The sequence below is a fragment of the Trachurus japonicus genome, chromosome 20 (genome assembly GCF_045865225.1).
Source record: "Trachurus japonicus isolate A0001 chromosome 20, Traja_1.0".
NCBI lineage: Eukaryota > Metazoa > Chordata > Actinopteri > Carangiformes > Carangidae > Trachurus > Trachurus japonicus.
Window position 1 is genome coordinate 27,347,725 of NC_140926.1, and position 144,179 is coordinate 27,491,903.

The 144,179-nt window shown below is 43.9% G+C and overlaps 2 protein-coding genes and 1 pseudogene across 5 annotated transcripts; all 3 read left to right on the plus strand.

Moving 5' to 3' along the window:
- Positions 1–16,762: 16,762 nt before the first annotated feature.
- On the plus strand, positions 16,763–17,436 carry LOC146967039 (cysteine-rich protein 2 pseudogene; annotated as a pseudogene).
- Positions 17,437–29,089: 11,653 nt separating this feature from the next.
- ssr1 (signal sequence receptor, alpha) lies at positions 29,090–84,021 on the plus strand. Of its 4 annotated transcripts, XR_015034476.1 has the most exons (11): positions 29,090–29,218; positions 30,531–30,664; positions 39,117–39,213; positions 39,306–39,409; positions 39,549–39,707; positions 55,235–55,311; positions 55,391–55,469; positions 61,109–61,202; positions 80,930–80,944; positions 81,164–82,448; positions 82,497–84,021. XR_015034476.1 is itself a non-coding variant. In XM_085762726.1 (10 exons), exons 1-10 carry the CDS (start codon positions 29,149–29,151, stop codon positions 81,229–81,231), a joined length of 897 nt encoding a protein of 298 aa, XP_085618852.1. In that variant the 5' UTR covers positions 29,090–29,148; the 3' UTR covers positions 81,232–84,021. The 4 variants fall into 4 exon arrangements, 3 of the variants coding, with proteins under 3 accessions (XP_085618852.1, XP_085618853.1, XP_085618854.1); XM_085762726.1 differs by having other exon boundaries at positions 81,164–84,021; XM_085762727.1 differs by lacking the exon at positions 80,930–80,944 and having other exon boundaries at positions 61,109–61,217; positions 81,164–84,021.
- A 3,884-nt stretch (positions 84,022–87,905) lies between these two features.
- On the plus strand, positions 87,906–101,394 carry LOC146967041 (protein mono-ADP-ribosyltransferase PARP4-like). Its single transcript, XM_085764029.1, is given in 21 exon segments — positions 87,906–87,919; positions 88,272–88,398; positions 88,958–89,095; positions 89,182–89,331; positions 90,392–90,543; positions 91,822–91,953; positions 92,859–92,957; positions 93,129–93,312; positions 93,675–93,816; positions 94,233–94,291; positions 94,293–94,379; positions 94,486–94,603; positions 97,076–97,134; positions 97,240–97,404; positions 98,424–98,561; positions 98,664–98,853; positions 99,173–99,243; positions 99,967–100,154; positions 100,748–100,847; positions 101,097–101,271; positions 101,384–101,394. Coding segments are annotated over 21 exon segments (2,499 nt in total).
- Positions 101,395–144,179: the final 42,785 nt, after the last annotated feature.

A 144,179-nucleotide genomic window follows, 5' to 3' on the forward strand; every position in this document is an offset into this window, starting at 1 on the left:
GTAGCAGCAGCTCACAGCTCGGCCGTTCGAAAAATAGCTTGCACCGACAATTAAAGGTAACGAGCCTACTGCCATGACTATAGGGATTAAGGCAATGGGCCAATTTGCCAAAATGAATTAAAATCCCTTTAATCAATTTACATTTACAACATAAAGAAAAAAAATACCCTATCAAAGTTTTCAGCATCACTGAGGGAAAAATGAAAGGCCACAAGTTACATGGATTTCCTCTGACCTCAGTGATTTCTCACTCTATAACCACTCGTGGTGAAACCTCGGTGTAAAGGAGGCAAAAGCCGTGCCTCAGTGACCCCCCAGGTGTTTTAGAGACAATGATATATATATATCTATATATAGATATAGATATATATCTATATATAGATAGATATATGTATCTATATATATATACACTTTTTAGTACTTTGTGTTGAAATACTTTTTAGTATTTTGCAAATACATGTCTACTGTATATAAAGCAAAACCCTCCTGTAATAAACAAGAAAACATTTAATACTGAATCTGTTGTGCTGTTTTTTTTTTGTTTGTTTGTTGTTGTTGTTGTTTTTGAGGGTGGGGTGGGGGGGTTATGTGTTAACTGGTTATGTGTTCTCTATGCTTGAAACTACTCTGTCAGTGCAAAAGTGCTACTATATTTTGACGTACGACGAAAAGCCAAAAATGGCGTACAGTACACCCAAAAGATTTACACCCTTTTCAGATCTATCAAACTGTGCGTACGCACAACTGCCCACAATTTCCATTGATAAATCACACCAGACCCAAGAAAAGTGTGGATGTGAACTAGGGGTGTGCATTGGCACTGCCCTCACGATTCAATTCGATTACGATTCAGCAGGTAACGATTCGATTCTACGATGCATTGCGATGCATCTAAATTCCCTAACCCCCTGTCTTACACAGCCTGAGCTCAGTCATTCACCCTCCTCTACTGTGTTTATTGGTGATAAACGGGCATACTGCCTGTAGTAACGGTAAAACCCGACCAGCTTGTTGAATCTCGGACCAAACACGGCCGGACTCATGAGCGTTAATTAATTAATTCTCAACCCGACCGCGGGTGAAAAAAAAAAAGGAAAAAAAGCCAGGCAACACTGCTACTGCTGGTGCTGCCCTTAGCATGTAGCTACAGGCTACGCATGTTGTTGCTCCGGAAATGCCCCCGGAGGTAATTGAAACTTCACAACTTTATTTGAGGCCAGAAAATAAACAGTGACATAATCGATTATGGCACGTTGCCGCATCGATGCTGAATCGTGCATGTCCCGCATTGCAATGCATCGCCAAATCGATTATTGTTGACACCCCTAATGTGAACACACCTCATATTCCGCCCCAGGGGCGCCGCTAGGGATTTGGGGCCCCATGAAAAGAATCTTTACAGGGCCCTTAACACAGCGGCAACATTTTTTGATGCTATTTTACATACAATTATGCATTTCATGGGGGAAGATGTGTTTCAGAAAACACCTGAGTCAGTGGATGACATAAAATAAAGTTGTCCAGCTACGGCCCTGATTCATGAACTTAACTGGGAGTAGGCTACACCTCTCTCCCTCCCCCTCTGTCACCTGCTGCGTGCTGCGCCCCGCAGCAGCAGACGGGCATCAGCAGAAGGATACTTACATGACGTCACATGGAAGCGGTGCGTTTAAGGATGTACGGATGTAATTTAGCACATGTGCTAAATCCGGTGTATTTACTGTGGGTACTCTAGCACTCACTGTCCATTAATATGCATTGTCCCAACTAAATGAACAAATAAAGTAAGTAAAGTTAAGGTCTAAGGAAATGCCTGGGGAAATGTAGCTTCTGTGGATGCTACCGTGTTACTGATCAGTAAAATAGCTTAACTACTGAAAAGCTATTTGATGCAGAAAACACCGACGTTATGACCACGCTACTGAGAAATGTAGTTGAGTTAGTAATGCCGCTACTTGTAACGTCGTCACTGCCCAACACTGGTGCTAGCACAACATAGAAAACAGATGGAATTGTCCTCTAAGTATGTTTTTCTGTCATCAAGATGTCTTCCTCTGAACCCACGACAGCGGGTGAGGTTTGTTGTGTAGAGGACATTGTTTGTCCGGTTCATTTTTCTTCCCAGCTGTGCCTGAGGTGCACTAACTGCAGCAGTGACATCGGTTTTATGAACTGTCACAGCTGATTTGGGGAAGTATTTTGGTGCTTTTTCAAACTTGGATTGACTGGGGGTAGAGGACAGGTTAAATGCAAAACTGGGGTCATGGCGGGTCTTAGCCTGGGAACATACAAAGTCAACAAAAAAGCTGAACGGTGGGAAAGGGACACGGGGGGGGGGGGGGGCGTGGGCGCGTTCTGGGTTCGCCTTTATTGTATTGATATAGAAAATCAATAAACGGGACAGGAGACGAGATAGCGTGTCTAGCAACTCTGCTTCACTTTATTCCTCCAGACCAAGAGACACACCTACACAACACTAGGGCTGTCAATCTCCCCACCAAATCAGGTTCGAATTTCTAACCCCTCTCATGTAGGCCTAATATTCAAATTTTTCGGGGCACACTTTCCTGATCCACCACTAATATATGTCAGATATAAATACATGAAAGGAGGCTCCCACATGCTTGAGCCTAAACTGCTGAATAATAACACATGTCCTGTTATTTTCAGCCTTCTATGAATATATTTCAGCCTACAAGTCAGGGTCGTGAAATGTGTTTCTCTTAATAAACATTATACACATCTCGGGGTTTGCAGGTATCACATACATCACACGCACACACACGCACAGACACACCTGTTGCTGTGTTATCTCTCCCTCATCTGCCTCCGGGCTGGGCTGCCTGGCTGTTTGGGCTCCCTGTCTGCATGGAGCCCTATGGGCTTAGATTTGAGTTCTCAACGGGCCAGAGCGGCTCAACCAACCCGACTGGACGCGCCAGTTCGAGGCGGGTTCAGCCCAAGAATGTAGAAATGACACGGTCAGGTCGGGGCCGTCAGATTGTGCCTCGCGCTTCTTCTTCTTTCTTTTTTTTTTTTTTTCCACGGCGTCGTTGCCGAGATGGTTTTGTGTGTCACCGGAGCTCTGGAGGGGAGACTGGCTGGGCGCTGTGCAGCCCAGTATACAGGACGCTCGTGTGTGGGTGAGAGGGGCAGGGAGACCGGGCTTGAGCGCAGCAGAACTCAGACGTATCAGGGCCACATTCCAGAGTGCAGCGGCGACACGATTCACCTAATTAATCGTTTTTTTAGAACCATTATTTAATCAGCACCATTTAAGATACTCCGGCATGGGCGGCGGGCGCTCTGACAGGGGGGGCTGCAGCCCCGGCAGCACCCCCCTTCCCGCGCTACTGCTTGAGCTGATGACTCGGGCCTGAGCCATTTGACCAGTAGGTTGAGCTCTTCCTGCTCAGATAGGTTTAGCTTCCTTGTGGCTGCAAGGAAAGACGCTTTCCATGCTCAGTAATTTTCCGGGCAATCATCAAAGGCAAGGAGCCCAGAGCTCACCATCTCTCTTCTCATAAGATAGTGGGCTAAGTCAGGTGAATATTAGTCTGGCCTGACGGAAGTGCGTTGCCGCGATTAGCCTCTGATTGGTCGGAACGAGCCACCCGGCGGAAGTCCCGCCTCCGTGCTGCAGCTTTCACAGTCCGCCCAGTAAAGGGAAACATCAACAAACAACAACAGGAACCGAACCGTGGATCTATTATACATCCGTGTCTTGAACTGAACAGGAGAAGAAATATCCGTCAGCAGTTGCCGACCGTCATTACACCACGGACCCAAATCCAGTTTCCAATGGCAATATTTTGCAAGCGCACCAACCACAACCGACCACAAAGATTGTGACTGGTTGAAAAAATTCCAAACAGCCGGAGTGTTTTTTTCTCCGATCGCAGAATCATCGGCGGACCAGCTAGACCAGGGGTACTCAAATACATTTGTCGAAGGGCCAGAATTTTTCTTAACAGACAACTTGGGGGCCGAACATTCAAATAGGCCTAGATTGAAATTAAATTCACCTTTTTCGTCTAATAATTTAAATATTTTTATTTTACTTGTAAGCACATAATTTTTATTTATACACTTCATGGTGTTTTGTATTATATAAAATGAAAAATCTTGACATTATCATATCATCATTTACATATCATGCTGGAGCTTTACACTGCTGACTTGTATCCTCAGACATGCCCTGTGATTTTCAACATATATATGACCTGACCATCACAGGACATGTCTGACTCTGTTCTGAGGATACAAGTCATTGGTCCTGAAATGTGTGTTTCTCTTCTATAATACACATTCTACATCTCGGAGGCGACGTCTTGCCACACATGGGCTTCCTTCACCTTTCAAACGAGGCAGAGCTCAGTGGGAAACAGTAGGAGAGACACAGGCCGATGGAACTGGGACACAACACCTGGGGGGGGGGGAAGCAGGTCGTGCAGCTGTGCACCGCAGACGTGGGCATCATTTTACTATTCTGTCCTGGATAATACGTGGGCTGTATTGTAGACAGATAGCTAACAATTAAAGACTCAGTAGGCTTGATTCCAGGTTGAGGGCTGTTTACTGAAATCTTCTGAGACTTTTCTTATTTTTTGTAAAACTGCAACAGAATGAAATATCAGAATGTTACAATTGAAATTAAATATATGCAAAAACACTTGTCACACTTTCTTTTTCCTTTTCAGGTTACGGATCAGGTAAGTAACACAATATTAACGAAGGCAAACACATCTCATCCTCTCACAGGTAAGTAACACCATAAACACAGTAAATGGCAGTGGTTCACACATAAACATAAATACGACATGAATGAGACTTGACAATGAATTGAATTTGCTATGCTACTAGCTACAATCCTGTTAGCATTAGCATCGTACGTATTGTTTACCAACTAAAAGATAAAAAGGGTTTTCAACTTCAATGTGCCTTTAACAACCTTAAATTTAACTTAAAGGAGTCATCACCCGGAAATCGCATTTTTCCTTGTTAAAACATGTACTATATTGGTGTTGGACCTCAGTGGAAACTTGCCTGAAAATCTGGGCTTTGAAAGTGGCTGAGTTTTTTCGTTTGGGCTCTTTGTTTAAGCCAGAGTAGCTCATGAGGCTGCACACCGCAAAATTACGAGATTTTTTACCACACCCCTCCCAGGTGATGTCACGCCCCTCACGCTAGATCAGGGTCAAAAGTCTGAAACTGAAAAAGAAAGATCTGAATCTGAAAAAAAGATTTGAAACTGTAAAAAACTAAGATCTGAATCTGAAAAGATAAAACATGCAACTGAAAGAAATAGGATCCCAAATATCAAAACATATGAAAGTGAAATATGAAAATAAATGATTTATTCAAAAGAATTACCAGAGTTGATCATAATTATATTTAACCTGAAAAAACATTACGTACATTTATTTTTATTTTAAATATGTTGATGTATTTATCTAGCCTAGAAATCTAGACGCACCCTAGCGGCAGCAAAAATATTTGCTCCGTAGGTGGGTCTAGAAACGAGCCATAGGAACTTTTTGAGTCTCGAACACCGATCTGTTTAGAGAGTCGTTGGGCGGGCTTAACGCGATGACGACATACATTTTAATTGGCTTGTCAGGCTAACGTCATCCTGCTCTTTGCTCTGATTAGTCGTAACTATCCTATTGCGTGCAGAGGCAGTTTGAAAGACAGCCTTCATCCCGCCCCCTGGATTGAGCCGAGGTCTACCGGTCGTTGCCAGACTATACATTTTAACGATATAGTCTTGCTTGTCAGGCTAGTATTCATCAGAATTCAAGATCAAAACTTGAAATTTCAGTTTCAAATTTAACTTTTTCAAGTACAAAAAATTTGACCCTGATTTCATAATAATGTTTAATGTAGTTAAATGTCTCTCTCTGACACACACACACACACACACACACACACACACACACACACACACACACACACACACACACACACAGCAAGAGAGAGGGAGCGTCAGCTGTCACTTTGTCACTCTCAGCGTCAGCATGGTCCAGTAAAATAAAACAACTTCATCAGTCCAGTCACTTTGCCACCTTTTGGTGCGGATCATGTTATTAATTATCTGACTTACTCGGATATTTCTCTCACGGCGGGTTCACTCCGGACGCCGAAGCGCCGCGAATAGCTGCGGATCAGCTGATGTGTGCGACGTATATATGATCTTTTTTTTTCTTTCTTCATTGCGCGGTACGTCTTCACGTTTACCTCCACAAGCATAGACAGGTGCCTCAGATCAGAGCCAGTACCGTTGCGGACTCGCGGGTCAGACAGTGGCCGGACGCCTATGGCTGGTTTAACGTGTGTCTTTTACAATAAAAGCTCAATAAAAAACAAACAGAAAACATATTAAGTTTGCCGTGCTTAACTCATTGGCTGCCATTGACGTCTATAGACGTCAATCTAATTACAACCGTTCACTGCCATTGACGTCGATAGACGTCAATTGCGTTTTTCAACGGGAAGGGCTGGAGGACGGTCTGGCGGAGCTTGTCCATCAATAGCAGGCTTGTAAACTAGTGTAATGACGTGTAGGTGCCCTGTAGGCCCTGTAGGGGGCAGCAGTGCCCTCTTTGGATGAGAGATCAGCATTGATTATGAGAAGAAGAAGCGAGATGACAAGAGATATGCTAAAGAAACTTATGCACGGAGCCTATGTGTTCCGCACGTCGGCACATTATGTAGCCTACCGTATGTGTCGCGGTAGTTCGGAGAGGAAGAGGGTCGCGATCGTGAGAAAATGACGGAGATCATTGAAAAAGACACCGACGCTGGACACCGGCGATCAAGCCGGGCCGAGTGGTGAGAATCAGCAGCTGACGGTGCGTCACCACAGACCAGAGCCCAGCTCAACTGACGGCTCGGTGGACGTGACCCGAGCGATTCCATCCGGATCAACCAGGAGCAGCAGAGACTCGTCCCCACGCTCCAGAAAGACATGAAGGTAATAATATAATACATCAATGGTAAAAATAATAAAATAAACTAACTTGCTAGCGAGCTAACTTTTACTGCTTAGAGAAGGGCGGATCGCTTTGATCGGAAAGGTTAAAAAAAAAAAACTCCACATCACACTTGACTACATCTATAAGAGATGTATTTTTATGGTAATTCTATATATTTCTATAATTTACAGGTGGTGGATCGAGCAGTGGTCGACCATAACCCGTTTCGCAAATACCGCCATCTTGGACATCCCGCAATGCATTGTGGGTATGCACCGATGCACTCTGGGATTGAAAGCGTCCAAACAACACCGCAGCACCGTGCTCCGCGGCTCTGACAGACGGGCCACGGCCGCAATGGACACAGAAGTTAACTTTAGTAATATGACGGTTTGTCATAAATGTAAACGGAATCAAAATAAAACTAGTGAAACTAGTAAATCAACTTGGAGCTCGAGCGTTTATAAGAACCAGGCGCATATTTGCAACAGGCTACTTATTTTTGCAATGACCAGCACCCATTATGCACAGAACAAGGAGGTCACTGCAGGAACACTGGAAAATAACTACTTTAACCCCCGACATATCTTTATTGACATCAGACAATAAATACGACAGCTTGTCTGTGTTACCACGACACAGTCCTTATTAGTCCAGCACAACCTGTCACGCTCCCGTGTTTGTGTGTCTCTGTGCACCTGCATGCGAGAGAGCGAGCGGGAGGAGCCGCTGACTGACAGGTGAGGACGCTGTAACACAATAATATTCTATTAAGGGATGTGAACATGTACTAAAATATGTACACGTGTAAACTGTGCAATGCTTTCCGTTTTAAACGTGTACGCGGTACGGTTGCCGCCCCCCCTCCCGACACATGACAGCTGTAACCTGTGGTTCGTAATCACGGCCATAGCCGCTGTAATATGACGAACCCGTGTACATATTTTAGTTCACATCCCTTGTATATGACCAAATAGTAATAGGCCATGTGTTATAGCGTCCTCACCTGTCAACAGCGGCTCCTCCCACTCGCGACACAGACACACAGAGACGTGACAGGTTGTGCTGGACTAGAAGCTCTGATCTAGGAGTGTCAACATCTACACGTGTAAACAGGTACACGGATAACAAATCATAACCGTTTAGAAAAATCAATAGTCGTTTACACGTCTTTTCCCCCCCTCCTCCTCGATCATTTCTCACCAATATATATTTTTAGGGGTGATAATGTTGCCTGAACTGCGTGTCAATTCCCCCCTCTATCTGCGCGTAGCCTACCGGTCTCTTTCCAGCTGTCCCTTCAGAATAAAGGCCGAGGGGGGAAAAAAACAACATCACCGACTCCTCCGGCCTGTACTGCGAAGGAGACTCGTCTTTGTGTTCATGTTCCATCTTAACAAAACCTCAAGCCCCGGTCCGAGTTAACACGGTACGAAGCTGGTTATCAACTTGCTGCTGACGCTCAGCTCAACAGCTGAGCAGCGTCTTCCCTCAGCTGAACATCTGTAGGCGGAGACGCTCCGAGAGAAAGTAAACAGCAGCGGATCAGCTGATCTCTCCCTCCGTACAAACGCAGACAGAGGCGGCCGCCTCAATATTTATAATTCAGAAAAAACCCTGGTAGTAAATGTTTTCGATCCGAACCTGTCCGGTCGTGCCCGGTCCGATGACTGAGCCAAGGGAAGAGCCGGTAGCCTAAGCTGTGACCGTACATTTATTCAGAAAAGGCTATTGGTGCAGATTAAACTTGTAAATGAATGCTGCTCTCGATCCGACCCTTCCTTCTATTTTGACTCTTTTGAACAGTAACAACAGAGATTATATTATAGATTTTCTGTGCTGAGCATAAGAATTGTTTGAAATTAATAATAAATAAAAAGCCTTAGACACAAAAAAAAATTGTAAATGTTGACACCCCTACTCTGATCAGCTCCTGTGTCGTGGTAACACAGACAAGCTGTCGTATTTATTGTCTGATGTCAATAAAGATATGTCGGGGGAAGTAGTTTTATTCCAGTGTTCCTGCAGTGACCTCCTTGTTCTGTGCATAATGGGTGCTGGTCATTGCAAAAATAAGTAGCCTGTTGCAAATATGCGCCTGGTTCTTATAAACGCTCGAGCTCCAAGTTGATTTACTAGTTTCACTAGTTTTATTTTGATTCCGTTTACATTTATGACTAACCGTCATATTACTAAAGTTAACTTCTGTGTCCATTGCGGCCGTGGCCCGTCTGTCAGAGCCGCGGAGCACGGTGCTGCGGTGTTGTTTGGACGCTTTCAATCCCAGAGTGCATCGGTGCATACCCACAATGCATTGCGGGATGTCAAAAATGGCGGTATTTGCGTAACGGGTTATGGGGCAGGGGTCATGTGACAGCTACAAACGTACAAAAAAGTTAATGCATTTTTACTGATATTTGTAAATAAATTATTATTTTGCCATCAAAAGTCCTTTCTCAGTGTTGTTTTTGTTGTTTTATAGAAGGAGAACACTGTTCAGATGTGTGAGGTGTCACTAAAGCAAAAAATATCAACGTCAAAGTCACTGTTCTGCTTGACATGTTTCTTTCCACAAAAAGCTTGTTTTCTCAGTGTTTTGGTCAAAAACTGCTGTTTTTGGCGAAACCAGCCTACGTTCTACTGCTGTTTACAAAAGAACGGAAAAAGGTAGAAACAAACTTTTTTTTTCCTATTGAACAAAGAGAGTCTACTCTTTCTCTTGGTAGTTTCGGTGTTTATATAGTCATAGAACACAATATTCTGTGGGTCTTATAAGATCGTTCAAAATGCTCTAAAACGGCTGGCAGTATGGGGCTCTCTGCTCTGAAAATGGCTGGCAGCCAATGAGTTAAATCCAATGTGCAATTTCCTAGTATCGATTGAATCGATTTTTTCGCGTTTTAAACGATTTTAGATCGATCCATGTCGCCAGGGAGGCCAACTTGCCGAGCACAGATCGATCCAGTTGGATCATAGGAATATAAATCGATTCATCGATTTGTAGATGAATCGTTACACCCCTAGAGAATAATATTTCTAACTGAATAAACATTGTAATTTGACATCATATCATCCAGTAATAACATAGCAACATTCTAAAATTATCAGAGATTAAGTTATAAAAATAACTTCTCCACATACTGTATATATAACTATAACATTATGATTAATACCAGTACGAAAGTGTGCACCTTCTGCCATGTCTTAGCATGAAATAGTGACTCAGGGTGCTAAAAACGCACAGATACTGTGCTAAATCATCACATTTTACAGTTCAGTGTGCAACAAATTCTCAAAACATCTCATATTGCACCTTCAAAATGTCAGACTAGTGATTTTAACATTAGTGTGTGGTGTGTATAACCTGGCGCTGATTAACATCTGAAGCTAGCGCTCCGCCATTACCTGTCTGTAATGTTGCGCTTCTCTGTTGATTTTCTGAATTCTCATGAAATTATCAATAAACAATCAGACGTCTTGTTTAAAGCAGAAGTAAGCGATCCAGTGGTTTTGGCTAACTTCCTGTCAGCCGATGGAGTTAGCAGTCCCTGCCCTCGTCCCTACATCACCACATTCACACGCATCCCTTGGCTGCACACACAGAGAGGACCGCCCCTTTATGCCGTTCTCTCTTCTCATTGGATAAAGGTTGTAGGATACAAGGAAAGTTTTCTCCTCGGCTTACAGCAGAGCAGAGTGACTGACAGACCCGTGTTTCAGACTAGTGATGTGTCGGTTGCGAACGATCCGGCTCTTTGAAGTGAATGACGGGAGCCGGCTCCTCATTGGGAGCCATTTTAGTTTTTGTTTTTTTTCCTCTGCTTGTTGTAGTGAAAGCCACAGGTCGACGGGGGAAGGGCGTAAAAACGAAACTAATCAACCAGCGCATCCAGCACGAGCCTGTGGCACATGAGAAGTGTTCATCCACAAGTGCAAAAGAAAAATTAGTCTGGAGCCCTGGATGGGTCTTTGTTTTTTATAGACCTACTTTATAATCTATTTTTGTAGCACTCTGTTCAAGGTTGAGTGTGTTCAGTAAATAAAGGCATATAAATGATAAATATTTGAAAAAAAAAAAAGTTTGTGTTTTACATTAGTAATTCATTTTACACATAGTTTTGCATTATTTTGGTGATAAATAAACTTAGCAACAGAAAATCTGAGGAGCCACTTGGGAGCCGAAAGAGCCGGCTCTTTTTAGTGAGCCGAGCCAAAAGAACTGGCTCTCCAAAAAGAGCCGCAATTCCCATCACTATTTCAGACCAAACACTATGTAAGTGATTGCTGTCGGAAGATATAACTATTTAAAGCAGAAGTAAGTGGTCCGGTCGTTTTCGCTAATGCTGCGTTCCAGGCAGGCTTTTGAAATCGTAAATTACAGCTTCAAGTCACAACTTACGACTTTGTAGCGTTTCAGGCAACCCACTCGTGTTTTTCCGACCTGTTTTACCGGTGAAAGTCACTATAACGGCCACTCGTAACTTCTGACCCGTGAACTCGTACCAGATCGAACTGGTACCACTTCACGGTCGGAAAAATACGAGTTTCCTTGAACGCACCATAACAGTCCTCGTCCCTACGTTGCCACATTCACGGCGTCCCTTGGCTGCACACACAGCCCTGCATGCCGTTCTCTCTCCTCATTGGATAAAAACTGTAGGATACGATAAATGTTTTCTCCTCGGCTCAGAGCAGAGCAGAGTGACTGACAGACCCGTGTTTCAGTCCAAACACTCTATGTAAGTGATTGCTGTCGGAAGATATAACTATTTAAGACTTAGATTAACACAAATATATCACTTACTTCTGCTTTAAGACTTATATTAACACAAACATTCCGCTTACTTCTGCTTTAGTTTTGAGATATTTTTGTTATTATTTTCCACATCTTTGTTTCTGACTATTCTTATCAATCAATTCAATATATTTTGTTTCATTTTGCTATAAATTTCTCGGATTAAATTAATTTAAAGGAAAAATTAAGTATAATTTGCTTTTGTATGCTTATCATCTTTTAAAAACAAATTGAATGACAGCTGCAGGAAACATTACCAGACTAAAGGCGGGTTTACACTGTACGATTTTGCCACGATTTTCTCGTCCCAGACGAGTCGCAGCCTAATTTGCATAATCTTAGAGGGATCGCGGGGTCGTGAGCATAATCGGGACGTATGGTTAGTGAGGCTCTGCGTCACGTCCCGACGTCCTAAAGACGAGTCGCCGACCTCCCGATTATTTTCTGACATGCCAGAAAATTTCTCGTCGTGACGGACAATGTATGGGGTCCTACGTCACGATTCTGCACATACGACAAGTTTTTACCATGACAGATTGTTTTAGCACAGAGCACAGAGCCTTTATGAACCTGAATGTGATGCTGAACCTCGTCAGATGGAGTTAGAACGGGCAGACAGAGAGAGGAGGGACAGGGAAGTGACCAGCTGAAGTTAGACCACAGCTGTAGAGAGACAGGGTGACCGGGTGATGATCAGTAATGCAGCGCAGTCCGTGATGGAAGATCAGCCCGACAAATGTACACACACTATCAATCAGCAATTGAGGACGATTATTTTTTCTTGCCGTTACAGTATAAAATAGCGAGCCTACACACCAGCCACTTCCACTGTGCTCTGGCTGCTGATCAGCTGAATTTTTAAACAAAGTGCAGGCGAGAGAGAGAACTAGTGAGCCTCCTCTGACAGCTGCAGGTGAGCCGCAGGTGAACTACACGTCAGCTGGCTGGAGAGCGTCGCTCTCTCTCTCTCTCTCTCTCTCTCTCTCTCTCTCTCTCTCTCTCTGCAGCACCGGCCTTGGAGGTGATGCGCGCTGTCTGTGTGTGTGTTTGTCGGTCTGATCTTCCACATGGACTCTGCTATAGGAACCAATGTCAATTTGATGTTTACAATCGAGCAATTATAGAGCAGCACAAATCTCAGCGGCATCGCAGGGTAATCGTGGTGGAGCGCAATCGTAGAACGACGTGCAATTAGTGGGGGTCTGAGACTGATCTGAGACGTAGGACTGAAGAGGGACGCTCGTGCAGTTTGAGATGTGAACAGACGAATAGTCGTGCAGTGTAAACCCGCCTTAAGACGGTTTTGTTATACCATAATGGTTGGTGTATAAGGTGTCTGCCATTGTTCTTTAAGATTTTTTCATTGACCAACTCATTTATTTCATTTTAACTGTCATAAAGAAACAAGCAGACGCTAGGATTTCAAAAGCTAAAAACCTCAAGAATCATTTTATGTAATTAGAATAATTAGTGTGAATGCTTATTGTTCTTCAGGTCGGCCATTTTCTTTACTATTAATTGCTCTTCAAATCTTTATTCTTAGATTACTGGGCTGATGACCCGAAGGTTGCAGGTTCAAATCTTCCCCCAACAGCTTTGTTAGTGAATCATTCCCCCAGTCTTCCTCTGTTGATTTCTGATAACTTGCTTTTTGTTTAAACTATTTAAACTACAGCTGCATCGGACAGTGTTGATTTATCATGGTATAAAACTTAAAATGCTTCATCTTCTCTGTGCTTGAGAGGTTAGTTTGCCGGACTGCCAATCATGAGGACCAGGGTTCAATTCCTGCCTTCGCTGTTTGTGTTACATGACATTCCTGTGTTTGGTTGTCAATTTCTACTGCTAATTTAGCATGGCTTTCAGCATTCACATGCATTTTCCGTTAGGAAATGCTCTTTCTAGTTAATGAATTGCTAAACATTTCAGCTATATTTATATTATCTAACCAGGATGCACAGTAGTGTTGACTGTCCTTACTGGACTGCCTTGTTGCCCTCAAGCAAGGAACTGAACTGAGAGAGGGAAAGACTGTGTGTGTTGACTTGTTTATTTGGTTATGTAACCCCACCCTGTCTCTAGCAACATACACACAGGATGGCAGAGTTCCTCAGTATATGTTAAATGGAGCTCACCATCTGTCTTGCCAACCATCTGACGCCACAATTCTTAAAGGGATAGTTCACCTAAAATTCAAATTTCACTCATCATCTACTCACCCTCATGTCGACTAAGGGCTGGGGCTTCTCTGATTTACGGGGGGGTCCGCGCAGCAGTATTTGGCCATATAATGGTTGTGAATGACACGGGAAGAGTAGTGAACTGAGACATTGGGAGCTTCTGCTACAAACAAGCTTAAAATACAGACTTATTTAATTTTTTTCGGAATAATTTCTCATGTCAGGGCTTCAATACAAGAGGGACATTACAGACGAGCACTATGGAGGTATTTGGATGTTTTTTTTTGTGCTCCCAGCCCTTAGTCGACATGAGGGTGAGTAGATAATGAGTGAAATTTGAACTTTGGGTGAACTATCCCTTTAAGAAACATTCACATTTACAATGAAGCCATAGTATTTCCTTTTAATCTTATGCAATGACCTTAATCACTGTCTGAGTCCAGCTACAGATTGAAAATGATCTGAACAGCGCCCTCTGACAGCAGAACACTGAACAACAGCATCTTTAAGCCTTAACAATATGGAATCCAAATAAATATCTCAGATTTTACATTGAAAACATAATATGTGAATGAGTAATCAGAACCAACACCTTCATGCAGTAAAACTCTCAGATTTATATTTTTTCTGCAGCAATGTATAAAATGCTCAAGCAAGCTAGAGTAGAGTGAATGGTGTCTCTGGGGGTTAGGCAAGGCCCAGTTCTCCAGTCTGGTTCCATCCAGCAGGAGTTTAAACCAATTTGAACCTGACATTTATTTGCCTTTATGACTATTTATTCCAAATGAACTAAAAAATTAGGATCTCAGATTATCCAGTGTGTGAGAAACAGTGTCTATCTCAGGCTTGCCAGCAAATCCCACAGACACACTTTTCACTTTGCAAAGGGTCATTCCCTCCCAGTGGGGCTTTACAGAGCACACCCAGTAAAAATGAACACTTGAAGGCAACAGATTGACAGGTGTGCGTATTAGTGTTAGTGGGTAACTGTGTGTGTGTGTGTGTGTGTGTGTGCGTGTGTGTGCGTGTGTGTGCGTGTGTGTGTGTGTGTGTGTGTGTGTGTGTGTGTGTTTTATGCCTGTCCCTGTGGTGTAGTCAACTTTTAAAACAAAGTGACAGGTGTCAGCTCAGGTCAGTTCTATGTGTGTTCATTGGAAGATTGCAGCGACACCGAATTAGTCACAGTACAAATGAAGAAAAGTAAATATTGAACAAATAATTTGCCTCCTATAAAAAAGCATTTTATGGAGCTAATGTATTCCCTCATTCTGGGAAAGATGTTCTGGTGTGGGCAGAGTTGTGTGTTGTTTAATTTGTTGTGCTTGTTTTTTATTGCAGTGAAATTAATGTTTAGGCTTTGGTCTGTTGGTTTGGACTGTGAGGAATTTTGAGAATGTTGTTGTTGTGAATATAATCTATTATAGTGACTGTAACCTAATTATACAAACACAATGTGTATGTGGTCTCTATCTTACATGTTGTCCTGTTTTCCTGCAGCCTTAATCTACTGTACTATGGTTCATGTTTGGACAGCAGGAGAGATGTGACGATGTAATCTGTCTGAGACTGCTATGTTGAACGTTAACCACATTTACTGAATGTACAGCACCTAGTGGCCATGAAGAGAACTGCAGCTTCTCACCTGACTCAACTGACGGAGGAAGATGAAAAAACAACTGAAAAATCTTCCTCCGATTCTTACTCATCTCTGTGTGTTCATTCTGACTGTACCTTATTAGGATTAGTGTCACCACTCCCTCTCTCTCTCTCTCTCTCTCTCTCTCTCTCTCACACACACACAAACTTGAAAATTGGCATTAGGTTTTTATTCTATTTCTTCTCCACTGTATGTTGTGTCTTTTACCCTAAACAAGATATTCACATATTTCTGGGACTGAAATACACCTCACCTTTTTATCCCTTACAGAAACACAATTTACTCATACTTCCTTTTGAAACAACTAAAAATACCCAGATCCCACTGTGAGTGGTAGTATTTCAAAAGACAGTGGTATTCAAATGAACAGTTATGAGAACATTCACTTTTTTATATTAAAATAAATGGACTTAAAATCTTCCTTTTGATAGAAAAGGAAAAAAAAACATAAAATGCTCCGTTTGAGTTAATTGTCTTTCAGTTCATGGAGTATTTACTCCATAAACAAATAAAAGAAATGAAAAAGAAAAAAAAAATCACTGATCAGGTGTTTACTATAATAAAAGAGTCTTTCAATTGTCCTTTCAAAAAAAAATTTAAAAAATAAAAAAATAGCTGGCCAACAAAAAATAGAGAGCGCTCTTTTTATTTATGTTGATATATGTGTGTGTAATATGTGCAATATATGGGGGTGGCTGGGGATATGTCTGTGTGTTTGTCTGAAGAATGGTCAAGGGGGTCACACAAAGACGTTCTCCTCTGCGGCCACAGGGACACCTTGGCAGTCTCTCTCTCTCTCTGAAGTTGACCATCGCTAATAATGGAAACTTACTTACTTACATACTTGAGGCCTATGAGGGACTGCAGTCCACTTTACAAACCCAGTTGGACAGAACAAAGAGGCTGATGACGGAGGTGCAGGCTGTCTAAAACTGGCGGTCTCTGGAAGTGTCCTGCATCAAGAGGAAGAAGAGGAAGACATGTATGAAGGTCTTATGGACTCTGACAGTGATACCGAGAGTGAATGAGTGTGTGTGCGTGCGTGCATGCGTGCGTGTGTGTGCGTGTGTGTGTGTTGCAGTAAGACCAGCCGCTGGTGGACTGACCAGAACCAGACCTGCCCCGTCCCTCTGCGCTGATCCGGATTAGATGGACCATGGCGTCAAACTGTCTGAAGAGTGAGCGCTGCAACAAGATGCTGAAGCCTGGAGGCCCCGCTGAGCATGATGGGAAGCCGTTCTGCTATGAGCCATGCTACACAGCTCTCTACGGGCCAAGAGGCGTGAACATGGCAGCACTGGTTCCTATGTCTAAGACACTCCCGGCTCCTGTCTCCATGGAAACGGATGGAAAACCAGAGGACGTGAAGAAATCTACGGCCTGTGGACCAGTGAAAGCTGCCAGCTTCTCCTTGTTGTCTGGAAGCCCCAACATCTGCCCCAGGTGCAACAAGATGGTTTACTTTGCTAAGGAGGTGTTGTCTCTGGGGAAGAACTGCCACCGGCCCTGTCTGCGTTGTGAGCACTACTCCCAAGAGTTTGGCCCCTGGGAGCCACGCAGAGCACGACAGATAGCCCTACTATCACAAACCCTACTACACTATGCTCTGCAGACCTAAAGGTGTTAACACCGGGGGTGTCAGCAGCATGGGGCCGTGCCCTGAGACCAAGCACCACCTCCAGGACCCCCAGTGTCTCTCCAATTTGCCTTCGATCGCCACGACAACAGAACACACGTACGCACTCACAGGGACGGACACTAGATGTTTGTGTTTGTGTATTTGTATATTGTTTATAATGTTTTCTTTTTTTGCATTCTCCTCCCAGGTGAGTTTCACCGGCACCGTTTAGTTCCTCCACGCTCTTTGCCAAACACAAAGCAGTGTGTGCGTGTGTGTGTATTTGACTGTTGGGCTTTGTGAGAATGAGGGAATGACTGTGTGTGTGTGTGGATGGGAGGGAGGGAGTGGATGGGAGTTGTTTCCAAAATAAAAAGAATATTTGACTTGAATTGACTTGTATTTTGTTCAAAAACTGTTCTGATTTCTCACTTCTTATTCTTGTTGTTAAGGATTTTCATTCAAACTCCACTTCAGTACAGCTTCCACCATTGCTTTATTTTCCATGACCGTCCGCTGGAACACACAAGCGTCAACAACCTTTCCCGGGGTAAGCTACACACGTCACATCCGGGATCGGACAACAAACGTCCTTCAAAATAAAAGTACTGTGCATAACACAATGAGTAAAGGCGCTTTCTTTTACATTGCTTAACACCCCCACTCGTCTTTAACTTAATGGGTTTCCTGAGAACACAACATTTTATATACACTTTTATGTACCAAACATATCTTTGACAAACCTTTTCAGTTTCAGTTTAGTTGCTGGTTTAGTCATTACATCAGCAAGCATTTTCTCAGTAGGACAATACTCCAGATGTATCTTGCCACTGTTTACAATCTCCCTGATGAAGTGATACTTGATGTCTATGTGCTTACATCTTTGCCCGTTTACAGGCAAGGCAAGGCAATTTTATTTGTATAGCCCGTTTTTACAAACAGTTTGTCTCAAAGGGCTTTACATGGCATCGTAGCAACATCCTCTGTCCTTAGACCCTCACATCGACTGAGGAAAAACTCCATGGAAAACCCTTTTAACAGGGAAAAATCGGAGAAATCTCAGGGTGAGCAACAGAGGAGGGATCCCTCACCCAGGACGGACAGACGTGCAATAGAAGACAAGAAAACAGTTTACAGTTTACAGTATGTCACAAAATGTGCGAAATATGGAAATGTTAGCAGGAATTGATGGGGGCAGGGAGAGCTGGCCAGCTCGATGGGAGGACTGGGTGGTAGACTGGTCCATGGGAAGGGAGGGGAGGCCGGTCTAGCAGCAGGGGAAGGGGTGGGAGGGGTGCGATGCAGGCGGCGGCTGGTGCAGAGAGATGGAGCTCCGGTGGATCTGCGGAAACACAGAGAGAGTGCGAGACACCAAGGCCAAACTACAAAGTATAATGACAGTTCAAAAATATACTGAGGAGAGGAGAGGAGAGGAGGGGAGAGGAGTGGAGAGGGGAGGAGAGGGGAGGAGAGGAGAGGAGTGGAGAGGAGAGGAGAGGAGAGGAGGGGAAAGGAGAGGGCTCTGTGTAACCAGATGTGTCCCCAGCAGTCTAAGCCTATAGCAGCGTATCTATAAAATGGTTCAGAGCTACCTGAACCACTCCTAGCTAAAAGCCCTGTCATAAAGGAGCAAGTGCAATAGTACCTTGGTTGTCTTCGTACACTTTTGTTTGTGCATACTGGTACTTGTCCATTCCTTTAAGTAGCTGTTTCAAATATATACATTCCTGTATAGCTGATGCTAAGGCAATGTATTCTGCTTCACACGTAGAAAGTGCAGCCGTTGGTTGTTTTCTTGATTTCCATGAAATGAGAGCGCTTCCTTCATTTAGACTAACACAATAACCTGAGATACTGCGCCTGTCTGCTCTCTCTGATGCCCAGTCTGCATCACTGTACAGGGATGTACTTCCCTGCTGCTTTTCTCTTGTACTGTCTTTGTCTTTGTTGTGAAGCAGCACTGCTCTCTGTCCGAGAGAAATTTCTCCTACGGGAGACTAATAAATGATTTTGACTTGACTTTTGACACTTTCAAACCTAGTTTACTTGTGTCATTTCTTTTGAAGCATAAACTTTGTTCTGCTGTACCTTTAAGATACCTGAACACATGTTTTACAGTGCTCCAGTGTTCTTCAGTTGGATCATCAAAATGCTGTGAGAGTTTACTGACCACAAAACTTATGTCTGGTCTAGTGCATGTGGACAAATATATTAAACTTCCCACTGCCTCTCTGTACTTTCTTGAATTTGTCATTTTTTCAGCATTTTCTGAATAGTCAAGTTTTGGTTCACATGGGGTCTCTCTTGCCCTACAGTCTTCCATTTCAAATCTTTTCAGTATTTTGTTCACATATCTTTTCTGTGACATAACAACTTGGCCTTCTGTTTGTTCAAAGTCTATTCCCAGAAAATGTCTGAGTCTTCCCAGATCTTTCATTTTGAACTTTTCAGTTAGCATTGTTTTCACATTTGTTAATACACTTTCATTGCTAGCTGCTATTATCAGATCATCAACCCATATAATGAGGATTACCTTTTCATCATGTTTTTCTTTTGTATACACACAATGATCAGCAGGGTTCTGTGTGAAATAATTTCTGATCAAACATGCATGTAACATAGCATTCCAGTTTCTTCCGGACTGCTTGAGACCATAGACTTATGCAGTTTACACACCAGTTTTTCACCTGTGTCTGACCATGTCTCGTAACCCTCTGGTTGCTCAATGTAAAGTTCAAAGTCAATAGGTGCATGTAAATATACTGTCTTAACGTCCATCTGATGCAGCACCAGATTCTCCTGCGCTGCCTTCTGCTTGATCACCCTCACACTGGTCATATCAGCAGTAGGTGAGAATGTCTCTTCGTAATCAGTTCCTTGTTTTTGACTGTAGCCTTTTGCTACGTATCTTGCTTTGATCCATCAGTGTCACTCTTGAGTGCGTACACCCATCTGCCCCCCACTGCTCGTTTGCCTGGTGGAAGATGGGTGAGGCTGAATGTTTCATTTTCCTCCAGTGACTGCATCTCCTCATTCATAGCATTGATCCACTGCCTTGAGTTGGTTGAAGCAATGGCATCCTGGTAAGTCTGAGGGATGTCACACACTGCTCTGTAACAGAAGTCAATACATGTTTGTTGTCATGTTCGTGTTCCAAGGATGAGGCCGTGTTGATAGCAAGTAACTTACTTTAATGTCTCACGTTCTCAACAACATACATGTGGCTCCATGCAGTCTTGCTCTACTCTGTTATATGGTACGGTACTACTAACCAGTACTGCCGCCTAGCGGTCAAACATGTAATAACATCCAATCATAACATCCCCCTTTTTCTAAGGTAAAATGCATTAACATGAATTATCACATTAGCTGTGTCAGTTATTTCAATCATTTCACATTCAGCATAACTCTGCAACACATAAGCAGTATAAACAGTTTATATCAGATTGCATAACTCATATCTAAGCCAACACTAGACCATTTAGAACACATTCACAACATCAATCAAAATACATTTTGTTCAACATCTTTAACATGCATATTGAATTTTCTTTGTTTATAAGTTCAGTCTATCAGGCTTTCTGATTTCTCTTGTGGACCTTCTTAACTCAGGTTCACTTGGAGTAGGTGTGTGAGAGTTAGTGTTACAGTCCATAGCAGGTGTGGGAATTACCTGAGATTCACCACAGGTTACACTGAGCTCACCAACAGTCCCTTGAGGAGTCTTTAACAGACTGCGACGATTGCGTCTGAGGATTTGTCCATCATCAGTTTTCACCGTGTACGATCGTGGAGCAACTTCTTGCAGGACCGTTGCTTTTGTACTCCATCCATCAGCATCCTCAATCCTGACTGTGTTGGTAGTCAGTGGAGGGAGATGCTTGGTTGTTCTGTCATAGAATGACTTTTGCATCATTTTCTGTTGTCGTAGCTTATGTTCAATCTTTGAGTGATTCTTTTGCTGTAATTTGTCATTTTGATGACTCGGCAATGTTGTTCGGAGCTTCCTCTTCATCAGCAGTTCAGCTGGTGATAGGCCGCACTGAAGAGGTGATGCTCTGTAGCTCAATAAAGCCAGATAGGGATCCGAGTCACTATCAGCTGCTTTCTTTAGGAGTTGCTTGAGAATGTGGACTCCTTTTTCAGCTTGCCCGTTTGATTGTGCATAGTGTGGGCTTGACGTCACATGCTTGAAATCATATTGCACTGCAAACTTCTGCCATTCTTTGCTGCTGAAGCAGGGGCCATTGTCGCTCACCACGGTGTGTGGGATGCCATGCCTGGCGAAGATAGATTTAGCATGTGTTATGACACAAGTTGATGTTGAGCTTGTTAGTAGCGCCATCTCAGGGAAGTTTGAGTAAGGAGTCCAACATCATAACATTTGTAATTTGTCTACCTTTTCTTCCGTTTCAAAGTCCTGTAGGTAAGTTGGTTTCTTTCTTTCCCTCTTTGGGTTCCGCCTTGTTCTCTCAGCATCGTCTTCTTGCTGAGGCACCTTCAGTCTGTTTTGGAGCAGTCTCAGAAACATCACTTTCATTATCATGACTTGATGCATTTTCTTTGTTTTCGTCAACCATTTCTCCATCGTCATGACTTTTTGTCTGTACATCTCTATCACAATACTCAATGTGTGCTTCAGATGTTTGTGTCCCTTTTTCATTTGCTGTTTTGGTTGTGAATTTCACTAACCTGTGCTTTTGGACTTTTTCTGTGTCTGGATAGTACACCAGATAAGCTGGGCTGTTTTTATCATATCCTATAAAAACACCTTGCTGGCACCTGGAATCTAACTTCCCTTTCTCTTGTTTGTAGGCAAAACAGATGGACCCGAACTTCTGCAGTTTGGAAACATCCGGTTTCACACCTGTAAACATCTCATATGGAGTTTTGCTTGTACGTCTGCTGTAGCACCTGTTTCTCACGTAAGCAGCTGTATGTACAGCACAGTTCCATAGTTTATGTGGTAAGTTACTCTTTAGCAGTAAACACCTGCCCATGTCATAGAGAGTTCGCCAACCTCTCTCTGCTGTGCCATTTTGGTGTGGCGAATAGGGTGCTGACTTTTCATGCCTTATCCTATTCTTGGTCAACAGTTCTTGGAAATCTTTAGTTGTAAACTCAGTGCCGTTGTCTGAACGGACGCACTTGACTTCACCATAAGGTGCTATGTCTGCCAAGAATCGTTCTGTGGCATGAACTGCATCACTTTTGGCTTTAAGGAAGTACACAAACATGGTACCCGAGTAGTCATCTGTAAAAGATTGAGCATTGAGCTGTGTCCCTCTATGCTCGGGGTTCGCATTGGACCTGCTAGATCAGTGTGGACTAGCTGTAATGGTTTTGTAGCTTTTCTGTCTGGCTCTCTATTTCTACTCTGTGTGAATTTTCCTTTTGTACACACTTCACATATCTGAGTTGGCCTGACCACACTCCCATTTATCACCATGCCTTTTACAACACCTTGTAATTTTTGTACATCTTCATAATTGCAATGGCCCATAATCTCATGCCAGGTTTGTATGTCGTGGGACACTTTACATTTATCAACACTCTGTTCAACAGTTGATAAATAATACAAATTTGCCACTCTCATGAATGTCAAACCTGCTGCCATCTTTTGTGATCATGTGACTGTTCTCTTTCTTGAAGGTGACTGTTGCTCCTCCATTTGCTGCTCTCGCCACTGAGAAGATGTCTTGGGGGTACGATGGCATGTAGAGTGCTCGTCGAAGCTGTGCTCTGTGTTGTCGTCCGGTGCTGTCCAGGAGATGAATCACAGCTGTCCCTCTGTGTTGGGCGATTCCGTTGCACTTGGTCCCATCTGCCAGCTCGACTGCGTGGGTCTCTGGCTGAAATGTGTCGTCGAAGCTCACAAACTTGCTCATGTCGTTCACGATGTGAGAGGTTGCTCCTCCATCCACCATGATGCCTTTCATCTTTATGTTGTCTGCTGGTCTCTCAGTCTTTGTATGTCTCGCCATGAAGAGATGGTCGTCATCACCTTCTTGCTCTTTCTCTGCAACTTTTCTGGCACCATCTTGTTCTCCCTTTTTCTCGCACAGGGATTCTTTATGTGTGCTGCTTCTACAGTAACTGCACCACACTTTTCGAGTACATTGTCTTGCTATGTGTCCTTTTATTCCACACCTGTAGCATGTCACACTTACATCTTCATGTCTTTTGTTATTAAAGTGTGTATTCATATTTTGCTTGTTATGCTTTATGTGTGTTTTCATTACATTGTCCGTTGATTCAGCTGTTTTCATCTTTTCAGCTTCTTCATAGATTCTCAGCCTCCTCTTAAAGTCTGTGAATGTAACTTGGTCTTCATTTTGTGTTACATGGACAGCTAGGGGCTTGAACATGTCCGGTAGCCCGCCAAGTATCATGGCTATGATTAGTCCATCACTCATAGTTTCACCTGCATTTCTCAAAGCAGTGATAATATTTTCCGCTCTTATAATATAGTCTGTGACACTTTCGTTGTCTGCCATCCGTAGCTTGGTCAACGATGTGTATAAACTTATTATTCTTGGCTTGCTTTTTCCCGAATAATGTTCTTTCAATATCTTCAGTGCCTCCCTGCCTTTATCGGCAGCGTCATGTCTGATTAGCGACAGGCTTTTATCATCTATTAGTCTTATCAGTTCAGCATAGCAGTCAGCATTCTTCCGTCTGTCCAGAGCTAACTGCTCTTCACTAGCATCCGTGGGCTCATGCAAAATAGTCTCTTTCAGGTTTAAGCTGTGCAGGTGACCAAGAAATCTCGTTTCCCAAAGGTCATACTTATCTTCTGTTCCGTCAAAAAAGAGTTGCGGCGATAGCATCCCTGCCGCTCCTTTGTTCGTCATCTCTGCACGTGTTTTGCGGCAGTCTTGTTAGCCCTTAGCTCTGGCGTTCGCGTAATGCGTCGCAACGCTCCTCATAACTTTGCCCGGTACTTATCTTCAAGTTGGCTCTCATTCTCTGCCACTTCTGTCCGTCATTAGCCGCTAGCGGTGTCCGAAGCTGTCTGGGCCCATAACCTGTTAAGGATTTTCATTCAAACTCCACTTCAGTACAGCTTCCACCATTGCTTTATGTTCCATTCCACCATTGCTTTATGTTCCATGAAAAGATGAAAACAGCTGAATCAACGGACAATGTAATGAAAACACACATAAAGCATAACACAATGAGTAAAGGCGCTTTCTTTTACATTGCTTAACACTTGTCGATAACCACATTTTGTCAAATGAAATCAACATGGCTCCCCATTCCTCAGTATACATCTTACCATGATCACAGTCTGCACAGTCTTGAATAGACAGACAATACACACTTTAACATCCTGTTTACATCTCCTTTTTATGTTCTTCCAAGTGTTGTCGTTGCGTTGCCGGCACTCGCGGTGGCACTGTTGTGTCGAGCGCTGACCGTCTATGGCACCGTCATAATTCCTATCGTATGATTAGTGAATGAATGATTATAATTTAAAATACAGAAGTCTACAAGTGTGACTATGTTTTCTTTGAACAAGCATCAGTGAACCATGTCAGATAAAGATGCCTGGCTGAAATTAACGACTTTTGTTTTGGTTTCCATCAGCGGAAGCTGTACATTGGTCAAATCTGTCAGGGCTGTAAATTCTCGTAATGTTCGTGACTTATTGTCAGTTAAATTGAGGTCACATTACAGTTTACATTGCTTAAGCTGCGTTCACACCGGACCTTTTGTTTTTCTCGCTGGCGACGAGTTTACATGTTAAGTCAATGCAAACGAGCGATTGAGCGTTTAATTGTTCAGGCGAAAAATCGCTAGGGCTCCGAGCGACAGCAACCGAGCTCAAGATGAGAAATCCCAACTCTCTGGCCGTCAGTCGCTCAGCGCTGATTGGCTGCCGTAATCCCAGTGGTGCCGGTGTAAACATGCCGGGAATGTTTACACCGGCACCACTGGGCATGATGGGCATGACGTCATCAAAGCGAAAATGCGAGTCTGTGCCAAATTGACGAGGGAATGCAGCTGAGCGACGGAGCGTTTTTTTTTTTTTTTGAGCAATACGAGCGACAGCGACAAAAATAAAAGGTCTGGTGTGAACGCCCCTTTAGAATAGTTGAATAGTTTAGCAGTTAAATACCGACCTCATTACGGCCGATTGGCCTCAAACCATTACGCAGCGTCACCATCGTTACTCATCTTTCAGACGATGTAGGCCAAACTTTGTGCAAAATTCTATTTTTGAGTAAATCCGGGATGAAAGTGTGTATTTTTTTTTTCGCATTGGATAATGCAGGCGCACGGATTATACGTCAGCCTGTACACGATTCACCAGCCACTGATATTGGATCCGTAATCCGTCATTCAAACGTCTGAGACACACACACACACACCGAGCTCGGTCTTGCCCCAAGCTTTGAATGTCCCGCCTGCTCGATAGCGACCAATCAAATTCGTTTTCCTTACTCGGGTAAACTCGTGTTGCAGCTCGTGACAACTCGGCGCGACAAACAGGACAAACGGCCATTTCTGTACACCTTTAAATAACTCAATAAACAGCCCATGAAAAAAGTATTTTTTCCAGCAGATATCCTAGTTACAACATGACTGAGCTAACTAACTGGAGTAGTTTCATGTCGTGTCCGACACTGGTCCGACAACGGGAGGGTTTTAACAGCTGACGTCCTGATGTTGGTTTGCTGCTGCTGTTAGCTGTTAGCAGCAACGAAGCTAACGGCTACGATAGCCATGACTCAGGGCTCTCAAGTCTCACGCATTTGGCGTGTGACACACGCATTCCCACCCGTTCACACGCTCACACGCCACACATTGTATTTCTCACGCATTTAAATTACCACGGTGACGTCCATCAGTGGCTTTAACAGTGGAACAGATTTGAGGACGCACTGATCACACGAGAGAGGTGAAGAGACAACAACACTGTTACCTGTTGTAGCCTACTGGCCTCAGCCTGTACCATCACTAAAACACCGACGACCAGTGAGTAACAAGTCAAAAAGCCGCCGACACTGATCACTGCCTGAGGAGTTTGAAAGCAGCCTCTTAACTTCATGAACGCAGCTCAAACCGAGCTGGTGCCTGAGCACGGCGACCAAGCTTTGATAAACACACACACATTTTTAATTTAAAAAAAAAAAAAAAAAAGCGCTCATCGCGGTGCAGCTGAGAGCAGCGGAGTTTCCTCTGCTGCAGCTGATCAGCTGACATGTGGTCAAGACGAAGCTGTCACAGTCAGGTGTCTCTCATCTCATCTCATTATTATAGACTTCACCCTCAGAGCTGTCTGTCCTCAGACTGTCCTGACCTGTCCCTGAACATCACACAGGGACAACATGGAGCTGCCTGTGTGATTGGTTACTGAGTTTTAATGTTTACATCAGGCTGCGTTCAACTAACCAGTCAATGCTACTGTGATTTATACAGTAATCATAGTGTAGTGGCAGGAAAGACCATTGCATCTGTATCAAATATTGTGTTGAATAAGTTCAACTTGAGGAAAAATGTTTAGGGTGTTTTCACTGTTCCTAAATGTAAAAATGGATCACATTGGACCCTCAACATTATTTAAAGGTTAAATAATGTGTTACTTAAACATTTTTCATTGTGCTGTGCTCTAAAAATAAACTAACAAATGCTAGTGTAGAGTCCTGTATAAGTGCCCAAAATAAGTGATTTGAGGGCATCCTCCCCAAAATTTTGTGCACGCAATAGCACATTCGCATTCACTGTGCCCCCTCCAATTTTTGGGTTGCATGATGCCCGTGGTTAACTTATTCCAGTCATAAATCATAAATATTTTTGTTTGAATGAATTTATGCGTCATTTGTCAGACATCCATCCCCACTTCAACCAAATCCCCGCTGCCGCTGGTAAAATCTCACTCTGAACTCACTTCAAAACTTGAGAGCCCTGCATGACTAGTTGCAGAGGCGTGCACACAGAAGTGGTGGTGTTTGTTCGGTAATTTGTTTTGTAGACTTGACAAACATCAGATTAGTCAGGGCGGTTTTGGCAGCCCGGAGCCCCCACATTTGGTGCCTACACCGGTGGCTAACGCTACCAGTTAGCCGCTCGCTAGAATGCTACTACGGGGTTGAAACAGTGTTGCACAAAAACCCGCCCAAGCCCGCCGTCGGGGGGGTGGGGGGGTGGGGGGGAAGTGCGCTCCGGGGGGGGGGGGGGTCGCTACTTGTTGAAGACGGCTCGGACCAATTGTTATTGATATGATGCTCATCATATGGTTTTATGCACTGTTTGTGTATTTTGTAAAGCAATAATAAAGTTGTTTAAAAAAAAGAAGAAAAAAAAAACAGCTGTGCACTTGCCGGTGAGAAAAAAAAACGCCAGGAGGGTTTGGAAAGTTGCCAAACCCTCAGCTAGAAGTTTGAAAACACCGCGATCTAGTGTGTTGGAGGAAGGACGGTGCCAGCGTGCGTGACGTGAGCTGAAAGTAGTGGGAGTGTCTGTGAGTTGAGCACGTCGGCCTGTACTGTGTGTGTGTGTGTGTGTGTGTGTGTGCGTGAGTGAGTGAGACTGCTGTCTGCTGAACAGAGGATCACAGGAAGAACGATCTGAAGTGCCCGTTTCGGATACAAAAACCCGCCGAACTGATCCGAAACCAGCCCAATTTTTATCCACCCGCCCAAACCCATTTTTTCCTGCACAATAGATTATAAAAACGCCCAATTGGGCGGGAACCCGCCCAATCTGGCAACACTGGGTTGAAAACCGACTTCCGTTGTGGTGTGACGCAATGGATCATGGGAAAATAAAGTGGTGGATACAGTCACATTGTTTACATTGTGTGTGAAATTTGGTGCACGCTTGTGTCCTTTCTGTAGCGCGCACACGCTGGACTGGACACTGTTTCCCTTCCCCCCTCCCCCTCTCTCTGCTGTCTCTTTTTCTTCTACCTTTTACATCTTATATGGTCATGATAGTGTGTGGGAGATGGCATTGGGACTCACTTGCGTTGGCCCGTGCCTTGCCCCGATCTCCTGCAACATCCTGTGCTGGTGTTGGCCAGATAGGGGGAGATCTTGTGTTGTTTTTGACTTCATGGTTTGGAGGGGGGCGTGTTTTGGAGGAGGCATGGTTTGGAGTGCCTGTGGCTTGGCCCCGGCTGCAGCTAGACCTTTCTCCAAAGTTTGGGCTACATCAGAGGTGGGCAACCTCTCTGGTTTAGAGAGGGCAAGCTCATTTTGGAAAGAAAAAAAAAAAGAAGAAGAATAGGCTAAATAATGGCCATTCACTTTTTTGTTCATTGTAATAGTCATTTCTTTGGACATTAAGGTGCTCATGTGACATTGAAATAATTTATTTTTTCCTCCATGAACTACAGAAAAGGTTGTGGCTCTGAGTGGGTTTTGATAGGAAAGGGCCCTCTTTTAATGCTAAAGGTTGCCGACCCCTGGGCTACATCATCTGATAGATGAGTGATTACACAAACAGATTTTCTCTCTTCCTCTTGTCAAGAGGTGGGTTCAAGCCCCCGAAAGAGTGATGATGATGGCATATCAAAATGCCAGATGTCCTCAACTAGTAACATGAGACAGTTTCCTGATGGTGGCGTTACAGCATTCAAAACTTTGAAAATAAATTCATAATAGATCAACCATATGTGCTAGAGTTTTGCAACTTTCACTTTAAAATGGCCTATTTTTGTCTATAAAAAATTGCCCGGCCTGACCATTGCTGTATATAATTATGTATATTATTATGTATATAATTAGGCTATTATTATCATTGTTATTATGGGAATACCGCAGGTGACTCTGACTCACACTCCAGCGCAGTAGGTGGCGGTAATGCACCTTAACGTTGGTGCCACCCGCCATAAATGACACAGAAGAAGAAGAAGGTGCATACCGTCCTGCTGTCTGATCGACACTGAATGAAAGCGCCCTAATTCCGACTTCAAGATGATGACATTTCTACCGAAACTGTTGCTGCTAGCGTTATTAGCCTTCCCGGCGACTGTTCTTATCAAAGGTAAGACTATGATACGGCTACTGGTGGTGACGAAGGAAAAAGAACAGTGTTTATAATTAGCTAGTTGGCGTTAACGTGCTAATGTTAGCATGCAACTAGCCGCTGTGAGGGAAGAGGCCGTTCCTGTTTTAGACATGTGCCAGTTGAAGTAACTGGATATAAAAACGAGACACCTCTTGATCATTCGTGCCTTTTTTTGAGGTATCTCCTCGAAGCGTTTAATCAGTGTGGATAGCTCATGTCAAGTGTAACGTTAGTTAATGTTAGCTTCGTGTAAGCGGTTTTTCTGTCTGCTTAGACTGACGTGTCCTTAATGTCTCCCTGTTAGCTGATAGCCGTGAAGCTTAGCGTTGCTAACGTCTCTATTACTCAGCAGGTTTCTTGGATAATATAACGAGTTAAAATGTATAGTAAATGTAGAGCTAACTCCTTTGTCGCTTATCGACAATAAGGCTTAGTAAAGTTGATTTTATCAAGTTGTCTCACTCTCAGATGACTGCAAGAGAAGTCCCACTGACTGGGTTAGGCTATATGCAGTCTGTATTATTTAAACAGCCAAACTTCTTTATTGAAAATTATAACTTCTTCCTACCTGATTTTTTTTTCATAATTATTTGTTAAGGACGTGGCGATATGTGGCTGAAGGTGATGTGCACTTTGTATCCCACAAAAATAACTGAAAAATATACTCTACAAAGTCATGCATATCATATTAAGGTGCCTCAGCAATCTTTTCTGGCAAAGATTGGTAGATTTAAAATCTAAAATTTTAAATTTTAAAATCTAACGTTATCACATTGAGCTGTAGTAGGAAGCAATTGTTACTTTTATGTGTCCTCATATTTGAATTCTAAATTTCCTTGAATTAAATCCATTAAAATATTTTCTTCAAATCGACCTTTCTGAAAAGTTATCACCAAATCACATCTAAATAACAAGAATGTAATTAAATTGATGCACTGGATCATTTATTTAACTGATGAACCATACATTAAGAATGAGCACAGCATGGATTAAGTGTTAATTAACTGTTAATTAGTTAACAAATTGGGACAAGATTGAGTCAGCACTTTTGACCATATATAAAACTATGAAAGGGATAAATTATGAGGTGAGGGCCTTGATGGCGGATGTTCTTTTCATTCTCTTATGAACCTGAAGCATGTGTAAACAAATTTAACCACAGAAGAAATTTACAGACTTGCTGTTAAGTGACCTTTAAGTTAACTTCCTTGCCCAGTGGCTCTTGTTTTGAGAGTAAAGGAGAGAACTGCTGTTTTGATAACCAGAGGTTGGTTGTTCTTGGATCTAGGGACAGGGGTTAATGCCCAGGATCTGACAGAAGATGAGGAGGCTGAGGCTGTCGATGAAGATGTTGTGGATGACGTGACAGCTGAGGATGAAGACGATGAGGCAGAGGTGGAAGATGATGAGAATGCAGAACTTGTGAGTCACTGAGAGATTACACCTTGGCTAAAATATAACCACTTAATGAGTAAATATTTAATTTCAACATATTGTGAAATTATTGTGTGTATTGCTCTTTCTTTCTCATGTGAAAAAACAAACAAAAAGACATGAGGCCTCGGCAGGGCTCCAGACTGCAACTAAATGGTCCGTCCCTTCTGCTCTGCCTGTCGAGTAGTATTGATACTTTTAGAAATTAGTAATGTGTCCAGGTGCGCCGTTATGCATTTTTCTGCGTGTGTGTGAAAGACAATAACAGAGAAAGAGAAAGAATTTACAGTCTGCAGTCTGCCAGACTCCATGTGAACGCAGCCAAAAAGCAGAAAAATCTCTTTGTGGCAGAAATAATTTATTCGTGGCAGGCTGGCGGCCCATGAATGTATGGCAGTGCTCCAGACTAAAATTTGAGACAGTGCGAGTAAATTTTTCATCTACTCGCGCATGTGCGACCAGTAAATTTGCAGATTTTTTATTTTTTAAAGACCCGCTAAAGAGGCATTTTAAAATTTGTAAAAATGCTCTGCTATGACTATTCTTTGATTAAAATTGCTTACCCACACAAAGTTGTTTAAAATAACTCTTCAAGACACTAAAAACACATCCATTATTTCTCCCTCATTGAAAAATTCATCTTCTATTAATATGCATGATTTGCGCCCGGTCTCCGCTGCTGCCTGGTCAGGGTTGCTAGGTAACGGCAGTGCGCGTCAGGGGCAAGGGAGACAGAAAGGTGATGTCAAAAGACCACACAACACGAGTCTCCCGTTTACGAGGCGGCAACGCTGCCGTTCAGCCACCGCAACGACCGCAATGTACACACTAGGGGTGTGAACGTGTACTAAAATATGTACACGTGTACACTGTGCAATTGTTTTCGTGTACACGTGTACACGCTTCAGGACCGCTAGATTTCGCTATAGCCTTATTTTTGTTTAGTCTGATATTCGCAGCCGGTGGAAGCACTGCCACTGCACGCCACCGTGCCGAGCCCCGACGGAGCCCGGAGCCCGGTCCCGGCCCCCCCCCCCCCCCCCCCCCCCCCGGCCCGGCGATGCGGGAGGCGCCGCGGATGAGGAGGGCTATGGGGCGAGTGCTCCCCCAGCCGCGGCTCGAGCCCCGAGCCCCGCTGAATCGCAACCCAGCCCGCCCTAAGTTACTGACTTCCCTCTTACCATGTTCTATAACGTAGGCTGAGCTCACTCCGTGATACGCCTCAGACACTCAGACGACGCATGCCGTATTGATAAACAATGCACTTGATAGACTCACGAATTCAAATCGAAATGCAGCACTCACTCAGTGACAGTTTTTTATTTTATCGGCAGCAGTGAAGGTGTGTGGTGGTGACTTGGCTCTTAAAAACACAGATACCTACAACAAAAAATGCCCCTCAATTAGGCTACTGAGATGCAGATTCGCACGGGACTAGTTTTACCACGGGACGTCGGTCTTTGGTGAAATATAACTAGGTAATTTGCGGGGGAATTTTTACTGACATGGCGCATTCGCACGGGATTAAGATCACAGACGTCCTCCGCAATTATTACACATTACCAGAGGTCCCCAGGTAAAACTAATCCCGTGCGAATAGGGCTTTACACGAAGGTCTATTCATGTTTTATGTTGGAAAACAGACAAACAGGTCTGTTTAGTTTTACCACGTTTTATATTGACCCAGTCCGGAATAAATACTGGAATGAATAAATTCTTGTCTTAAATGACTTTTATTGATTTCATTCATGTGCCAACAAACTGGCGAAACAAAGATCCTCAAACACAGTAACAACACCTAAATGTAATGTATAGGCACAAATGTGCTGTAATGTAATGTGCATCAGCAAAATATAACTAACAAAACCTGGCCAAGGTGAATTTCCCACGGGGATTAAAAAGTTATTTTTCAGTCTTCACTCATTCATTCATCATTTGTTTGTTCGTTTATTCATTCATTCCAGGAGCTCAACTCCGTTGTGGTGGACTGGCTGGTTGAAAAACTCTAAAACACAACGTACCTCAGCCAGAGAGAGAGAGAGAGCACTCACTTACAAAACTGAGTTACATAGAGGCAACTTAGCCCTCGAGATCCTCCAGTTGCATACGTGCATGTAAGCATACTGTACTAGTGATACAAACTGGTAGTCCAATGAGGAAATAAGAAAATCCAATCCATGAAGTGCAGAACAGCAGGTTAAACAGAACATCAAGTCTAGGCGAACCATGGTGTCACATTTTTAACAATGACAAAACTGTCTTATTTAGTTTTTATAGTTTCTTTTTCTCCCCCCTTCACATTTCTATTTTATTTTCACAATTTATTTTCTTCTGTGCTGCTCAGAAAGAAAGCAAATAAAAAAATAATAGAACAGAATTCTGGCATACAGAATAAAAAAGGCTTCTGTGCTGCTCAGAAAAAACTAAAAGAAATTAAAATTAAAATAATAGAACAGAATTCTGGCATACAGAATAAAAAAGGCTTCTGTGCTGCTCAGAAAAAACTAAAAGAAATAAAAATTAAAATAATAGAACAGAATTCTGGCATACAGAATAAAAAAGGCTTCTGTGCTGCTCAGAAAAAACTAAAAGAAATAAAAATTAAAATAATAGAACAGAATTCTGGCATACAGAATAAAAAAGGCTTCTGTGCTGCTCAGAAAAAACTAAAAGAAATAAAAATTAAAATAATAGAACAGAATTCTGGCATACAGAATAAAAAAGGCTTCTGTGCTGCTCAGAAAAAACTAAAAGAAATAAAAATTAAAATAATAGAACAGAATTCTGGCATACAGAATAAAAAAGGCTTCTGTGCTGCGCAGAAAAAAAGAAATAAAAATAATAGAACAGAATTCTGGCATACAGAATAAAAAAGGCTTCTGTGCTGCTCAGAAAATAAATAAAATAAATAAAAATTAATAGAACAGAATTCTGGCATACAGAATAAAAAAGCCTACAGCTACGAGAGAAGACGTGGAGGAGGTGGAGAGAGAGAGAGAAACTTTAAAGGGCTCAGGAGGACATTTACCCCAAAACTAAACTAATTGGTCAACCTGGAAAGATTCTGGTTGAGAAACACCAGCATGTTGACGTTCTCAGGTAAAAGCCTGGACCGCAACCTTGTGACAAGTCGGCCTGCTGCCGAGAAGACCCTCTCTGAAGGCACAGATGTTGCCGGTATGGAGAGATACCGTCTTGCTATATTTGCAAGGACTGGATATTCTCCTTCATGCGTCTTCCACCAGGCGAGGGGGTCTGCTTCAAGGTTGCTGATGGCCGGAAGGTAAAGGTACCTCTCCAGTTCTGACTCAGTGCTGTTGCTTTCTTCCGTGTAGATTTTGCCCAAGAGGAAGGACATGGCACTGGGTTTTTTTGGAGGTTGAGGTCCGTCGTCTTCTTCTGTCAAACTGGATCCTGCTGCTGCTTCTCCTCCCTTTCTCTTTTCCTCTTCAAAAAGAGCCTCCATATGGACCTTGGATGCAGCCTTCAAATCGTCGGAAAGAAACCGTAGCTTCTTGTGTCGGGGGTCGAGGACCGATGCCACAATAGCGGGACTGGTTGCCGTCGCAGGGTCCCACGGGAGAAACCTATGTTAAGCAAAGATAGAAGTAAAGGCGCTTTTTCGGGGAGTGAAGCAAGAAACTGGTGTTTTATGTGCATGTATCATGATTGCTGGGACTTACAATACATTTAAAAAAAATTTTAAATAACAAATAGGGTTCGTAGTTTAGTAGGCCTACACTTTTTTTAGCAATGGTTTTCCATAACTTTTCAATGACTTCTCAACCTTTAAATTAATTTTCAAGACCAAAAAATTAACGAATTTCAGTCAGACCATTGTAGTTGGTGCCTCAAACCACAGACACATTTTGATACACTTTGTTATGTTTTAATTGCAATAAATTCTTAAAAAATAAAGTTCTTCTTTAAATAAAAATAACATATAACATAAAATAAAATAAAATTGTCTTCACAAAATTATGGACCTATAACTTTTCCAGGTTTTCATGACGGTACGACTACGAACCCTAATCTATATCAAAATCACCTTGTGGCCAGCGACTCCCGTACAGTGTTGGCGAAAGTTGTGACAATGCCATTCTGACCCTCCTCTGGCCTCAGGTGGTCGTTCATCAGGCCGCACAGCATGGGATAGACCACTGAGAGTGACACAGCCTTCTCTCCGCTGATCATGACAGTGGCCATATCCAAGGATGCGAGGACTGGCTCCATCTCCCCCATGATTCGCCAGTACTCGTCTTTCAGCTCAAGGGTGCGAGCATCCCCCAATTTGGTGGTGGAGCGGTCTGACAGCACAGCGTTTATCGCCCACCTTGAATGAAAAAAAAATTCAAATTAGGTCTACTGATTTTTTTTTTTAGATTAGATTGCATAACAAAACACAACAAAATTCTGTCTGGCATATCCACTCCAGTAAGGCCTGGCAGTTTAAATTAGGTAGCTACTCACTAGTCAGGTCATGAAAGTCATTAAATCGTAGCGATAAAAAAAAAAAAAAATCAACATTCTTAAAAACATCAGATAGAAAGGGTGCTACATCACAGTTCTGTAGCTTGTCCACAACACTCATAACCCCCTCTCAGGGGATCGATTGATTATCACGTAGGCTATGTAACAATGTGTGGAGCTTTATTTGTGTAAGGCCTATGTCATAAACAAGAGATTACAGGTTTATCATGCAGGTTATGTAATAACATGTTACAAGTCATTTATCTAACATCACAATTAGCCCAAACTCAGAAGCTGTTTAATAAGGTAAAATGAAACATAAGGTAAACATCCTGCATAGTTTCTCTTTTCTGTGCTCCGCTGATCAGAGCGGCGTCCCTAGCAACGGTCCGTTATACTTGACGACGTTCAGCGACTGACCAGTCAGAGAGCAGCAGCATTCAATAGAGCCTTACAAAAAAAAAAACTAGACATATCTACCGGTATAATGTTTTTTTAATGTATGATTTCAAGACAAAAACAATAAAAAAAAACGAATAGATATAGACAAGCCATAAGCAGCCATTCATTGTCCGGAGGAGTAGGATGAAGCTTACCTTTGCTCGAGCAGCCTTGCAAACATGTGATAAATTGAATTCCACCGGGTCTTGACACACTGTACCAGTGTGTGATGTGGGATGGCCATCTGTTCTTGTTTGACGTGAAGGGCTTGTGTCGCTTTGGCGCTGTGATGGAAGTGGGCGACGAGCCTACTGCAGGCTCCGATGATTCTCTCCAGGCATGGAATGCATTTAAAGCCGTCATTTATGGCCAGCTGCAGGGTATGCGCTGCACAGCTGATTGACTCCCAAACACATGCCCGATTGGCCTTGATCATATTCGCTGCATTATCGTGAACGCAAGCGGTCACCCGGTCACTCTCAACCAGCCAGTCCACCACAACGGAGTTGAGCTCCTGGAATGAATGAATAAACGAACAAACAAATTATGAATGAATGAGTGAAGACCGATAAATAACTTTTTAATCCCCGTGGGAAATTCACCTTGGCCAGGTTATCAGCCGTGTGACTCTCCTCCATCTTCCGTGTAGAAAGGACAATTGACCTGAAGTTCCAATCCTCATCGATCAGATGGCAGGTCACAGTCAAGTAGGATATTGTGTTAACAGAGGTCCAGCAGTCAGCTGTAATGGCGACGCACTGGGTGGTCTGCAGCTCAAACTTGACGTGGGCGCGACAGTCCTCGTATAACTTCCCGACACAGCTTGAAATCGTCTTTCGACTGGGCATCTTGAATCCGGGCTCCAGGTAGGCTAGCAACTCGTTAAACCCTGAATCTTCCACGATGGATATCGGCTGCATGTCGAGAGCAACCATTCGGACGATCAGGTCCGTTATCTTGGCAACTCTGGTTTTGTCAACCCTCCTGACAAAAGAGAGCATGGATTGTGACGGCTCGGTCGATCCTGCTCCTACCTGCGGCATTTGTTTTTTATGCTTTAGTCGCATGTGATTGAGCATCGACCCGGTACTGCCGTTATGTGTCAGCTCTGTTTGACAAATACTGCATACAACTTTGTCTCCTCTTTCATTCTTTTGAAAGTATCGCCACACCGGGCTACGCAACGGTTTGCTCGCTGGCGGCGCCATCACACTCGCTCGCAAAAGAAAGAAAGAAAAAGACAAGAAAAATAGAAAGAAAAAAACGCGCGCACACACTGTCTGAAGGAGGGAAAAGCTCACAGCATCATTTCATTAAATCATAGTTTTTTTCATAGTTAAAAATATGAAAAAAAAAAAAAAAAAAATCCCTAAACGTGTATCGTTTAGGGATTTTTTACTACACGTTTACAGTTTCATTTCGTGTAAACGTTTACACGTGTACACAGTCACACCCCTAGTACACACTGCATCTAGCTGTATATGTGAAGTGTCACTGTCGCGGTGAACTACTACAGCAAACAACGGCTGCAGAGAGCCGCCGCTGTGTTATAGAGTTCTTTAGGTGCTCGCATCCAGGGGCCATGCCCAGAGTCTCTGAGTTGCTCGGTAACAGGCTGGTATCACCGTCCTTAACCGCTCCTCACCCGAACACAGAGCAACGTCGCCGTCATCGCTGTTTAACGTACGTTACTCCCGCTTTATACCCTGTGCATATTTTATGTAATGAGATGGGGGGGGAAATCAACGGGATTGGTTGCTATAGTTTTGTGACACATGAAAACGGACTCCAATTTGAAAAATTGAATCCAGTTTTTTCAGAGTCTGGTATTGAAACTGCATTTTCAAGTCTAAAATGCTCAGTTATGGCGTGGATTAGCAATTTTGCTCCTGAAATGCCTTGTAGCAGAGCCCACACACTAAATTGACATGTTAATCATTTTAAAAAGTGCATTTTTGGTTTAGGGGGTCTTTAAATGACCACTGTGATTGGCTAATGTGTAAAAAGAAATGTTTCTCTTCTCTACATCTCGGAGGAGACGTACATCTTTCCACAGCAGAGCTCCATGTGGAACAGCAGGAGACACACCGACCGGCGACCCGCGCGTGTGTGCTGAGCGTCACGCGCAATAATTTTTTTTTTTAGACGGCTCGCTACAAACCTATTATATTATTATTATATACATTTATCAAACTATAATGTTTTAAGTATTTATCAATAATACAGTGAAAATTAGAGGAAATGTGAAAATTCGATTTCGGTGTGCGCCCCAAAATTTTCTGCTTGCGCTCCTCTGCTTGCGTTACTGTTAGGGCTGGGCGATAAACCGAAAATTTACCGATACCGAAATTTACGACGATAACCGACATCATGTCGGTATATTCGGTTTTTAAAAAAGAAACAAAATAAAAGTCGTTTTTGTCTTTTTTGGCTGTGTGTGTTGTGTAGGCTATGTTCATGTCCCTTTAAGAGCCATACTAGTGTTCAGCGTGTGTAGTCACGTGACTCCACCCCATCCAGTCTGTAACAGGAAGGGACAGAGCCGGTCACACCGGCAGCAGCGCGGCGAGCGCGGTCATCTGTACTGAGACTGTTGTTATTTTTTCACCTGAGTTGATGACACACACACACACACACCAGAGCAATGAGAAAACACCTCGCTGAAAAGATTAAAAACGTGCAGTGTTGGTCGCCACCGTCACGTGATTTTGTCAACAGACCACCGTGAAGGGAGTGACAAAGAAATTATAGGCAGAAACGGACATGTGGCGTTAAATTTATAGGCTGAAATAACCACGTTGATAAACAGAGCGCCTTAACAACTAAAAGTACTTTATTTGTATTTTCTTAACATATTTTCAGACAGTGTAGTTTTAAAGTGGCACCTCTATAAATACAGCTGTTATAGCAAAAAAAAGAAGAAGCAATAAATAGGTCCAGGGGAGTCATGCTATTTTTTCCAGGGGGAAAGTAGGCTAGTTATCGTCCATTTATCGTTACTGAGGCGAACTGCTCAATATATCGTGATATTGATTTTAGGCCATATCGCCCAGCCCTAGTAACTGTTACTGTGCTCGAGGTCAAAAAAGTTAGTCTGGAGCCCTGTATGGGAAACACTGGCCAGGTCATGTCTGTCAGTTCTAACGGATGACTCACTGCCGTGGTGAGAGGACGGAGAAAGGCTAGACATGAACTCCCTTCTTTATGTGTAATAAAAGTTATTAATACGAAGAAAGTAGTGGAGATGTAGCGTCATGTCATCCGAATGGGCTAAGGTGTGCAGTGGGGGGATACTGCTGTCACACTGCTACGGCTGCTATTGAGTAGAGATCTGGGGCTGGAACGGGGGAGAACTGAGCTGCCGCTCGCCGAGAGAGAGCTGCTGAAAGGCGCGCGGCTACATTGAAAACAATAGAAACGTGCATGCAAAAGACGCTCCATGTGAATGGCCCCTAAAGTTGCCATAAATAATAATGAGCCCCGAACTGGAAAGTGAAGAGAAACTAAACCTTAATTTGATTTTGTCTAGACGGAGGAAAAAGAAGACGAAGAGGAGGAAGCTCTGGTTGGAGATGTCAAGGCTTCCCCCAATGCTGACACCACTATTCTGTTTGTCAAAGGAGAGGGTAACTGTCTGACATTTCTAATTCAATGATGATTTCTGCATTTTGTGCAGCTGTGGCAGTGATGTAGAGAAAACCAAATTTTTTTCCCCCAGACTTCCCAGCTAACAACATTGTCAAGTTCCTGCTCGGCTTCACCAACAAAGGATCAGAGAACTTTATTGTTGAGTCTCTGGATGCTTCTTTCCGTTACCCACAGGTACATTATCATTTTTACTGCCCCTCCAACAACATGAACAACCTCACTGATAAGAAATCATTCTCAGGTTTACAGTTCAGTTCTAAACTGTTCAGCGTCTGACTTGTTCTGTATGTCTGTTTTTCTTTGTCTTGGTCAGGATTACCAGTTCTACATTCAGAACTTCACTGCTCTCCAGCTGGGCACTGTAGTTCCCCCTAGTAGGCAGGCAACCTTTGAGTACTCCTTCATCCCTGCTGAGCCAATGGGAGGACGACCATTTGGGCTTGTCATCAACCTCAACTACAAGGATGGCAGTGTAAGGAGGGTGGGGGCTGGGCTCTGACAGGACATACCTTTTGTCTTAGTCAGGGGTGCAAACTTGTCACCTTTTGGCGAAATTCGCCGGATCCCAAATTGGTCATTTGTGTGATTCGTGTAAATCGGCAATAAAAAAATTTGAGAGGGGGGTGGGGGGGGGGTCCGGCGAGGCGAGGCGAGCCAATGCACCTGTCTCCTTAAGGCACACATTTACATCAATAAATAAATGTTTCACAATGAACCAATCAGTCTTTATTAAATTTTATTTAGTTTGAAGGCAAGGTTCATCTGATGGACATCAAGGGACAGATTCTCGAAGTTTTTCACAGCTTTTGCTCATGCTAAACCTGCATAGGCTGAAGACCCCCTTCACATGTTTCAAAACCAAACACAGAGAGACAGATTGTGCAGGTTTAACAGGAGCAAAAGCTGTGCAAACCTGAGTAAATCTGGACCCTAGTCTCATGCTAAAATTGACTGTAAATTCACCTTTAAAGTTGGTTTTTAAAAAAATTTCCCAGGGGAGCATGCCCCCGGACCCCCCTAGGGGGTCGATATCTTGTCACCTTTTTTACCCTTGATGAGTTTGCACCCCTGCTTAGTGAACCGATAAAGACTCTTGATGTAACATTGCAAGATGCAGTATGTACATTACATACAGTAGCATACAAAGTAAAAAATGAAAGCTGAAACGGGAGCTTATAAACAGTGTTGGGAGTAACACGTTACAAAAGTAACGAAATTATACTAATGTATTACTATTTGCTGTAACGAGGTAATATAACACATTACAAATAAAATGTTGGTAATATTTTACCCGTTACAATATAAGTATAATAACGCGCGTTACAACGCATTTTCATAAAAACACGTGAAAACTTATGAGTCGCGGGGACTGTGACTGACAATCAGCGCAGCATTACAGGCAGTAGAGTACACGATAAAACGTTTCTCACGTTTACAAAAAGAACACATAAAACAAAAGGAAAACATAATTCATATCTACCGACAGGCCAATTTGGAGCCACTACTCACACGAATGAATTAATGCCGTCCACGCCACAACACATCAGTTAAACAGACAGTCGCTTCTTTTCTTTTTTTCAATTGTTTTTGGTCAGTGTTGTTTGATCTTTTGATCCCAGTCTCGAATGAGAGCAGAGCTTTGTTTTGGTACGTGATATGAGACGCGACCGGCGCGATGACGTTGGGGCACGTAACGCTCAGCGTCATCACGTAAATTAGCGAGCTGACCCGGGTCTGGCGTTCCCACTGCAAGCCGATCGGAGCCGAGCCAATTAAAGGTGATTTTATCTGCGTCGCTTGTAGAGTCGTTTGACCCGCGTCGACCCGGTGCGCCTTTCCCACTGCCACCAAAAGCCGATTGTTAGCGGGTTTAAACGGGTTTTTTGACCAGTGGGAACGGGGTAAGACAGTGGTTCCCAAACTTTTTTGTCTTGCATACCCCCTGAGCCTTTTTGCCATACCACAAGTACCCCCTCCCTCTTACGTGTTGATGATTCTCCAAAAGTGGTCATAACACAACTGATGATGAAACGAAAAATCATTTCAATGTCTCTCTTCAATTTCTACAAAGACATTTTACACATATTCTCCTGCATTTTAGTTGTTTCTGGCTGTTGTGGTGTTTGTTGTGGTCAAATGTGTCTTAACAGAGTTGTAGGATTGTCACATTTCAAACTCAATGCCAATACCCATGAAAATATTGAATATGACATCATATTCAATACAGCAGCAGTGTCTCCCAGCTTATTATTGTTCCATTATTTTATTTTTTATTTAGGGCTGGGAATCAATTAAAAAAATTAATCGAATTAATTAGAGGCTTTGTAATTATGTAATAATGCTAGCGTTTCACCAGCTCTCATCTCTGCCAGTCAGCCTCTCAAACTGCCGCCTCTCTCGCGTGCGGGCGCACCGCACGTAGACACACGTGAGATAAAACTTTTTTTTTTTTTTTTTAAATTGAATTTTTTTTTTAATAAGTGCGATTAAAATCGTAATGTATCCAGATGCGCCGTCTTGCCTCGATACTATGACAACTATACAAAGCTGAGCTACAGGTTGTTGTCATCTGGGGGGGAACTAGTTGTGGCGCACATACTATTTCAGTAATGGGCTTATGAAGTGACTCGGAATATCTGCTTATCATCTTGGTAATAAATTAATTACGTACCCCCTGCAATGTGCTCACGTACCCCTAGGGGTACGCGTACCACACTTTGGGAACCACTGGGGTAAGATATTCTCCCACAGTTCTTCTTCACCGTGCGTAGATCAACAATATGTTCATTTGCTCCTTTGTATTAATTAATCGGATCAAATTTCATTCTGCGTTTGCGGTCATCCCGCTCTCCTTCCACACTCTCCGTGGTTGACACGATTACAACGCGTAAAACTGTCACTACAATCCTGCGGTTTGCACGTGCTGTTATTTAGGCAGCTACTCTTAGTAGATTACCTGCAAAATTTAGCTTTAGCTTCAGAGGCTACATCAACATCACCCTCCACTGAATGTGTTATCAGCTGCAATAAACTACACTTTATAGTCATATTTCTGCGGTTATTTTGGCGAAAGTAACTCAAAAGTAATGCAAAAGTAGTGTAACGCATTACAGTTGTGAGACAGTAATATTGTAATGTAACTCATTACTTTCAAATGACAGTAACTAATAATATGTAATGTATTATATTTGGATGTAACTTGCCCAACACTGCTTATAAATATTACTGCTGACACAGAAAGGCACCAGCCAAATCCGTAGTGATGACATGCATCAATATTTACACTGGCGTATTAGGCAAGTGAGTATTTTGACCTTATCATTTTTATACATACAGGTAAAAGCCAGTGAATTAGAATATTTTGAAAAACTTGATTTATTTCAGTAATTGCATTCAAAAGGTGTAACTTGTACATTATATTTATTCATTGCACACAGACTGATGCATTCAAATGTTTATTTCATTTAATTTTGATGATTTGAAGTGGCAACAAATGAAAATCCAAAATTCCGTGTGTCACAAAATTAGAATATTACTTAAGGCTAATACAAAAAAGGGATTTTTAGAAATGTTGGCCAACTGAAAAGTATGAAAATGAAAAATATGAGCATGTACAATACTCAATACTTGGTTGGAGCTCCTTTTGCCTCAATTACTGCGTTAATGCGCCCTGGATCTCAGGAAAGTGTAAAGTGTAAAGTAAAGTGTAAAGTTTCCACCATCAGTGATGGTTTGGGGTGCCATGTCATCTGCTGGTGTCGGTCCACTCTGTTTCCTGAGATCCAGGGTCAACGCAGCCGTATACCAGCAAGTTTTAGAGCACTTCATGCTTCCTGCTGCTGACCTGCTCTATGGAGATGGAGATTTCAAGTTCCAACAGGACTTGGCGCCTGCACACAGCGCAAAATCTACCCGTGCCTGGTTTACGGACCATGGTATTTCTGTTCTAAATTGGCCAGCCAACTCCCCTGACCTTAGCCCCATAGAAAATCTGTGGGGTATTGTGAAAAGGAAGATGCAGAATGCCAGACCCAAAAACGCAGAAGAGTTGAAGGCCACTATCAGAGCAACCTGGGCTCTCATAACACCTGAGCAGTGCCAGAAACTCATCGACTCCATGCCACGCCGCATTAACGCAGTAATTGAGGCAAAAGGAGCTCCAACCAAGTATTGAGTATTGTACATGCTCATATTTTTCATTTTCATACTTTTCAGTTGGCCAACATTTCTAAAAATCCCTTTTTTGTATTAGCCTTAAGTAATATTCTAATTTTGTGACACACGGAATTTTGGATTTTCATTTGTTGCCACTTCAAATCATCAAAATTAAATGAAATAAACATTTGAATTAGGGATGTCCCGATCACATTTTTTTGCCCCCGAGTCCGAGTCCGAGTCATTTGATTTTGAGTATCTGCCGATACCGAGTCCCGATCCGATACTTTGGCAATGCAGTAAAGTTTTTAATGTAGATCAACTGTATCATCCCACTATTTTTCTGTTCTTTGTGCTCTACTAGGGATGTAACAATATCACAATCTCACAATAATACTCTACCTCAATAACAAGCCCATGACATTTATTGCAGTATTGTAAGACATGCCATGATATCAAACTCTCAATGTATATTAGCACAGTAGCTCCACAGTATAATATTAATGCCGTTATCCATAAGTCAACAACAAGAACATTTGGTCAAAAATAAAATAGCTTATCATGTCTTTCTCAATCACCAGCCTCTCTCCCCTGATCCCACCCTCTCCTGCCTTTCTGCCCCCCCCCCCTCACCTCGCTCCTTCTCCCTCCCTCACTCACTCCGCTCCTTCTCCCTCCCTCCCTCCCTCCCTCACCCAGCTCACCTTGTTCCTTCTCCCTCTCTAACTTTAAATAAATACCTGGTTCTGTATCTGCCATCACGCAACACAACGGTAGTTTTTTTTTCAACAGTATGAGAAGTTTAACAATGTCCGCGACATCTGCGCGGTCGGTCCATGTGTCGGTCTCACGTGCGTTACGTCGGACTCGCTGCAGTGACTGTTGTTGCTGCAGGTGTGTGTAGCGCTCAAACATCAACAACAAGCTGCTTGGAAGTCAGCAGTGAAACAACGCAGCCACACGCACACAAACAAACAGTGAGCTGACACGGTGACACGATCGTCTCTCACACTCTCGCAAGCGCCGTCATTTCATATCGTTACTTGTCCGCGACGACGCAGCCACACACATACACCGTGGAGCTGTGCGCCACAGACCATGCACAAAACACAAGCACGCTGCACCGAATGCGCGTCGCTTTGGGTAATGAGCGCACATGACGAACGTCTACAGTAAAAGTAATGGGTTTGAGAGTGCAAAAGATGATACATCTGAACGCCCCCCATGCGGCCCGTCTTCGCTTTAGACAGATAGGAAAACCCTGACATGTAGATATGTAATATATCCGATTCCTGATCGGGATGTAACGTCCGATTCCGATCGAGTCTGAAACCACGTGATCGACCCCGATTTCCGATCACGTGATCGGATCGGGACATCCCTAATTTGAATGCATCAGTCTGTGTGCAATGAATAAATATAATGTACAAGTTACACCTTTTGAATGCAATTACTGAAATAAATCAAGTTTTTCAAAATATTCTAATTCACTGGCTTTTACCTGTATTTTTCAACTTCAACCTATATAAACTTGAATGTTTGTTGGATTTAAGCATTATGAGGTGATGTGTATTTGTGTATTGAGGTAGGGTGTGGCCAAAGTGACCAACACCCCATATTAAGGTGTGCATAATTATTAGGCAACTTCTTTACCTCAGACAAAATGGGCCAAAAAAGAGATTTGACATACTCTGAAAAGTCTAGAAGTGGTAGTGTTTTCACACTACATTTCCCATGAGCCTCTGCACGCATGTGAAATTCTTTTACCGTCGCAAGTAGGGATGGGAATTGATAAGAATTAAGCGATTCTGATTCCTTATCGATTCTCTTATCTATAGACCTTTTCAGAGAGTATAAACAAAGACTCATTAGAAAACGCTCTGGTACACTAAATGGAATGGAGCCTTAATTAGTATTCTTGGTAACACCTGTATTTGTTTATACTCTCTGAAAAGGTCTATTGATGGCTTTCAGTCACGTGACTTCCCAGGGACCTGGCGGTCAAAAGCAACATTCCAAAATGGCCCCGCAACGGACTTTCTATGGACAAACAACCGAGTAATGACTTAAATCATCTGCCAGCAGCCGAGAAAGAAAGATATAAAAACAACTTTGAAGTTTTGGACCCATATTCAACACCAGCTGCTGTATACGAGCTGTTTAAGATGACCAGTTCCCTGCCGAAGCTCGAGTTGGGCGATGTTTACATTTACCTGGTGGACCCGCCATGGCCTCCATGCACACACACCACGCAAGACATGGAGGCCATGGCGGTTGAGTGCATTACTTATTGTTTTCTTTGAAACAACTGTACCTGCTGATCCCAGGTCTTTCTGAAGCTCTCCACCAGTGGTCCTGGACTGTTAGGGAACCCTTCTGATTATTGTTTTGACTCTTCTGTCTGAAATCTTTGGTTGCATAGGTCTTTAAACAGCTCTTAGACAGCTCTTTGCTATTACTTATCATGCAATACTTATTGTCTGACACCTTGGTGGTGAGAAACCTTTTTAAAAGGCATCAATCAGGACTAAACCAGCATATATTACTTTGCACTGATAGGAGACAGGATTACATTCTAAATACTGACAAACTCCAGCTGCTTTCTTGGCTTTCCATACCTTTTTGCCCCTCCTTTTCTTCATGTGTTCAATACTTATTCCCTGTGTCATTTCACTTTATTACACATAACTTAATTTATGGACATTAACTCTTTGAGTGCCAGACCTTTTATAAAATGGTCAGTGCCATGTGCCAGCGTTTCGGGGCATTTTGAGTAATATTTTAAGACCAAGAGAATATTTTGTATTATGACTCTGAAAACACAAAATAGCTCAAAGGAAAGAGGAGACTCTCTATTTAACTAGGGAAAAAACCATTTGTTTGTACCTTGTTCCATTCTTAATTTATCTTAAGTTGAATAGAGCCTGGTTGCACCAAAAAGACCACTTTTTTTCTAGAAAGCTGAGAAAAATGCATTTTTGTGAAAGAGAGTCTCTCAAGAAAAACAGTGATTTATCCGTTTTAATTTTGGCTTCAAAAACATGTAAGACATCTGAAGATTTAATTTCACATGTTTTTTCATTGTACAAAAAAAAACAAAAACTAAAATACAACAAGTAGGAGTCTTAAGCCGTGTTTCCACTGCAGGAGTTCCTGGTAAAGGGAGGGGGTAGGAACTTCTACAGGAACCGTCCTCTCACTCGGCCCTCTCAGTGGCCGTGTTTCCACTGCAGACAGGACCCCGGTCACCCCGCGGCGACGTCATGAGTTTCGATCGCCGCTTAATCGCTGTGCGACAGTTTCGACCGTGACGTCACCCAGGCAGGTCACAAGCACATGCACAAAAATCATAACAACAACGGAGAAGGATGGAAGGAGCTGAGGCGGTAGGCGCGTTTCTGGTTTGTGTGTTTGTGCACACACGGCGTGTGATGGATCCCCAGTGTGTCGAGGTGCGCTGATATTTTCATTTCGCCGCGATGACTCAAACCCCCTCTGAATCTCCTCGGTGCTGTAGACTGCAATCAATGTCTGCACCTCATCGTCTGTCCTTTTGTGTACATCTTCCTGCTGTTCTCTTGTTGTTTACAGCGGTGTCTGCTAGGCTAATGCTCTCCTTCTGCTCCCCGTTTTAAAAATGCCGGTTGGTTGTTTTGGTGCTTTCTGGTAGCGTCAGAGCCTGCTCTAGCTTTAGCCAATCAGCGCCGGGTTAACCTCGAGCCCCACCCAGGAGCTTTTCAGGGCCGAACGGAGTACCTACCCTGGAGTAGGTACTCCGTTGGCCCCCGTAAAAGTTCCTGTAAATGGTCCTGTGGGGGAGGTTCCTGCAGTGGAAACACGCACCAACGGGGCTGGCCCCGTAAAATTACCCCGAAGTTCCTGCAGTGGAAACACGGCTTTACTCTGCAGAGTGATGCCTGCTCTCCTACTCCTCCTGCAGTTGCTGCACCCTCACCCTCTCCTAACCCCCTCCTCCCCCCTCCCCTCCCCTCCCCCCGCCCCTTCCCTCCCCTCCCCTCCCTCTCCTCCTGCTGCTTCCCCTCGTCTCTGAAGGAGGGAGGGAGACGTCGTGGCGTCTTCAGCCTCTCTGCTGGACGCGGCCGCGGCAGCGACTCACCGCGCTGATCTCTCGGTTCGTCGTCACGTCGGTTAGACAGCAACTGGTGAAACTGACTCCGCGATCCGCTTTCGCTTCGGCATTTTGGTGCTGATCATCTAGATCAGTTTACCTTTCCTGCCTCCTCTGATCACTTCATGCTGGAGCTATGCTAATAGTATCCGTGGCTAAGCTTTCCTCCAGCTCCACGTTACACTTGTTCCAGGCTCTGCCTGTCGTTTTCCTCTAGAAATAGAAACTTTTCCCAACTTTTTTATCTCTGTACCGATCGCACTTGTCTTCTCCTTCTTCTTCACTTCTTGCTCTGATCTACAGTCTTCTTCGTTCTACACAGCCCAGAAGCCCCAAAATTACTCACAGTGGGTCTCATTCATGAAACGTGAGCAGCACGGATTTGTGTGTAAACCCTGAGCAGCGCAAATTTACGTGCGATTTCCGCATTCATCAATCTTTTAGTAGTGCTGATTTTTTCGTAGCTACTCACAAAATCTACACCTGCTCCGGACTGTGTGTAGCGCTTGTGTAAATGTAGGAATGCAAATAAATACTGCTTGTCACTGTTGAAAATTACAATTTTAATCCATATTACTCTCTCTCATGTTCAAAATACGCCGATGCCTTTGAAACACGTAATTTAAACATGACAAACAATTAGAAATATTTGGAGAGAGAGACGTTTTAGGGATCGGACACGCACAAACACGTCAAGGCTCCATCTTATGATGATAATAATCTGATATAAAACCGGAAAAAACTGTTTTGTGTTGCTACAGTATACCCTGCGCAGCAGCGCAGTCAGCACCGGTTTGGATGGAGCTGTGACAGACGGCTGGTGCTTCTGTAACAATATAACCTGCCTATATAACTTCATGTGTTGATACAACCATGCTCCTCTACAGCTGAGGCTGTGAAGAGCCTCCTCCTCCCGTCGCTGCTGTAGCTCTTAGTTGTGTGTATTTATTTATATTTATTTATTTATTTCATGTTTCATATCGAACTATTCTGGCTTTACTTCTTAAACGGTTCTTTAATAAACCAAGGATACTTAATTCACTACATCTGTTTTTTCACTCCACGCCTTTGACCTGTCCCAGTCACACCACTACTAACAGAAGATAATTAAATATTTTTTCTGGACTCCACTTCACTCAAAATGACTTCGATCCGCAATCTCTCTCTTTTTTTCTCTCCCTCCCTCTTTCCTCGTTTGCGTCATGGCCGCAGGTGAGCAGGATGCGCCTACCTCCTAATATGGTGGTCAGGATCTCCTTATATGGCTATTCATGTATGGAGATCTATGCTAATTGCTGATCACCGGGGGCGTGTTGTTAGTTTACGATGGGTTGGCATTCATGAAGTTACACACGTGTTTACGATCAAATCTGAGTTTCCCGCACCGTTCATGAATCCGGAGTAGAGTTTTAGTAGAGTGAGCTTTTATGTGCAAATCTACACACAGATTTACTCACGTTTCATGAATGAGACCCAGTGTGCGCAACAGCGTCCCCATTTACCAGCCGCAGAAAACTGCATTTGACGTATATATACGTCAATGGCACTCAAGCGTTGGATTTTGATTGACGTATATATATGTCAATGGCACTCAATGAGTTAATGTTCGGATTTCTTTGTATGTGTGCATTACTTGGGTTGATGCCGACATCTGGTGAAGATTTCATGTCAATAGCTCTATTAGAAATATATTTTCTGAGAAAAATGTTGACGTGTTCAATACTTATTTTCCCCGCTGTATATACGTAGATGTCGCCTCTGACGCTGCTGCCCATTGGAACGGATTGTCGCCGCCGCTGCCATCTTGAGCAGGAGGTGTCTAACTTTTACTTACTGTAGTCTACAGAGGCAGAGGTCTATCACTGAATTTTCAACCGATTTTCAAGCTGTTTGTTTTAATATAAATACTACAATTCAGGTATATAACTCACGTTAGCAGTTAGGGTTAATGTAAGTGCCATGAAACTGATTTAATATGGCCTAGCACAATTATATAGGTAGCCTACAGTGGTTTACACCAAGGGGGCAGTTGTGGGTCTGAGAAGTGAAGCTCACTTCCGCGTTCAAAAAACTGCAATCCCCCCGGCTTCCTCTGGGGGCTGGTGTCAGAAGGGAGCATTCCCCATAGACCCCCATGTTAAAATCGCCGATTTTACATCCTCAGTAAACATGTTAAAAGCCTGGTGTCAGAACGTTTTTTTTTCTCAATCGATAGTTTCTACCCCCGCACACACTCTGAGGGGGGTGAATTTTTTTTTAACTCTACCGTTTTACTGTTATTAGGTTAAAACTCTGACCAATTAGGGCGCGGAAACGTTGAGTGACAGGTCCGGAGCGGTCCGGAGACAGGCTGCTTCGACGCCAGTGGGCGGGTTCTCGGCCGGCCAATCCAACATGGCGCTGTTCAGGCCGCCATATTTGAGTCACAAAAACGACTCCCCAAAACCAATGGGTGACGTCACGGACGCTACGTCCATTCTTTTTACAGTCTATGGTTTACACTCACTCGCCGGCCTCATCACCAAGGCAACCACAAACTCACAGCCGGGGGAAACAGCTGATAAGCCTAGCCTACACATACAGGCAACAAAATAACAAACTATTAATATATTAACTACCGGTATATGCACTAAATGTAACACATATCCCACCCTATGATACGTTACGTTAGTTTCATTTATGTCAGATAACTTACCTACATCAAATTCAAGAAGTTCATAACAGTTATATAATATAAAACAACCTATTGAGAAAAGTTATTCCATGTCTCTTCGTTTTGGCGTTTCTTTCATGGGAACATCCGTACGCGGCACTAAAGTTTGGCATTTTGCCAGATTCACAGCTGTCAAACCCTCTGACTGTTGATTGCTTGTCAGGAGGAACTACTCCTCAAGATGGCGGCCGTGAGACATTCCAAACAAGCCCGAATGCGGCATCTACGTATATATATCTATGGCCATCAGCTATCAGGAAATCTCCCGTGTATGCGTGAATGTCTGTGTGAACCTCATGTAATGCCAGGGCTGCACTGTGGCTCTCTGTGGGATTGCTGGTGTTGTGTCGAGAAGTGGCTTGCCGCGAGCAGCATGCAGAGCTCGGCAAGCAGGCACTTCTCAGCACAACACCGGCTTTCCACACACAAGATGACTTTTGATTGAAACAGCCACGGTTGTCGGCCCTGATAATCGTAAATATTGAACATGTTTAATACTTGCGATTATCGGCGCCGAACGTTTTCCGAGCCGATTGTCGGGAGAATTTTGACTTTTTTTTTTTTTTTCCAATTAATTTTTATTAGAGAATGTTTACAACAACAAAAAAGTTTTCAGGGCATTCTTAACCCCCCCCTCCCCCCACCCCACATATCCACAGGAAGGGTCCTGCAGAGAATTTTGACTCTTAACAGACCACACACTACAAGAGAATCTTATAAAATAATCTTAAGAGCTTAAGATAATCGGGCGATGTCTGTCCGTGGTCGGAAGGGGGAAAATCGGGGCAAAATCAGCCTGATTATCTTTGTGTGTGGCAGGCTTAAGCCCAAGACCTGAAGATTTGTGTAATTAGACGTTAAAGCAGAAGTAAGCGGAATGTTTGTTAATAAGTCTTAAATAGTTATATCACAGCAATCACTTATATAGAGTGTTTGGTCTGAAACACGGGTCTGTCAGTCACTCTGCTCTGCTGTAAGCCGAGGAGAAAACTTTCCTTGTATCCTACAACCTTTATCCAATGAGGAGAGAGAACGGCATAAAAGGGTGGTCCTCTCTGTGTGTGCAGCCAAGGGATGCGCATGAATGTGGTGACGTAGGGACGAGGGCGGGGACTGCTAACTCCATCTGCTGACAGGAAGTTAGCCAATACCACCGGATCGCTTACTTCTGCTTTAATGCAGTGACTAAACCGCACCGATCCCGCCTTCTCCACAGCAACGCAAGCTATCTATTAATGCTGCTGTTTATAGCTGTTAGCTAATAACAGGGACTTTGCATTCACCTTTGCTTTAATAACGTAACGTATCCCTAAGGGCTTATGTGTTGTGGGGATGGGGGTGTGTAATTTTTTATTTATTTTATATTAGTTTATTGTCGTAATGTAGACCGATACACTACGAACTGTACGTTTTATGAGCAGCAACAGCAGGTCAGAGGAGCCAGCTAACTAACTACCTAACTAACCAACCAGCTAACAGTAAGGCTGGATTGCACCAACAAGGTTTAACTTTAAAACCAGATTAAATCATGGTTTAAGTTTAAATTCTGTTGCACTAAACTTTAAACCTAGTTCAAAATTAAGACAGATTAGATTTAAACCTCCCTTTAAACATCAGTTTAATTTTTACTCTAAACTAAGTTTAATTTTAATCCTGTTGCACCAGAACTTTAAACTCCAGTTTAAACTGTGATCTAGGGTTAATTTTAAACTGACAGTGGAGGAGGTTTATTTTTTTCAATGGCTGCATTTTTGAGTTGGAGTGAGCAAAATTATGAAGTTCCTTGAGGAAAATTGAGAGACAGGCTCTGTCTCTCAATTTTCTCTCCTTTGCTTTGTTTTGTTGCGCACAGAGACGTTTCTGGGCGGAGAGAGACGGTGTTTTCTCTGACAGAGCTCAGGTGAAGCTACTGCAGCAGAGTGGAGGCTCAGGGCTGCTAGCTGCACTAGCTGTCTCTGATGCTAACGAGTGCTAGCACGTCTCTCTCTCTCTCAGCAGCAGCAGTCAGGAGGACAAAAGAAAGAAATACAGTCTGAGTGAAGCGCTGGAGCTGCAGACCGTTTCCTGAAAGTCACTGACAACTAAAGCCTCCTCTGGTAACAAGTATGAGGACCGTTGTGGGGAGCTAGCTCGATGCTAAATCCGGCTAGTGGTAGTGGTTAGCATCCACCGCTAACACCGTCTTCCCAGCTCGGCTCTCCTGTTAAAAAAACAAAACAAAACCTGTGACACCAGAGGCTCCGTGTTGGTGACGGCGGGTATCGGCCCAGACTGTATTTCGTTTCCTCTGCGGTCTTGACTGCAGCTGTCAGGGGCAGGAGGCTAGTCTACACAGTTGAGCCCGCCCAGTTTGAATGTTTTGTTTACAAACTGCAACGAACAAAACTCCATTTTGCATATTTAATTAGTTTCCTTTATACACACTTGTCCCTACTGATTTAAATCAGTTTAAATTCAGTTAAACTGAGTTTTACTAAACTGAGATTAATTTTAAATGGTGCAACAGAGCTCTGCTTAATTTTAAAGTTTTTTACTAATCTCTGATTAGAGCTAATCTTAGATTAAATTAAACCTTGTTGGTGCAATCCAGCCTAAGTCATTATGTTTGCTTTTGTGGACACATGCTGAGAGAAGGACGAACAACATTTGAACATTAGAAGGATGATGTTGCTGTTGCGGCAGCGGCGGCACCAACAGTATAGACATGTTGTTCAGATACGAGCAGACTTTTCTTTTTTTTTTTTCGACTTGAGCAAGTGTTATGTTCACCTCTGAAATGACAGCTGTACTTTTACAGTTTTTACCTGGGCTTTTAGACGAGGGATCCTCCAGACAGGGACTGTTTACACTGACTGATACAGCTGTGTGTGTGTGTGTGTGTGGGGGGGGGTGACGGTGACAGACGGACGGACGGGGGGGGGGCGGCTGTATATGGCTGTAACGTTATATGGTTCCTAATCGCCCAAAAACTTGCAGTTTGACAACGTATCTTTCATGATCAGTGAGATGACCTAAGTCTTCGTGGGTTGATAGACGGTAAAATTACAAGCCCATATTGCTGCTCTGTATAGAGTCCAGTCGTGTCGTTGAATAGATGTTTTATCCTCCTGTGCGAGTCACGTCACTGAAAACTATGAATGATCTTTGTGACTTCTTTTCTCTGATATCTCAGAACAGTTTATCCAGAAATTTGCTGATATTTCCTGAGAAATCGATGCCAATATATTGCTGAAAATTCCATATTTCTTATGTCAGGAGCATGGCCCGGAGTGAAAGCCTGACTGGCGTAGCAACAGTAACCAAGAGGGGCAGGGCTTAGTGAAGGGTCAATTCTCATTGGGTGAGGGAATAAAAGAGAAATGGTTTTGTTTGCATTAATGGCTCTAACATTAAAAACGTAGACAGGACTGACCTGCCTGGACAGGTTAACACTATAGACCACTGTGGCTGTGGGGCAGCTGTGCTCATAGGAGGATTTTAACAATGTTTCCATTTCATGGTTTTTACGCATCTGTATTCTTTTCACTAGTTATTGTTTTCATAACGTACGTTTTTATGCGGCGTGAACGAGTGAGTGAGCGAGCGAAAGAGAGAGACAGTGTGAGAGAAAAGTTACTTGGTGTTGGTTTAAATCACACAAACATTAACTCTTTCGCGACCATTGACGAGTGAACTCGTCACAGCCTGCCGAACGTTCACGACCATTGACGAGTTAACTCGTCAAAACCGTTTTTTTTACAGATTACGATAATAGACACTCTCAGGTACCCTGTGTGTGGATATGGTAGTCCTCTGATATGTAAAACTGTTTTAAACTACAATCAAAACATAATGTTTTTTATAAACTGTGTGATCTTGGTTTTGTTTGAGTAATCGGTCTCCTTGAATGCTGCTCTGGGGACAGCGTGCAGCGCTGTGCGGCTGTTGGCTACAGTGTTGCGACTTTCTCGCTGAATCTGGCGACTTTCCAAACCCTCTTGGTGACTTTTTTTTTGACAAAAGCGACCAACGACAAATCTGGCGACTTTTTCCGGTGCTGTTACAAACGTTTCTGGTTTGGAGACTCGGATCTGAAAGCACGTTATCTCAGCTGTTTTCACCGTGAAGCGGGCGCTGTGCAGCGGGTGCTGTGACCGGCCGCCCCCGCCCCAGAGCACTCGGCGGCGGCCAGTCACACAGGAGTGTCACGGAGCTGCTCCGCTGCGGCCAGAGACCCGCACCGCTGCACTCCACGCTGCCACACCCCCCAGATTTGCCTACAAATATACTTATTTAGCCGTAGAAATGATTTGGGAGACATGCCACACTGAGTACCGGTAAAATGAGCCGATTGCCACTTGACACAAAAGTGCGTTTTTCTCTGAAACTAGAGCGGGAGCTCCGTTTTTGGAGAAACCCAGCTCTCTTTTTCTCCTTCGTACTCACGAACGAAACGGCGGAGAAACTCGCCGTTTTTTCGAGGAGCCCGTCGGAAAGTCACTCTTCAACCACGTGAAAACCGTTTGTTTCTAGGTGATACAGAGTTCGGTTCGACGTGAGAAAAAGGTAAACAAATAGCCCATGTGGTCCTGAGCGGATGTGCTGAGGAATTAGTGTGGTCGCGAAAGAGTTAAAGTTTATATAGATTGAAGTTGAAAAATATGTATAAAAATGATATGGTCAAAATACTCACTTGCCTAATAATTGTGCACGCAGTGTATTGTTACTGTTGATGATCATCATTATTTTGTTCCAGTTTGAATGTTGATGAACTCTGTTGCTATTATTTAGTGTGTTTCATGTTTTGAAAAAGACAGTTTGCTTTCAAATCTTCTCTTGTAGTTGAATATGGCCTTCTTAAGCCTTACTTTCTGTGTCTTTATCTCATCACCTGACTTATATCTTTACTCTCTGCTTGTACTTCTCTCTGCATAGCTCCATTTTCTTGTAACTTAGTTTTCCTTTTACCCTTCACCTCTCCCTGATGTTCCTTCCTATTTTTTCTTTTACTTTATCTCAATAGGGAAACATTTTCCAGGATGCAGTGTTCAATCAGACAGTTACCATCACTGAGAAAGAAGATGGATTAGATGGCGAGACGTGAGTGATCTTCTTACTCGCCAATTTATATATGTGGAGCTTACCTCACTCTTAATTACCGTTTCCTTCTCTCTTTCAGGATCTTCATGTATGTCTTCCTGTCTGGTCTCGGGCTGCTGGTCATTGTAGGCCTTCACCAGCTGTTGGAGTCTAGGAAGGTGCGGTTGTAGTGGGAGGTGTGCTGCTTTTGTTCAGCAAGAGACATGTCACTACCAGGCTCCACTGACAAAACCAATAATTTTACCTCACAGAACATGCAAGCTGCTAGAATCCATCTTAATACTAACTTAAACAAAGGGCCTGAATACCTTTTCAACACAGTAACAAATTCACTCGCTCACATTTCAGGATACAGCACTTCAGTCATTAGTTCTACCTGTGGTGAGCAGCGAGAGGAGCCTACCCTGACATCCAGGGACCATTATTCATTGGTGTCGTGGATGTAGGTGTACACAGCCAGCCCCCCATGATGTAGCATTAGCCCTTCCTGCTGGATTGCAGTGTCCGTGGTGATTCAGCTGGGTTTCCAAGAGAACGTAAACACAGCAGTTTGTCGCGCTACTATAAGAAACTCTCCGCAGTCTGGTGTAATCCATATTGTTGACCATACAAGGGAGCGAACATACCAGAATTTCAGGGGGCTTTCACACCTACCTCGTTTGGTCCGGACTTTCGGACTTTCCAGATAGTTCGGATCAAATTGACAGGTGTGAAAGCTCCCCCGGACCACGGTCCGGACTAAAGACCGAGTCTTTGGTCCAGCCTCAGGAGGTGGTCTCGGTCCGGACTATCCTGGACCAAGGTCCGCTGCTGCGTAGTGTGAAAGCATTTTTTTTGGAAGGTTCGAACTATCAGACCAAATATGAAGTCACGTCAGATTCACTCGTGCCGAAAAAAGTAAATAAACAGAAAAAAAGGAAAGAGGAGCCGCGGCAACCGGTGGCAACACTTGGGGAGAGGAGGAGATCATATTATATCCAGATTTGGTCAGAAGGAGGGGTGTGTCAGTGTAGGCTACACTTGTAAACGTTTACACGGAATTAAACAGTAGAGTGTTTAATATAAATCCCCAAACGATACATGCATTTTTTTTATATAGGCTAGCCTATTTTTTTATATATTGACCCGAATATATATTTTTTCCGCCGAAAAAAGTTTGAAAAAGACGGATATTTATCAGCGTGTGACACCAAACGACGTCTGCCCCAGCAAGTCAGAGTTTTTATTTCTCTCACACTCACACACAAGTGACCTGGAGAGATGCAGCCGCATCTGACAGGAGGATCGCGCGTGTGTGCGCATAGCGTGTGTGTGTTCCCCTCCACTACACAAAACTGATCGCTGATCGCTGCCACTCTGATCAATGAGAGCATTTCGCCGCGGCACAACCCTCTTTTTTTCTCTCCTTTCATCAGCTCTAAACTCACTCCTTTGCACCGCGATTACAAACCACAGCGTGCTTTCCAGCAGTAGGCTATATTTTTCTTTCTTTTTTTTTTTTTTTTAAGTATATTTTTCGGCTTTTTGCCTTTATTTGATAGTGATGACAGTAGAGATAGACAGGAAATGGGGAGGCAGAGAGAGGGGGAATGACACGCAGGAAAGGTCTGCCCGACGCGGGATTCGAACCGGGGACGCCTGCGGCGAGGACTGTAGCCTCTACATGGGGCGGCCGCTCTACCCACTGCGCCACGCACCGCCCCTATATTTTTCTTTTTTTTACACATATTTTTATTTTCTTTTTTTCAGAGCACTTTCTATGCGCTAACGTCAGACGCACGCTCATCCGTCATGACGTCGGTAGATCCTTTAGTCCGCTGTCATAATAGTAGTGTGAAAGCGAACTTTACTGGACTATATGGAGACAATGTAACAAAAAAAAAAATTAAGTCCGGACCTTGGTCCGGACTATTAGGTGTGAAAGCGCCCTCAGTAGTTGATACCAATACCTGTGAATTTCCACGATTCTCTATACTAATTCAATACCACGATTAAAAAAAAACAAACAGAACCCATGTACTTTTAAATTCACTACTCTTTTGAAAACTGTTTCAAACTGTCAAGTATTTAACATAACTGTGCTTCAACACCTTTTAATTTGCACAGATTTTAATAGGACTCAATGGTAGCGCTCCCGGTGTTGCCATGGTCTTTCCTGGTACTCCACGACTTAAGGTGCAGCCACGCTATAACCGACCAAATCGCGGAGCATCGCGTTGCTCCCATTGAGAATACATTGGGTCGTGTCGTCAGGTATCCCAGCATGCTTTGCGTGGCGACGCCGACTCCCGACGGCGCCACCCAATGTATTCTCAATGGGAGCGACGCGATGCTCCGCGATTTGGTCGGTTATAGTGTGGCTGCACCCAAGGGGGTAGATCGGGCTACACGCAGGCGTAGCTCACAGTCGGCCATATGAGGACGGGCAACTTGCTCTGACTCTGGCTGCAGTTACAGTGCAGTAGATAGGTGATCCAGTCATCTGCACTAAAAAAATGATTCATAACTCTGTGAAAAATAAATCAGTATGTAGCTATTACTTTAACTATTTGCATAATGTCACTATAATGTTACTTTTACAAAAAAAAATACATTATTAAAATTATCCGTGATTCTAAATATGCTGCATCATAACTGCATAAACGTTCATAAAAATCAAACCGTTTTGAAATCGGACAAAAACTGAGCAAGTTGTGGTCATTATAGCAGAACATGCACCATAGGCTTAATGCTCTGAGGGAGAGAGTTGCCCGTCCCAAGATGGCCGCCGTACTGGCTACGCTTTGTCATTGGGAAACAGCTGCGGGTGAGTCATCTAGTTCTTATATATATCTATGGCTGCACCTTTAGAAACCAGAGCTCGCACAGCACACTTCACAGGTGTTTGTCATCACATGGAGCTTTGTAACTGATGTCCAACAGAACCTGTCAGTCATGCGTTTCCTACCCAGTCATACCAGGCGTTCCGGTAAGACAATGACAGAGGCAGCCTCAAACATTGGTCACACTATGTAACATTACATTACACTCATTAAAGGGACATTGTGTAGGAATTACTCCCATCTAGCGGTGCCATTGTATCTCGCAACCAACTCAGTCATATTGTTGTATTGTTTTCATATTGCTGTCTTCACGTGGAATCGGGCAGACGCACAACAGCCGCTGTATGTAACAAGCGTCTTTGTAAACAAGTGGTCCTTCGGCACGAGGCAAAACGATGCGTATGTGACAATATGTTGTCATAGTAATGTCCTATTGTTTACCTTACCCACGTTTTACTGGCTTTCCCTCGTCTACTAAAATGACATCCAGTTTTATGTCTGCCTGATTCCACGTAAATGCAGCATAAGTGTGACCCTCCATCCTTTCTCACACCGTGGTGATGGCTTTCAGAAAGAGGTGGCGACTTCCAGTGAGTCAGTGTTTCTGTGGTTATCGGTCTGAAAAAAATAAATAAAAATGTGCATCGCTAGTTTGGATCAATTAAGTTTTGAAAATCACTGCTCTAGGGGAATTCTTTTTCACATGACCATTTACATTTCATTTCACCAGACACATACATGAACACACCCACAGAAGACGTACTGTATGTGTGTGGAGGGAGGGAGGGGGGTTGACAGAGGTGAAAAGAGGGAGCTGAAGGTGTATCGTCTTGAAATCTCCGACCAAGTCGCGGACTTTACTTTCACTTTCGTCAACTTACTACGACGTGAACAAGCTGTGCAACCACGGCAAGCTGCTGCAGTGCCAGCTCCCCCGTGTGTTGAGGCGGTCTAACTACAGTGACTCAGAGATGCCGCAGACATCTGCTCTTTCTCTGGTATAAACGGTAGACACTTTTATACCGTCATACCGCCCAACCCTAGCTACTACTGTATAACAACCGTAAAGTGACATCCGTGTGTGCACTCAGTCTGAGTGCAGGGCTTTAAGCCAGAGACACACCGCCCCGACCATCGGGCGTCGGGCCTCGTCGGACGGCGTCGGGAGCTCGTCTGTTTGGTGTGTTCCTCTCCGTCGGGGAGCGTCGGGTCTTGATGGGTCTCGTCGGGGCTGATTGAACATGCTCAGTCGGGACTCGTCGGCCGTCGGGAGAGTAGACTCGTCGGGTACTCTGATTGGCTGTGTGCTAGCTATGGCGATTCTGATTGGCAGTGCCCTAAGCGAATCAGCGCAGTGTGTGGGAGGGACGGAAATGACCACAGTAAACAAACGGTGTCCTAGCCTGTCCTACAGTAAAAATGGTATACAAAATAAAAAGAGGAGTAAAGCAATATATTAAGCGGCAATATATATATATATATATATATATATATATATATATATATATATTTAAACATCAAAGATGTTCAATCAAACCCACATAGTTTGAAACAACGTTAAAAACACACACAGCTCACAACTAAGCATATAAAGCCCGCTAGCTTAATGCTAACGTGTAATGTAAAACACCATAGACGGGCTAACAGAAATTAGCATCGGCTATCGCCAATTCGCGGCAACCGAGCCACAGCAGTAAGCTGCTAAAAACTGTTTTAATTTTGGCTTTAGCGCTGTTAACACGTGGCTGGTTAAATTGTTTTGGGGAGATTAATGTTGGTCTCATTGATGAAATTAACTGTGGCAGTGGCATTAGTTTGTTTGAATGAAAAGTGAGCAGGGCTGCCCCTGGTCTGTATTGGTCTGTATTTCTATGGGGGAGTCCTCGCCACTCAATCGCTCTGGTCGGCAGTCGGGGCAGTGTGTTTCACTTTTTCCTTTCTCCCGACGAGAGGCGACAGACTCGTCGGCCAAAGCCGTCGGCGTCGGGAAGCGTCGTGGCGGTGTGTTCCTGGCTTTAGGGGAAAAACAAGACCAATGTAAATATGTCCAAAAGGAAGGGTGCTCTTGTGCTTCAGCCGGTAAATCGGTGCTCTCAGACAGGACCAGTAGGTAGGAAGGTGCAATTGGGTCACTTCACGAGGACTAAACCCAAAAGAGACAACTGGAGCACTCGATATAATGCAGATATTTAATAATATTATATCGAGTGCTCCAGTTGTCTCTTTTGGGTTTAGTCCTCGTGAAGTGACCCAATTGCAATGTAAATATGTGTTTGTTTTCTCTGCTGGTCACGTTCTTTCTTTGATTGTATTCCATCTGCTGCACGACCAGGCTTTTTCAGTGTTGTAAAATCCCCTTCTGAACCGAGTCTTGGGTGCTTCTTCAGGTTGCCCACATTGTTTCAACATTTTGCTTGGAGACTCACTGCTCATCCCCCACCTCCCTTTCTGTTGTGAGGTAAAATGTGTCATTTCCTGTGCGTCAGTGTGGAATGTTGCCGGTCGACACAGAATTCAAAACAACCAATACTGAAAAATCACGCAAGATTTATGGAGCTGATACTTTAAATCAGCTTATCTCATCTAGTAATGGCTCGGACTTTTAAAGGACATGGGAATCTGCACACTATAGCTTTAAACCAGAGCCATACATTTTTGGCATATTTTGAAAATAAGATGTAGGCCAATGAAACTTTAAGGAGGGATTCATAGTTTCTCCAAAGTTTGCATTTACTGTTTATATGAGTCATTAACAGCTTATGGTCTCTATCAAATGGTGCACGAGTATGGTATGGTTTGCCATACATAACTGCAAGCTACTGGTGTTTGTTTACATATGAATTAACATATTACGGTGTAATGAATGATTTCAGGATCAGATAACATGCATGTAGGTACATTGTTGTATTTTATCTGAAGTCACACAACAGCAAATGTCAGAAACACTAAATTTGTGTGTGTTTGTGTGTGCGCAGAGGAGGCGTCCAGCTCCAAAGGTGGAAATGGGAACTTCAAGCCACAATGATGTTGACCTGAGCTGGATCCCACAGGAAACGCTCAACCAGATCAGTACGTATACCTTATGTTCTCCGCCCCCACACCTTCCACAGTTTTGCTTCCAAGCTTGGCTTGTGTTTTCTTCACAAACCAGATGGCACACTTTTTACTGGTAACACTTATTATGTGTTGGAATCTGAATAGTTCCAGTCTCATACTGTGGATTTTATGTTGGGTTGTGCAAACCCCATTTCCAGAAAAGTTAGAAAACTTTCTAAAAAAAATACAATAAGACTAAAATCTATAGTTTGGCAATTCACTTCAACATTTATTGAAATGGTAAATTCTATTTGTAAAACAAACACATTTAGAAGCTGATTCCCGCATTCAAAGAAAAAGTTGGGACAGAGACAAAGTTGGACTGAAACGATTATACAAGTAACAGTCTGGATGGTTCCTCTATAAGCAGGGTCATGTCCCCCTTTTTTTATTACACTGCTTAACTCATTGAGTGCCAACCACGTAATTTCTTGTTTTTCGTTCCCATGCGTTGAGTGCCAAAAACGTAATTTCTCGTTTTTTGCTCTTTTTTTAAATTATGAAACTAGACACTTTTATGTGTAAATTTGGGGACTCTACGATGAGCAGAACTGAAATAGATGACGATCAAAAACTCATGACAGCTCCCGATCTGGAAGTTTTTATCATAACTCGGCTTTTGCAAACGGAGTTCTGCATGTGGATGCAGCGCAGCTGCTCTGCTTTCACCCGCGAGGCTCCAGCAGCTCGGAGCTGAAACAGGAAGCTCTCAGCCGACAGTCCCGCCCGGTCTTCATCTGGAGCAACACCGTGTCCTCCCGCGGTAAAATGTGATGGTCTCTGGGCCAAGCAGGCTGGCACCACCGACCCGTACCACAGAAGGACCGCGACCAGTGTAAATGTTGGTCTCATTGATGAAATCTAACAATTGTGGCTGTAGCAGAAGTTTGTTTGAATAAAAAACCATGGTTAGACAGAAGAGCAGCACTGCCTTGGGGTCTGTACGCACAGAAAACACCACATTTACATCAATAAATAAATGTTTTACAATGAACCAGGTCCATCTCAGAGCTGGCAAGACTCTCCGGTAAGGCATATTAAACGGTTAAATGCCGTTAACGGGACGAGAGCAGTCAAAACGGCGGTTTAAAGCTAGCTACAGCAAGGGTAGGTTCACTTCCTGTTTACAAAGTAAAAGCACCAATTCTATCGTAATGGCTTTCCTTATGATAAAAAGCAACAGGTATTTTATTTTGTGAAAATAACCGGAAGTGCGTTGCTCACTACGGCTAGCTTTACTAACGCCGACTTTGTCGGAACAAAATTGTAAACAGCTGGTATTTTGTCAGATTTTCAACACGTTGGGGATCAAAACGACTACTTTCTCTCCTGAAAATGTTTCAAGTGTTGCTATATTTACAGAGTTTAGAGCGTTGCTCGGCGCCGTGTAAATGACGTCACGGCGGTTTCGCGCAGCTGTGTTATGACGACCCCACCCACGTCGAGGAGGCACTAGTGATACTCAGTTGTAATGGAAACACAACCGAGCCGTATTGAGCCGAGTCGAGCCGTGCTAGTGGAAATGCGCCATAAGTGACTCAATGAAAAAACCATAGACTGTAAAAAGAATGGACGTAGCGTCCGTGACGTCACCCATTGGTTTGGGGGAGTCTGTTTTGTGCCTCTACCACGGGGGTTTGAGCTGCGCCATGTTGGATTCTACTTGCCATATTTGGAGCGGTGCGGCCGTTGGCCGGCCGAGAGCCCGCCCACTGGCCTCGTAGCAGCGGTCTCCGGACCTGTCACTCAACGGTTCTGCGCCCTAATTGGCCAGAACTTTAAACCTAATAACAGTAAAACGGTAGAGTTTAAAAAAAATTCACCCCCCTCAGAGTGTGTGCGGGGGTAGAAACTATCGGTTGAGACCAAAAAAATGAAATGTACCAGGCTGTAAATATGTTTTTTAAAGCTGTAAAATCGGCTATTTTAACATGGGGCTCAATTGGAGTTGCTCCCTTCTGGAGCCAGCCCCCAGCGACAGCCCAGGGGATTGCAGCTTTTTGAACGCGGAAGTGAGCTTCACTTCTCAGAACGACAACTGCCCCCTTGGAAAAAACATGTGAAATGAAATTTTCAGATGTCTTACATGTTTTTGAAGCCAAAATTAAAACGGATAAATCACTGTTTTTCTTGAGAGACTCTCTTTCACAAAAATGCATTTTTCTCAGCTTTCTAGAAAAAAAGTGGTCTTTTTGGTGCAACCAGGCTCTATTCAACTTAAAGGACAATTCCGGGCGAATTCAACTCTGGGGTGTATTTTCATATCATTTTAGGTCTAAAAGAATGAATCTGAAGATTTTCAGTTTAATCGCTCCTGTTTTGCGGTAGTTGCATCTGTCCCCGCGTCCCCACGGCAGCAATGAATGGGAGTGGATGTAAGTTCCGCTGTTTAGGCTGTTCCAGCCCTCAAAGCAATTTTTTTCCACAGACAGCGTCAGATGGCTACTCAAACATGCACCGAGAAGTTTATTTACTTCAAGCAAGCCGGCATGTTTGTAAAACTAGATCTAATTCAAAGTCTCCCGGAGTCTCGCGCGAGCCCGAAGTTGCAGTGCTGGTGTATTCAGGCGCAGTCGGAGCTACCATTTGTGTCATAAACACAGGAATATCAACTCTTTACTTGCTTGAAGTGTACATTTTTTTCCACAGACAGCGTCAGGTGGCTACTCAAACATGCGCCGAGAAGTTTTTTTTACTTGAAGCAAGTAAAGAGTTGATATTCCTGTGTTTATGACACAAACGGTAGCTTTTCCCACTGCATGTGAACACACCGCGCACGGCAACTGGGTCTCGCGCGAGACTCCGGGAGACTTTGAATTAGATCTAGTTTTACAAACATGTCGGCTTGCTTGAAGTAAATAAACTTCTCGGTGCATGTTTGAGTAGCCATCTGACGCTGTCTGTGGAAAAAAATTGCGGCCTTGAGGGCTGGAAACAGCCTAAACAGCGGAACTTACATCCACTCCCATTCATTGCTGCCGTGGCGATGCGCGGGCAGACGCAACTACCGCAAAACAGGAGCGATTAAACTGAAAATCTTCAGATTCATTCTTTTAGACCTAAAATGATATGAAAATACACCCCAGAGTTGAATTCGCCCGGAATTGTCCTTTAATCAAGAATGGAACAAGGTACAAACAAATGTTTTTTTCCCTAGTTAAATAGAGAGTCTCCTCTTTCCTTTGAGCTGTTTGGTGTTTTCAGAGTCATAGTACAAAATATTCTCTGGGTCTTGAAATATTACTCAAAATGCCCCAAAACGCTGGCACATGGCACTGACCATTTTATAAACGGGCTGGCACTCAATGAGTTAAATACAAGTAGTTGAATATGCAGGTGTTGTCATATAATAAACATCTAGTAACGTGCATTTCACAATATTCAACTTAAGATAAATCAAGAATGGAACAAGGTACAAACAAATGTTTTTTTCCCCTAGTTAAATAGAGAGTCTCCTCTTTCCTTTGAGCTGTTTGGTGTTTTCAGAGTCATAGTACAAAATATTCTCTGGGTCTTGAAATATTACTCAAAATGCCCCAAAACGCTGGTACATGGCACTGACCATTTTATAAACGGGCTGGCACTCAATGAGTTAAATATACAAGTAGTTGAATATGCATGTGTTGTCATATAATAAACATCTAGTAACGTGCATTTCACAATATAGTGTATTAGCCTGCAAATAGTATATATATATATTATAGTATTTTTTGTTTATGTTTGTTGTGTCAAAATACACTAGCACCTCCTATAAACAATCCGGCCCTCTCAGCACCCCCCCAATAATAATTTTCCGGTGCCGCCACTGGTCCAGGGTAGCATCTCCAGTAGGGCTGTAGCCGATATCCGAGTACTCAAGTATTCGCTCGGCTTGGGCGGCATCCGAGTGCCATTTCACGTACTCGGAGACCGGGAGCGGCTCCTCATCCTGGGGGAAAGCTGTTTAATTTACCCGCAGAGTTTTAGAGGTTTACTGCCGGCTTGTTAATTTGGCAGCCACATTGGTTTGTTTTAATGAAAAGTGAAGCTTCAGGTGTGTGCTGCTGAACAAAAGAGCTACCTCGGGGCTACGTATACAGAATTAACCACATTCACATCAATAAATGTTTTACAATGAACCGATCAGTCCACATTTTCTTTAATTTAATTTTTGAATGTAGAGTTTTGTTCGTTTCATTTTTTAACCTAAAGATTCAAGCTGGGCCCCCTCCCCTGGGGCTAAGCGTTAGCCTCCTGTCCATGATAGCAGCAGCAGCAGCAGCAGTCCACTCCAAAAAACAGAAAACACATTCCGGGTGAAGCACTGGAGCCGTAGACCGATAAGTCACCATTAACGAGAGCCTCTATTGTTTTATTGTACTGAGTACAAGAGCCCTTGTGAGCTAAGAAGCGGCTGTTAGCGGTGGATGCTAACCACTACCGCTAGTCGAAGTTAGCATCGAGCTAGCTCAGCACAACAGCCCTCATACTTGTTACCGGTCAAGGCTTTAGTTGTCAGTGATGGTCGGTAATCAGTCCGTGGCTCCAGCGCTTCACTCGGACTGTATTTACTTATTTTAACTGACTGCTGCTGCTGAGACAGAGAGACATGCTAGCACTCGGTAGCATCCGAGACAGCTAACGTTAGTGGGGCCTGCGGGGGCGGGTGGGAGGGGGGTGCAGACACAGTCACCACCACACAGAACTAGGCAAGGCAAGGCAAGGCAAGGCAAGGCAAGGCAAGGCAAGGCAATTTTATTTGTATAGCCCGTTTTTACAAACAGTTTGTCTCAAAGGGCTTTACATGGCATCGTAGCAACATCTCTGTCCTTAGACCCTCACATCGACTGAGGAAAAACTCCATGGAAAACCCTTTTAACAGGGAAAAATCGGAGAAACCTCAGGGTGAGCAACAGAGTAGGGATCCCTCACCCAGGACGGACAGACGTGCAATAGATGTTGTTACAGACAAGAAAACAGTTAACAGTTTGTCACAGAGTGTGCGAAATATGGAAATGTTAGCAGCTGTTGATGAAGGCAGCCTCTGGTGAGGGGGGGGGGGGGGGGGCAGGGTGAGCTGGCCAGCTCGATGGGAGGACTGGGTGGTAGACTGGTCCATGGGAAGGGAGGGGAGGCCGGTCTAACAGCAGGGGAAAGGGTGGAAGGGGGGGGCGATGCAGGCGGCGGCTGGTGCAGAGAGATGGAGCTCCGGTGGATCTGCGGAAACACAGAGAGAGTGCGAGACACCAAGGCCAAACTACAAAGTACAACAGAAAATGACAGTTCAAAAATATACTGAGGAGAGGAGAGGAGAGGAGGGGTGGGGAGAGGAGGGGTGGGGAGAGGAGACGAGAGGAGAGGAGAGGAGGAAAAAGGAGAGGGCTCTGTGTAACCAGATGTGTCCCCAGCAGTCTAAGCCTATAGCAGCGTAGCTATGAAATGGTTCAGAGCCTGAACCTGAACCAGCCCTAACTAAAAGCCCTGTCATAAAGGAAGGTCTTAAGTCTAGACTTAAATGTAGTTAGAGTGTCTGCCTCTTTGACCCATGGAGAGAGCTGGTTCCACAGTAAAGGAGCCCGGTAACTGAAGGCTCTACCTCCCAGTCTGTTTTTAGAGATACTGGGAGTCACTAAGAGACCTGCGTTCTGGGAGCGGAGTGCTCTGGTAGGACAGTAAGGAATGATTAGTTCTTTCAGATAGGTTGGAGCTTTATCATTAAGAGCCTTATAAGTCAGCAGAAGGATTTTGAAGTCTATTCTAGATCCTACAGGAAGCCAGTGGAGAGAAGCTAAGGTGAGAGAGATGTGCTCTCTCTTCCTAACTCCTGTCAAAACCCTTGCTGCGACATTCTGGACCAGCTGGAGACTCTTTAGAGAGTTTTTCGGACATCCTGACAGGAGAGAGTTGCAGTAGTCTAGCCTAGAAGTGATAAATGCATGCACTAGTTTCTCAGCATCACTCTGGGAGAGGATATTCCTAATCTTAGTGATACTGCGCAGATGGAAGAAGGCGGTCCTAGTCACGTGTTTTATGTGGGAGCTAAAGGAAAGGTCCTGGTCAAAAATGACTCCAAGGTTCCTCGCGGTTGTACTCGGGGTCAGGGTGATGCCATCTAGAGTAGCGATCTGATTAGAGAAAGTGTCCCTGAGATGTTTAGGTCCAAACACAATGACCTCAGTTTTATCTGAATTCAGTAGCAAGAAGTTAGAGGACATCCAGGATCTAATGTCTTTCAGACAGTCTTGCAGATTGATGAGGCGGCTTCTGTCATCTGGCTCCATGGACAAGTAGAGTTGCGTATCATCCGCATAACAGTGAAAATTGATTGAGTGCTTCCGGATGATGCCACCTAATGGGAGCATGTAAAGAATGAAGAGGATTGGCCCTAAGACTGAGCCCTGCGGTACACCATACGTAACTCTGCTATACTCTGAATGGTCGTTATTAACATTAACAAATTGAAACCTGTCAGATAAGTATGACTTAAACCATTTTAGGGCAGGTCCTTTAATCCCAATTTCACGATCTAGTCTCTGCAGCAGGATGCTGTGGTCGATGGTGTCGAATGCAGCACTGAGGTCCAAAAGTACAAGTACAGAGACGAGACCTCTGTCTGAAGCTTTCCAATCTGGATTCAGAGAACACCATAGCTCTGAAACAGCACTTGTCAAAGTCTCTAATGATCTTCTTATAGCTTCAAAGAGCTCGTTGCTGTGCAGATGTTCATGTAGCTGCTCCAGGACAATCTTCTCAAGGATCTTAGAGATGTAAGGAAGGTTGGCTATAGGCCGATAGTTGGCTAGGACATCTGGGTCAAGAGAAGGTTTTTTAAGTAAAGGGTTAATGACAGCCACCTTGAAGGCCTGTGGCACGTAGCCTGTGGCTAAGGAAAGATTGACAGTTTGAATGAATCTACCCCTCCTAGTTACATTAACTAACATATTCATCTTGCTGCAACCAGGTCTCAGTGAGTGTTAGTATGTCAATATGGTGACTTGTAATTAAGTAATTCACTAGGAGAGACTTGGATGGGATGTGCTCTCTCTTCCTAACTCCTATCAAAACCCTTGCTGCGGCATTCTGGACCAGCTGGAGACTCTTTAGAGAGTTTTTCGGACATCCTGACAGGAGAGAGTTGCAGTAGTCTAGCCTAGAAGTGATAAATGCATGCACTAGTTTCTCAGCATCACTCTGGGAGAGGATATTCCTAATCTTAGTGATACTGCGCAGATGGAAGAAGGCGGTCCTAGTCATGTGTTTTATGTGGGAGCTAAAGGAAAGGTCCTGGTCAAAAATGAGTGGTTCCTCGCGGTTGTACTCGGGGTCAGGGTGATGCCATCTAGAGTAGCGATCTGATTAGAGAAAGTGGTTCAGATTTGGTTCAGAAAAGAAATGTTAATTAAGGGGACGACATCCTTAAGTAGTCTTGTCGGGACTGGATCCAGCAGACATGTGGCTGACTTGGAAGAAGTAATTGCAGAAGTTAAGTCTGACAGGTCGATGGGAGAGAAGCTGTCCAAGTGTGTACCAAGTCTGGGAGGTGCTTCTATGGGTACCGTAATCTGTGCTCCATTACTGGCAATTTTTGTTCTAATATTAACTATCTTTTCGGTAAAGAAAGTTAGGAAATCATTACTGCTGAGAGTTGGAGGGATGGATGGCTCAACGACACTATGGTTCTTGGTTAGCCTGGCCACAGTGTTGAAAAGGAACCTGGGGTTGTTCTTATTCTTTTCTATTAAAGATGAATAGTAATTGCTTCTAGCATTACGGAGTTCTTTTTTATATATTAATAAACTATCCTTCCAGGCTTGACGGTCTTCCTCATGTTGGCTGGAATGTGTTTTCCTTTCCAGCTGTCTGGTCTTCTGTTTCAAAGCGCGCAAGTTTGGGCTGTGCCAGGGGGCTATTCTTTTCTGGTTGATAACTTTCTTTTTCAGGGGAGCTACAGCATCAAGTGTCCCAAGGAGTGCTGCTGCAGTGCTATCCACAAGATAGTCCACCTGTGTGGGGGTGAAATCAGCATAACTGCCCATAATATTGTTACAGGATGTGGCAGCAAGCTCTGCTGGAATAAGCTCTTTAAATCTAGAAACAGCAGTGTCAGATAGACATCTACTGTAGCAGGATTTTTTCCCAGGTAGGATATAATTTGTTAAAGTAAATTCAAATGTTATTAAAGAATGGTCAGACAAGACGGGGTTCTGAGGAAGAACTGTGACATGGTCAGCTTCTATTCCATAAGTAAGTACTAAGTCAAGGATATGATTATCTCTGTGTCCCAATTCAGGGGCTGCATCCTTCGGAGGGTGCATTTGAAGGCCGATTACGTCACAGCGCTGCGCGAAGGCTGTCCCAATTCGTCCAAATTCGAAGGGTGCTCCAAATGCAGCCTCCAAATGCGTCCTCCTTTCCCCTGCATTCGGAGGATGCATCGCTACTATCCTTCGCGGCCTCCCGTATCCCAAGATGCTTTGCTGCACCGTTGTTGTTATTAGCAACCTAGCCGCTAGCTATCGAACGGTAGCAGCTCTGTGCTGTAGCCACGGTAACCCGGCTCTGCGGCCGGCTCGGAGGTGTGGCTGCCCGCTGAGCTGAGCTCTGCTCTGCTCTGGCTGCACAGGTGAGGAGCGGAGGTGTGTGTGACAACTTTTAATAAGAAAGCTATGAAAACACATTATTGTGCTCTTTATTCTCTATTCACTTAATAGCCTGAAGCCCCCCCCCCCCCCGGCTGCTGTTCAATGGTTTGTTTATTAGTATATTAATGATAACTGCCCTTGTATTGATTCTACTTCTTGAAAAAAAAAAAAAAAAAAAAAGGAGGAGGAGCGGAAGAGCGGTAGAGCCGTTACAAGCGGCACTGTTAAATGTTTAACGTCCGGCCGTTGTTTATGTTCGGCCGTTGTTTACATTCGGATCAGGAAATGCTCTGAAGGCTAGACCGTCCCATTTACCGACCGTTGATGCAGCCTCCGGAGGAGCCTCCGAAGCCGTTGCCTCCGGAGACCGCGTAGGCTGGGTCCTCCGAAGGCTGCAGCCCCTGAATTGGGACACAGCTTAAAAGTGTGAGTGTGAGGGTTTGTTTACCCTCTGAGAGAAGCCGACTGAATCCAAAAGTGACTTGAATGCAGTAGCCAGACAATCATCATCGACGTCCACATGAATATTAAAGTCACCTACTATAATGACTTTGTCTGAGCTCATTGCTAAATTTGACAGAAAGTCAGGGAATTCTTCTAGGAACTCAGAATAAGGTGCAGGAGGACGATACACTACAGCAAGTAAGAGTGGTTTTTCTGCTTTCCAGTCTGGGTGAGAGAGGCTGACAGTAAGGCTTTCAAATGTATTATGTGAACTATTATGTGTAGGGTTGATAATCAGATTTGACTGATAAATAGCAGCCACTCCTCCTCCTCGGCCAGTGTTACGAGGCACATGACAGTTAATGTAACTAGGAGGGGTAGATTCATTCAAACTAACATATTCATCTTGCTGCAACCAGGTCTCAGTGAGTGTTAATATGTCAATATGGTGACTTGTAATTAAGTCATTCACTAGGAGAGACTTGGATGGGAGAGAACGAGTATTGAGCAAACCACATTTAATAGTTCTATTAGGTTGGCTTGCTGGAGCAGTGGTTTTGATTTTAACTAAGTTGCTATAAACAACTCCTCTAGATTCGGGTTTAGGCTTAGACAGCCTCTAGGCAGACATAGTTTCTATAGGCTGGGTGGGTGACAACACGAAGGACCCAGCAGAGGGGCGTGTTAAACTGCGGCTCTGCCTGCTGGTCTGAACTCTGGGTGCTTGTCAGGGATTAGCATGGCTAATAAAGTTCTCTATATTCCTAGATAGGAGGGATGCGCCATCCAGAGTAGGATGGACCAACACAGTCTCACCCCTTTGCGTCAAACGGTTGACGCTTGGTCAAGGCCCCTTACGTCAATATACTGACGTGGAGGGGGTACCCTCGAGGTCGTTTCTCGACGAATAGGGCCACTCATAGACTTGAATGCAAATCCCTCATCGTCGGATTTTGACGAAGGGGGGCGGGACCGTTTCTCCCTCACTCCCAGTGCGTCAACAGCCTGACGAACGGTCACTGTCCCTCATCGTCACATGCCTGACTCATTAGGTGCCCGTTTCTCGTCAGGTTTTGACGCGCTCGGCTTTCAGTTGATTCCAATGCAGTTCCCTTCGCGGCGATATGTGACGCTCAGAGCAAGTGATCCAGCCGACCCGGCTGCGGCACTGACGGACGCTGTGAGCAGAGAATAACTTTTTTTTTTTTTTTTTTTTTTTAACTTTTCCTTAAATCTTTATTGAACCTGATGCTGCTGTGTCTGACGTAGCTTTCGGCAAGGACGTCCTTTCGGTTATTTAGTTATTTATTTATTTATTTATTTAGTGATCATGGTGTTTGGTGCAGAATAATCAATCAATAAATAAATAAATAAATTACGTCCTTGTCGGAAGCTGCGTCAGACCAGGAGGGGGGGGGGGGTTGTGGATTCTACAGGTGAAGACCACTTCCGCGTTCAAAAAGCTGCTCTGTTTAATCAATATTCTGAAGAAAGATCTGATTATTAGCCATAACGCTGTAACCATCCAAGGAAGACTGTGTAACAATATTATGTGCTTCTGCTGAGTCCAAAAGCCCTTTGTAATATCAACTTTATTTTTAAGAAAACACGCTTTGTTTCCAATGTCATATCACGGAGAAGCACTACATTACCCATAATCCTCATATTTATCAGCAACGTGTCTGATTGGTTGAGCTTGCTGTTACCAGCAAATGAAAAAATAAAACAAATTGAGCTTATATTATTTTCTTAGTAACTAAAAGGTCTTAACATCTTTTTTGTTTTCAACATTGAATAAAAAAAGGGTGCTATATTGTTAAAATTCAACAATAAAGTGCATAAAAGTTGGCTTGACTTCTTTCTTTTTTTCTTTTTTTTCATAATTTTCACCAGCATCTTTCTGGTCCACATCACATCATATTTATTGTAATTTTTAATTCAATGAGTGACATTTTATTTTTTATCTGAAAAACATTATTATGAATTCAAGGGTCAGAGGTCACTGATTAGTGTTAAATTTAACCTTTTTGACCCTGTTTCCTTGAATAAATCACTAAGACTTTGATGCGGGAAGCTGAGATTTTGATTTGATTTTGTTCAGAGCACTAGGGACAAAGTTTCTGTAGAATTTCAGACCTGTCGGACGTCCAGAAGGGTCACAGCTGACTGTCCAGGCTCGTTTCTCGGCCTTCAAAGCCTAGATTTAGAAGCCTTTTGTCTAATAACGTCTACATCCTTGGGGTTATAAGGCTGAAAGTTTCGTCCGGGGCCTAAGGCCATCCACCATGTGCAATTTCAAACCCGTGCGACCTTCACAAGTGTCAAAGGTCACTGATTTGTGACCTTTTTGACCCCGTTTCCTTGAATGAAACACCAAGACTTTGATGCGGGAAGCTGAGATTTTGATAGGTTGTCCAGAATGTCTAGTAGATTGTGTGTGCAAAAGATTCAGAGCTCTGTGACATTCAGAAGGGTCACAAATAGCCAAAAAGCAATGCTCCTTTCTCTGACCTCATATTAAAGGAGAAATGCAATTCTTTAATAGCTTCCAGGTGCTTTGGCCTATCAGGCTGAATTTTTAGCTAAAGGAGCTGGTGTACGATCAGGAAGTAGGGGAGCTGTGCATAAAGCCAATTGGTAAGTGTCAAAGGTCACAGGGGTCAAACATCAAAGTGAATCCAGCCATTCCTGCTTTTTCTCAACAAAACATACACGCTTTAAGTTATCATCATGAAATATTAATAGGTTGTATATCAGAGAGTCCTCTATCAGAATATTTTGGTCCCGTAGCTCTAGGGGCCCCAGGGGGCCCCGGGGGGCCACTTGGCTTTCCCATGCTCCCACAGAGTTGGGTCTCGGGGTGATGGATAAGGGCCTCACCATGAGTCCACAGGCCAAGTTTCAAGTGATTTGGTCGGTTTCTATGGAAACGGCGGCCTCAAGGATACAGAGGAATGCGACTGTTTGAAGCCCCGCCTCTCGAAAAGTAATGGCTCGATCAGGACCAAACACACATCTACGCGTTCGTCTTGGGCCCCCGAACCATATATTACGAAATCAGAACTGCACGACTTTTGGAAATGTGTTTTGTCCATTTCGGCTTTTCTGACTCAGAGTCTGTCAGACTTAAAGCTTGAGAGACCCTCTTAGTCAGAAAAGCCGAAATAGACAAAACACATTTCCAAAAGTCGTACAGTTCTGATTTCGTAATATATGGTTCGGGGGCCCAAGGCGAACGCGTAGATGTGTGTTTGGTCCTGATCGAGCCATTACTTTTCGAGAGGCGGGGCTTCAAACAGTCGCATTCCTCTGTATCCTTGAGGCCGCCGTTTCCATAGAAACCGACCAAATCACTTGAAACTTGGCCTGTGGACTCATGGTGAGGCCCTTATCCATCACCCCGAGACCCAACTCTGTGGGAGCATGGGAAAGCCAAGTGGCCCCCCGGGGCCCCCTGGGGCCCCTAGAGCTACGGGACCAAAATATTCTGATAGAAGACTCTCTGATATACAACCTATTAATATTTCATGATGATAACTTAAAGCTTCAGTTGGTAACAATTATTCAGTCATATTTGCTGGAACTGTCACTATATTCTGATGGTCAGACATTAAATGAGTAATTTAGGACAAAATCCAACTCCTCTGGCTCCACCTACAGCCTGTAATCGTATTTGCCAAAATCCACCGCGCCCGACGATTCTCCACCAGTCAGGTAGAGGGAGCAGGAGGAGCAGCCAATCGCCGCTCCTACACGTCGTGCTATGGGTACGGTACATCTTTTTTTTTTTTCCTCTGTGGGTGCGTTTATGGCTACTTTGTGTGTGTCTGTGTGTGTGTGGGGCGCTTGGCAGAGGTTCATAAAGGGACCTGACGGAGTATTGTCTTGAAATTTCCGACCAAGTCGCGGAGTTTACTTTCACTTTCGTCAACTTACCAACTGGAGCTTTAAAGCGTGTATGTTTTGTTGAGAAAAAGCAGGAATGGCTGGATTCACTTTGATGTTTGACCCCTGTGACCTTTGACACTTACCAATTGGCTTTATGCACAGCTCCCCTACTTCCTGATCGTACACCAGCTCCTTTAGCTAAAAATTCAGCCTGATAGGCCAAAGCACCTGGAAGCTATTAAAGAATTGCATTTCTCCTTTAATATGAGGTCAGAGAAAGGAGCATTGCTTTTTGGCTATTTGTGACCCTTCTGAATGTCACAGAGCTCTGAATCTTTTGCACACACAATCTACTAGACATTCTGGACAACCTATCAAAATCTCAGCTTCCCGCATCAAAGTCTTGGTGTTTCATTCAAGGAAACGGGGTCAAAAAGGTCACAAATCAGTGACCTTTGACACTTGTGAAGGTCGCACGGGTTTGAAATTGCACATGGTGGATGGCCTTAGGCCCCGGACGAAACTTTCAGCCTTATAACCCCAAGGATGTAGACGTTATTAGACAAAAGGCTTCTAAATCTAGGCTTTGAAGGCCGAGAAACGAGCCTGGACAGTCAGCTGTGACCCTTCTGGACGTCCGACAGGTCTGAAATTCTACAGAAACTTTGTCCCTAGTGCTCTGAACAAAATCAAATCAAAATCTCAGCTTCCCGCATCAAAGTCTTAGTGATTTATTCAAGGAAACAGGGTCAAAAAGGTTAAATTTAACACTAATCAGTGACCTCTGACCCTTGAATTCATAATAATGTTTTTCAGATAAAAAATAAAATGTCACTCATTGAATTAAAAATTACAATAAATATGATGTGATGTGGACCAGAAAGATGCTGGTGAAAATTATGAAAAAAAAGAAAAAAAGAAAGAAGTCAAGCCAACTTTTATGCACTTTATTGTTGAATTTTAACAATATAGCACCCTTTTTTTATTCAATGTTGAAAACAAAAAAGATGTTAAGACCTTTTAGTTACTAAGAAAATAATATAAGCTCAATTTGTTTTATTTTTTCATTTGCTGGTAACAGCAAGCTCAACCAATCAGACACATTGCTGATAAATATGAGGATTATGGGTAATGTAGTGCTTCTCCATGATATGACATTGGAAACAAAGCGTGTTTTCTTAAAATAAAGTTGATATTACAAAGGGCTTTTGGACTCAGCAGAAGCACATAATATTGTTACACAGTCTTCCTTGGATGGTTACAGCGTTATGGCTAATAATCAGATCTTTCTTCAGAATATTGATTAAACAGAGCAGCTTTTTGAACGCGGAAGTGGTCTTCACCTGTAGAATCCACAACCCCCCCCCCTCCTGGTCTGACGCAGCTTCCGACAAGGACGTAATTTATTTATTTATTTATTGATTGATTATTCTGCACCAAACACCATGATCACTAAATAAATAAATAAATAAATAAATAACCGAAAGGACGTCCTTGCCGAAAGCTACGTCAGGTTCAATAAAGATTTAAGGAAAAGTTTTTAAAAAAAAAGTTATTCTCTGCTCACAGCGTCCGTCAGTGCCGCAGCCGGGTCGGCTGGATCACTTGCTCTGAGCGTCACATATCGCCGCGAAGGGAACTGCATTGGAATCAACTGAAAGCCGAGCGCGTCAAAACCTGACGAGATACGGGCACCTAATGAGTCAGACATGTGACGATGAGGGACAGTGACCGTTCGTCAGGCTGTTGACGCACTGGGAGTGAGGGAGAAACGGTCCCGCCCCCCTTCGTCAAAATCCGACGATGAGGGATTTGCATTCAAGTCTATGAGTGGCCCTATTCGTCGAGAAACGACCTCGAGGGTACCCCCTCCACGTCAGTATATTGACGTAAGGGGCCTTGACCAAGCGTCAACCGTTTGACGCAAAGGGGTGAGACTGTGTTGGATGGACGCCATCTCTCCGAATCAGACCAGTCTTTCCCCAGAAGGAGGTCCAGTTATCTATGTAAGCCACGTTATCTAAGCACCACCTAGACATCCAGCGATGGAATAAACGCATGCGGCTAAACATATGGTCACTCACTAAATTGGGCAGCGGGCCAGAGAAAATTACAGAGTCCGACATTGTCTTTGCAAAGTTGCACACCGAAGCCATATTAACCTCAGTTAACTCCGACTGGCGAAGCCGGGTGTCATTAGCGCCGACATGGATTACAATCTTACTGTATTTAACCTTACGTTTACATGCCAGCAGCTTCAGATTAGCCTCAACGTCGCCCGCTCTGGCCCCTGGGATGCACTTTATGCTCGCTGGAGTCTCTACCTTCACGTTCCGTAAAATAGAGCTGCCAATGACTAATGCCGACTTCACAGCGGGGCTGTGAGCAACAGGGTCGACATGTTGAGTTACGTTCTCAGCGGGTGTGTCGCTGAGTGGGGAATAGTAGTTGGAGCCCATAGGAGCCCATAAGTGATGATTAAGACGGATTTCATGTAAGTCTAGTGTTTATTTTTGGGCAAAAATCTCCAGACTCAAGCCGATATGAGGTAGAGCAGAGCAGACCGGTGTACTGAACATGCACAGGTGCTGCTAGATTACGGACTCAGCCGTACAGTGACGGCGGTGTCGTAAATCCGCGCACATGCGCAGTTGAGTACTCCCTGTTGAAAAATAGCGATTTAAACGTCATTCTGCGGTAGAGTCTATATCTTTTTGGTTTTGGTTTGTATTTAATTTCACCGGCGATCATGCATATATGTTTTTTCTGTCCTATAACGTTAAAGACCCCCTCCCATGAAAATCGTGTTTTTCGTGCTTTTCACATGTTCCTGTGGCATTTTTCTTGTGTTAGAGGACATATCAGCAGAAAAGGAAGTGCAAAATTGCACTCTGAGTTTTTCTGCCTTCAAATTGCTGTGAACCAATGGCAGACGCAAACTGGCCGTTTCAGGGAGATTGGAGCTGACGTGTCACAGCTCCAGGGGAGGGCACTAGTGCTACAAGCTCCCGCCTCTGCATCTGGCTCAGAGGTGAAAGGCTTGACAGGTCAGTGTAGCCGTTAAGGTATAACAGGTATAGCTCACCTGGTAGAGCAGCTTGCACCGTGAGCAAGGACTATGCTCCAGTCTGGGATCGAATCCCAGTGTGGAGTTTTACGCTAAACGTGCTGAATCTGTGGAGTTTTACGCTAAACGTGCTTAATCTGTAATTGTACAATGTCCAGCTGTCAGCAAGCGGGGGGTGGGGTGCGAGGAGGTGGCTGGGCGGGTGCAGAGTAGAGCACTGTAAAAGAGAGTAACGACACCACCATTGACTCCCGTGGTAAGGGTTTTGCGCCCCTAGTGGCAGGATATGGGTATTGCAAAAGCGCCCAGAAAACCCATTCACTCCAATGTATGCGCGTTGCCCACTTGCTTGTAAATTGATGAAAACGGCCGTGTTTTTGTTTTTAGGTGTCTTGGTCATATCAGATTATACTTAAATTTGTTTATTACAAAATGTAGATTACAACATTAACTCTTTCACTGCCAAAGACGAGTTATCTCGTCTTAGCGAATCCAAGCGTAGTCTGCCAAAGACGAGATAACTCGTCTTAGCGTTTTTTTAATGGCAACGCCATGCTGAATGTCTTGCCCTACTCCTCTGTGAAGATCAGACTTGTATCATCAAAATAAAGTGCAGAAAAACACATTTGGATTGAGAGATGTAAAAAATATAGCGTATTCCCCCCCCCCCTCACGGAGCGGTGCGGGTGTCTGACTGCAGCGGCGCCGCTCCGTGACACTCTGGCCGCCGGTGAGAGCTTAGGGGGCGGCGGCGGGGCTCATGGCGGCTCGGCAGCTCGTCGAAGCTCTGTGCAGCTCCGTGATACAAAGCACAAACGTTAGTAACATCAACCCCGTCGATCGCTCGTCGTTAGTCGTCAAGAGCGTTTGGAAAGTCGCCAGATTTTGCGAGAAATCACTCGGATAGCAGCTTGAAAACCCCGCGATCTACAGTAGTGTGGATGAGGAACGGACGGCGCCGGCGAACGTGACGAGAGGTAAACGTGGTGGGAGTGTCTGTACTCTGTTGTGAGCGCACATGTCTGTGGCTGTGAGTTCAGGGGGCGTCAGCCAGAGCTGTCGGCTGTGTGTGTGTAGATGTGTGTGAGACAGAGAGAGTGAGTGAGACCGCTGCCTGCTGACCAGAGGAAGCTGGATCTGATCTAAAGCGCCGTGTTTCGGCTACAAAAACCTGTCGAACTGATCCGCGCGCGCACACACACACACACACACACACACACACACACACAGACACACACGCACGCACACACACACACACACACACACACACACACACACGTATGCACACACGTATGCACACGCACACGTCACGTACGCACACACACTAAAAAAAAAGGAAAGAAAAAGTTGTAACTCAAAGAAAAGAAAGAAAAAAGGCTGCAGTAGTGTGTGTCAGTAGCTAAATATTTTGTCTTTTGTCATCAAAAGTCATTTGTCAGTGTTGATTTAGTTGTTGTTTACAAGAGAACAACTGTACAGATGTTGAGGCGTCACTAAAGCAAAATATAAAGGAGCCAATTGTACTGGTTCACCTGAAAATGACAGCCGACACAAAAACCTCTTTTTCTCAAGATTTTGGTGCCAAAATGGCATTTTGGGCTAAACTAACCTATATTCAACCGTCAATTTCACAAGACTGGAACAAGATAGAAACAAACAGGTTTTTTTGCTGGAAACTAGAGACCCTCTTCTTTCCTTTGATGGGTTGAATGTGTATGTAGTAACAGTACATAATATTATGGTGGGTCTACGGAAATCAGTCAAAAAGCTGGAAAATGCCTGGCAAGCTGGAGGAAGCTGCTGTGAGAATGGCTGGCAGTCAAAGAGTTAATATAGACAACAATTTTTTTTTTTTTTTACTCGCCTATGTGTTAATGTTTATCTGTAAAGGGTCCTCAATGATGCTATTAACGTGGGTGATCTATAAATGTCCTTAAATGATTGAAAATACCACACTTGCTCATTCACTAACAATGCAGAGTTGTCAGTTCTTTGGCGCTTTTGCAATACCCATATTCCGCCACCAAGAGGCGCTTCCATTGAACCAATGCGTGTCGTTACTCTCTTTTCCAGTGCTCTAGTGCAGAGCAGCGCAGTCTCCGCCCACCCTCCAGAGGCGCATTGCTAATGTGCATTGCTAATGAGCTGGTTTTAAAATGACCAAAAAGGGTCGCGGGAGGGGGACTTTAAAGCGTGGATTTGACCATGCCCCCATTCATTTAGATAGGGGTCTGGTCTCTTTGGGCTTTTCGAGGCGTCGCCAAGATGGCCGCCGAGTGGCATGACTTGTCTAGAAGGACTTTGGCTTTACTATACCTGTAACGATACCCAAAGCGCTTTACAGTACATCACATTCACCCATTCACACACACGTTCACACTGATGGCAGAAGCTGCCATGCAAGGTGCTAACCACGACCCATCAGGAGCAAGGTGGGTAAGGTCTCTTGCCCAAGGACACTACGGCAGCATCGGGACAGAGCGGGATTCGAACCGCCAACCCTTAATTTGCATGTTTGGTATTGAAATAATCCAGAAGTAACTAAAAGTAATCTGTTACATTACTTGATTTTGTGATGCTTAGAGTACGTTTTTTAAAAAATATATTTTGGGGCTTTTCACGCCTTTTTATTAGATAGTACAGTTGAGAGAGACAGGAAATTGGGAGGTGGAGAAAGGGGAAATAACATGCAGAAAAGGGCTGCTCAGGGGGCGGTGCGTGGTGCAGTGGTTAAGGCGGCCGCCCCATGTAGAGGCTACAGTCCTCAACGCAGGCATCCCTGGTTCGAGTCCCGCGTTGGGCAGACCTTTCCTGCATGTCATACCCCCTCTCTCTGCCTCCCCCTTTCCAGTCTATCTCTATCAAATAAAGGCATAAAAGCCAAAAAATATACTTAAAGAAAAGGGCTGCTCAATGTGGGATTTCAACCGGGGGCTGCCTGCAGCAGGACTATAGCCACATGGGGCGCCTGCTTACCACAGGAATGTTTGGAACTATTGAGGGCTCCGTAACCTGGAAATTGGTCTGCCATTTATTACAAAGGAGTCCTATGGGAGTGTCGCCACTCTGTATCTGTATTGTAATGTAATGTAATCTGTGTATGTCTATATCAACCGCTCTGCGTCTAGCCTGCCAGAACCAGAGGAAATATTTAATTTTATTATTTTTTATTATTGTTTTGTTTTAACTTTTTATAAATAAAAAAAAAGCTCATGCTTACATCATGCATGTAAAGAGTTATAATAAAACATTTCAAAATGCAAAATGCATGTGTAAAAAAAGTCTGTTGAGTCTGTTGTTCTAGTCACATTTGTCATTGTACTTTTCTTAAAATCTCGTCCTTGTGAACCCAATATCGTGTCTTGTCTTGTGAGCTGAGTGTATCGTCACACCCCTAGTAATTTGTAATTGTACTGGATTACATATTTAAAGTAACCTGAAAATTGAAATACACTGATTTTACATCTAAAAAATCTTTGTTGGCCTGCTGTTTGCCTGGCAGGTGTTTCAGTGTTTCCCCACTGAATCAGCTGATGTCTATGTGCAAGTGTCACCACTCTATTCCTGACTTCACTTGTTTCTGAATGAACTATAACCTTCACTGTGCATGAGGATCATTCACCTTCTCCTTTCTTTTTCTCTCGTCCTTCCTTGCTGTCACAATTTTCCTGCGTCTTCAGTGCAGAGTCGTAGAGGTGAGGTTGTGTGGTTGTGTGTGTGTGCGTGTGCGTGCGCGCACGCGCGCTTAACACAGCTCTCTACACTCTTAATGAAAAATCTGAGTTGTAAAAAAAATAGCAGTGCATTTACTCTTCACTAAGAATTAATCTTTTTCTATAACAGTGAGACTGACTAAAGTCCAGGTTGACTGGTTGAAATCTGTGACTCACACTGTGTTTCCATGTCCTATCCAGACAAAGCATCTCCAAGAAGATCTCCTCGCAAAAGGAGCCAGAAACGCTCGGCCGGCTCAGATGAGTGATTGGGAGTGTGCCATCATGGCAACAAAACCTCAACCAGCCGTCTACATAAGAGGAAGAGAATGGCTGTGAGCGCCACATCAAGTGCACCCTGCCCTCTCCATTGAGAAACTTTGACCAGTGCCAAAGTGTGCAATGACTGGCTCTCTATTTCAGCTTAAAAACTGAACACACCACAGCCCTTTTTGTGTAACGATTTTTGTTTTGTGAAGCTGTCACATGAGCAACAGAAGTGAAAAGAATCTTCTTAAACAGGTCTTTTGAGTTTAAGGCACAATGAATTTTCCTGTGAGGTTGTTGGTTTTTTGAGGTTGCATGTGACTGTTGAGCCCTCCATATAAGAACTGCTGATATCGAGAGAGTGAGTCCTTTTTGGTTGGAATGTTTGTTTTGTTACTTCTGTCTGTGGTGTAGGGCTTCAAAAAATAGGTGAATTTAATGATTTCCTGAACTTATTCGGCAACTGTCATTTTTCAAGAACGGCCAATCATGACTCATGCTCAGGTTCTTTGAAGTAATGGAATTCCATCATCTACATTTTTGAAGATATTTGATTATCGGACAGTGTATTTTTAGGAATAAGTGATTATGAAATAACAGGTAATTGTGACCCTACCCTGACGTGTAATGTATGCAGTTTTTTGTTTTGCAGTTGTTTTTTCAGTGTAGTTTTGCATTTGTGGATTCTGTCTGCACCTGTTGGAATTTATAAAGCATCTGATCTCTTCTAGCTCCTCAATCCCTCCTCTTCTGCCCTTTTTTGCTCTCACCATAGCACAAATGCTGAGTGTTCCCACTGTCACAAAATCACGTATTATTGGTGCTCAGTGCCGTGTATGTTAAATTGCAGCAATGTTGATCTCTTGCTGACTTTTGAAGCTTTCTGGAAGTATATACTTGAGCAGAACGTTGAAAAGACCAAACGTGTACATGGTGGATTTGGTAAAGTCATGGATGAAAAGATTTAGTTTTCAAACCAAGTTAAATGTGGTTTAAACACAGGATCTTACTAGAATATAAACACATTTGGCCTCCATTTCTGTCACATCTGTCATATTTGTCATCTAGCTGTGAAACCTCAGATCTGTGGACGTGAAATACAGTAGGTGAAGGGCAGGAGTTGGCAGAGTGGAGTGAGGAGTTCCATTTTAGTCGCGCCAAATTTAAACTCCCTGTCTTCAAGTGTGAACAAACATTGTGTCAGTGCTCTCATTTATCTGTCGAAAACTCTGGGTTTTTAATTTAACTTGGCTTTTTCTCCTTAAAGTCTTAAAACTTAAATTCACATTCACTAATTTAAAACTGTTGAATTGTGCCTGACTATTTTTTGGTTTTGTAAATTTATTGACTCTTCTCTCCTCAAGCAGATTGCTTCAAGTTTTAAAGGGATATTTCACCCAAAATTCAAAATTCGAATTTTCAGAGTCCTCCGTACCTTCTTGGAGTTACGGGGGGCCCGCGCAGCAGTATTTGTCTATATAATGGTTGTGAATGGTGCTCACTTTTCTTCGTTCAAAAAGACACACCAAAAAACATACATATACCTCCATGTTGCTCGTCTGTAATGCCCCTCTTGTATTGAAGCCCCAACATGAGAAATTGTTCCGCCGGTCAGTGCAAATCTGGAAGAGCAGTGAACTGAGACACTGGGAGCTTCCACTACAAACAAGCTTAAAATATAGACATATTTTATTTTTTTCTGAACAATTTCTCATGTCGGGGCTTTAATACAAGAGGGACATTACAGACGAGCAGCATGGAGGTATTTGGATGTTTTTTGGTGTGTCTTTTTGGACGAAGAAAAGTGAGCACCATTCACAGCCATTATATGGACAAATACTGCTGTGCGGACCCCCCCCGTAACTCCGAGAAGGCACGGAGGACTCTGAAAATTCTCCCAGCCCTTAGTCAACATGAGGGGTGAGTAGATAATGAGTGAAATTTGAATTTTGGGTGAACTATCCCTTTAAATCTAATTCACAGAATGGATCATTTAAAGCAGAAGTAAGCGGAATATTTGTGTTAATATAAGTCTTAAATAGTTATATCTTCCGACAGCAATCACTTACATAGAGTGTTTGGTCTGAAACACGGGTCTGTCAGTCACTCTGCTCTGCTGAAAGCCAAGGAGAAAACTTTCCTTGTATCCTACAACCTTTATCCAATGAGAGAGAACGGCATAAAGGGGCGGTCCTCTCTGTGTGTGCAGCCAAGGGATGCGCGTGAATGTGGTGACGTAGGGCTGAGGGCGGCTGACAAGAAGTTAGCCAAAACCACCGGATCGCTTACTTCTGCTTTAATTGTCTCTCTGTTTTTATTTTTTCTGTTTGATTGTGAAATTGTTAAACTGGCTGAAGCACTGGTGTAAATACTGGATGATGGAGAGCTAATTTATGAGTGATCAACTGGGCTTAAACAGGGGATTTTGTATGTTGTCTCGTTATTTTACCACTAGGGGGCATCACAGACTTACTCTGCAGGGCCTGTACTGCAGAATTATGTACAGTAAAGCTTTATGGTTTTTTGAGTAACTAACCACAGAGTTTCGACCCCAATTTCTACCCGTAACTTTATGCATAAAGTACAAAAACAAAACTGTAGGAATAGAAAACAGTCTAAAACTTAAAGAACCTGTTGAGTCTTGCAGATGCCACTTGTTTACAACAGAAAACTGAGCTGATTTTGATTTTTTTTTTTTTAATTAAATGAGGCTGACATTAATTCATAGATTGAAGCTTACACTTTTATTTTGTTTTAAATGTGCAGAAAAAATAAACTTTGATGATTTGCTATAGACTTATAGTCTCAATTTTCAGTTTCATGAATGTTGGATACAAGATACACTCATGTGACACCCCTCATGAACTAACTGACACTTTTACATCCTATCTGTTGTTTAATGAAAGTAAAATCATTAGAACTAAAACTGTTAGAATATTTCCTAATAACAATTTATGGATGTCTAGTGATCTTAAGGCATAGGTCACCCCGCAGGGACCACGGGATTTGTCCACACTGCCTGTTCTAAAAATAGCACCATATCATGGAGCTCAGTCCCAAAAAAAAAAGTGTTCCTGTTCTTTTTGAATCAATAACATTTGCAGTGGTGTAGATTGGAAAAGGCATTATTAAACGTTGAATATGTAGAATTACCAGAACAACAACAGAAAAAGAATTCCAGGAGTCGATTGCCAGACCGTTGCTAGGCCACTCTGATCAGAGGACAGCAGAGGAAGAGAACTATGCGGGGGGGGGGGCTATGGAGACAGAACCCTGACATTAATAGTTGTCATTGAAAACAGAATTTGGCATTGTAATTACGAGTTTTGGCAGTGAAAATAAAATTTGGCATTGTAATAACGATTTTTGGCAGTGAAAATAAAATGTGGCATTGTAATAAAAGTTGTATTGACGCTGAAAAAAAAAGTATTGGCATTGAATAATGTAGTTATGTCAGTCTTTAGATTTCTTCTTCATGTCCATCTTTTTTCAGTGTGTGTTTTTTTACACTGTATTTCCCCCCCAGTCTCACTGGTTTTCAGTTTCAATTTTTTTTTTTCGGTTTCAATGTTCTTTTTTTCAATGCCAAGTTACTGTCAGGGTTTTGGCGTGGAGGGGGGGGGTTGAGGGGAGGGGCTAGGGACGGTGAACACGCCTCAGCTGCCAGGATCCCTGGGGATTTTCACAATAAGAGCACTGAATCGCACTGAGATGCTGTCAACTTCGTGAGGTGAGTGAGTCAAACTCTGTTGTGGTTGACGACTTCATCACTGCTTCACTCATGAAGTAGGTCACACGTTATGTTGTTTTTAATTTTTTCGACCTAACTTCTCCAACCAGTGTTTAAATTGTTGACCTTAGCTCCAGAAGATAATCAACGCTAGCAATGCTAATTGTTTACAGGTAAACTAGCTAGCGGTTGTAGCTAATAAACAGCAGATGCTAACGTTACGTCTTTTGTTATTATCAGCTCTTTAACTGCACCTCATTTGAATACTTTCTTCTCTAAGTCTGTGAGAAATGTCCTCATTTATGGTAGAAGTGAATAAATACGCGTTTTTGATTTATTAAACGCTAGTTGTGTTCACAAATGTGTAACTTATTACCAGCATCATGTTTGTCCAGGCAGACTACAAAGCAATCTAAACTACGTCTAAATGAAATATCAAAATCATGTGTGTCCCTATTTGGCAGATGTGGGTCCATCGTGAGCTGATGCATGAACTCATCCTATGACAGCACCAGGATCAGCTTGAAACAGCCAGAGCTGGTAAATTGAGAGTAACCAGTGAGTAGAGTCCATCATTTACACACATTTAGGGCATTTTGATCATCACATTTCCACCGACACGACTCCCTGTCATCATTTAATCTATTTATAAAATAATTAATAATTCATTTAATTTATATAACGCTTTTCAATAACCCAAAGACGCTTACAAAGAAACAAAAGAAACAGGGTAGAGACATACAGGGGGAGACGAGGATGTTTAAAGTTTGAATTCAGTGGGGAAGCTTTTTGTCTTCTTCTTTGATGTGGTGCATTTGTGTGGCAGCATTATAGCGCCACACCAGCTCCACACAGGCCTGGCACAATACTACAGTATTTTGAGTTGTGTATACACAGTCTGAAAGACCTCATCATTCCTTACTGTCCTTTTAGTTAGGGCTGGTTCAGGTAGCTCTGAACCATTTTATAGCTACACAGCTACAGTATAGGCTTAGACTGCTGGGGGACACATCACGTTACAGGAAGCCCTCTCCTCTCCTCTCTTTTTGTGTTGTCATTATCTATTGTACTTTGGCCTTGGTCTTACACCCTCTCTGTGTTTTCCACAGATTTCTCTAGAGCTCCACCTGCAGCGCCTCCTTTCCTCTGCCCCTACACCAACCAGCCTGCCCATCAGTACTCCTGCTCTCCTGTGGATGGAGTGTCACTCACCTCAGATGCTTTTGAAGGAGCTTCAACATGTCTGCTTTCTGAGTCCCAAACTGTACCTACTAAGAATGGCTTTCACAGCGAAACACAGCCTGCTTTCTAGTGCAAAGGATAGTACTAAGACACAGACATGCTGGGTGTTAGGATTTTACAAATGTTGAACAATTAATAAATTAATTTGGAATTTATATTACCTCCAGAACTTCCATTGGCTCACAATTCCTTATCACATTCAGTTCAAAGTCCTTCTCCTCACCTTCAAAGCCCTCCAGAACCAGGCCCCATCCTACCTGGGACTGGGGGGGAAATACAGTGTTAAAAAACACACACTGAAAAAAGATGGACATGAAGAAGAAATCTAAAGACTGACATTGAAAACTACATTATTCAATGCCAATACTTTTTTTTCAGCGTCAATACAACTTTTATTATAATGCCACATTTTATTTTCACTGCCAAAAATCGTTATTACAATGCCAAATTTTATTTTCACTACCAAAACTCGTAATTACAATGCTAAATTCTGTTTTCAATGCCAACTATTAATGTCAGGGCTCTGTCTCCATAGTTTTTCTTGTTGTTTTCACAGTAACACTCACTCCCTGGAAACCTTTTGCTTTATTTCAGCTCTTATTTCATAAAAACGTTACATGTCTCATTTGAGGAGAATCATGGAGCTCACCTGGTTTCTGTTTTTGTTTAGTTGTTTCTCTTTTACTACTCCCCCCTCCTTTGGTCTTGTAGGACTATAGAGCAGGGGGTTCAATATTTTTCAGGACAGTGACCCCCAAGCTGATGGAGAGATTGAGCAGGGAGCGCCTGATGTGTATATTGTAATTAAAAAAAAAGAAAGAAATATTGTCCAACCCAAAATTTTGCAACCCCACTGCAGTACCTTAGACCCCGCTGTTGAAGTCCTCTGCTATAGGACCACCCCCACACCCCCACACCCCCATCTCTGGTCAACTGCTCACACTTAGTCACATTTCCAAAAAACACAGATGAAATACGACTCATCTTTCCTGTTTTGTTGTTGTATTTTTTTAATGTTCCATCGTATCCGGACAATTTTCAAGTGGCCAAGTATTCACTCTTTGAAAAGGTAAAAGTGCAGCTTTTTTAGCTTGTTACTGTTGTTCTTACTTTGGCAATGGGATTCCTTTTATTAAAGGAATAGTTCACCAAAAAATGAAATTGAGTCATTATTGGCTCACCCTCATGCTGATGAATACTCCTCAAAGTGCATCTGGAGACCCGGGAGGGGGGTACGTAGTCCAACGAAAACTTTATATGAGAATAGCGCCCGACACAAAAACGTCCATAAAACTACACAATAACCATTTCATATTCCTCTACACTGCTTGTCCACTGCTATCCAAGTGTCCTGAAGGGATACAGTCCAGAGTTTACCCGAAACGACGTCATTTAGGACATTTTTACAGCCTAAACAGTCTTGTATTGAATTTGCCTGGGGCGCACTCTTGCGTTCACACAATGCGCGCGGATGTGACCAGACTTGCCTCAATGACGTTGTTTCGGGTAAACTCTGGACTATATCCCTTTAGGATAGCAGTGGACAAGCAGTGTGGAGGAATATTTCAAGGTTTTTGTGTAGTTTTATGGACCTACTAACAATCGTCCTATTAATAATATACAGCGTCTCAAGATAAAGAGCCAGACACGGTGTGTGCTGGAGCTGCAGAGTGTCAAAGCAGAAGGTCAGGTACTGGAAGAACCATGTCGGAGCCAAGGTTAGAAATCTTGTGATTAGAAACAAAGACTAATTTCAGTGCCCATTATAAATATGAAATATTCTTTCAGAGTTTACATATCTGTCATATCACTGTTGGTAGTTTTACGTGCTACTTCATCTTTGTGCTGATTGTATGTGTCTGGAATCAGCTGTAACAGTTTTCCTTGGCATGTTGAATTACTGTATGTAGATAATCTGTTTTTCATTCATGTCTGATTTTCATTAGCATTAAAGCATGTTGTAGTTAATTGAAATAGTATAAATCAAGTGTACTGTAAAGTGTCTAGTAAAAGGTATACTATAAACATAAACATAATGACCATACAAGCCTCACACCTCAGGCGGTGAAGGTCCACGTCAGAGGAAGCTCTGGAGGTGTACCAGGCTCCGAGAGACCAAGTCCAGGTTGCAGGTCTGAACCCGGGGAGCAGCATCCCTCCACAGGCCCAAGACCTGGACTCCAGGGCTCTGCAGCAGGTACCACTCTTAGCTGTCCATCGTGTACAATGATGACGCTTGCTTCTTGGGGTGGGGGGGGGGGTTAGCGATGTTGTCACTGGTGCCACTTCAGGTGGCTGACGAGGCCGATCCGTGAGCCGATCCTCCGTCCGCAATCTGGGCAGGGGAGCCCGGATGCAGGTTGGATGCCGGCTGCCCTTTGGTGTCGCTGGGCACGTCTCTCGGTCCTCCTCTGCTGGTTGCACACACACACACACACACACTGCACATCATAGTCTCTATAACCACTCACAAATTCTGCTGCAGTTCTCTAGTATGTTGGGGTATTAGTATGTTGATGTTTGTTTCAAACCATCATAATACAGTTTTTTTTAAATATAAGTTCTGCCCATGTGTTATGTTTTGACAGAAGTATTTCTGTAACGCCTCAATTATATCAGTGAAAGGTTTTAAGCCAGACTTTGTGAGATCCTGATATCTGAAGCCTGAGGCGTCGCTGCTGTTGGACGTGCGGCTGCTGTAGCCGAGGCCAATGAGCTGATAAGGTGATTTACATGTGCTTGGTTTGGCCCGACAGCTGCTGCTGGAAGAGAGGCTGAACACAGCGAGCTTATCACAGGAGGTGGGCGTGTTCGTGGAGATGCTGTGGACCGAGGCCCTGGGCAGCCTTCGCCTCATCCTCACCGTCTCAATCGACAAGCTCAGCCTCAACGATGTAAGGCTTCCTCCACGGGTTGATCTGTAACGTCTCAAACCTGCTCATCCTGAATCTCACTGGAGTTGCCCTTGTACTCCGTGTAGGTGACCAGGGCAGAGGGCTTGTTGCTTCAGGCTCTGAAGGTCAGAGAGCACGATTACCTCCTGAGGGAATTTGACACTCTACTGCTGCACCGGGCGCCTCAGTATAACGCCTCTGCCAAGCTCCTCTCTGAGAAACTGGACCTCTGCAAGGTAACGCTGAACATGCGTAGAGTACACACACCTACAACTCATGGCACATGTTATAATCCGCACAACGCTGATCCACTGAAGTGACTGGGTGAAGAAAAGCCCAGGTCATTAGAGCTAACTCAACACGCTTCTCATGCTGTCAAGAAATAAAACTGAACTGTGGAGGGCAGTGAGACAGCTGGGTGAACTGCCCATGAACAAAAAGGTGTTACTCTCCACAGTCACAGTTTTACATGCATCATTTCACATGTGTCACTGTGTGATCAACACCGATAAGTTTAGCTGTTAGATAAGATCAAAGTCGAGTCTGAGTTTGAAATAGCACCAAACTAATGATGTAATTGACATCAAATGACACTCACTTACATGTTACATTGATTGTAAGACCTACTGTAATTCCAATCCATAGAGTGCGTTTATTGTCATTGCTTTTCATTTCATTTCATATCTATTTATTCCATTCATGGTTTACATACATTATATAATTGCACACATTACATACATAACATAATAAATGGAAAAGAAGCAGAATGAAGAAAAACTTGAATAATTAAAACTTCCATCATTATAATATGACCCCCCACCAGAGGCTGCCTTCATCAACTCTTGCTAACATTTCCATATTTCGCACATTCTGTGTCATAAACTGTAATCTGTCTTGTCTGTAACATCTATTGCACGTCTGTCCGTCCTGGGTGAGGGATCCCTCCTCTGTTGCTCACCCTGAGGTTTCTCCGATTTTTCGCTGTTAAAAGGGTTTTCTATGGAGTTTTTCCTCAGTGGATGTGAGGGTCTAAGGACAGAGGATGTTGTTACGATGCCATGTAAAGCCCTTTGAGACAAACTGTTTGTAAAAACGGGCTATACAAATAAAATTGCCTTGCCTTGCCTTGCCTAATATCTCATAAGCTATTATACAATTATAAATAATAATTTCTTTTAAATTAGTTTAGTTTGTAGCACAACAACAAACTCTTGACTGTTTGATCACAGATCTATAGATGACCTGGCACCGCTACAGGCTACAATTAACATTTCTATTGATTTCTCTTTGTCAAAGTTAATTAGAGATCTCTTGAACTTGAGCGAGACGACTTTGAGAAGCCCCGCCCCTTCCAGTCTGGGGAAATACGGCGCTCTACGGTGCAGCATTGAGACCGTCCCCCCCAGCAGCCCCGAGTTTCAGGCTGTGACTGCTCTACTGCAGGACAGGTAGCACACTGCTCTTTCTCATGGGGAAGATGAACCCATTTGGATCCACACAACCTGTCTCAGATTTAACTGAACACCACCTGGTATTTATGTCCCAAAATCAATAATTCACCAATTTTCTACTCACCGTCATACCAAGGAAGGGTTTGGAAAACTTCCAGAGTCATCAAAAACGCTTTAGTGTTCACTCTTGAATCGTCCAAAACACACTATGAAACATCCAAATACCTCCATACTGCTTGTCGTACTGACCCAAGTGTCCTGAAGCCGCCACATGTAAAAGTTTGCTGCGTCGTTCTTCGTTCTTCGTTGGATTTATGATGTAAACACACAAGGCTAAAAACAGCTACAGCAACTTTTTCATGTGGCGGCTTCAGGACACTTGGGTCAGTACAGACGAGCAGTATAGAGGTATCTGGATGTTTCATAGTGTGTGTGTTTTGGACCATTCAAAAGTGAGCACAATCCACCGCCATTATATGAAACTCCAGCCGGCCGAACCCCCCACCCCCCCGGACTCCTTCATTGGCATGACGGTGAGTAGAAAATTGGTGATCCCTTTAAGGCCATTTGGTGTCACAGATTTACTAGAGTTCACCCATTATACAGACTCACTCTCCTGCTTTAGAGCAGCTCTGCTTGTGGTTTTATCATCATCATGGCAACCTCGTACATCGAGGATCTGTTCTCCTCCTCCCTTTAGACATTCTCCTTCTGAGCCTGCTGGGCTCTCCGTCTATGTGCTTGTTGATGGCTGTATAGACCAAGGTGTGAATAAAAGAGTCGGGGGCAGTCTGTACATGAGAGTGTTGGAGGAGGGCGGGGAAGCGGGGAAACCTGTCTGCTTCAAGTTTCTGGACACCACTGGTAATTGTGCCGTGCCAGAATGAGCGGTCCGCCGCAAGGTCCTCCCACTTGTCCACAGGAATCTGAGACCTTTTGAGAAGCTGCTTGAGCTGGTCCTTCAGCCGTCTTTTTTACTTTCTCTGCTTCTCCTTTCTCTCCCCTTTCAACCAAACCTACAATCTTAAACTTAACTTAAACTTAAGTTAGAACAGACAGAACAAAGGGCAACTTCTAAGAAATGAACCCAGGAAATGCATTTCTGTCTCAGTCAATGTTTTCTCCCTCTCAAGTTAGAGAAAATACTTAAATGGTAAAATTCAAATGATCTGTGATATAGAAGAACTGGTGTATGAGTATTTGCTGAGTTTTTTTTTTTTCTGTGCAGGCAGTCGTGTCCATACACACTATGATAAATGAACTGTGTATTTGCAGCAAGGTGCAGATCCAACAGGTTCTGCATGTGAGCAGAGGTGTGGAGCTTCAGACATTCAAGAGTGAGATTGGGAACATTAAGCCACTCCTCCATTCCTCCAGCCCCGGCAACTTCGTAGGAATCCTGTCTCGGTGAGATCACACACATACACACACAGTGTGGACACTGTGTTGACACCTGGAACAAAGTCATGATGAAATGTGAAGACTCAGTAGTGATATCTAACACAATGTCAGACATACTTGAACTGCTGCAATGAAAACTCCTGACAATCCTGCACCTTTGTGTCTGTTGTCATTCATCTCATTCTGTTGTAGAAATGGACCTGTTTCCCTTCTGCCTTCTCACACGCTTTGAAGAACAACCTCTCATTTGATCTAATTGAGCGTCCTGAGATCCAGCTTCTCTGTCAGGGTGAAATGTGTTGCTGCCAGATGATCCCAGGTGTTGCTGCACAGAAACCAGTGGAATTAACATTTCCAGAGATGAAAAAGTTCTTTTTTTCTTTTTCTAAACTTTGCCTTTTGAATTTCAAAAAACTGCCTGCAGTGTGGGAATGCACCACCAGAGGAACATTACATATTCTTTTGGTTTATTTTTTGAAGGAAAAAGTTGAACGGATGTTTGATGAAGGGAAGTTTCCCCCCAACATTGTTCCTACAGAGTTTGTGGATAAATACATTTCAAGCAGAGACTCTCCAGTGCTGTTTGGAGACGAGGCTATGTGAAGAGACTGGATGTGGTGGCATTGTTAGAGCTCGCCTCCTGCTTGATGTAGTACTTCCTTTCAAAATACAAACATAATTTAAACCATGTGTATGTCCCCTCCCCATTCATTTGGAAATTACACAGTGATAGAATAACCGTGCAGGTCTATATCTTAAAGGTCCCTTATTGTCTAAAGTGATTATAAAGCAGCTCTAGGTTCTATATTAATACTGTGAAAGTATCAAAGCCTCACAGAGGACAGAGGACCTTAAAAACTTATATTTCTTGAACATTTATTTTCTAACCCTGACTTTTACTCTCACGTCAGTGGTCTGCTGTTGCCTCGTGTTGGAGTGGAGCATCATGGGATTGAGAGAACAGACATCGGTAATCTGGGCAGTGGAATCTACTTCACTGATGCATTTAGGTTAATGCTGTTTTAGCAGACAACACAATGCTACACCGACATAAGAACCTAACAAAAACTTGTTCTTAATTTATCCACTTGATCAAAGTAAGAGCAAAACATGCTAAATAAACATGAAATGTCTTTTACAAAAAGCCCCTCTCTCATCCTCCATGCCCTCCCCCTCAACAGCAGCAGTCTGAAATACCCCAGGTGCAGTGTGACTGACGGCTCTCGGCTGCTGTTGGTGTGTGACGTGGCGTTGGGAAGCTGCAAGGATGTCCACAAAAGAGACTTCACGCTAACCGAAGCCCCTGAGGGACACCACAGTGTGCACGGAGTCGGCCGCCGCCCTAACAATCACTCTGAGTTTGAGGTAGAGTTTGTGTGTGTGTGTGTGTGTGTGTGTGTGTGTGTGTGTGTGTGTGTGTGTGTGTGTGTGTGTGTGTGTGTGTGTGATAAATAGATTAATGGGTAGACCTCTAAATGAGCTGTCCCAAATCTGATTTCGTCCCTAATATGGGACACAGATTAGCTGTGACAAGCTTTTTTAATTTGCTGAGTTACAGTTAATTTAAGCTAATATTTGTAAAAATCTGGCAGCAAAGGGTCATGGTCAGATTGTGGTTGCACCGTGAATGTCACATTTGACTTAACCTCCTTAAGCCTGAACACATCTATACTGTCTGTTACTGTGTGGACTTGTGTGTGTGACGTGTGATTCTGCCTGTGCTCCAGGATGATGAGTATGTGGTGTACAGTCCTGACCAAGTCAAACTGAAGTACGTGGTTGGGTTCAGCATGGAGGGAGACAAGCTGAGGGATTTCAGTCCGACCATCAACACCTCCGCCGAGCCGTGTCCACCTCCCTCTGATCTGGGTGAGTGCCCAACTGCTCCTGAGGCTTTTCTGAAACATGAAGATGTCACAGTTTTTATGATTGAGATTAAATCTTTAACTTCAGTTCCTTTCCTTTTTTACCAAATAACTGAATATACAGTTCTCCATTGTACTCGGCTTAACTGTAAATACTGCAATACTAAATCCACTGAGCAGAACTAGTAACTGTGAGAGTGTTGAGAAAGCAATAGAGAAATTCTTCTTGTTTTGAGTCTTGCAGTGCTGATGTTTTGTTTTGGCAGTGAGAACCACTTCAGTAAACCAGAACCTGGTTTTATTTCCATATTCATTTCATTAAATACTTGGTTTTACATGTATTTAAATTTACTGCCATTGTGTTCATGTAACTTCAGTCTGATATATTTTCTCATGTCCCGTGTTGTCGTGTCTCAGCAGCCAGCCTGGATTTGGATGAGGGGGATGAAAAGGTTAAAAACCCTCTGGATGACGTGATGTGACGCGGGACTGTTGGACAGCTCAGGCCAGCAGCTCCCCCTGCAGGCCGTCCATGTGAAGTGTAAACTGATGGATCTGCTCTCACAGGTTGGCTTTTCTTTCTTTTTTTCTAGATTCATTTTGATAACAGCCCTGTGAACTGAGGGATGGATATAAAACCTAACCAGAGTTTGTCTTCTCTTTCGACCTGCAGGTCATCATTTTCCAGAAATACACCAACACGAGCTCTGTGCCCATCGAGGCAAAGTATGTCTTCCCTCTGGATGACTCTGCAGCCGTGTGTGGATTTGAGGCTTTCATCAATGGGAAAGGTAACTCACCTTTTTTAAATCTCCAGTTGAGCTATTTCTGTATTGTCTAATGTCTTCATCATTATTCATTTGCTGATAAAAAAGGAACGTGAAAAAGTTCAGTGCAGTTTGCATCTGTATTATCTCAATGGCTAAACTGATCTTCCTCAATTATCAGAGTCATAAATATGATGAATCAGAGAAAAAAGAAGTCACAGTTCCTCAGAGATGCAAAACAAACAGGAACTTCCATCCATCCATCCATCCATTTTCATCCGCTTATCCGGAGTCGGGTCGCGGGGGCAGCAGTCGGAGCAGGGATCCCCAGACTTCCCTCTCCCTGGACACTTCCTCCAGCTCTTCCGGGGGGACCCCAAGGCGTTCCCAGGCCAGCCGAGTGACGTAGTCACTCCAGCGTGTCCTGGGTCTTCCTCGGGGCCTCCTCCCGGTGGGACATGCCCGGAACACCTCACGAGGGAGGCGTCCAGGGGGCATCCTATACAGGTGCCCGAGCCACCTCAGCTGGCTCCTCTCGATGTGGAGGAGCAGCGGCTCTACTCCGAGCTCCTCCCGGGTGACAGAGCTCCTCACCCTATCTCTAAGGGAGCGCCCCGCCACCCTGCGGAGGAAACTCATTTCGGCCGCTTGTATCCGGGATCCCGTTCTTTCGGTCATGACCCAGAGTTCATGACCATAGGTGAGGGTGGGAACGTAGATCGACCGGTAAATCGAGAGCTTTGCCTTTCGGCTCAGCTCCTTCTTCACCACGACGGACCGATACAACGACCGCATTACTGCGGCCGCCGCACCGATCCGCCTGTCGATCTCACGCTCCATTCTCCCCTCACTCGTGAACAAGACCCCAAGATACTTAAACTCCTCCACCTGAGGCAGGAACTCTCCCCCGACCTGGAGGGTGCAAGCCACCTTTTTCCGGTCGAGAACCATGGCCTCGGACTTAGAGGTGCTGATTCTCATCACAGCTGCTTCACACTCGGCTGCAAACCGCCCCAGTGCATGCTGAAGGTCCTGGCTCGAGGGAGCCAACAAGACCACATCATCTGCAAAAAGCAGAGATGAAATCAAGTTGCTCCCGAACGTACCCCCTCCGGCCCTTGGCTGCACCTAGAAATTCTGTCCATAAAAATAATGAACAGAACCGGTGACAAAGGGCAGCCCTGCCAGAGTCCAACACGCACCGGGAACAGGTCTGACTGCCGGCAATGCGAACCAAGCTCCTGCTCCGGTCATACAGGGACCGTACAGCCCTCAGCAGAGGGCCTCCGACCCCATACTCTCGGAGCACCTCCCACAGGATGCCACGTGGGACACGGTCGAAAGCCTTCTCAAAGTCCACAAAACACATGTGGACTGGTTGGGCAAACTCCCATGCACCCTCGAGCACCCTGCGGAGGGTGTAGAGCTGGTCCAGTGTTCCACGGCCAGGACAAAAACCGCATTGTTCCTCCTGAATCCGAGGTTCGACTATCGACCGAATTCTCCTCTCCAGCACCCTGGAATAGACTTTCCCCAGGAACTTAAAATAGATAATTCAGTACACTTCTCCAAAAATGTAAACAAACAGACAAAATCATGGTACTCTCTGTAACCATGGCAACTTGTTTTCTTTTTGTCTGAAAAGTCTAGTTTATTTCCATGCCGTCATCAGAGAAGCTGCTAACGTCTCCGCACGTCGCCGACATAAACAAACACGACAGCATGACTGGTTTGACTGACAACTGACAAATAATGATGTCAGTCTGTGTGTTCAGCTGCATGTGGAGCAGATTTACTGAGTGAGGCTGTGTCGTTTAAAGTTTGTACTGTGTGCATCTATAGAATATTAGTACTTTTTCAATCCGTCATTGTATTATACTATGACTGACGGATTAATCGTATTTTCATCATCGTGATATGAACATGTGCCAAGAATACATCGCAAAAGGTCGCCTAAAAGGAGAGAAGGAAAGAGAGGGTTAAATTTACTTTCTGTTTAATTGATTGATTTTTCATGCGCAATTTCTTCAGTAAACGTATGCTCAAATATTTTTTTCTATTCTATTCAGTGTTGCAGGGTACCTATTAAAGCAGAACTCAGGAACTGCATGGTTAATATGCTCACTTAAATATCTGCTTATTTGGTTTTCTTGCAATCGCAATTTGTTTTTTTTGATTTGCTTATTTTTGTTTTGTCATCTTCTCCTGGGCCTTACTGTATTTATGTGGAGTTGTAATTTCTATTACACAATGAGGTGCTGTGTCAAACCAAAGACCGAAATAAACTAAACTGAAAACAAGTGAACTCATATTCTGTAGGCCTATATTTTACAGTACCATGCATTAAATTCACCCACTGTTGCATCACAAAGGATGTAAGCAGCATGAAGGGGAATCATGAAAACCAGTTTAACCCTGTGTCTGTGTTTCTATGTGTGTGTCTGTGTGGTTCTCAGGTGAAGGAGAAGGAGACGGCTCGTAAGGAGTACAGGTAGGAGTACAGGCGAGCTATAGAGCAAGGTCATGGAGCGTACCTCATGGACCAGGATGCTCCTGTAAGTCACCTGAACACATCACCATGCTGATTCAAGCTCTAAATATTAACGGCCCTTTTAATGCATTTTTCATTCATTATTTTTTTCTTTTGTGCTGGCTTGCAGGACGTGTTCACCATCAGCGTGGGCAACCTGCCGCCCGGCGCCACCGTCCTCATCAAAGTGACCTACGTGTCTGAGCTGGTGGTCAGGGACGGGGGGATTCTCTTCTCACTGCCTGGCAGCGTGGCCCCGTGGCAGGAGAGTGCAGCGCTCAACCAGACCACACAGGTGAGGAGAACCTGGACCCACAGACAGAACCCTTGCTGTGGCTCAATTTGAATACTTCCATACTTAAACCAAGTATTTTAAGTGTGAGTGTGTCTCAGTTGATAAGTATATCAAAATGCAGTGTACTGTAAGTACCCGGTGGCGTAATCTCTACCTCGCATTAAACAGGTGGTGCACAAGCAAAAAAGAAGAAGCCTGTAGATGTGTTGATGAGCGAGAATAGCGGTACACAAAAAAAGAAAACATTGGCAACCGTTGCCATCATTAGTTCCGGTAGGGGCACAACAACAGTATTCGATCTGATACAAGACTAGACTACCATCAAAATTTGTGCACAACAGAAGTAAGTAGTATACTACATGACAGTGTGCTCATGGAAGTATTCAAATTAAGACACAGCGCCTGTCTCCAAGCATCAGATTGTTGTACTTGTTATTTTTTTTACACAGTGTCACACTTAAGAATGTAATTTTTTTAGGCAATAAGCTGCTGTTCTTCTTTGATGTACATGCCGTTTATTTATTTATTTAAAATTTTGATATTTGCATTTAAAGCTTAAATAAAACCTGAGATATCAATCTATATAGGGTATATAGAAAGTGTGTGTGACTGATGAGTCAGCGAGTACGAGGTGCGCTACAGCATGTTTTCTTAAATTCTGACCCCATCTTTTGTAACGACTCATGATTATTTGTTACTGATTAGGTCAAACTTGTCGGACGATAGTTTTCATTCTGATTTATTTTCTGTGATCTGTCTCTCACATGAAAGTCTACAAGATTTAATATTAGTTTCACTATGATTTGTTTCTTGTTTCGCAATTTGGAAATAAAACAAAAATGGAATGAAAATATTAACATTCAAAATAAATCAAGAGAACAGGCTCCAGGAAATACTGCAGTTTTCATATAAAGACACTTTGTACAACCTTCTTCAATAATATGTGTTTTTCTGTGTTGTAAGATCAGGTTGTTTTTTCTTTTCTCAGTCTCTCTCCCTCTGTGTTTGTGGTCCCATAGAAAACAGACTGCAAGGCAGTAGTGAGTGTACTGCAGGGAGAGGTCATGGGTGCAGAAGGTTTCCAGCTGTCAATCACTCTGTCTGACGTCCACCTGCCCAGGATGTGGGTGGAGAAACACCCTGACAAGGACAGCCAGGTCAGTCGGCCTATCGGTTTGTCAGACCTCTTCCTCCTCTCTCTATCACACACAGTCACATCTTGTTCTTTTTAGATTTGAATCCACTCCTCTCTCCTCTAGGCCTGCATGTTGGTTTTCTACCCAGACTTTGACGTCAACTCCGGCTCTGCGGGCGATGAAGTCGTCCTCTTGCTGGACACGTCTGAGTCCATGAGGGGAGAGTCTCTGCACATGGCCCAGAGAGTCGCCCTCCAGGTCCTCAGAGCCCTCGGCCACAGCCTCAGAGTCAACGTTGTTTCATTTGGCACAGGTCGGTTTTGTCCTTCTAAATTCCTATGCACATTGTGATAAAACTTAAAAGAGACAAAAGACAAGATACGACTACAGCTCCCTCTATTAAAGTGGAAGCTAACGTTGGAGGTGACAGTCAATGGTATTCATTTGACTGAATGAAATTAAAAAGATGAGCAGATATGAGAAATTAAATTACTTTTACAGAGAACAAGTGCCCGACACAGTGAGTGAATAAAGGAACTGAACACTCTCTTCTTAAGCGGGAGCAACAAAAACTGTTCGCTGTGTGAAGTCGACATGTTTTCCATCATTTTCCTCTGTGTTTCCCCGCTCAGGTCACACGGAGGCCTTTCTGACAGCACAGCCGCTCAGTGAGGCTCATCAGGCTGCAGAGAAATTCATCAAGGTGAGTTAATGACCGGCAGATTATTTCATCGTGTGGTTGGTGCTGTTGCGCGCTGTTCTGAGCGCTTATGTGAGGGGGTTATGTTTTTATTTTGTCTATACATCCGTCACATTCATTTAAACCCGATGGCTGATGGAACTCTTCAAGGAAATTTCTTCAAACTTTCAATGGAATTCACTTATTACTTCACTTTAGGAACCTATATACCTCTATAGTCATAGCAGTAGGTTTGTTAGCTTTAATTATTGGTGCAAGCTATTTTTAGAACGGCGGAGCAGAGCCGCAAGCTGCTCGGAGCTGCGCTACAGAGGCTCATGGGATTTCTTGGTTTCCCTCATCAAACTCATCAAATACACAATCCAACAACTCCACAACGCTCTGGTGGACAAGTTGTGACCTGCACATTCACCACACTATGAGATAATAACAGATCGTTACCAGACAGAGTTGTTTTAGAGGAAACCAAGAAATCCCATCAGCCTCCGTAGCGTAGCTCTGAGCAGCTCCCGGCTCTGCTCCACCGTTCCGAAAACAGCTTGCACCGACAAATAAAGGTAACAAACCTACTGGTAAAACTATAGGGGTTATGGCAATGGACCAATTTGTCAAAATGTTGAGCTATCCCTTTAAACACAAAGACACAACTCCTAGTAATGTACATGTAAGTCGGCAATAGTGGCAGTGTGAAATGTAGTTTGTCAGACTGTCCTCTGCTCCTCTCAGCGTTCCTCTCCAGTAGGAGGCAGCACTGAGCTGTGGCGGCCCCTGCGGGCCCTCAGCCTCCTGTCTCCGTCCCGCGGCACCAGGAACCTGCTGCTGCTGTCGGACAGCCACATCCTGAACGCTGAGCTCACCCTGCGGCTGCTCAGAGACAACGCTCAGCACAGTCGCCTTTTCACCTGTGGCTTCAGGTCTGGCTGGTGTCAGGGATCATGGGGGCGTTATATGATATAAAGATACAGGCTTTAGAAAGTTGTGTCTAGGCATGTCACGATTATACATTTTCTTGGTACAATTATTGTCAGAGAAATAATCACGGTGATCACATGATTATTATGCATTAATTAATTTCACAACAATATGAATGTGTGAAATCAAATATAGTCAATTACATTACTAATTGTTTACACAAAATCTTTCAAATATATGACTAATTATTAATGCCCCAGTGGAAGTGTTTGAAATATTCAGGTCATAAATTCTCATCTATAGCAAATGTTTACGTTTATTTTAGTCGTTTTTTGTTTTGTTGTTTTTTTAAAATAGAAATGACACGCTAACATTTAAATTCCTACCAATTCAATGTTACGTTAGTTAAATGAGCATTTACTTTTATTTTGGCGCACATCTGCTGATATTCCGTCATAATTTTTTAAGGAAGTGAGGGTATTTAGGAATCTCTGCAGTTAATTAATTTGTGGCGTTTAATACCATGATTAATTGTGAAAACAAGTAATCGTGGCATCCCTAGTTGTGTCTTGACGTTTGTGTTTCTATCTCTCAGCCCGACAGCCAATCGGCACATGCTCAGAGCTCTGGCCCAGGCAGGAGGCGGAGCCTACGAGTTCTTCGACACAAAAACCAAATACAACTGGGCAGAGAAGGTGAGATGGGATGACAGATGATCAAACAGTGTGATCTGATTTTATGTTTTTGCTTTTAATTACTGTGTGAAGCAGCAGGAATAAAACTGTGTCCTCACTCGTGTGATTATCCTCTCAAAACTTGACTAAATTTCCCCAGAGGCTTCTTTCTAACCTGGATGAATTTCTAATGCAATGAGCCATGAGGTGTGACCATTATCCTCACACGTAATGAAATGACCACTGTTGATTGATCTGTTATGGCCACAGGTGGCATGTCAGGTGAAGCGTATTGCATCTCCTGGCTGCAGTTCAGTGTGGGTGAAGTGGCAGCAGTTCAACCCAGCAGCACCCACTCCGGTTCAGGCACCCAAGCAGCTCCACGCTCTGTTCAACGACTGTCACATTCTGGTTTACGGCTTTGTGCCGCACCGCACCCAGCCAGGTACGCGCTGTATACACGGTACTGTCTCTACTTCTAATATTAGAAACAAGTTTAAACTTCCTGTTACAGTTTCCCAGACCTCAGTGTGATGTCTGTAGTTCTTTTTCTATAGCCAATTATTAAAAGTATGACATGCAGCAAAGTCATCATGTTTAAAAACCAGCAGATCTTTGTGTGTTTCCTTCATGTGTGATGATTGTTTCACACAGGCCACCCTCCTAGGAAACCTGAGCGGGCAGGAACTTAAAACCATGGTGTCGACCAGTGAGCTGCAGAAGACCAGAGGCACAGTGAGTCCACACAACCATCACCCTCTACACTACGACAGCTGCTCCATCAGATCAGTTGTAAAAATGTGTTTTACATAAAATAAAATACCAAAATGTCAGCACTTCTGTCAACCAAAGTATCAAATACACTCATTTCTATCAATATTTATCTCTAATATCTCCTCCAAAGCTGCCTGTCGTAGATTAAATTCACCAACAGATGGCGACATTTTACATCCATTAAAATAACATTAGCCAAATCCTTATGTGGTGATAAAATAGATTATAAACTTTAGCCGAAAATACGACCAACAACTGATAAATTTACCACTGCCTTTCAACAGAAGTGAATGCATATGCAGACAAAGGTGTTAACAAGACATATTTATTAAATGTCTTGTTAACACCTTTGTTTGGTAAGGGCCGCTGAAAAATGACTTTCATCTCCAGACCATAGTCCACATGACTCTAGCTAAATGGACTGGAGGCTAGCATCTCTCCTCCTACCTCTTGAGTAGCAGCAGCAGCTATGCTGAGCATGGAGGTTTAGTGCTTGCTTATGCCACAAAGTTTTACATTTTTACTAGTGCTGGCGTTATGTTATGTTATGTTATGTTTATTTATTTGATATGGACATCACAAATACATTAAGACTGTTCGTTCCAGTGGACAGACCAGATGCTTTGCTTGAGTGTGTTTAGCACAAGTGCTAATTTTCAACACCAGTCCATAGGCGGCTAATCTAAAAATACAGAACATATTATCAACAGTATTAGATAAAACCAAGTGCGTTAACGGCGCCGTTAATACGGCCCAGCACTAACTTCAACAAATACCCACCTTCGAGAGAAGCACGAGTTTCCTCTTGTTTTGCTTTTTTTTCCCCTCTTGCTCACGCCTGACTCGTAGGTTCTTTTCGAAGCCATGATCACGTCTTCACCTGCAGCTACTTGACAAGTGCCTGCAGCACATGCGCATCTGACCAGTGATTGGTCAGATCGATTGCTGTCAATCATTGCAGTGACGGCGCGTGCGGTGTCAGATTACAAAATAAAAAAGGTCTCTTCTTCTCTCTCTTCTCCTGCCTCGCGCTGACAGCTGATCTAGTAGCGCGCCCAGCGTGCCCCGCGGCTGTGCATGCGCATCCTTTGTGCAAAACGGGGCCCCTATTGGATCGCGGGGCCCTACGCACTGTGCATGTTCTGTGTGTAGGCAGGGGCGGCCCTGCCTCCTCCCAGCCATGTGCATTTCTTTACAACAAAGCCTGCGAAAAATCAATAAATGGAGCAGTGGATAACGTTATTTATTACACGGTACCATTGAATGCTGTTCTCTGATTGGTCCATTGCTGCGTTCTACAGTCTGTTATTTCTGTATAATGACCGTCGTCAAGTATAACAGACTGTTGCTAGAGACGGTACTCTGATCAGAGGAGCACAGAAAAAAGAAACTATGCAGGATATTTACCTTGCGTTACATTTTTGGTTGAGTTTGGCGGCGCCTGTGGACCAAAGCGGTAGTGTTTTACCTGAAGGAAGACCCCATTTCCCATGAGCACCTGCGCATAGAGTTGTAAACACCCTGATCTTCCGGTTGCATGCAGTTGGATTGGAAATTAACAAAAGACGGGTCCAAACTACGTTTCTGTTTCCTTGAAACAGACAAATAAAACGTTATGTTGAATAATTTACAGTAAACACACGTACACAACCCGGCAGGAAGGTGCCGCGTTGCCTGAATATCACTATTACTTGCAAGAATGTAGGCGACTGCAACGGGGAAGTGATCTAGTTTTTTTTTTAAGTATATATATTTTTTGGCTTTTCATGCCTTTATTAGATAGGACAGTTCAGAGTGTGACAGGAAATGGGAGGCAGAGAGGGGGGGGAATGACATGCAGGATAGGGCCGTCCGATGCAGGACTCGAACCGGGGCCGCCTGCAGCGAGGACTATAGCCTCTACACACGGGGCGGGTGCTCTACCAACTGAGCTAAACACCGCCCCGGGAAGTGATCTAGTTACTATTTTAGAAATGATAATGTGTTTCATTCCTCCATTACTTAAAAAAGTAATAAGATTAATAGTTAATCAGATTAATAGAGTAATCAGAGAAAGCGTCTCTAAATGACACGTAACACTGAACAACAGTTTCTTCCCATGTGTGTTTTCAGTTTCTTCACAAGCTCACAGCTCGGGCCCTCATCAGGGATTATGAGGACGGGAACCTGATGACGATGAGGCCGAACACGAGGTGTGTGTGTGTGTGTGTGTGTGTGTGTGTGTGTGTCTCAGGATGAAGCCAGCAGTTGCGACCGTCGGCAGAGAAGCACTGAAGCTCAAATGGACAAAGATCTTCCAGAGTGAGACATTGAATCGTTTTACCGGCTCGTCTTCTGATGCCTCGCTCACACACGCATGGAATACATCAGATCTGATGATCTGTGTATTTGTTGATACGTACTGTATAGTTCACTAGTCCACTACACTACTTAACACTAACACCAGACTCAGTGAACTACAGTGGCTTTAGTGATGTATTTTTTCCTGCATTTACTTTGCATCAGTTTTAGCAGAATTATTTACTTAATTTTTTTTTTTAATCACACCTTGTGCCCTTCACATCAACACAGTCTGAAGTCAGACTAACAGAATAGTGGATAAAGTCAGTAATTTTGAATTTAGATTTCTGTAAAAATGAGATCAGCTGATTGACACTTGGTCTGTGGATTTGGCACAAAGTGAGTCAGGGTCAATGATATGATGCAACTGTTACAATTGGATATGTTCTGGGACGTTATGGACTCTGTTTTTATACTTGAATGACGTGATGTATGTTTTGAGATATCATGTATTCTATTTTAGTACTTGAACGCACATAACCTGATGTGTGTGAACATGAAGCCAGATAGTGTGACTCTAGATAAACAAGGACATAATGTAACTGCTGAGTTCTCTTGGTTTGTCAGTTAGGTTTGTTGCATTAGATACATGCCTGAACAACAACACACACACATGTTGCTTATCACATTCTGAGAACATGAGTGGACAGTGGCCTGTCCACATCACCGGTAACTGGCCAGTTATAGTCTGTCATGTGAGACCCAACCTCTGTACAGGGCAGGCCCAGCCCATGAAGATAAATATGAACCATTTCCTGAAATCAGGGCTCGCTCCCGATGGAGATCTCGTGAGAGCTCTGTCAGGCTCACTCCTGACCGAGATCCTGCGAGAGCTCTGTCACTACTAGAGATGGGATTTATGGCTCTTTGAGGGGAGCCGGATCTTGGTGAGCCGTTCCTTTCAAAGAGCCGTTCAAAAAACTGGCTCATTTGACTGATTTTTTAAATATTTATTACGTTTTAAGAAGCCAGCCTGGTGGTAACTCATTTTATCTTGGAAATAATGGGGTGAGATTTGGAACAAAATAATACAAAATTAGATATCCCACTAATATCTGAGTTTGCACGCCACTTACGTAGACAATGGAGCAGCTTCAATTGACTGTTATGAACACACAGAGATGTTTAAAAAAAAAAAGAACGGTTCCCAGCTGTGACTCGGTTCCCATCGTTCATGTTAACGAGCCGTTCAATAGAATCGGTTCGTTCGTGAACGTCACAACACTAGTCACTACGAGTCCAGTGCTGATGTACTTTATCTGTCACCTGAGTAAACGTTACTACTTTTGTACGAAAGACTTCTCTGGTTTGTTCTTGGGCTTCCAATACAAAGAATCGGGTCTAACACAACCCAATGTCAAGTGGTGTAAACGGCATTTTTTTCTTCTTCTCATAGACAGGAAAAAGAATCTGGACTCAAATGTGGGATAAATGTCTTTCACATTTGCAATGCAACACTATGTTTCTTGACAAATTTTACATAATTTGTTACATTATAAAAATGTTTCAAAATGCAGCAAAAACAATCTATTTTTATTTAATTATCTTAAAGGGACAATGAGGAGTTTGTATTTGGTTATAATCCGACTTTCATTCTTGATCAATGAAAACATTCTTGGCAAATGCTTTTGCTTTTGTCCGTCTTGCGCCGGTCCAAGAATTTCACCGTGCGTGCCGAGGCTCATGGGAAATGTAATGTGAAAACACTTCGCTTTCCAAAACTCCTCGCTGTCCCTTTAATATTTTCAGAAGAAAGTTCACTTAGATCCACGGTAAAATATTCAAAGGGATAGTTCACCCAAAATTAAAATTTCAGAGTCCTCCGTGCCTTCTCTGAGTTACGGGGGGGGTCCGCGCAGCAGTATTTGTCCATAATGGTTGTGAATGGTGCTCACTTTTCTTCGTCCAAAAAGACACACCAAAAAACATCCAAATACCTCCATACTGCTTGTCTGTAATGTCCCCCAACATGAGAAATTGTTCCGCCGGTCAGTGCAAATCACACGAGATTTGCACTGACACAGGAAGAGCAGTGAACTGAGACACTGGGAGCTTCCGCTACAAACAAGCTTAAAATATAGACTTATTTAATTTTTTTTGGAACAATTTCTCATGTTGGGGCTTCAATACAAGAGGGACATTACAGACGAGCACTATGGAGGTATTTGGATGTTTTTTGGTGTGTCTTTTTGGACGAAGAAAAGTGAGCACCATTCACAACCATTATATGGACAAATACTGCTGCGCGGACCCCCCCGTAACTCCGAGAAGGCACGGATGACAATGAAAATTCTCCCAGCCCTTAGTCGACATGAGGGTGAGTAGATAATGAGTGAAATTTGAATTTTGGGTGAACTATCCCTTTAATATTTATCGTTCTTTTGTGGTTACACCATTTGACATTTTCAGGGCATTCAGTCTTTTGTTAAAAAATGGTTCAAATGACATAAAAACAACATGAACAGAAAACAACATTTTAGCAGATCGGTTACTTTAAAACACTATTTTAAGATATTTCTGAATGGCTCATTTTGCCAAGCCGTATTTGTCACTGACCCATATATCATGTGAACGTATTCTTCGGGTTCTGCAGGAGATTAGATCCGTACCTGCTTTAATCCATTTTTGTTTCAGTGACGTTTTCTCACCACTTTGTATGCGAAATGTGTGTTATTTGTCTGTGTTGCAGGATGGCTACTGGGAGTACACCACTGAACTGGGTGAAGCCATTCATTTCTACACCCACGCCTTCGCCAACTATTATCTGGACAACAAGGGCATCAACTCTCTAGGTGAGAACGGTCAGAACCGGTTTCAGATAACAGATCTCTGCCTCAGATCATTCACAACAATCACTTAAAAGTAATTAAAAGTATTGAAGGTTGGACTTCCGGGTTAGCACATGGAGTAGCCAGACGCACGGTGAGATCGCTCTTCCAGACAATCCGCAATTTACTCCCTAACTAACGTAAAACTCAGTTTTGGTTGATAAAAAAGATAGATGGATTGGGGAAGATCACTTAGAAGCCAAAAAGCCGACGAAAGAGAGCCTATAAAACAGAAAAACACGACGACAGCCAGAGACAGTGGCGGCGGCGGCAAAGTGGACCAGGCTGGTAAGATTACTGCCACTACGAGACTGAAAGACAAGAATTGAATTGGACTAATATCAGGCTCTAGGCTCATTTTCAATAAATGTCTGGGAGAGACGATTTAATTTTCATTTACGTTGGACTTTGGGATGGCAGGGTTAGTGTTTTTAAATGGCCTCGCCACCCTATGCATAGGGCCCTATCTTAGTCATAGGATCTACCCTCGACCCACCAACGGGGTCTCAGTGAGGAGTTATCTCCTCCCAGTTTGGAGGTCAGTTCTTTACTATGTTCAGTTGACCTTGTTCTATCTTTGTTCTTGTTTTACTGTCTTATTTGGGGGAAAACACTATTACAAAGCCATTTACTTTTTTTTGTGTTTGAGTAACAATGTCACATAATCTGAGAATAGCTTCTCTGAATGTCAACGGCTCGAGTAACCCGGTCAAGAGGAGTAGGGTGCTAGTGAAAATGAGGAAAGATAAGTCCCAAATAATATATTTACAAGAGACACACATGTCGAAACCATGAGAAACTAAAAAAGTTTGGTTATTCCAATACTTATTATAGTTCATGTAAAAATATTAGAAAAAGAGGGGTTGCGATAATGATATCCAATTCATTAAACTTTGATTTGATTAAAGAGAAAAGAGATGATGAAGGTAGATATATAATAATCAAGGGCAGGATAGATAATGTCCTGGTCACATTTGTGAATGTCTATGCTCCTCCGGAGAGTGACAGATCTTTTTTCAAAAGATTATTTGAACTGATTGTATCTGAGAGTGAGGGAATACTTGTCTGCTTGGGAGATTGGAATACAATTTTGAACCACCAACTAGACACAACAAGCACGAGCAGACATGGATCCCTAAAATCAAAAGACCTAAATATTCTGATAAAAGAAGCAGGCTTATTTGATGTGTGGAGAAGTGCCCATACAAGGGACAGGGAATTCACCCACTACTCAGCTACACACAAAGTTCACTCTAGGTTGGACTTTTTTCTGATGAATATTATAGATAGACATAGGGTTCATGAGTGTATAATCGGAACAGTGGATATATCTGATCACAGCATTGTTTATCTAAATATACATCTAAACAGCAGGCCAAGGAACACACTATGGAGGCTGAATATTGGAATTTTAAACAATAAACTCATGGTGGAGGAAATTAAAAAGGAAATTGGAGAATGTATAAATGACAATAGAGATGACCAGGTCGACCCAACTATTATTTGGGATACGGTCAAAGCAGTTATGAGAGGGAAGCTAATATCAAGAACAGCCCATTTAAAGCAGTACTAAAGAACTTTCAGTTTTGGTTGAGTTTGGCGTTGCCAGTGGCCCAAAGCGGTAGTGTTTTGCCTGAAGGAAGACTCCATTTCCTATGAATACCAGCGCATAGCGCCGTAAACATCCTGATCTCCCGGTGCATGGAAATTAACAGAAGACGTCCAAACTAAGTTTCCGTTTCCAACGGATCATTTCTCACTAAACATACATGCACAATCCGACGGAAAGGTGCCGCATTGCCTGCTCCCTCCTCGTCATGACTTGCGAAAGTGAAAGTGAAACTTAAGTGAGAGCCGGTGTCCTACCCAAGGGGGCAGTTGTGGGTCTGAGAAGTGAAGCTCACTTCCGCGTTCAAAAAACTGCAATCCCCCCGGCTTCCTCTGGGGGCTGGTGTCAGAAGGGAGCATTCCCCATAGACCCCCATATTAAAATCGCCGATTTTACATCCTCAATAAACATGTTAAAAGCCTGGTGTCAGAACATTTTTTTGTCTCAATCGATAGTTTCTACCCCCGCACACACTCTGAGGGGGGTGAATTTTTTTTTAACTCTACCGTTTTACTGTTATTAGGTTAAAACCCTGGCCAATTAGGGCGCAGAAACGTTGAGTGACAGGTCCGAGCAGCTCCGGAGACAGGCTGCTTCGAGGCCAGTGGGCGGGTTCTCGGCCGGCCAATCCAACATGGCGCTGTTCAGGCCGCCATATTTGAGTCACAAAAACGACTCCCCAAAACCAATGGGTGACGTCACGGGTGCTACGTCCATTCTTTTTACAGTCTATGGTCCTACCATGCTCCTCAAAGCTGCTTAGTGCCAGTGAAGGCGATACAGACCCCCTCAGGCCATGAGGCGTCATTCAACCTGTTGTAAGTCGATGTACCATCACAAAAGTTATGAAAATATTATATGAAGGTTGAAAAGTTCCTTAGTGTTGGTTTAAGGAAAATTCGGAGATTAAAATACAACCAATCAGAGAAGGAATTGGAAAAATTAGAAAAACAACGACCCAAAAATGATAATAAAGATACAATTGGGAATCAGATTAAAGATATAAGGAAACAAATAGAAATCTTAGTGAACGATGAAATTGAATATAAACTGAGATTCACAAAGCAAACCTTCTATGAGTCGGGCCCAAGGGCAACACGAATATTAGCGAGGCATCTTCGAAAGCAACAAATAACAAATTCAATTCATAAAATCAGGGACCCTTTATCAAATTCATTAAAATATGATCCAGAAGAAATTCAAAGAATCTTTAAAAACTACTATGAGACTTTATACTCACAGCCTGAGATGGTTGACGAAGAGAAAATAAAACAATTCCTGATTTCACTGGACCTCCCTTCTATAGGCTCAGAGCAAAATAAATATTTGACCTCCCCTATTACAAAAGACGAATTGGATAAAGCCATAGGTAGACTGGCGACTAATAAGAGCCCTGGGAGCGACGGTTATCCAAATGAGTGGTACAAAAAATTCAAAGAAGTCCTTGCCCCGGTACTATTGGAGTCATTTAATTGGACACTCGAGAAGGCTATAGCCCCACCATCTTGGAGGGATGCTGTGATATCTGTTATTCCCAAAGAGGGGAAAAATAAAGAATACTGCGAGTCATATCGCCCAATTTCGATACTAAATGTAGATTATAAACTGTTCACGTCCATTATCATTAAACGATTAGAGCATTTTCTGCCTGACCTGATACACGAAGACCAGACAGGCTTTGTAAAAGGACGCCAAACACAGGATAACATCAGGCGCACCCTTCATATTATAGACCATGGTAATCGATCAGCTTAGATGCTGAAAAAGTGTTTGACAGGGTCAGCTGGGATTTTTTGTATAGAGTACTAGAGAGGATGGGTTTCAACGATAAATTCATTAAATGCATAAAGGCATTGTATACTAACCCATCAGCCAGAGTTAAAATCAATGGTCACCTGTCAGACACCTTTAAACTGTACAGAGGGACGCGACAAGGTTGTTGTGCTAGCCCTGCCCTCGTCGTGATTTTCATAGAGCCACTAGCTCAAATTATTAGACAAGAGGACGTGCTGACAGGAATCACAATTGCAAGTGATGAACACAAGATGGGTCAGATACAACGTTTATTAAATTAGTAAAAATAATGGAAGAATATGGATTAATGTCGGGCTACAAATTGAATATGTCTAAAACTCAGGTTTTAACCTTTAACTACAAGCCAAATAAAGAAATCAGGAAGAGATATAAATTAAATTGGAATGCTAAGTCTAATATCTAGGAGTGATAATAACCCAAGATTTCAACAGAATTTACGAAACAAACTACAAACTAATAAACGATAAAATTCAAAAAGATATGGCAAAGTGGACAACTTTAGTATTGGACTTCAGCTCAAGAATTGAGGTAGTCAAGATGAATCTCTTGCCGAGTTTGTTATATCTGTTTTTATCGCTCCCAATTAGAGTACCAGATTCACAATTATCAGCATGGGACAAGCTAATATCCAGGTTCGTCCGGGCGGGAGCCAGGCCTAGGATAAGACTCAAGACCCTTCAGCTAGATAAAGAAAATGGAGGATTGGCTTTGCCAAACTTTAGAGAATACTACTATGCCGCACAGTTAAGATACATAGTATATTGGTGCTCTCCGAGTTATCAAGCCAGATGGAAGGATATTGAGATGAATCTGGGTCAGGCCTCTCCACAATCAAGGTTAAGTGGAAAAGAGTACATGGATCCTAAGGGTGAAAACTCGATCATGAGAGAAACGTTTGAAATATGGTATGATGTGGTAAAAAAGTATAAGTTAACAAGAGACTGTGAGCTGTTGATTTGGCCTTGTCACACCTCCAGGTTCAGACCAGGAATGTTAGACAAGACCTTTGAAAAGTGGAGAGACAAAGGAATAACAGCTACTTGTACACTGGTAGATAAGCAACATTTCAAATCATTCGGACAACTTAAAAATGAGTTTGATCTGGAAAATGGAGATTTATACAGATATCTTCAATTAAGACACTTTTATGAGACAGAAATTAAGAATGAAATCTCACGGGAAGGGAATGATGTGATTGAGGTGTTGATGGGTGCATTCAAGAAAACTCCCTCAAGAATTGTCTCTAAACTGTACAGAGGTTTATTGAAGCAACAGGGAAGAAATACAGTGTATATAAAAGTGAAATGGGAAAAGGAATTCAATATTGAGTTGTCTGAGAATGATTGGCAGTCCATGTTTAAGACCCAACATACATCTACAAGCTCTAAAACATGGAGGGAGTTTGGTTGGAAAAATTTAACACGTTTTTTTATTACACCAAAAATCAAAAATAAACAATTAGGTCAACAACAATATTGTTGGAGAAATTGTGGGCAACTGAATGCCAACCATTCTCATATATTTTGGTCATGTTTGAAAATACAGTCATTTTGGGAGGGGGTTTTAAGATCCATGGGTGAAATATTTGGATATAATATTCCTAATGATCCTCGGTATGTATATCTAGGACTGATACCAGAAGATGTAATAGGTAAAGAAGACAAGTACTTGTTCAAGATCCTATTACTCGCAGCTAAGAAAGCCATTACAAGGAGTTGGCTGAGAACTGACCCACCTGGACTGAGCCACTGGCTGGACATTGTAGAAGAAATTCGATCAATGGAACAATTGACCTAAGTGGGCTCTAGTTTCGTCGACCAGGTGAAGTCTGTGATCAGCGCAGCTTCGCCACGCCAACGGGGTGGGGCCCAGGTCCATTTCGCAAGATTGGTGGGCCGCGCAGTCAGACTTAGACCGGCGCAGCCCCTCCCCTCGTCCCTCCCACCGGCGCAAACGGCAAAGAGGGAGGAGAGAGGGCGGGAGGGAGACAGGAGGAGGAGAGAAAGGCGTGGAGTGGGTTTGACACAGCCGAGTCAGATCTTCACCAATCAAAGGAGCTCCTCTCCTCACCTTTAACTGCGCGGCGGGTGATGCGCGCTGCAAGTTTGTCATTTTATACTTGGACATGGACGGAGGAAACAGCGACGCCAGAGGCCGAACCTCTCCCAGGAGGAAACAGCTGTTTTGGTCCGGAGGTCCGAGCTCAGAGTGACCAATAATGAGTTTACTAATATACTTAACCAGGATTGATCTGATACACTGAGAACCCCTATACGCAATCTAAGAAACAACAACTAATAAACTAATAAAGAAACTCACATTTATTCAAACTCTGTGTATAAGATGAGAGGTGTAGGCTACACTAATCACAACATAAACACAGACCATGTGGATTAAATCAGCGTAAAGGACTCGCGCTCTCTCTCTCCCTCTCTCTCTCCCTCTCTCTCTCTTTCTCTCTCTCTCTCTCTCTGTCCTCCTCTCTCTCTCTCTCTGTCCGTCTCTTTTTTTCTCTTTTTTTTCTGTGATAGAGATGCTGAGTATACTGTAGTAGGCTATATACTGACTATCTGATACCGAGGCTGTTGTGGTGGGCTAAGAGAGATGATGATTTGTGTTTTGTTTTTCATTACGGCTGCGTGATGCGGTCGCTCTCCGCTCATGAATTAATAAGTAAATAAATAAATACAGCGATCATCACAAGGGCAGAGTGGTATCTCAACACGGCGACATGCAGTCATCCACCCTCACAGTCCTGCTTGGGACATCCACAGCTGCTTTTCAGTGCCAGTTCGTCCCTGCTGTGTTAATTCAGGTGGAGTTTCCATTGCGCGTGCCACAGCCTTTGATCTCTGCTTTGATCTGACGTCAGATGTGACGGGACAATCTATATAGATATAAATTCACGTGTTGATTCCGTTAGTTGCATTAAATAGTGGTTATTGTGGATATTTATTGCATTGAAATGTGTCTGGAACTGTGGAGATCTGCCTGTGAGGTCTTGGTGACGTGTGTGCACTGCAGGTCAGTCAGCCAAACTTCCACTGCACCTGCTGCGCTTCGCGCTGCGCTGAGACTAGACCTGGTTGGAGGTGGCGAGCTTTCAGCGCAACCTCGGCGGGACATTTTCGGACGAAACTTCCACTGCACCAAGCTGAATCTGTGACGCCTCCCCCTGCTGCGCGGCCACGCCTATCTCAGCGCAGCGCGATCTGCCAATCTTCCAATCTGACTTTGCGCTCAGCTGCGCTGGTCGAAACTTGCATTAGACCGGCTGCGCTACCTTGCGCCACCTGCGCTGCGCCAGCAAACTAGGGCCCACAGTCTTCGAATCAAAACAGAGCTGTATGCTCTAAGATGGACAAAATGGCAACTTTATGTGACGAAGTAGTGTTTATCCCCCCCCTTGTGTTTTTGTATTTCTGTATATGTTTTTATTGATTGAAAAAAAAAAAGTTAAAAAAAATAAAAAGTATTGAAGGTTCTCAAATAAGCTCCCCAAACATGTGAACATGTATTTAAATAACATCAGGTTGCTCTGTCTCTTTCATTATAACACGGAGGAGTTGAATTCTGATGTGAACTGATACATTTCTTATACTTTTAGAAAACTGTTCATGTTTTTGGAGCTTTAAGATGGTGTTGAATGATGTCATGGTTTATTAGCGGGTTCGATTCCCAGTGAGTAATATCTCAGTGTGTCCGGTCCTAATGGGGGGAACTTCTGTGTAAAAAGTGTGAAATAATGAAAACGTCTCCCTCCTGTAACCTGTGTGTGTGTGTGTGTGTGTTTAGGTGTGAATGCCCGTGCAAACATCCTGAGGCTGGTGGCGCCTCTCCTGGTTCTGCAGCTGATGAGGTTGGAGGAGCTGGAGGAGGGGAAACTGCTCCGCACCCTCTTCTGTCTGGACCATTCCTCTTTGCCCAGGTCTAAAAACAGAAACCACACACAGAGACACAACCAGTGTTGGGCAAGTTACATCCAAAATATAATACATTACATATTATTAGTTACTGTCATTTGAAAGTAATTAGTTACATTACAATATTACTGTCTCAGAATTGTAATGCGTTACACTACTTTTGCATTACTTTTGAGTTACTTTCGCCAAAATAACGGCAGAAATACGACTGTAAAGCAGTGGCTCCCAACCTTTTCTGGCTCGTGACCCCTTTTTGACATCACAAATTTCTGGCGACCCCATCGATCAAGATGCACCAGCTCAGATATTTCTATATGCTGCAACTCGATTTAAATTTGAGAAAGTGAAAGTATAGAATACAGTTGTTTAGGATTGCGTGTGGTGTTTTAATCATAATTTTAAAAAGAATAATAATTAGTTTTTAAAATATTTTAATCGATTACTAGACATTTCAGGCGACCCCGACCCCAAGGTTGAAAAACACTGCTGTAAAGTTTAGTTCATTGCAGCTGATAATACATTCAGTGGAGGGTGATGTAGCATAATGTGTAGGCCTCTGCAGCTACGAAAACTACGTTTTGCGGGTAATCTACTAAGAGTAACTGCCTAAATAACAGCACATACAAACCGCAGGATTGAAATGACAGTTTTACACATTGTAATCATGTCCTTCGTGGAGAGAGAGAAGGAGAGCAGAGAGCTGCATGACCGCAAACGCAGAATGAAATTTGATCCAATGAATTAATACAAAGGAGCAAATAAACATATTGTTGCTCTAAGCACGGTGAAAAAGAACCTTGAGAGAATATCTGAGAGAAAGTAAATGCGTTGATACCAGCTGTCAATCATCGGACCGGAGGTGCTCGCCACGGCACAGGGCTATGGCGGAGAGCTTGGGCCACACTCTGATTTAAAAGCCCGGGCGAGAGGGGAACAAAGAAGGGGTGAAAGTAGAGGTGAGGTCTCGGTCCCGGACCCGGAGCTGAGCAGCCAGGTACTGGAGAGGGAGGTTAGGATCGCACCGTGGGCGCTGCACGGCTGCGTAACGGTGAGAAACGTGAGAAACTTTCTATTAGCCTATGTACTCTGCTACTGCTGCGCTGATTATCACCTCCGGTTTTCACACGTTTTTATGAAAATGCGTTGTAACGCGTGTTACTTAGATTGTAACTGGTAAAATATTACCGGAATTTTATTTGTAATGCGTTATGTTACTGCGTTACAGCAAATAGTAATACATTACTGTAATTGCGTTACTTTTGTAACGCGTTACTCCCAACACTGGACACAACAATGCTAAAATATTCACCTTTATGTACATTATACTTATAATTAGAGCCACAACAGTTAATCGATGAATCAAACAATAATCGATTATTAAATTAATCACCAACTATTTTGATAATTGAATAATCAGTTTGAGTAGTTTTTGAAGAAAAAAGTCCAAATTCTGTGATTTCAGCTTCTTAAATGTGAATCTTTCTGGTTTCTTTGTTCCTTTATGACAATAAACTGAGTATGTCTTTGGTTTGTGGGCAAAACAAGACATTTGAAGACGTCATCTTGTGGTTTGAGAAAGACTGATTGACAATTTAAACATTTTTGAACACTTAATGGACCAAACAACTAATCAGTTAATCGTTTAAATAATAACAGATTAATCGATAATGAAAATAACTGTTAGTTGCAGCCCTACTTATAATTATACATTGTATAAACATATTTTTAAGTATCTTACCAACATGTCACCTGGCTCGCAGCTGCATCTTTTGGTTTTTGTCTCAGGCCTGAGCGGTGGGAGCAGGTGCAGAAGGCGGTGCAGTGGGTGTGCTGGGCTAACAGGGAGTACCCGTGTGTCTGCACCCAGCTGGAGTTCCGTTTCAGCTGGGAGTCCGCCACCTGAATAGCCTCGTAAACCAGCCTCTCGCAGAAATGCATTTCATTTCATTTCTCGGGAGAGTCTGGCCTCATCCCCCCTGCAAGCGTTTGGGGTGGGCGGGAGCTGGGCGGGAGTAGTAGCAAAGACGGTTTAATATCTTTGGTAGTAGCGTTGACAGACAACCCCATTGAGCCAATCAGCAAGTTGGTGTAGTGACGGGGCTTTGCACCAGTCGGTCCCTGATTGGCCAACGTGCTGTGTCAATCACAGCGGGCGACACTGATTGGCTCGGCCTTCTGAGGGTTTCAGTCCAAACGCTTAGAATGGGGATGAGGCCAGACTCTCCCTCGGAATGAAATGAAATGCACTTCCGCGAGAGGCTGGTTTACGAGGCTACCACCCGAAAGCCTGCCCCCCTTCTCTCCTCTCAGGGGTCTGGACCTGCAGACAGACAGACAGACAGACAGACAGACAGACAGACAGACAGATAGATAGATAGATAGATAGATCATTTATACGTAGATATGCATGTGTCTTCTCCGTGCCTTATCCAGAGCGCTTCGAACTTCCTCTGTCAGTGTGTTTACAAGAATTCATGTCATATCATATCTTACCTTATCTTATCTTAAACATTCAGATATACATCATATCAGCTGCCAAGTCTGTTTTCCACTCATGAGCAAATTGTTCAAGAGAAAATGTTTTAAAATACAACAGTGACCACAGTATACAAAGCTGAATATTTCATAATTCAAAACAGCAGCTTGTCAAAATCTCTAAGAACTCTGATTTTAATGTGATGCTTGTTTTCTATGAGAAACCTTTTAATGTATGTACTGGTACAGTTTTTGCTTTAAAAGTGCTGTACAAATGAGCTTTACTTGCCTCACTGACACTGCTGCGTTTCTCCCTTTTACTGCATGTTAGAAGTAAATACACATAATCACAGTAACATAATATCCTGATGCCTGTACAGTGGATGATCTTGTGGGGACCCAGAAAGGAATTGGCTTATCTGGGGGAAAAAAAGTAAGAGAAATGCCTGAAAAGTGTTGTTTGTTTGTTAATGATCAGCAGAGTGCGACACAGTGTTTTTATGATTGACTGTAAGAATCAGTGCTTAGTTGCATTATTCCAAAACGAATCTAAATCGTATTTTTCCATCTGTGTCCCCTGTATGTGATAAGTGTAATATTGCTGAGGGCTCACTAGCGCATCTTTTCTGGTTCTGTCCTAAGGCCTTGTCCACACGAGCCCGGGTATTTTTGAAACCGGAGTTTTGCTCCGCGTCCACACGAGTGGTGTAATAAAAACACTCCGTACACACGCAACCGTGGAATCCGCTACCAAGTGACGCAATGCACGTGTGGAAGGCTCTTTTAACCAATCAAAATACAGTGGAAACCGCTTATGGATCAAAAGGCTTGGGACGGAATCATTCCTATACAAATGCTGTTTAAATAATTCGTTATCAAGAAATCCGCTTATAGTGTTCATTTTTGGTCATTTTATGGATGAAAACATGCGCAAAAACAATTTCAAAACTACCTGTAGCCTATTTATTTTATTTTCGGCGGTGTCCCTTTGACGTGCACTGCTGCAGCAGCCTGTACATGTTGCTGCGCTGTCTTGACTCTTGTGCTGTGTGCATCACCTGGCTGCTGAGCCACATGACTGTCGGTGCGGCGCAACTCATTATCACTGGCTGTTGTGTTGTCTGTCAAAACATTGATGAATGAAACATATCCACTTTATATCGACCGCGGACGTCACGAATACATTTTCGGCTCGTTCCGTTCATCTCCGCAAAGGCTCTTTTTTATCACTGCATGACAGCAGTGTGACCCCCCTCCCGTCGTACCTGGTCTGACAGTGACATAGGCTATTGCCTGTTCATTAATGAAAATCATCCCGAAAAACTCTCAATCAAACAAGGTGGGGAATAAGAAACTGCGGCGCTACTGTAGTAGTTCTGTAATTTTAAAAACACACCGGCAGCGGCCCCAGCTGATCTGTAGCTCACTTGTTACTGTAAATGATGCTGTGTGGAAAACCAGCTGTGGTCTGTGATTGAGGGTGAGTTTGGAGCTGACAAGAGGATCGCCCTGACGACCGTTTCCTTATATTTTTCTCATCGAAAAACTATACAAATAGCATTTAGATGATGTAAAAAAAAAAGAAAAAGAAAAAAAAAGTGAAATAATAAAAATCCACTTTGTCACCTCCATTTTTGCGAGCTCACGTCAACTTACTGCAAACCGCTGCAAACAACCTCTGCGGGCTGGCAGTGTTTACATCAGCACGTGTGCAGCTATGACGTAAACGAGAAAAACAATCACGGTTGCAGTGTCCACACGCACCCGGTGAAACCAACCCCGGCCGAAAACCCCACCCTGGACTCCTATTTCAAAAAACCACGGTTTCAGGGTTCCAAAAGCACGGTTGCATGTGGACAGGACATACAACCGGGAACATATGTTCACGGTTTCAAAAATACCCGAGCTCGTGTGGACAAGGCCTGAGTTGCACAATTTTTGGTCAGCTATATTTGAACATTTGTCAAAAGCCTACTCTAGAGCCATTCAGCCTAACCATGAGCTGGCCATCCTTGGATGCTCGGCTGAGACTTCTGATCTTCTGCATAACGCCGGGTTCACACCGGACGCCGAAGCGCCGCGAATGGCCGCGGAACGGAGACCGCTTCCCTTCGGCGCCCAAGTTAACAGGTTGTGTAGTTCAGACCAGACGCGACGCGCCGCGAAGCGCCGCGATTGCTCGCGCCGTGCAGTTATCGCTTCGGCGTCTGTTCTATTTTGTGCGCGAGCCGCGAGCAATCGCGTCAATCTTGGCAGGAAGTCACACATGAAACAATGAGAGAATCCGGTCAATTTACAAAATAAAACACTTTTGACAAATGCGATCTTATTTATATTTGTCAGACTCTCAACAGAGAGCGAGAGAGATGAAAACACACACACGAAAGGGAGACACGGAGTGGGCAGGCTGCAGGAGGGAGGGGGGGTCAAAACACACAAACAAACAGGGAAAGAGCGAGAAAGAGAGGCAGAGACGAGTTGTTGTCAAGTGAAGGACGACGTGAAATTAATCTTGGAAGTGGAGGGAGTTGTTTGACCCACAGCACACGGTGTTATAATTATATGAGGTTATTTACTTATCCATAATGAAAAAAAACGGCTTTGAATGTGAGTAAACAACAGCTGAGGAGCAGCAGAGGCGCTTGCGACCGCCGCGGAGAAATCAGCGTCTGGTGTGAACTGGAGGGACGCGGCTCGCGCGCGATTTCCGCAGCCGCTCCGCTTCACGGCGCTTCCGCGTCCGGTGTGAACCTGGCGTAACACTCAGGTCGCTCTGCACCTAGGGATGGTGGTGGCCAAGAAACTTATTCTCTTAACTTGGAAGTCTACCACTCCTCCCACCTTCGCTCACTGGCTCAGCGAGATGTTATCGGTTATTCAAATGGAAAGACTGCGCCTGCACAAACCCAATGAACAGAACAGATTCGAGAGAATTTGGGGACCCTTCCTGACCCAATGTCAGGTGTGATACCTGACTTAAACTTTCACATGGTACTTGCTTTACTTTAACAACTGCAACTATGTTTTTTTTTCTGTAAGTCTATTTACGTATGTAAAAGGTAAATTTACAAATGTCTGGCAGCCCCTTTTTTCTTTTTCTTTTTTCTTTTCTTCTGTTTTCTTTTATGTGTGACTGTTCCTTTACTGTGTTATGTTTTGTACAGTTTTGTAAAGTTAAAAACTGTAAATAAAGTATTAAAAAAAAAAAAAAAAGAATCAGTGCTTAAGACATCAAGCAGTGTAAAATGTGACTTCATTAAATGTCAGGCCTGTTCCTCACTATAGTGATAGTCCAGACTGTGTGTGTGTGTGTGTGTGTGTGTGTGTGTGTGTGTGTGTGTGTGTGTGTGTGTGTGTGTGTGTGTGGTGCGCATTTGAGATTGTGAACACAATTAAAATCTTTAAATGTTTGTAAAGCACCCTTATATCTCTCTCTTTACCATCATGTGAAACATCTGTTTCCTGCAGCTGTGTGGACGGTGCTGGATCGATGCGCCGCTCACTGATTTGATGTCTTTCTATTTTACTTTGATTTAATTGGCACAAAGTGGCCTCATGAGATTCAACTCAGCTCTAAACACCGGCCTCTCGCCATCCTGTAACTGCAGAGATGTTTCACTGTGAAAGAAAACTAAAGACGAGAGAATGACACAAATCCAAATCCCAAAAAATTACATTATTAAATCCCTAAATAAATGCAAAATAAATCATTAAAAAAAGTTGACATTTCTGTTTGTCTACATTTATTTATTCACTCTAGCATATGTACTATATGAAATTATATATAAATTACTATATGAAAGTACCTGGGTGTTCACCTGAACAATAAACTGGACTGGACAAGCAACACAAATGCACTTTACAAAAAGGGCCAAAGCAGACTCTATCTACTTAGGAGACTGACGTCTTTTGGGGTGCAGGGGGCACTCCTGAAAACCTTTTTTGATACTGCGGTGGCTTCAGTCATTTTTTACTGTGTGGTCAGCTGGGGCAGCAGCATTTCAGTGGCAGACAGGAAGAGACTGGACAAACTTATTAAGAAGGCCAGCTCTGTCCTGGGATGCCCCCTCGACCCGGTGGAGGTGGTGGGAGAGAGGAGAATGATGGCCAAGCTGTCTTCCCTCAGGAACAACGACTCCCACCCCCTGAAAGACACCTTGACTGCACTTGAAAGCTCCCATAGCGATAGACTCCTCCACCCCAAGTGTGTGAAGGAGCGGTATCGCAGGTCCTTCCTCCCTGCAGCTGTGAGACTGCACAACAGGCACCGCTCTCGGTAACCCCCCCCCCCAAACTTGGACTATTGCACATAGGCTACTGCACTTTTTTTTTCATTCTTTCTATAAATTATTGTTGTGTGATGTTTATATTCCTCTTGTTTTATTCTGTTTTTTCTCTTTTATCCTGTTGCTATTTGTTGCTGCTGCTGCACAAATGTAAATTTCCCCACTGTGGGACAAATAAAGGAATCTTAATATACAAATTAAGACATGAAAACAGGAAGGTAGAAATAAATAAATAGCTCTATAGTTGAAATGCACGGATAAAGCTTTTTTTAAATTATTTTATTTTATTTTTTACAAAAATTAATGTATTTTACATCAATTTCCCTTTTTATTTTGGTATTATTTTATACTTATGTAATTTTTGTCCTTTGTACACAACAGGTTGTATACAACAAGGTTATAGCATCTCCCCCTGTTTCTAAGCTGAACACTTGACCAGTCTCTGGATGTCACTCAGGTGTCAAACTAAACAATTTCTTTCTTTTTCTTCTCATTAACTCTCTTTATTTTTCCAACACAGACCAAGTTTGAGTTATGCTGGAAAATGTAATGTCACTTTAAATTAGCTGCATGTGAAATTAAGCAATGTAGATAAGAGAAATGAAAAGGGGTAGGCCTATGACTAATGCCCTGATTTTATTTTATAAAAATCCCTGTGGTGACGGGGGGGTCATCCCTATGTTCCCACAGCCCTATGTTCCCTCAGCCCTATGTTCCCTCATTTCTAACTTTTGTTGTCACTGAAAATTAGGCCCTATGTTCCCTCAGCCTTTCAGTCCCACCATTGGTTGGGTTTAGGCAATGAAGAAAGGAGTTGGTTAAGTTTAGTAAAAAGATCAGGTAGAGGCTAGACAGGCCAGATAGATAGAGTCCAGATAGGTAGAGAGAGTCCAGAGGGAACATAGGGCTGAGGGAACATAGGGCTGTGGGAACATAGGCACGCTCCCGTGACGGGAAACAGAAAAGTGATCAAACTGGTGAGAAATAAAAAGGGTTCAATTAAATCTACCAATCTAGTGAGTATAGCTTGTCAACCTCGAAACTCACCAGTGTCTCTCCACAAGGTTAGCTCTACTTACAGTAATATCAGATCACTAGCCAAGAAATCCTTGTTAGTAAATGACACCATTATGACCTATAATCTAGACTTCTTACTTCTTAGTGAAACATGGCTTTGAATGTGAGTAAACAACAGCTGAGGAGCAGCAGAGGCGCTTGCGACCGCCGTGGAGAAATCAGCGTCTGGTGTGAACTGGAGGGACGCGGCTCGCGCGCGATTTCCGCGGCCGCTCCGCTTCACGGCGCTTCCGCTTGCTACCGTTCTCAATGAGGCTGCACCAACAAATTTCAGTTTTATGAATAAGTGTCGAAGTGGTAAGAAAGGCGGGGGAGTTGCTGCCATTTTTAAATCTGTATTTCAGTGCAAGGAAACTATCTGGTGATTTTAGCTCTTTTGAATATCTCTGTTTTTTAGTAAAGGGGGATCCAAAAGTTTTCTTCCTAATTATTTACAGACCACCAAGATACCCAGGAAAATTCTTTGATGAGTTTGCCGAACTGCTGCCAGTTATCTGCACTGACTACAACTTTTTTATCATAACAGGGGATTTTAACATTCACATAGACAATAACATGGACACAAATGCCAAAGAACTGTGCTCTCTTCTTGACAATTTTGGCCTCTCCCAACATGTGAAAGGGCCCACACACACCCGAGGCCACACTCTGGATCTGGTTATCTGTAGAGGTGTTGACATGACTTCTGTTGATATCAAGGACTTGGCTCTTTCTGATCATTTCTGTGTGTTCTTTGACTTACAGATAACTCCGAACAGTTACCCTCTGTATCTGTTAGGAAAAGGTTCATAAATGAGAATACCAGTGTTAAGTTTATGGAGACTATAGTCATGTCACCAACTGTAAGTGCAGAGACAGTTAATGTTCATTAACTGTCTCTGCACTTACAGTTGGTGACATGACTATAGTCATCCAGGAGTTCTCCTGGATAATTTCAATTGCAAAATCTCAAATGTCATTGATACCATTGCACCTATTAAAACTAAGATGACCTTGACCAGACAGAGAACACCATGGAGGAACACTTTGATGGTAAAGGCTCTGAAAACAGAATGCAGGAAAGCTGAGCGTAAATGGAGAAAAACTAAACTTCAAATCCACCATGACCTCTACAAACAAAGTCTTTGTAATTTTAACCATGGGTTATTCAAGGCTAGACAGCAACATTTTACTGAAATGATTAATAAGAACATCAACAACACTCGTGCTCTGTTTGCTATGGTTGATAAGCTTACAACCCCCCTAAAAGAGATAGCTTCAGAACTCTTTTCCACATGTGGCAAGGTGAAGAGGGCCCGGGCGGGGATTGAACCCACCCCTCCCGGGTAAGAGTCACGCGCGCTTGCCAGTCACCCAAAGGGACATCCCCTTGGCCAAATAGCCAGGGCACATGATCAATTGGAGGCATAGTGACAGGACCACCACTGTCACACACAGAAAAATGCAATGAATTTGCTTACTTTTTCAATGAAAAAATCAAATCTATAAGGCTAAATATCAACACAAATCAGCAAAATAATACAATGATGCAATCCCTAAAATCACCTAGGAATAAATCAACTGTAATGTCAGAGTTTAATACAGTTGACCAAAAAACCTTAAAACATCGACATGTTGTCTTGACACAATGCCTTCTGACTTTTTTAAAACTATTATAAGCTCTGTCCAAACAGATCTGCAGCAAATAATAAATTGCTCACTTCAATCAGGCACGTTTCCTAAACCCCTGAAAGTAGCTGCCATCAAGCCACTCTTAAAAAAGAGAACATTGGATACTACCGTTTTAACCAATTACAGACCCATCTCAAATCTTCCCTTTATAGCCAAAATCGTTGAGAAAGTGGTTTTTAATCAACTCAGCAACTTCTTGAACTCCAGTGGACTCTTTGACAAATTTCAATCAGGCTTCCGACCTCACCACAGTACAGAAACAGCTCTTATTAGAGTGTTAAATGACATAATGTTGAACACTGACTCAGGCAAGGTGTCAGTTGTGGTCCTGTTGGATCTCAGTGCTGCGTTTGACACTGTGGATCACAGTATACTGCTGGACAGGTTGGAAACCTGGGCAGGACTCAGCGGGACAGTCCTAAAATGGTTCAGGTCTGTAACGCCGCATTATGTAATAATGACGCATTATGTAATAATGTAATAAATCTTCACGTCATTATGTAATAACGCCGCATTTTGTAATAATCTGCCGCATTTTGTAATAAAAATCTTGAACGCAATATGTAATAAACTTTGCCGCATTTTGTAATAAGTTGTTACATTTTACATCACTTATTACATATTGCGGGTGTTACACTTTTTTATGAAAAAAATGTAATAATTTGGTGCATTATGTAATAAACCACCAAAATGGATGTCTTAATTAGAAAAAAAGAATAACACTGACTTTAAGCATACCAGCATGCATGAATCATAAATATGAATTAATTTCTAAAACCAGTAGGACGGTCAAATCTATCTATCTATCCCACTGACCAGGTTGAGCACCCAGGTGCCCTGAGGGGCACGCCACCAGATGCGCTTTTCTCCGTGCCGCTCGGCAGGCGCCTCGGCCCCTCAGATGTGTGTGTGGGTATGTGTATCATGTGTAGCCCGTATGTGTGTGTCGCCTGTGTGAATGTGTGTGTTAAATCTCGCTCGCGCTCTGTTAAGACGAATAAACAAATCGCTGCAGAGCACGAGCCTGGCACAGAGGTGCGCGCTCTGGCGCATCTGGCACAATCTGTTAAAGGAAACTGGCTCTGCTCCGCGGCTATTTCGCGTCCGACGTCTATGTTAAGCACATGTTTTTATTGATATTGTAGCGTCCGACCCAACGTAACTATACAACAACATAACACAAACTTTATCAGACAGCTCTCACTTCTTCCTCTGCACCACCTCACTCACTCACTCACCTACACACGCACACAGGACCCTCACACTCACCTTTCAGTTGTGCAGTAGTATTATTAATAATGAGCGATGAGTATGTAAAATAAAAAAATGTATTATAAAAAAAAACATGACATCATAATACACACATGGAGAGGAGAGTTAAAAGACCATCATACTTTTTACTGGACCTCAATCGACCAAGGGAAAGTGGTATAATCTGATATTTTAGATCGGAGTTTTGAAAAAAGCGTCAAATCATCCAGCCCTCTCCCTCACGTATTTTACCCGGGCGGCGATGCACCATTCTTGGGGAGCGCTCTGGCAGGGCCCCCTCTCTGGTTCTCCGGGCCTGGAGCTTCTGGGACTGGTTCTCGTTTTACAGCTACTGCTTGCAGATGATGATAATTTTTCAGTAGTAATGTAAATGGATCAGCTGGGCAAATTTTGATAAAATGTTAAATCTGGTGAAAATCAGAGGCAAAATCACTTCCAACATCATCAGCCCGATGAAATCCCACAGCTCGTTCCCCCCCAGCTCGCCCCAGCTGCGGCTCCGGGGGCGGTGATCCCAGCCGCCCCTGCCGCTGCTGGAGCAGAGCTGGACCCGGCCTGGAGCTCCAGTCGGACCGTGGTCCATGTCATCCCTCCACAGACGAACATGACCCGGGCGTATTATTGTCGGTGGGCAAGGGGGGGAGGGAGAGACGCGGAGCGGTTACCATCCGCGTGGGACCCGCTGTCGGAGGAGACCGCTCTGCTCAGCGGGGAGGAGGAGCAGCGTGTATTATTGTTAATGTTTTTTCTAATTAAGACATCCATTTTGGTGGTTTATTACATAATGCACCAAATTATTACATTTTTTTCATAAAAAAGTGTAACACCCGCAATATGTAATAAGTGATGTAAAATGTAACAACTTATTACAAAATGCGGCGAAGTTTATTACATATTGCATTCAAGATTTTTATTACAAAATGCGGCAGATTATTACAAAATGCGGCGTTATTACATAATGACGTGAAGATTTATTACATTATTACATAATGCGTCGTTATTACATAATGCGGCGTTACAAGGTCCTACTTAGACAGGAGTTATTTTGTGACCATTGGTAGTTATCAATCCGATCGAGTGGCTATGACATGTGGAGTTCCTCAGGGGTCAGTCCTTGGACCCCTTCTGTTTAACCTGCATATGCTGCCTTTGGGTCAGATTCTACAGAACTCTAATGTCAACTATCATAGTTATGCAGATGACACACAGATATATCTTGCACTGTCTCCAGATGACTGCAGTCTAACTGAGGTCATTGTTTTTGGAAATAAAGAGAAGAGGGTTGCTGTCAGTAAACACCTTGAGTCACTGTCTTTAGAAACTAAAGACCAAGTCCGAAACCTTGGCGTGCTGATAGACTCAGATCTGACCTTCAACAGCCATATCAAATCAGTCACCAAATCAGCCTTTTATCAACTTAAGAACATATCCAGAATTAAGGGTTTTATGTCCCAAACTGATCAGGAGAAGCTGATTCATGCTTTTATCTCCAGTAGACTTGACTACTGTAACGGTCTTCTGACTGGTCTCCCCCAAAAAAGTATCAAACAGCTGCAGCTCACTCAGAACGCTGCAGCTCGAGTTTTAACCAGAACAAAGAGATCAGATCACATCACCCCGGTTCTTAAGACCTTACACTGGCTCCCAGTCAGCTACAGAATAGATTTTAACGTTCTGCTACTGGTTTACAAATCACTTTAGGTCCAGAATACATGAATGACATGTTAGTAGAGTATAAACCCAGCAGAGCTCTGAGATCTACTGACTCAGGTCAAATAGTGGAGCTCAGAGTTCAAACCAGACATGGTGAAGCAGCATTTAGCTGTTATGCTGCACACAAGTGGAACAAACTACCAGCAGAACTGAAATCAGCCCCAACTGTAAGCACTTTTAAATCCAGGTTAAAAACATTTCTCTTTTCACGTGCTTATAGCTGAGAACTTAAAACTTTATCTATTTTTGTTTATTTTACTTTTATTTGCTCTTGCTTTTAACTCTGTTTTTAGTGTTTTGTTCAGTAGCGCGGGAAGGGGGGTGCTGCCGGGGCTGCAGCCCCCCCTGTCAGAGCGCCCGCCGCCCGTGCCGGAGTATCTTAAATGGTGCTGATTAAATAATGGTTCTAAAAAATGATTAATTAGGTGAATCGTGTCGCCGCTGCACTCTGGAACGTGGCCCTGATACGTCTGAGTTCTGCTGCGCTAAAGCCCAGTCTCCCTGCTCCTCTCACCCACACACGAGCGTCCTACTGGGCTGCACAGCGCCCAGCCAGTCTCCCCTCCAGAGCTCCGGTGATGCACAAAACCATCTCGGCAACGACGCCGTGGGAAAAAAAAAAAAGAAAGAAGAAGAAGCGCGAGGCACAACCTGACGGCCCCGACCTGACCGTGTCATTTCTACATTCTTGGGCTGAAACCGCCTCGAACTGGCGCGTCCAGTCGGGTTGGTTGAGCCGCTCTGGCCCGTTGAGAACTCAAATCTAAGCCCATAGGGTCCATGCAGACAGGGAGCCCAAACAGCCAGGCAGCCCAGCCCGGAGGCAGAGGAGGGAGAGATTACACAGCAACAGGTGTGTCTGTGCGTGTGTGTGCGTGTGATGTGTGTGATACCTGCAAACCCCGAGATCTGTATAATGTTTATTAAGAGAAACACATTTTAGGACCCTGACTTGTAGGCTGAAATATATTCATAGAAGGCTGAAAATAACAGGACGTGTTATTATTCATCAGTTTAGGCTCAAGCATGTGGGAGCCTCCTTTCATGTATTTATATCTGACATATATTAGTGGTGGATCAGGAAAGTGTGCCCCGAAAAATTCGAATATTAGGCCTATTTGAATTTAACATGAGAGGGGTTAGAAATTCGAACCTGATTTGGGGGGAAGATTGACAGCCCTAGTGTTGTGTAGGTGTGTCTCTTGGTCTGGAGGAATAAAGTGAAGCAGAGTTGCTACTGGACACGCTATCTCGTCTCCTGTCCCGTTTATTGATTTTCTATATCAATACAGTATAGGCGAACCCAGAACGCGCCCACTCCCCCCGCCCCCGCCCCCCCATCCCTCCCTCCCTCCCCGCCGCCGCCGCGTAGCCTACGTTATACATTTAGGTAGCAGCCCCCAGCCCCTAGCCTGGCTCTCGCCAGACCCTTGTAGTTCCGCAAAGCTCCACCAGAGGCGCTACGCTCAGCTTCACACAAGGGTCTGGACTCGAGGCCAATGCAAACTTCTTCCCCGGAGCAAAAAATAATGAACCAATCAGGATCGCCGGGCAGGACTTTCTGAGGTGTGACGTAGCGCTGAAGCGACTGTTTGAGTCAAACAACAATGGCGGCTCGCAGTGAGTGGCTGAAGTAGCACGTCATTCAAGATAACGGACAAGTGGTTTATCCAATCACATACAAGATTTTTTTACAAGGCCCCGCCTTCTGAAATGAATCGCCTATGGAGCAGTCCCAGACCCTTGTGCTCAGCGTAGCTTTGCGGAACTACAAGGGTCTGGCGAGAGTCAGGCTACCCAGCCCCCCCCACTGAAAACAACTTCCAGCGCGCCTGGTTTTGTTTGTTTTTATTCTGTCTTATGTATCTTTTTTTAATGTTTTGTCTTTATGTAAAGCACATTGAGTTGCCTTGGTATGAAATGCGCTATATAAATAAAGATGCCTTGCCTTGCCTTGCCTATAAATGGGTATGATTATTGTTCTGTTCGGCCATTTTCTTCCGCCTTTTTATGATCTTCTTCTAGTCCTTCATACTTTGTGCTATTTCAACAGTTCATACATCAAATCGTGCAGCTTTTACTTTTCTCTTTTCAAATATTCATACTTTTTGCAATATTCAACTATTTCTGATTTTTTTTTCCCCCATAGAGAATGCATTGGAACAGTCTTCAAGCTCTTCAAATCTTCTTACTTCTTTCAGCCACTAAAGCTTCACCATACTTTCTTCTAGAGACTTCATTCAAATTCTAAGCTGTAGACAAACTTTTTAAGTGTTCCTCCATGACTCAGCTTATTGATATCTTCAACAGTTTCTGATATTTGACTCCAAATGGCCTGAAATGTGCTCCTTAACATGTTCTGGGGTGTCTCATCTCTCTATGACCTTGCCTTCCCGAGATACTCCTCAAAGGGCCAGCTCAGCATGTTGCTGAAAATGTCAAAGTGCCAACTCCACTTGTACATATGGGACAAAAAATAAGGTGCTTCAATATGGGTACCAATCGACTCCAAATGGCCTGAAATGTGCTCCTAAACATGTTCTGGGGAACGCTTTTGCCAAAAGCACTTAGTCAAATTTTCACTTTTCACCGATCACATATACTCTGACTGGGATAGGCATTTGGTTTGTAGCTGCACAGCGGGAGTCCTGCAGACATAGAAGCGTGATCCATCTGCCCTATTTGGACCACGCTGAACACGCTGATGTGTGTCTCATCTCTCTACGACCTTGCCTTCCCGAGATACTCCTCAAAGGGCCAGCTCAGCATGTTGCTGAAAATGTCAAAGTGCCAACTCCACTTGTACATATGGGACAAAAAATAAGGTGCTTCAATATGGGTACCAATCGACTCCAAATGGCCTGAAATGTGCTCCTAAACATGTTCTGGGGGACGCTTTTGCCAAAAGCACTTAGTCAAATTTTCACTTTTCACCGATCACATAGACTCTGACTGGGATAGGCATTTGGTTTGTAGCTGCACAGCGGGAGTCCTGCAGACCTAGAAGCGTGATCCATCTGCCCTATTTGGACCACGCTGAACACGCTGATGTGTGTCTCATCTCTCTACGACCTTGCCTTCCCGAGATACTCCTCAAAGGGCCAGCTCAGCATGTTGCTGAAAATGTCAAAGTGCCAACTCCACTTGTACATATGGGACAAAAAATAAGGTGCTTCAATATGGGTACCAATCGACTCCAAATGGCCTGAAATGTGCTCCTAAACATGTTCTGGGGGACGCTTTTGCCAAAAGCACTTAGTCAAATTTTCACTTTTCACCGATCACATATACTCTGACTGGGATAGGCATTTGGTTTGTAGCTGCACAGCGGGAGTCCTGCAGACATAGAAGCGTGATCCATCTGCCCTATTTGGACCACGCTGAACACGCTGATGTGTGTCTCATCTCTCTACGACCTTGCCTTCCCGAGATACTCCTCAAGGGCCAGCTCAGCATGTTGCTGAAAATGTCAAAGTGCCAACTCCACTTGTACATATGGGACAAAAAATAAGGTGCTTCAATATGGGTACCAATCGACTCCAAATGGCCTGAAATGTGCTCCTAAACATGTTCTGGGGGACGCTTTTGCCAAAAGCACTTAGTCAAATTTTCACTTTTCACCGATCGCATATACTCTGACTGGGATAGGCATTTGGTTTGTAGCTGCACAGCGGGAGTCCTGCAGACATAGAAGCGTGATCCATCTGCCCTATTTGGACCACGCTGAACACGCTGATGTGTGTCTCATCTCTCTACGACCTTGCCTTCCCGAGATACTCCTCAAAGGGCCAGCTCAGCATGTTGCTGAAAATGTCAAAGTGCCAACTCCACTTGTACATATGGGACAAAAAATAAGGTGCTTCAATATGGGTACCAATCGACTCCAAATGGCCTGAAATGTGCTCCTAAACATGTTCTGGGGGACGCTTTTGCCAAAAGCACTTAGTCAAATTTTCACTTTTCACCGATCGCATAGACTCTGACTGGGATAGGCATTTGGTTTGTAGCTGCACAGCGGGAGTCCTGCAGACCTAGAAGCGTGATCCATCTGCCCTATTTGGACCACGCTGAACACGCTGATGTGTGTCTCATCTCTCTACGACCTTGCCTTCCCGAGATACTCCTCAAAGGGCCAGCTCAGCATGTTGCTGAAAATGTCAAAGTGCCAACTCCACTTGTACATATGGGACAAAAAATAAGGTGCTTCAATATGGGTACCAATCGACTCCAAATGGCCTGAAATGTGCTCCTAAACATGTTCTGGGGGACGCTTTTGCCAAAAGCACTTAGTCAAATTTTCACTTTTCACCAATCACATATACTCTGACTGGGATAGGCATTTGGTTTGTAGCTGCACAGCGGGAGTCCTGCAGACATAGAAGCGTGATCCATCTGCCCTATTTGGACCACGCTGAACACGCTGATGTGTGTCTCATCTCTCTACGACCTTGCCTTCCCGAGATACTCCTCAAAGGGCCAGCTCAGCATGTTGCTGAAAATGTCAAAGTGCCAACTCCACTTGTACATATGGGACAAAAAATAAGGTGCTTCAATATGGGTACCAATCGACTCCAAATGGCCTGAAATGTGCTCCTAAACATGTTCTGGGGGACGCTTTTGCCAAAAGCACTTAGTCAAATTTTCACTTTTCACCGATCACATATACTCTGACTGGGATAGGCATTTGGTTTGTAGCTGCACAGCGGGAGTCCTGCAGACATAGAAGCGTGATCCATCTGCCCTATTTGGACCACGCTGAACACGCTGATGTGTGTCTCATCTCTCTACGACCTTGCCTTCCCGAGATACTCCTCAAAGGGCCAGCTCAGCATGTTGCTGAAAATGTCAAAGTGCCAACTCCACTTGTACATATGGGACAAAAAATAAGGTGCTTCAATATGGGTACCAATCGACTCCAAATGGCCTGAAATGTGCTCCTAAACATGTTCTGGGGGACGCTTTTGCCAAAAGCACTTAGTCAAATTTTCACTTTTCACTGATCACATATACTCTGACTGGGATAGGCATTTGTTCTGTAGCTGCACAGCGGGAGTCCTGCAGACATAGAAGCGTGATCCATCTGCCCTATTTGGACCACGCTGAACACGCTGATGTGTGTCTCATCTCTCTACGACCTTGCCTTCCCGAGATACTCCTCAAAGGGCCAGCTCAGCATGTTGCTGAAAATGTCAAAGTGCCAACTCCACTTGTACATATGGGACAAAAAATAAGGTGCTTCAATATGGGTACCAATCGACTCCAAATGGCCTGAAATGTGCTCCTAAACATGTTCTGGGGGACGCTTTTGCCAAAAGCACTTAGTCAAATTTTCACTTTTCACCGATCGCATAGACTCTGACTGGGATAGGCATTTGGTTTGTAGCTGCGCAGCGGGAGTCCTGCAGACATAGAAGCGTGATCCATCTGCCCTATTTGGACCACGCTGAACACGCTGATGTGTGTCTCATCTCTCTACGACCTTGCCTTCCCGAGATACTCCCCAAAGGGCCAGCTCAGCATGTTGCTGAAAATGTCAAAGTGCCAACTCCACTTGTACATATGGGACAAAAAATAAGGTGCTTCAATATGGGTACCAATCGACTCCAAATGGCCTGAAATGTGCTCCTAAACATGTTCTGGGGGACGCTTTTGCCAAAAGCACTTAGTCAAATTTTCACTTTTCACTGATCACATATACTCTGACTGGGATAGGCAGCTGTGTAGCTGCACAGCGGGAGTCCTGCAGACATAGAAGCGTGATCCATCTGCCCTATTTGGACCACGCTGAACACGCTGATGTGTGTCTCATCTCTCTACGACCTTGCCTTCCCGAGATACTCCTCAAAGGGCCAGCTCAGCATGTTGCTGAAAATGTCAAAGTGCCAACTCCACTTGTACATATGGGACAAAAAATAAGGTGCTTCAATATGGGTACCAATCGACTCCAAATGGCCTGAAATGTGCTCCTAAACATGTTCTGGGGGACGCTTTTGCCAAAAGCACTTAGTCAAATTTTCACTTTTCACCGATCGCATAGACTCTGACTGGGATAGGCATTTGGTTTGTAGCTGCGCAGCGGGAGTCCTGCAGACCTAGAAGCGTGATCCATCTGCCCTATTTGGACCACGCTGAACACGCTGATGTGTGTCTCATCTCTCTACGACCTTGCCTTCCCGAGATACTCCCCAAAGGGCCAGCTCAGCATGTTGCTGAAAATGTCAAAGTGCCAACTCCACTTGTACATATGGGACAAAAAATAAGGTGCTTCAATATGGGTACCAATCGACTCCAAATGGCCTGAAATGTGCTCCTAAACATGTTCTGGGGGACGCTTTTGCCAAAAGCACTTAGTCAAATTTTCACTTTTCACCGATCGCATAGACTCTGACTGGGATAGGCATTTGGTTTGTAGCTGCGCAGCGGGAGTCCTGCAGACCTAGAAGCGTGATCCATCTGCCCTATTTGGACCACGCTGAACACGCTGATGTGTGTCTCATCTCTCTACGACCTTGCCTTCCCGAGATACTCCTCAAAGGGCCAGCTCAGCATGTTGCTGAAAATGTCAAAGTGCCAACTCCACTTGTACATATGGGACAAAAAATAAGGTGCTTCAATATGGGTACCAATCGACTCCAAATGGCCTGAAATGTGCTCCTAAACATGTTCTGGGGGACGCTTTTGCCAAAAGCACTTAGTCAAATTTTCACTTTTCACCGATCGCATAGACTCTGACTGGGATAGGCATTTGGTTTGTAGCTGCGCAGCGGGAGTCCTGCAGACATAGAAGCGTGATCCATCTGCCCTATTTGGACCACGCTGAACACGCTGATGTGTGTCTCATCTCTCTACGACCTTGCCTTCCCGAGATACTCCTCAAAGGGCCAGCTCAGCATGTTGCTGAAAATGTCAAAGTGCCAACTCCACTTGTACATATGGGACAAAAAATAAGGTGCTTCAATATGGGTACCAATCGACTCCAAATGGCCTGAAATGTGCTCCTAAACATGTTCTGGGGGACGCTTTTGCCAAAAGCACTTAGTCAAATTTTCACTTTTCACCGATCGCATAGACTCTGACTGGGATAGGCATTTGGTTTGTAGCTGCGCAGCGGGAGTCCTGCAGACATAGAAGCGTGATCCATCTGCCCTATTTGGACCACGCTGAACACGCTGATGTGTGTCTCATCTCTCTACGACCTTGCCTTCCCGAGATACTCCTCAAAGGGCCAGCTCAGCATGTTGCTGAAAATGTCAAAGTGCCAACTCCACTTGTACATATGGGACAAAAAATAAGGTGCTTCAATATGGGTACCAATCGACTCCAAATGGCCTGAAATGTGCTCCTAAACATGTTCTGGGGGACGCTTTTGCCAAAAGCACTTAGTCAAATTTTCACTTTTCACCGATCGCATATAATCTGACTGGGATAGGCATTTGGTTTGTAGCTGCACAGCGGGAGTCCTGCAGACATAGAAGCGTGATCCATCTGCCCTATTTGGACCACGCTGAACACGCTGATGTGTGTCTCATCTCTCTACGACCTTGCCTTCCCGAGATACTCCTCAAAGGGCCAGCTCAGCATGTTGCTGAAAATGTCAAAGTGCCAACTCCACTTGTACATATGGGACAAAAAATAAGGTGCTTCAATATGGGTACCAATCGACTCCAAATGGCCTGAAATGTGCTCCTAAACATGTTCTGGGGGACGCTTTTGCCAAAAGCACTTAGTCAAATTTTCACTTTTCACCGATCGCATAGACTCTGACTGGGATAGGCATTTGGTTTGTAGCTGCACAGCGGGAGTCCTGCAGACCTAGAAGCGTGATCCATCTGCCCTATTTGGACCACGCTGAACACGCTGATGTGTGTCTCATCTCTCTACGACCTTGCCTTCCCGAGATACTCCTCAAAGGGCCAGCTCAGCATGTTGCTGAAAATGTCAAAGTGCCAACTCCACTTGTACATATGGGACAAAAAATAAGGTGCTTCAATATGGGTACCAATCGACTCCAAATGGCCTGAAATGTGCTCCTAAACATGTTCTGGGGGACGCTTTTGCCAAAAGCACTTAGTCAAATTTTCACTTTTCACCGATCGCATAGACTCTGACTGGGATAGGCATTTGGTTTGTAGCTGCACAGCGGGAGTCCTGCAGACCTAGAAGCGTGATCCATCTGCCCTATTTGGACCACGCTGAACACGCTGATGTGTGTCTCATCTCTCTACGACCTTGCCTTCCCGAGATACTCCTCAAAGGGCCAGCTCAGCATGTTGCTGAAAATGTCAAAGTGCCAACTCCACTTGTACATATGGGACAAAAAATAAGGTGCTTCAATATGGGTACCAATCGACTCCAAATGGCCTGAAATGTGCTCCTAAACATGTTCTGGGGGACGCTTTTGCCAAAAGCACTTAGTCAAATTTTCACTTTTCACCGATCGCATATACTCTGACTGGGATAGGCATTTGGTTTGTAGCTGCGCAGCGGGAGTCCTGCAGACATAGAAGCGTGATCCATCTGCCCTATTTGGACCACGCTGAACACGCTGATGTGTGTCTCATCTCTCTACGACCTTGCCTTCCCGAGATACTCCTCAAAGGGCCAGCTCAGCATGTTGCTGAAAATGTCAAAGTGCCAACTCCACTTGTACATATGGGACAAAAAATAAGGTGCTTCAATATGGGTACCAATCGACTCCAAATGGCCTGAAATGTGCTCCTAAACATGTTCTGGGGGACGCTTTTGCCAAAAGCACTTAGTCAAATTTTCACTTTTCACTGATCACATATACTCTGACTGGGATAGGCATTTGGTTTGTAGCTGCACAGCGGCCGTCCTGCAGACATAGAAGCGTGATCCATCTGCCCTTTTTGGACCACGCTGAACACGCTGATGTGTGTCTCATCTCTCTACGACCTTGCCTTCCCGAGATACTCCTCAAAGGGCCAGCTCAGCATGTTGCTGAAAATGTCAAAGTGCCAACTCCACTTGTACATATGGGACAAAAAATAAGGTGCTTCAATATGGGTACCAATCGACTCCAAATGGCCTGAAATGTGCTCCTAAACATGTTCTGGGGGACGCTTTTGCCAAAAGCACTTAGTCAAATTTTCACTTTTCACCGATCGCATAGACTCTGACTGGGATAGGCATTTGGTTTGTAGCTGCGCAGCGGGAGTCCTGCAGACATAGAAGCGTGATCCATCTGCCCTATTTGGACCACGCTGAACACGCTGATGTGTGTCTCATCTCTCTACGACCTTGCCTTCCCGAGATACTCCTCAAAGGGCCAGCTCAGCATGTTGCTGAAAATGTCAAAGTGCCAACTCCACTTGTACATATGGGACAAAAAATAAGGTGCTTCAATATGGGTACCAATCGACTCCAAATGGCCTGAAATGTGCTCCTAAACATGTTCTGGGGGACGCTTTTGCCAAAAGCACTTAGTCAAATTTTCACTTTTCACCGATCGCATAGACTCTGACTGGGATAGGCATTTGGTTTGTAGCTGCGCAGCGGGAGTCCTGCAGACATAGAAGCGTGATCCATCTGCCCTATTTGGACCACGCTGAACACGCTGATGTGTGTCTCATCTCTCTACGACCTTGCCTTCCCGAGATACTCCTCAAAGGGCCAGCTCAGCATGTTGCTGAAAATGTCAAAGTGCCAACTCCACTTGTACATATGGGACAAAAAATAAGGTGCTTCAATATGGGTACCAATCGACTCCAAATGGCCTGAAATGTGCTCCTAAACATGTTCTGGGGGACGCTTTTGCCAAAAGCACTTAGTCAAATTTTCACTTTTCACTGATCACATATACTCTGACTGGGATAGGCATTTGTTCTGTAGCTGCGCAGCGGGAGTCCTGCAGACATAGAAGCGTGATCCATCTGCCCTATTTGGACCACGCTGAACACGCTGATGTGTGTCTCATCTCTCTACGACCTTGCCTTCCCGAGATACTCCTCAAAGGGCCAGCTCAGCATGTTGCTGAAAATGTCAAAGTGCCAACTCCACTTGTACATATGGGACAAAAAATAAGGTGCTTCAATATGGGTACCAATCGACTCCAAATGGCCTGAAATGTGCTCCTAAACATGTTCTGGGGGACGCTTTTGCCAAAAGCACTTAGTCAAATTTTCACTTTTCACCGATCGCATAGACTCTGACTGGGATAGGCATTTGGTTTGTAGCTGCGCAGCGGGAGTCCTGCAGACATAGAAGCGTGATCCATCTGCCCTATTTGGACCACGCTGAACACGCTGATGTGTGTCTCATCTCTCTACGACCTTGCCTTCCCGAGATACTCCTCAAAGGGCCAGCTCAGCATGTTGCTGAAAATGTCAAAGTGCCAACTCCACTTGTACATATGGGACAAAAAATAAGGTGCTTCAATATGGGTACCAATCGACTCCAAATGGCCTGAAATGTGCTCCTAAACATGTTCTGGGGGACGCTTTTGCCAAAAGCACTTAGTCAAATTTTCACTTTTCACCGATCACATAGACTCTGACTGGGATAGGCAGCTGTGTAGCTGCACAGCGGGAGTCCTGCAGACATAGAAGCGTGATCCATCTGCCCTATTTGGACCACGCTGAACACGCTGATGTGTGTCTCATCTCTCTACGACCTTGCCTTCCCGAGATACTCCTCAAAGGGCCAGCTCAGCATGTTGCTGAAAATGTCAAAGTGCCAACTCCACTTGTACATATGGGACAAAAAATAAGGTGCTTCAATATGGGTACCAATCGACTCCAAATGGCCTGAAATGTGCTCCTAAACATGTTCTGGGGGACGCTTTTGCCAAAAGCACTTAGTCAAATTTTCACTTTTCACCGATCGCATAGACTCTGACTGGGATAGGCATTTGTTTTGTAGCTGCGCAGCGGGAGTCCTGCAGACATAGAAGCGTGATCCATCTGCCCTATTTGGACCACGCTGAACACGCTGATGTGTGTCTCATCTCTCTACGACCTTGCCTTCCCGAGATACTCCTCAAAGGGCCAGCTCAGCATGTTGCTGAAAATGTCAAAGTGCCAACTCCACTTGTACATATGGGACAAAAAATAAGGTGCTTCAATATGGGTACCAATCGACTCCAAATGGCCTGAAATGTGCTCCTAAACATGTTCTGGGGGACGCTTTTGCCAAAAGCACTTAGTCAAATTTTCACTTTTCACCGATCGCATAGACTCTGACTGGGATAGGCATTTGGTTTGTAGCTGCGCAGCGGGAGTCCTGCAGACATAGAAGCGTGATCCATCTGCCCTATTTGGACCACGCTGAACACGCTGATGTGTGTCTCATCTCTCTACGACCTTGCCTTCCCGAGATACTCCTCAAAGGGCCAGCTCAGCATGTTGCTGAAAATGTCAAAGTGCCAACTCCACTTGTACATATGGGACAAAAAATAAGGTGCTTCAATATGGGTACCAATCGACTCCAAATGGCCTGAAATGTGCTCCTAAACATGTTCTGGGGGACGCTTTTGCCAAAAGCACTTAGTCAAATTTTCACTTTTCACCGATCGCATAGACTCTGACTGGGATAGGCATTTGGTTTGTAGCTGCGCAGCGGGAGTCCTGCAGACATAGAAGCGTGATCCATCTGCCCTATTTGGACCACGCTGAACACGCTGATGTGTGTCTCATCTCTCTACGACCTTGCCTTCCCGAGATACTCCTCAAAGGGCCAGCTCAGCATGTTGCTGAAAATGTCAAAGTGCCAACTCCACTTGTACATATGGGACAAAAAATAAGGTGCTTCAATATGGGTACCAATCGACTCCAAATGGCCTGAAATGTGCTCCTAAACATGTTCTGGGGGACGCTTTTGCCAAAAGCACTTAGTCAAATTTTCACTTTTCACCGATCGCATAGACTCTGACTGGGATAGGCATTTGGTTTGTAGCTGCACAGCGGGAGTCCTGCAGACATAGAAGCGTGATCCATCTGCCCTATTTGGACCACGCTGAACACGCTGATGTGTGTCTCATCTCTCTACGACCTTGCCTTCCCGAGATACTCCTCAAAGGGCCAGCTCAGCATGTTGCTGAAAATGTCAAAGTGCCAACTCCACTTGTACATATGGGACAAAAAATAAGGTGCTTCAATATGGGTACCAATCGACTCCAAATGGCCTGAAATGTGCTCCTAAACATGTTCTGGGGGACGCTTTTGCCAAAAGCACTTAGTCAAATTTTCACTTTTCACCGATCGCATAGACTCTGACTGGGATAGGCATTTGGTTTGTAGCTGCACAGCGGGAGTCCTGCAGACATAGAAGCGTGATCCATCTGCCCTATTTGGACCACGCTGAACACGCTGATGTGTGTCTCATCTCTCTACGACCTTGCCTTCCCGAGATACTCCTCAAAGGGCCAGCTCAGCATGTTGCTGAAAATGTCAAAGTGCCAACTCCACTTGTACATATGGGACAAAAAATAAGGTGCTTCAATATGGGTACCAATCGACTCCAAATGGCCTGAAATGTGCTCCTAAACATGTTCTGGGGGACGCTTTTGCCAAAAGCACTTAGTCAAATTTTCACTTTTCACCGATCGCATAGACTCTGACTGGGATAGGCATTTGGTTTGTAGCTGCGCAGCGGGAGTCCTGCAGACCTAGAAGCGTGATCCATCTGCCCTATTTGGACCACGCTGAACACGCTGATGTGTGTCTCATCTCTCTACGACCTTGCCTTCCCGAGATACTCCTCAAAGGGCCAGCTCAGCATGTTGCTGAAAATGTCAAAGTGCCAACTCCACTTGTACATATGGGACAAAAAATAAGGTGCTTCAATATGGGTACCAATCGACTCCAAATGGCCTGAAATGTGCTCCTAAACATGTTCTGGGGGACGCTTTTGCCAAAAGCACTTAGTCAAATTTTCACTTTTCACCGATCGCATAGACTCTGACTGGGATAGGCATTTGGTTTGTAGCTGCGCAGCGGGAGTCCTGCAGACCTAGAAGCGTGATCCATCTGCCCTATTTGGACCACGCTGAACACGCTGATGTGTGTCTCATCTCTCTACGACCTTGCCTTCCCGAGATACTCCTCAAAGGGCCAGCTCAGCATGTTGCTGAAAATGTCAAAGTGCCAACTCCACTTGTACATATGGGACAAAAAATAAGGTGCTTCAATATGGGTACCAATCGACTCCAAATGGCCTGAAATGTGCTCCTAAACATGTTCTGGGGGACGCTTTTGCCAAAAGCACTTAGTCAAATTTTCACTTTTCACCGATCGCATAGACTCTGACTGGGATAGGCATTTGGTTTAGCTGCGCAGCGGGAGTCCTGCAGACATAGAAGCGTGATCCATCTGCCCTATTTGGACCACGCTGAACACGCTGATGTGTGTCTCATCTCTCTACGACCTTGCCTTCCCGAGATACTCCTCAAAGGGCCAGCTCAGCATGTTGCTGAAAATGTCAAAGTGCCAACTCCACTTGTACATATGGGACAAAAAATAAGGTGCTTCAATATGGGTACCAATCGACTCCAAATGGCCTGAAATGTGCTCCTAAACATGTTCTGGGGGACGCTTTTGCCAAAAGCACTTAGTCAAATTTTCACTTTTCACCGATCGCATAGACTCTGACTGGGATAGGCATTTGGTTTGTAGCTGCACAGCGGGAGTCCTGCAGACATAGAAGCGTGATCCATCTGCCCTATTTGGACCACGCTGAACACGCTGATGTGTGTCTCATCTCTCTACGACCTTGCCTTCCCGAGATACTCCTCAAAGGGCCAGCTCAGCATGTTGCTGAAAATGTCAAAGTGCCAACTCCACTTGTACATATGGGACAAAAAATAAGGTGCTTCAATATGGGTACCAATCGACTCCAAATGGCCTGAAATGTGCTCCTAAACATGTTCTGGGGGACGCTTTTGCCAAAAGCACTTAGTCAAATTTTCACTTTTCACTGATCGCATAGACTCTGACTGGGATAGGCATTGGTTTGTAGCTGCGCAGCGGGAGTCCTGCAGACATAGAAGCGTGATCCATCTGCCCTATTTGGACCACGCTGAACACGCTGATGTGTGTCTCATCTCTCTACGACCTTGCCTTCCCGAGATACTCCTCAAAGGGCCAGCTCAGCATGTTGCTGAAAATGTCAAAGTGCCAACTCCACTTGTACATATGGGACAAAAAATAAGGTGCTTCAATATGGGTACCAATCGACTCCAAATGGCCTGAAATGTGCTCCTAAACATGTTCTGGGGGACGCTTTTGCCAAAAGCACTTAGTCAAATTTTCACTTTTCACCGATCGCATATAATCTGACTGGGATAGGCAAAATGTAGCTGCAAAGCGGGAGTCCTGCAGACCTAGAAGCGTGATCCATCTGCCCTATTTGGACCACGCTGAACACGCTGATGTGTGTCTCATCTCTCTACGACCTTGCCTTCCCGAGATACTCCTCAAAGGGCCAGCTCAGCATGTTGCTGAAAATGTCAAAGTGCCAACTCCACTTGTACATATGGGACAAAAAATAAGGTGCTTCAATATGGGTACCAATCGACTCCAAATGGCCTGAAATGTGCTCCTAAACATGTTCTGGGGGACGCTTTTGCCAAAAGCACTTAGTCAAATTTTCACTTTTCACCGATCGCATAGACTCTGACTGGGATAGGCATTTGGTTTGTAGCTGCGCAGCGGGAGTCCTGCAGACATAGAAGCGTGATCCATCTGCCCTATTTGGACCACGCTGAACACGCTGATGTGTGTCTCATCTCTCTACGACCTTGCCTTCCCGAGATACTCCTCAAAGGGCCAGCTCAGCATGTTGCTGAAAATGTCAAAGTGCCAACTCCACTTGTACATATGGGACAAAAAATAAGGTGCTTCAATATGGGTACCAATCGACTCCAAATGGCCTGAAATGTGCTCCTAAACATGTTCTGGGGGACGCTTTTGCCAAAAGCACTTAGTCAAATTTTCACTTTTCACCGATCGCATAGACTCTGACTGGGATAGGCATTTGGTTTAGCTGCGCAGCGGGAGTCCTGCAGACATAGAAGCGTGATCCATCTGCCCTATTTGGACCACGCTGAACACGCTGATGTGTGTCTCATCTCTCTACGACCTTGCCTTCCCGAGATACTCCTCAAAGGGCCAGCTCAGCATGTTGCTGAAAATGTCAAAGTGCCAACTCCACTTGTACATATGGGACAAAAAATAAGGTGCTTCAATATGGGTACCAATCGACTCCAAATGGCCTGAAATGTGCTCCTAAACATGTTCTGGGGGACGCTTTTGCCAAAAGCACTTAGTCAAATTTTCACTTTTCACCGATCGCATAGACTCTGACTGGGATAGGCATTTGGTTTGTAGCTGCGCAGCGGGAGTCCTGCAGACCTAGAAGCGTGATCCATCTGCCCTATTTGGACCACGCTGAACACGCTGATGTGTGTCTCATCTCTCTACGACCTTGCCTTCCCGAGATACTCCTCAAAGGGCCAGCTCAGCATGTTGCTGAAAATGTCAAAGTGCCAACTCCACTTGTACATATGGGACAAAAAATAAGGTGCTTCAATATGGGTACCAATCGACTCCAAATGGCCTGAAATGTGCTCCTAAACATGTTCTGGGGGACGCTTTTGCCAAAAGCACTTAGTCAAATTTTCACTTTTCACCGATCGCATAGACTCTGACTGGGATAGGCATTTGGTTTGTAGCTGCGCAGCGGGAGTCCTGCAGACCTAGAAGCGTGATCCATCTGCCCTATTTGGACCACGCTGAACACGCTGATGTGTGTCTCATCTCTCTACGACCTTGCCTTCCCGAGATACTCCTCAAAGGGCCAGCTCAGCATGTTGCTGAAAATGTCAAAGTGCCAACTCCACTTGTACATATGGGACAAAAAATAAGGTGCTTCAATATGGGTACCAATCGACTCCAAATGGCCTGAAATGTGCTCCTAAACATGTTCTGGGGGACGCTTTTGCCAAAAGCACTTAGTCAAATTTTCACTTTTCACCGATCGCATAGACTCTGACTGGGATAGGCATTTGGTTTGTAGCTGCGCAGCGGGAGTCCTGCAGACATAGAAGCGTGATCCATCTGCCCTATTTGGACCACGCTGAACACGCTGATGTGTGTCTCATCTCTCTACGACCTTGCCTTCCCGAGATACTCCTCAAAGGGCCAGCTCAGCATGTTGCTGAAAATGTCAAAGTGCCAACTCCACTTGTACATATGGGACAAAAAATAAGGTGCTTCAATATGGGTACCAATCGACTCCAAATGGCCTGAAATGTGCTCCTAAACATGTTCTGGGGGACGCTTTTGCCAAAAGCACTTAGTCAAATTTTCACTTTTCACCGATCGCATAGACTCTGACTGGGATAGGCATTTGGTTTGTAGCTGCGCAGCGGGAGTCCTGCAGACATAGAAGCGTGATCCATCTGCCCTATTTGGACCACGCTGAACACGCTGATGTGTGTCTCATCTCTCTACGACCTTGCCTTCCCGAGATACTCCTCAAAGGGCCAGCTCAGCATGTTGCTGAAAATGTCAAAGTGCCAACTCCACTTGTACATATGGGACAAAAAATAAGGTGCTTCAATATGGGTACCAATCGACTCCAAATGGCCTGAAATGTGCTCCTAAACATGTTCTGGGGGACGCTTTTGCCAAAAGCACTTAGTCAAATTTTCACTTTTCACCGATCGCATAGACTCTGACTGGGATAGGCATTTGGTTTGTAGCTGCGCAGCGGGAGTCCTGCAGACCTAGAAGCGTGATCCATCTGCCCTATTTGGACCACGCTGAACACGCTGATGTGTGTCTCATCTCTCTACGACCTTGCCTTCCCGAGATACTCCTCAAAGGGCCAGCTCAGCATGTTGCTGAAAATGTCAAAGTGCCAACTCCACTTGTACATATGGGACAAAAAATAAGGTGCTTCAATATGGGTACCAATCGACTCCAAATGGCCTGAAATGTGCTCCTAAACATGTTCTGGGGGACGCTTTTGCCAAAAGCACTTAGTCAAATTTTCACTTTTCACCGATCGCATAGACTCTGACTGGGATAGGCATTTGGTTTGTAGCTGCGCAGCGGGAGTCCTGCAGACATAGAAGCGTGATCCATCTGCCCTATTTGGACCACGCTGAACACGCTGATGTGTGTCTCATCTCTCTACGACCTTGCCTTCCCGAGATACTCCTCAAAGGGCCAGCTCAGCATGTTGCTGAAAATGTCAAAGTGCCAACTCCACTTGTACATATGGGACAAAAAATAAGGTGCTTCAATATGGGTACCAATCGACTCCAAATGGCCTGAAATGTGCTCCTAAACATGTTCTGGGGGACGCTTTTGCCAAAAGCACTTAGTCAAATTTTCACTTTTCACCGATCGCATAGACTCTGACTGGGATAGGCATTTGGTTTGTAGCTGCGCAGCGGGAGTCCTGCAGACATAGAAGCGTGATCCATCTGCCCTATTTGGACCACGCTGAACACGCTGATGTGTGTCTCATCTCTCTACGACCTTGCCTTCCCGAGATACTCCTCAAAGGGCCAGCTCAGCATGTTGCTGAAAATGTCAAAGTGCCAA

What these genes read in the sequence shown, in the direction of transcription:
- ssr1 (XM_085762727.1), top strand. Translation starts at nt 29,149, where the DNA reads ATGATGACATTTCTACCGAAACTGTTGCTGCTAGCGTTATTAGCCTTC. An exon ending in ATGATGAGAATGCAGAACTT is followed by an intron (nt 30,665 to 39,116) that starts GTGAGTCACTGA and finishes GATTTTGTCTAG; the next exon opens with ACGGAGGAAAAAGAAGACGA. An exon ending in GATGGATTAGATGGCGAGAC is followed by an intron (nt 55,312 to 55,390) that starts GTGAGTGATCTT and finishes TCTCTCTTTCAG; the next exon opens with GATCTTCATGTATGTCTTCC.